General features: G+C 54.8%; 5 protein-coding genes and 1 non-coding gene across 8 annotated transcripts; 5 read left to right on the forward strand and 1 right to left on the reverse strand.

Moving 5' to 3' along the window:
* Positions 1-1545: 1545 nt before the first annotated feature.
* Positions 1546-3396, forward strand: YDJC (YdjC chitooligosaccharide deacetylase homolog). The gene is made up of 5 exons (XM_060029469.1): positions 1546-1783; positions 1871-2030; positions 2227-2326; positions 2403-2580; positions 2765-3396. Exons 1-5 carry the CDS (start codon positions 1620-1622, stop codon positions 3132-3134), a joined length of 972 nt encoding a protein of 323 aa, XP_059885452.1. The 5' UTR covers positions 1546-1619; the 3' UTR covers positions 3135-3396.
* Positions 3397-6064: 2668 nt separating this feature from the next.
* Positions 6065-50631, reverse strand: UBE2L3 (ubiquitin conjugating enzyme E2 L3). Of its 3 annotated transcripts, XM_060028494.1 has the most exons (4): positions 50558-50631; positions 36872-36967; positions 13187-13373; positions 6065-8506 (listed from the first exon to the last, which is right to left on the reverse strand). In XM_060028494.1, exons 1-4 carry the CDS (start codon positions 50582-50584, stop codon positions 8352-8354), a joined length of 465 nt encoding a protein of 154 aa, XP_059884477.1. In that variant the 5' UTR covers positions 50585-50631; the 3' UTR covers positions 6065-8351. The 3 variants fall into 3 exon arrangements, 1 of the variants encoding a protein (XP_059884477.1); XR_009521705.1 differs by lacking the exon at positions 13187-13373 and having other exon boundaries at positions 8367-8506; positions 50558-50600; XR_009521704.1 differs by lacking the exons at positions 13187-13373; positions 50558-50631 and adding an exon at positions 42260-42286 and having other exon boundaries at positions 8367-8506.
* TRNAW-CCA (transfer RNA tryptophan (anticodon CCA)) lies at positions 22760-22832 on the forward strand. The gene has a single exon. It is a non-coding gene; the product is annotated as a tRNA-Trp (tRNA).
* A 9326-nt stretch (positions 50632-59957) lies between the features above and the next one.
* On the forward strand, positions 59958-65129 carry RIMBP3B (RIMS binding protein 3B). Its single transcript, XM_060028488.1, has one exon. The coding sequence runs from the start codon at positions 59958-59960 to the stop codon at positions 65100-65102; it is 5145 nt and encodes a 1714-aa protein (XP_059884471.1). The 3' UTR covers positions 65103-65129.
* A 13596-nt stretch (positions 65130-78725) lies between these two features.
* Positions 78726-98839, forward strand: HIC2 (HIC ZBTB transcriptional repressor 2). The gene is made up of 3 exons (XM_060029470.1): positions 78726-78805; positions 95289-95386; positions 97024-98839. Exons 2-3 carry the CDS (start codon positions 95361-95363, stop codon positions 98837-98839), a joined length of 1842 nt encoding a protein of 613 aa, XP_059885453.1. The 5' UTR covers positions 78726-78805; positions 95289-95360.
* An 11507-nt stretch (positions 98840-110346) lies between these two features.
* On the forward strand, positions 110347-112743 carry TMEM191C (transmembrane protein 191C). Its single transcript, XM_060029471.1, has 10 exons — positions 110347-110501; positions 110623-110746; positions 111050-111100; positions 111251-111325; positions 111514-111570; positions 111694-111753; positions 111881-111945; positions 112026-112098; positions 112407-112444; positions 112539-112743. The coding sequence occupies exons 1-10, from the start codon at positions 110347-110349 to the stop codon at positions 112741-112743; spliced, it is 903 nt and encodes a 300-aa protein (XP_059885454.1).
* The last annotated feature ends 643 nt before the right edge of the window (positions 112744-113386 follow it).

A 113386-nucleotide genomic window follows, 5' to 3' on the forward strand; every position in this document is an offset into this window, starting at 1 on the left:
CTTTGCTCTTTCCTGCCGGTGTGACTCAACTTCTTTAATCACCTGCTCCTTCTCTGTAAGTGGAGCTGAGCGTCCTTCCACATGGGTTTGGAGAGTACATCAAATCTTCCTACAACACACCCGCACCCTGATAAGACCCTGTAAATCTTTACCTCCTCTCCCTCCTTTCCCTCTCTGTCCCGGAGGCCTTCCTAATGCAACCCCCCCCCAGGTGTCACCTCCTCGGAGAAGCCTTCCCAGAGGGCCTGTCCCCCAACAGAATTACAGCACACGCCATCCCAGACTCTGCCACACCGTGTTGTTACTTGACTGTCAGATCGCACTCCTTGGAGATAGGAACTGCGGTGCTCACCCCTAACCTCTAATCTAATACCAGTAGGTGCTCAATAAATGTGAATTTCCTCCTACCAGCAGCGGACCCTCAGGGCCTCTGGCCTTTCCAGGACCAGCTTCCCAGTGGCTGAGATCCCACACTTTAATCACCACTACTGAACACAATAGTCCTTATGCCAAAAACTTGGTGAAGGGCTCTTTGAGGCCTCCAATTCTTACGTCCCCACGGAGGTGGGTATTATCTGTTATTTTCCAGTTCGGCTCTGTCCTCTTGGCCCCTGACCAGGGGGCCATCAGGGCATAGAGGAGCAGAGCAGACCAGAGGCAGGCCAGAGCTCCGGAGGTCAGTCCCAGCTCCACTGCTCCCCACAGAGTCACACAGGGCAAGACACTACCCCTTCCAACCTCAGTTTCCTCATCTGTAAAACAGGAATGACATGAACAACCTCATAGGCTGGATACAAATACTGTACTTTCCACTGGGAAAATCAAGACAGCCACATCACAATGAAAACCCTGGCTGTCAACCATGGTGATTATTTGTAAAGTCATTGGTAAGGAAAGCTTTTCTAGATCACAGAGGAAAAAAAGAGGTCATGAGTGTAAAAGTTGTAGCCTGGCACAGAGCTCAAGAGATGGAAGCTGGGACTCATGCTTTCTGAAACAAAGCCATTGGTGTACATACTTTCTTTCATGTTCTTATTGTTCAGAGCTTTTACAAATCAAGAAGAAGCCTCAACTTCGAAAATCAGCAAGACAAGTAGGCAATTTGAAAAAGAAGAAATACAAATAGCTAATAACATGAAAAAGTTCAGTCACTATCAAAAAAATGAAACACTACAAGAATGAGATAACACTGATGTGATCATTGTCTTCTCAAAACAACACAAAAAAGTTTGTGGTGAAGGAGCAGAAAACTTGGGTGTATTTATTTGCTTAGAGAAAATACCGGGAGACAGTACCCGGAAAGTGAACGGTGGTGATCTTGGGGGAGGGTAAGAGATTTTTTTTTCTTCAGGTTTATTTTTCCGTTTTTCATATTGAACATTTCTGCAGTCACTGCAAGTTTCGCGTTGCCATAAACCGGGCCGCGGTCCGGGTGGGGCGGGGCACTTTGGGTGGCTGGCGGTTGCAGGGATCCCCGGAACCAGCAGGTGGCGAGAACAAAGGCTAAAGCGCGGGCGCGCCGGGCGCGTGCGTCGGGGCGGGGCCTCGGGCCGCGTCTGGGGCGGGGCCTGGACTGTCCGGCCCTAGTCCCACGGGCCCGAACAGCTGGTGGAGGGACCATGGCCCGGCCCCGTGTGCGGCTGGTGGTCACGGCAGATGACTTTGGTTACTGCCCGCGGCGCGACGAGGGCATTGTAGAAGCCTTCCTGGCGGGAGCTGTGACCAGCGTGTCCCTGCTGGTCAACGGCGCGGCCGCCGAGAGCGCGGCTGAGCTGGCCCGCAGGTGAGCAGCGGCCCCCTGCAGGGTCCGGGCGGGTTTGGGGGCCGCCGCCCCGCACCTCCGGTGCTCCCGCTCGCGCTCCGCCCGCAGGCACCGAATCCCCACGGGCCTGCACGCCAACCTATCCGAGGGCCGCCCCGTGGGCCCGGCCCGCCACGGCGCCTCGTCGCTGCTCGGCCCCGAAGGCTTCTTCCTCGGCAAGATGGGATTCCGGGAGGCGGTGGCCGCCGGAGAGGTGGTCTTGCCCCAGGTGCGGAGGTGCGGCTTCAGGAAGATGCTCGTGGTGACTCCCCCAAAGCTCCGCCCCGAGGGTACCGTGCGCAGAATTGGGCTCTGGATGCCTAACTGGTTCAAACACAGGGGCGATCACAGGGGACCACATGGACGGGGTCCTTCTGGGTAGCTGCTTCCGGACGTTCTGTGTGCCGATCACCTTCTTACTTCAGGTTCGAGGAGAGCTGGAGGCCCAGCTGAGCCGTTTCCGGGAATTACTGGGCAGGGACCCTACTCACGTGGACGGGCACCAGCACGTGCACGTGCTCCCAGGTGCGTGGGTTGGTGCTCCCAGGCCGGGGTGGGGGGGTGCTGCACGTGCCTCTCCCTGACTCTGCCCCGCCCGCAGGAGTGTGCCAGGTGTTCGCCGAGGCGCTTCAGGCCTGCGGGGTGCGCTTCACTAGGCTGCCGATGGAGCGCGGGGTGGGCGGCTGCGCTTGGCTCGAGGCCCCAGCGCGCGCCTTCGCCTGCGCAGTGGAGCAAGACGCCCGCGCCGCCATGGGCCCCTTTGCCCGCCACGGCCTGCGGTAAGGCCCCCTGCCCCCTGCCGGGCCCAGGTCCCAGTGTGTCCAGCTGGCCGTTCACCTTGGCCAGCTGTGTCCGTTTCTCATCCTCGACTGGTGGTGTCCCCACCCCAGATCCGTCCCGCCCACGGCCTACCCCTGCCCATTGCGGCCTGCAGCCGTGCCACTGATGCCCCGGCATCTACAGGTGGACCGATGTCTTCGTGGGCCTGAGCACCTGCGGCCGGCACATGTCCGCTCACCACGTGTCAGGGGCACTGGCTAGGGCCCTGGAGGGTATACCCACTGGACGCGCAGTGACAGCCGAGCTGATGGCACACCCCGGCTATCCGAGTGTGCCTCCGGCTGGGGGCAGCAGTGAGGGTCCTGATGCCTTTTCCTGCTCCTGGGAGCGCCTACACGAGCTGCGTGTCCTCACAGCACCGGTGCTGTGGGCTCAGCTTGCCCAGGACGGCGTGCAGCTCTGCACCCTCCACGAGCTAGACTCCAAGAGGCCCGGAGAGGGGACCCCCAGCGAAGCCACTCTGGAAACCTTTCTGGAGCCCTCCCCACTGTGACCCTCCCCGGCAGACAGCCAAGCATTAACGTCCCTTGGTGCCCAGGAAGGGAACTGGGTCCCAGAGCAGGCTGTGACTTCCCGGGCTGGATGCTGCCACCTCTGTGCCCAGGTCCTCATGGTTCAGAGTGGCGGCAGAGCTTCTGCAAGCCCTCTGGCTGCAGGAGGCAGCCGTGATCTCTGGGCCTGGGGCCTGCCAAGCATGGGGGGGGGGGGTCACAGTGCTGTGTAAGCATCTTCCTTGTTTGGGTGCACAGGGCAGAGATGGCTGTATTAATAAAGTAACATGTCCTGTAAACTTGGGTGTTTATAGACTGTGCCCGGGAAACCTTCCCAGACACAAGAAGGACACGAAACTCCTTTGGGGCCCACTGAGGTCACTGTTCCAGAAAAGATCTGCAGTGCCTCCACCTTTGGCGCTGCTTATGCTTAGGCTCTCTTTATTCTTTTCTTTTGGTGGGGGTGGGTAGGAGGAGGGGAGTGAGGGGTTGGAAGAATGTCTCACTAGGCTACTTTTTGGGAGGCATATTATCATCTCAATTTTGACTTTAAAGACATCACCTGTTCGAAGCAAGCAGCCCTTTGCCATCCTAGGGGATGGGTCTGAGGAGGTCCTACAAACTTGCAGGAGTGTGTTTACGTTTTTCCAGGAGGGATGGTCTTCTACGGAAATGGCACCCCTGGTGATGTGTAGATGCCCTGTGACCGGGGCTCCTGTGGCCTGGATCAAGGCGATGCCAGGAGCAGATGGAAACCCATGTGGTCCTTCTTGTCTCATGTAATCTCACATCATAGTGCCTGTGTGCAGGCACCGGTGCCCCCATTTTGAAGATCTAGAGATAGTAGGGGAGCAGAGCTGTGAAGCTGCCTGTTCATTTACTCAACATGCCCTGGGCCTGAGTCTGTACCAAGCATGGAACCAGGGCCAAGAGTTCTGCACTTTCTAAAGGGGTGAGGGTAGGGCCCCATCCCCTTGACTGGTGGCTTCAGCCCGCTCTTTCTGGCTCCATCCTCTACCCCTACCCTTTCTCTGACTTTGACTTCTCCAGCTGCAGGCCCTTTCCTCCCCCATTTCATCCAGGGCTGTGAACTGGAATGGCTGTGAATGTGGCCCTGGCCTCCCCGCCCTGGCCCGCTGGGGTCTGGCCGTGCTCCCACAGGCTGCTGGCTGGAGCTGGGCAGCAAGCACAGAGGCACCTCCCTCGAGGCGGGTCTGTTGTTCTGAGAGGAGGGGCTGGCTGTATGGCTCCAGGGCCCAGGAGAGAGGTGTGGGTGACAAGGGAGAGACTGGGGGGTCTGCACAGATGCTGGAGGAAGCTGTGGGAGTGGCCACTGTCACTCAGGGAGCCAGAGAGGGAGCAGCAGAGATAAGGGCCCAGATCAGCCCTAGGCCATGGGCACTGAAGAACAGAGAAAGGGACAAGAAGGCAGAGGGCCCATTTCGAGGCTGGCCACTGGCATCCCACCAGGGAGATGGGGTATTTTTCACATAAAACCTGCTGTGCCCCAGGACGGCCCAGGCTAGGGGTTTACTGTTAGCCACCAGTTCATCAGGCACGGAGGATCTGCTCCATGCCAGGCCAGGCCTGGGAGCTGGGACACAGCCTGCAAGGAGCTCACGGTCTGGTACACACATGGGGGCAGTCCTGTGACCGGGCTGCAGTCGGGGGTGGGAATACACAGCAAAGCATGGGGACAAAGCCTCTGTGATGTTGAGGAGACTTCCACTCTGGTGACAGCCCACACGGCACCACCAGGAGACCAGGCTGCCAGCACCCAGGAAACAGCCATCTACCAAGTGCAGCCTGGGCCAGGCACTGTGCTGTGCAAGATCAGACCTTCAGCTCTGCTCCTGGGGCAGGTGTGCCGTTCCCCCTCGTGCATGAGGGAAGCAGGTGAGGAGGAGCCAGTGCAGATGGGCAGGAGGACTGAGGTTCAGGTGCAGCTCTGCAGGGTGCGGCACGGACATGCTGCCAAGGGAAGACAGCGAGAGCAGGGCTGAGGCCACCCCCTGTGGGGTGGGCCCTGGCCAGAGGAGCCCCAGGAGGCAGGAGGGCGCCAGAAGCCAGGCCGAGGTGATGCAGTCATTGCGTATCTCGAGCTGAACAACGAACAGAATGAGGAAGGTGAGAGGACGGTGGCCACCGAGTGGAGGGAGTTGAGAGGGTCTCACAGGCTTTGGGGAGGGTCTGTGGCTGTGTTTGGGCTCAAAGGGAGCCAGTCGTGGGAGGCGAGGGCACTGGAGCCAGGCTGTAACAGCACAGGCCCCTGACCGAGTCACTTTCCTCCTCTGTGAAAGCAGAGTAATGGTGCCCGTGGGTCTGTCCTGAGAGTTAGGACAGCGTTAGGACGAGCAGAGTCCCTACTGATGATCAAGGCAGGCCCCCAGCCTCCTTCCTTTCTGGTGCCCCAGAAACTTGCCCCAGGAAGTTCCCTCTTGGACTGCAGACCTAGCTGTCAGGGTCTCAGCTGGTGTCAGACTCCAAGCAGGGGACTCAGCTGACAATAAGTGTCAGGGCCTTGGCTGGCCTGGTGCTGAGTCAGCACTAGGGCTGCAGTCGCAGTCAGGAGACTCGGAGGTGGGTTTGGGCTGGAGCTATTCAAGGAAGTGGCCCAGCCCCTCCCTTGGGCATACCCTCACCAGCTCCCTGAACTTCTTCCAGACAGCACCCTCCTCAGGGCCCCAGTCTGCTCCTCCGTTAAATGTGGCTGAGGTGACACGTATACAGAGGTCACTCTCCCCTCCCCAGACACCCAAGGGTGTCTCTGCAGCCCTTTCTGCTTCCCTCAGCATGGCCAGAACACCTCTGTGCACCTCTCCTGGAGGCCAGGTATGGGGAGAAAGCCAGAAGAACCTGCCCAAGACCCCAAGCCACTAGCACTGCCCACCCCCAGTAAGGAAGAGACCCACACGACCAGACGAGTGTCCGAGAGCATTTTATTAAGGGCAGCAGAGTAGATCGCAGCATCTTAGAAAGCCTAGTCCCCGCCATAGGGGGAAGGGCGGGGGGACCGGGCAGGAGCGTGTATTCCCATGGGGCCCATCGGAGGTGTGGTGATCACAGCCCTCCCCTGCTCTGGGGGATCCAGCTGTCTGGCCCCGGAGCAGCAAGGCGCCTGCTGGCACGCTTCATGCCTGCCCAAGGGCTCGGGGAGTGCCCGCTGGTAGAGCAGGAGCCCAGCCGGAGGGAGGGACCGTCCACCACCCAGCTCTCGGAGGCCAGGCCCCTGCTGATGGGCGAACCCCGGCTGTGATGCCAGGGGATGCAAGTCCCTGAGGGGCCGCCGGCTTCGACCATGGTGGACGTCCTCCTGGTGGTGAGCAGAGAAGGGAGGGGGCGATGGGCGGGCAGAGCTACGCTGGTAGAAATACGAAGCAATGGGACAGTTTCCAGGAATGGCAATATTTCTGGATTCAGAGAAGCGACGAGAACAAATGGTGGCTTATCTGGATAGCTTCTGACAGAATTTGGCATTTTATTACAAATCTGCGTGTGAGTGAAATAAAGTCCATCATCGCCTTTCTGCTAATGAAGAGACAGACGTGGATGTGCTGGCCGGCGCCCTCACCAGCCCGGGCGCACGGGAGGCTCCAGAACGTGCCTCTTGCATACCTGGGACTAAAGAAGTTGCGTTCATGAGACCCGCTGCAGGCTGCACGTATGCGGCCTCACCCACCATCACCCCACCTCTGCACACAAGCCACCTCAGGTCTGCAAGCCTGGAAAGACCTCAAGTTATAGAACTAAAATTAAAACAGAAAGCCAAGTTTAAGTCATCTTCTCCACAGGATCTAGCCCCTGGAGCGCCCAGAAGGGAAGCCACCAGTGGCAGAAGTGGAGGTGGTGACACACAGTGCTTGGACCACTAGCTTCCCCTGGGTGTCAGTGACAAGGACTCTACTTCAGGGACAGTCCCACTTCCTTCGAAAAGACATTAACATTCAAATCCTTACAAGTTCATCTGATGATAAATTCTAAGGTCAATTTTTATTTCTACAAAAAAAGGCAGTCAAAACAATATAAAACACGTAAAGGATATTACTGAGTGAGCTTCACGTGGAGCCTGACTCCGCGAAGGCCATGAGTCCAGTGGGAGGGGGAGGCCGTCCTGTTCCTGGGCTGGGCCGTCTGGATGCTCCAGAGGAAGGGCCAGTGGGGCGCTGGCGACCCCAGGCTGGTGCCGGTGACAGAGGAGTCTGCCAGAGGGTCAAACGTGCTGAGGAAGGGCCGCGGTGGGGCTGCTGCACTGAGGACGCAGAGGGTGAGCTCTGAGCTACGTCGGGTGGACACGTTGGTGACAGGTGAGCGTGGAATTTCAAGTAGACACTCTGGCTTTAGCACTGTCCGCAGGGACCTGGACATCTTCTAGAACAGCTGCAGGGAGGAATGGCAACCTGTGGCCTCGGGAGCCTCTCTGGTGAAAAATTCCTCCCACAAGTGCACCGTGCTCTGGCTGGCACACCCCTGGGGGCTGCCGCAGACTTGGTGCTGGGGGTCTCCCTAAGCAGGTCGGCCCAGGTGGAGTTCATCATGACGCGGACGGCAGGGTCTGCCAATCTGGTCAGCATTACTGGGGTAACATTAGCCAGAGTTTTACAGCAGAGCTAGGCCTCCCTTTCCACAGCTTTGTTTTTGGGAGGGGGTGGGAGTGGAGATGGTTGTTTGCTTGTTTTTTAATTTTTTTAAAAGGATATTATAAATCAGAGTCAAGAGAAACTTAACCGACTCCCACACCAGGCCGCGTGCCAAGGAGGGGAGCAGAGGAGCCGCAGAGGCCTCCACTGCCCCTCCCGGCGGGAGGTGGGGCCTGGGTTTGGGGAAGTGAGTGAAAAACAAACTAAATGCAAAAAGTGGGAGTTGCAAGGGCAGGGGAAGAGGGGAACCACAACTTTTTTTTAACCTTATGGGCTAAATGTAAACTGAAGATTTTGGATAAATTTGGACAGCAAAAGAAACACCATTCTTTTAAAGTAGACTGAAGCAGTGATTTTTAAAACAAAGAAAGCAGAACTAGAACATCTTAAATTTTTAATCCTTTCTTTACAGGTCACCTAGACCACTTTTGATTAAGAAAACTGTAGAAAGTTAGTAACTGCCACAAGCAGACGCCAGGCGGTGGCACATGTCAATTTTCCATAGAGTCCTGCTTTGTGGGGTGTCTGAATGCACTGCTAGGCATCTCTGCTCACACTTGCTGGAATCAATCGCGGCAGATTTTAGTCCACAGGTCGCTTTTCCCCATATTTCTTTGTAAACTCTTCAGCGTTCTTACAGAATTTTTTACGGTCCTTAGAGTATTCTTCAGCTAGGTCAGCCCGGAGCGGGTGCTCGGGCTGGGGGTCGTTCACCAGTGCTATGAGGGACTGGATGACTGCCAAGAAAAGGACAAGGCACCGCTGGTTAGAAGGCCCTTGGAAGGGGCATGGCAAGAAACACAGCTCTGATTAAATGTCTATATGCTTCTCAGACAGAGCGGCCTCCCATTCATGCAAAATTCTAACCACCAGCACTCAACCCATCATTCCCATGATGAGAAGAAAGTGATAGAGGACAAAGAGCCAGCACTACAGTAGATAACTAACCGTACAGAGTTGATGCCACGTTCTCTTTCTCCTCCTCCAGGAACCCTTCCTGTACTGACACACTGGGGATGTCCCAGTCCCCAGTCATTCTCACCCCTCTCCTGAACTTTGGAGACCCAGGCCCACCACTGACACCCCCACTCTCATGCAGGTGAAGCTTCTCCAGGGCAGGGACTGGGCAATGTGCCCAGCACTACACTAGGTTCAGGGTGTGTGACAGGCCTGCACTGTGTAAATGGATAATGAGCCCACCCTGAAAGACCCCTAGCAGCTTCTGAACGGCCGAGAAAGGTTCACTCGACCACCCTGCATTAACCACTGGGAGGCTGTAGCCCTCATCAGCACTGCACAGTCCATTCCAGAGGTGGAAGTCACACGGATGGCTCAGGGTGGATTCCACAATGCTCCCCCAAAGGGCAGTCAGGCTCAGATGTGCGAGACGGCAAGCCCTGGACAGGAGGGCCAGGAGGGAGTGGAGGGTGGAGGAGGGGGAAGTATGGAAGGTCCAGGAACCCCTGGACTCCTCAGAAGTGGGGTGCATGCAGCCACCAGGCTTCCCACACACGTCCCCTGACTCCCCCCAGCCCCCACCAGGACCAGCACCCCCACTGTCCCAGCAAAAAGGCCCCTCTCCTCTGGACTGCCAATGCCAGGTGCCTTTATTGGGAGCCCACGCTCTTCACCCCAGTATTACAAGGAATGGGTTAAAAAAGCTTTTTGTTTCAGTTTCTCCTTGTCTGTCACAAATCCACATGGAGCTTAAGTGATTATTTACTTAATATATTTCTTTAAATCACATCAAAAATATTTTTTAAAGGAAAGTTAACTATTAGTAACTCTTATGGAAAATCACTTTCACTTGCCATAAACTGAAGGCACACATCCATAAACATGAAATAAGCACCTATGCTGCCTCCTTCCCGGCAAGAGCAAGCAACCACCGGAACAAACACTCTTCCGAGTGGTTCTTTCTCAGCATCTCTGAGGCACCCCAGCCCACTGCACTCCAAGACTCTCCACACCACGCTCAGCCGTGAGACTGCTGTTCTTAACTTTTGGGAAACCTGAACCACATTTGCCCTATAGCACATTTATAAGGTGGTTTCCCATCTTTTTCCAGGATTAGAAATGGTTCTGTAGCAGAGTTGACACTGATGAGTTTTCAAGTTTTCCTCCATTATGGAGACTCAGGCTGTCTGCTTCTCACTATGATCATCTTAATACCTAATGTATTAGCATCAAATACATTCATCGTTAAGACGTGCTTTTCAAAAGATAATTCACTTTGCAAGTTTGCAGTTTGTCTAATTCTTTTCAGAGAACTTGCTTTAAATATTTTCAAGTTAACTAAGTAGTTCTGATGAGTGCTTCATTCTTTCTCTACCCCTGTAAACTGTAAGAAAACCCAGCTGAGCTCGTTTGTTTCCACAGTGAGAACACTGACAGCTACAACGCTTTCCAAACCACAACCACAGCCCCATCCATCACTTTCACATACGGGGGGGCACACTCATTACGTTTTACAAATGATCGAGCCCTGGCTTCTTGATCTCTTCCTTGACCCAAATGCTACTCAGAAGGATCTTTCCCCCTCCAAAATGTAGGGGCTTAAAAACATTATCAAAACTTACCTCCTTTCTCACTGTATATGATCAGAGACTAAAGTCTATAAAATTTCCTTGTTTTTGTTCTTTCTGACAGTTTGTGATGGAGGATGTAAACCGTATCTGTAACTCGCCCCTTTTCATGGGGACCCAGTGGGCTCCATTCTCAGAGTAAAATGTGACCCATACCTTCCCCCATACATGAAGGCGTACAATGCAGTGGTCTTCCATGGATTGTGCTATGAAGGGTAAGTTTATTAATCTTATCCTGTTTATTGTATTTGAGTCCTCTTTCTAAAGTTTATCTACTTGATTTGTTATAAGACAGCAAATGGGTATGGGGGGACTAAAACATTTGATTTATGAATCTGACTTTTCTGTTTATATAATTTTGTTGCTGTGTTGTTTGGTTAGTATAGAGGTCAGTATTATACAGGCTTCCTCACTGACTATATTTCATATGGCGAATCTCTTTCACCACCAAACAAAGCCCTTGCTCTGTTGATAGATATGTACCAGAACCAGACACACTGCTGAGGAAAACTCTGTTTTCACATCCGTTCTTCTGGTTATTGTTATTATTGCCAACTCCTACCACCTTTCTGTATGATACAGGTTTGCCTTGTTTCTTGACTTTTCTCCTATTTTTGCTCAATTTTTAATGCTTTACTTTCTTTTTAAAAATTGAGATATAATTCACATACCAAAAAATAAACTCTCTGAGAAGTATGCAATTCAGTTGTTTTTTAGTGTATTCACAAAATCGTGTGACACCACCACTATCTAACTCCAGAACGTTTTCATCATCCCTAAAAGAATACCCACTCTCCTTAGTAATCACTTCCTAGACCCCTCCCCCAGCCCCAGGCAAACACTAACCTCCTTTCTGACTATAGATCTGCCTATTCTGGACATTCCATATACTGTTGCTTCTCATTATTTGCAGTAGTTATCCACTAAAAAGTTGCTGTGAATGCTGAATTATAGTGAACCATGAGTGACCCGAGGAATGACCAGCTATAGAATCACCCAGCTGAGCCCAGTCAACCTACAGAAATAGAAATAATAAACTGTTGTTAATTTAAGCCACTAAGTTTTGAGATGGTTTGTAATACAGTAACAGGTAACTGAAACACGGGGGACACGTTGTCAAGTGCCAGGGACGACATTCCTGAAGTGTGTGAGGATAAGCTCAAGGCCATGCCGGACGAATCTACAGAATGATCTAGAGAGAAACCCTGTCTCCGATCACAAAACAGCAATTCTGCCCGGTGCTGCATGTAGAACAGCACCGTGTTTAAGATAAAAGTTTTAACTTCAAAACCTAAGTCAGCAAGTACAAAAGAATGAAAAACCTCTCTTAGGTTTATCTGACTATTTGAAAAAAGCACCCACAACCTGGAAAAGCAGTGCATGTTGGCTGCTCACTGAGACCTGAAGCTGAAAACAGGACCGGTGCTGCCACAGCCCTCTTGGGCAGCCTGCCCTGTGGGCAGAGAGAGGGGCAGAGCACAGGTACCTGCGCCCAATTCTCAGGTGAGGGAGGAGACCCGTAACTCTCTGTGGTCTGGCCGCCTGAGCAAATGCAGCAACTGCAGGCTTACACACAGCTAGGAGTTTGTGTGCTTAAGAACAACTCTGTCAATCTTTTACAGACATCAGCTTGGGCACGACCAAGCACCAAGCCCCCTGGAGACCCCTCCACTGTGACTCCACGCTTGGTACCCACTGCTTTCTGCTGCTCAGCTGTGGGAGCCTGGTGGATGCCTTTCATGGTGGATGTTTCAGTGACTCTTTCAGGGGTTCCACTGGAAAATGACTGTGTATATCAGTCACCAAAAAAAAAAAAAACACCTGCAGCCTCTCCAATTCCAGCCTCATCCATTCTCCTTAATCTAAAAAGGCTGTAAGTGGTTCAGGGAGTTACTTACAGGAAAGCCACCAAAAATATCAGGTTAGGATTGCAAAAGAAAATTCTAGAATTAAGAATAAAAACTAGGCTTCCCTGGTGGCGCAGTGGTTGAGAGTCCGCCTGCCGATGCAGGGGACATGGGTTCGTGCCCCGGTCTGGGAGGGTCCCGCATGCCGCGGAGCGGCTGGGCCCGTGAGCCATGGCCACTGAGCCTGCGTGTCCGGAGCCTGTGCTCCGCAACGGGAGAGACCACAACAGTGAGAGGCCCGCGTACCGCAAAAAAAACAAAACAAAACAAAACAAAACAAAAGAATAAAAACTAGACACAGTCTATAACAAAGTTTAGTCACCTGCCGGGGAAAAGAGGGGGGCGACCACAGTAGTGAATCAAGTACTTTTCCCAGAAAAATGAGGGCACCCAGACCCAGGGACACACAGGGAGTTCCAGGCCCGCTAAGGCTGACTGTGTGCTTTCACGTGGGCACACTGCCCTCAAGTCTGGCCGTGCCCTCCCAAGACACCCCAGCATCCTGTGGCCTGCCACATGGCTCCGGCTCAAGCCCGCAGGCCCTCAACACCCTCCCTTCCCCCTTCCAGTCTGAGTCCATGTGCTAACTGCTGTGTGAGGCCACTTCCCCCCGCCCCAGGCAGCCCACAATCCTCACGAACACTCCCAGGGACAGGGTCACACCCCTCCCTGCATTGGGAGTGAGCGCTGGTCTGGTCTGTCTGCGCGGGTCCCCCTTGGGCTGCGAGCACAAGAACACCTGCGTGGGCTGAAGCTTAGCTGAGATGCGCCAAGCCCATGGAACAGTGGGACCACAGCAGCCTTCTGTGGACACGGTGGTCAGTGCTATAGGATTTCTCTGGACTCCGTGCGACGTGGTGTCAGAAGGGACCTAGAAGGCCCTGCCCGCAGCAGTGTCCCCAGAAGACACGAGGAGACGCCTTACCTTGGTCAGTTTTGGTTGCTGGCTTCCAGTTTTCAGCACTAATTACCGGCAGACAGACCTGCCCCTTTTCATCAATGTTTGGGTGATAGATCTTCGTTTTAAATGTGATCTTCGGTGGTTTGAATGGGTACTCTGCTGGAAAGTTGATTTCAATTCTGAAGGCCCCTTTATCATATGGAGGGTTGTCCTGGAGGGAAAGGAAAGAGGGCGGAGTGAACCTGTAGCTGAGACAGGAATGTTCTAATTGTTCACTGGAAAAATTACTTTGTTTCAAGAGGTTGTATCAACTGAAGCCTTGTCACCTTCAGGGGAACAACAATCAATCTGTATTTCTAGAGCAACATGTCTGCTAAACTGTGAAAGGGTCTGAGATGGACGCCCTGGCCTCTTTACCTTTTTTTTTTTTAATAGACTTCATTTTTTTTTTGAGTAGTTTTAGGTTTACAGCAAAACTGAGAGGAAAGTACAGAACTCCTACACACACACAGCCTCCCCCACCAGAGTGGTACACGCATTACAGGTGATGGACTGACACCAACACATCATCACCCACAGTCCACAGTCTACAGCAGGGCTCACTCTCGGTGCTGGACACTGAATGGGTTGTATGAAGTATTATACCCTATGGTTGGAATCATGCAGTATTCAGCCCTTTCAGACTGGCTCCTTTCACTTAGTAATATGCATTTAAGGTTCCTTTGTGGCTTGTTAGATCACTTCTTTTTGTCACTGAATATTAATCCATTGTCTCGATGTAGTTTATCCATTCACTTCCTGAAGGTCAGCTTGGTTGCCTTTGGCAATTATGCATAAAGCTGCTATCCACAACCGTGTGCAGGTTTCTGTGTGGACATATTATTTTCATCTCCTTTGGGTAAATACTAAGGAGCACAATTGTAGGTTAAGGATATGCTTAGTTTTGTAAAAAATCACCAATCTATCTTCCAAAGTGGCTGCACCATTCTGCATTCCCACCAGGACTGATGAGAGTTCCTGTTGCTCCACATCCTCGCCAGCATTCGGTGTTGTCAGCATTCTGGATTTCCACCAATCTGACAGGTGTGTAGTTGCATCCTGTAGTTTTAATTTGTAATTCCCTAATGATATGGTGTTGACTACCTTTTCATATGCTTATTTGCTATCTGTATGTCTTCTGTGGTAAGAAGTCTTTTCAGATTTTTGGTCCATTTTATTATTATTATTATTTATAAATTTATTTATTTATGGCTGCGTTGGGTCTTCGTTGCTGCACGCGGGCTTTCTCTAGTTGCGGTGAGCGGGGGCTGTTCTTTGCGGTGCACGGGCTTCTCATTGTGGTGGCTTCTGTTGTTGCGGAGCACGGGCTCTAGGTGCATGGACCTCAGTAGTTGCGGCACACGGGCTTAGTTGCTCCGTGGCATGGGGGATCTTCCCAGACCAGGGCTCGAACCCGTGTCCCCTGCACTGGCAGGAGTATTCTTAACCACTGCGCCACCAGGGAAGTCCCTGGCCCATTTTAAAATCAGGTTCTTTGTTTTCTTGTTATTGAGTTTTAAGAGTTCTTTGTACATTTGGGGTTAACAGCCCTTTTTCAGATAATGTCTTTTGCAAATATCTCTTTATCTTTTTTGAAGGTATGAAGAGTTACACCAGGGGTAAATAACAACCCAACCCAGACCATACCAAGTGCTGAAAGGCCAAAGAGGTGGCCACAATTCCAGAATAAAGCCAGCACTCAGCTGTACGGCTGGCCCCTGAGGAGCTGAGCTGGCCCCTAGCTGGTCGCCAGGTAGGGCCAGAACCATGCCCCACCCCTGTGTCCTTAGGACCACTCAGAGAACTATCCCTCAGGGCCTGCACACTGATGGCCCAGGAGCCTCTGAGAGATGCCCCAAGAGAAAGAGGCCAGCCTCTCTCCAGCTCTGCCTCCACGTCCAGAGCTGAGCCAGCCCTCCAGTCTGTGGCCTCCCAGCCCCGGACTCTAGCTCTCCAGGGTCCCAGCCCACTCAAAGAAGGCCCAGCTTCACTGAGTGCCCAGGAATGCACAGCGCTGCCTCCTCAAGCCCCAGCGTGATGAGATATTCTCCAGCAAATAGGATTCCTCTGCTGGGGAGTGAGGCCAGCACACGTCAGGTCCCCACACTATCCCCACCCAAGAAGGGTAAAATTAGGGAAGGCTGAGGGGTGGGAGAGGCCTTCCCAGCAGAGAGGACTAAAAACTAGGACGGCGGGGGCTTGGAGGGGACAGCATGGAGCAAGACAGGAGGCTGGGGCTGAGTTTAGGGGTCTGAACCACCCAATCGAGCAGCTGGATCCATGGTCGGAAGATGAACCTACAGGATGCACGGCAGGAAGGTGGTGCCTCAGGAGCGGGTGAGGGAGGAGATGTCAACACCTCGGGCGCTGCACCTGGGTGAGGAGACAGACCCATGCACACCCGGAGGGGGTGGGCCATGGCTGGACTGGGAAATCATTTTCACCCCAACAAAACCTTCCCTAATCCCTTCTTTAGGGAACACAGAATTGTCTAGAACACTGTCCAGAAGTTAAAGTGGCAGCGGACTCCTCCCAGGCCTTGTCCTGACTGCTCACTACCTAGGAGAGCTAGACTCACCATTACCAACGAGCCCACGGGGACACGGAGATTTTGCTTCGGGGTTTTAAGAAGGGACCGGCTTCAGCCACGGAAAGAGCCTTCCTGGATGACCCTGGCTGCTGAAACCCACCAGATATGTTCAACCATCACCCAGGACTGACCAACCACCTGGGGCCCGCCGCGTGCTGGGCCATGTGCCAGGAGCTGGAGACAAGGACGAGTCAGGCCAGCCAGGCAAGCCCGGGACATTCCCCAACATCTGTCATGTGGGGGTGACCCTGAGGTAGAAGCCACCCACATTGCATGCTGCACATGGGCAAAAAGTCAGGAGAAGCAGCTCTCTCGCTACAGGACACAGGACAGGCTGAACCTCTCGCCGCCCAGGGAGCGTGTCTTAACTCCTCGGAGACTCTATCCCTGTCCAGGCCTCGGGGTGACCAAAGGAGTGGCTCCAAAACCCCAGGGATTTGTGTGGAAGGGGGTGTGCAAAAATTCAACACAGTACCTACCCTGTGGATAAAGGCCTAAGTGCCACACGTGAGTTTTCCACACATTAGAGTTAAACTTATTCTGTGGGAAGGCAGCTCAGAAACTAGAAGGGGCCTCAATGAGAAAACACGGCTTTGTGGTAGAAAAATAGTATTCAAAATTTCAGGAATTTGCCTCAGATGGTCCTCTCCACAAGCCATGGAGAGCTACCCGCAAGGACAGTGCAAACCTTGGCTCCCCCCGCCCCTCCCGGCTCTCACCCCACCCTCCCCAGGCACAAAGCCACTTTGGAGCAACTAAGGCCAAGAGGAGGCTCCTCCAAACCCCTTGGGCCTTTCCCCCACGGGTCCACTCCTGGCCTGCAGGCAAGCCGGCTCTTTCCTCCCCAGGGCAACCTTGAGGAACCCTGAGACCCCACCGCACCCCACACATCTCTTAATCCACTGAAGACCCAGAGTCCTTCCACCATTGTACATCAGTCACAGTTTTGTGTCACCGTTGTGGCAGCTCTCCCTGGGGCTCAGGGAGGACACCACACAGCTCTCTGGCAGCCACTCCCTGACCTGGCCAGCAGCCACACCAAGTCCCCATGGCGCATGCCCAGCTGGCGATCTGACACCACACGGGACTCGTGGCTGGACTGATGTGGACAGGCAGCTCCTAGATGGATCCACTGATGATCGACCACGTGTGTTGGCCGGTGGAGAACCCTCAGCGGTGTCCTTTCCGCGGGGTAACCCTTCACCCACAAGGAACACAGCCCGGCCTGGCTGCCCCGAGGACGTCTACCCAGGCCTGGCCCAGACCCACCCTCAGGCTGCTTGCCCCGGGGTCCAGTTACAGAGGGATGGGAAGGCGGGCTTCCTTGCGCTCTAACCTTCACAGTCCACTAGAGGGCCTGGTCGAAAGGCAGGAAAAGCTCCTGGCCTCTGAGCACAGACTGTCTTCTCATGCCCTGTAACTGTTAAGTGTTCATTCTCTCTTATCTCTTCGTGGTTGCCTGAATTACCAAGTCTGCACAGTGAGCAGAGTCATCATCTGCTAACTTTGCTTTCTGAAGATGACCTCTTTGTACTGTTTCCAACAATTGGGTTCCTAGCACTTTTCACAGTACAGCTCTTTGTCAATGAATACTCTGACATTTAAAAATTCCATCATTTTCTCTTTGAAAATAAACATTTGTGGAAGTATTTTTAGAACAGATTTTCCAATCTTTCATGACCAAACTACCCTATGAATTACACCTAAATTTAAAATCACAATCTCTAAACCATAATGGAAAAGAATATGAAAAAGAATACATACATGTATATAACTGAATCACTTTACTGTACACCAGAAACACAACATTGCAAATCAACTACACTTCCGTAAAATAAATTTCAAAGAAAAAAACTAAAGAAATTAGGTTGGTCACTAAGTTTCAAAATGCTTTCTTAAAAACCCAATAAAGCACACTGAATATTGCAAAAAAAAAAAAATCGCTGTCTCCAATAAAACGGAATTCCACAGGAACTTTCCCTCCTCTGAACTCATAGGCACCTTTCACGGCATGATTCACCTTCCCTTCAAGAAAAGAAGTAGCTTTATTGTTATTTCTCATAGAAATATAACATTCACACCAAAAAAGTAGTACTAGACATTCCACCCCAGGATAAGGGCTGAGCGTGTCCACAACACAGCCTGCGGCGCACAGCAGTCAGCACACTCCTTGGTCAAGGGACCCGGATTCTGGGAGCGCAGCCTGTGCCCGCCCACGCGTGGGGCAGATCACTTCGCTTTCTAAGACCCAGCCACAGAACTACTAACGTCGGAGAATTCCTTGTCTGTTGTAGAAAACGTGTGGTGTGGGCCAGCGCCCTGGCACGCGGCACTCCTGCACACACACGCATGCGGTTTGCTGCTGGCAGCACCCACTCGCCCGCCCTCGGCGCACCCATGCCTTCACTAGGGCTGCAGCGTATTCCACCATCAGACGCAACACAATTTCCTTACCCCCTCCCCGTTGCCAGGCGAGAACTTGCTGCACTCGTGAAGAGTGTCTGGACCCAAACGCTTCCTTACCAAAAACATAAAGCGACCACAGGACCCACAACCCCACTCCTAAATATCCTAAAGAAATGAAAACGCTTGTCGACATAAAATCCTGTTCACAAATGTTCATAGCAACATCATTCATAATAGCCAAACAGAGGAAACAACCCAAATACCTATCAACTGGTGAATGGATAAGCAAACTATGATATATCCATTACAACAGAATATTATTTGGCAATAAAAAGGAATGAAGTACGAATATATGCTACAACATGGATAAACCTTGAAAATATTACGCTAAGGAAGGAAGCCAGACACAAAACGTCACGTATTATATGATTCCATTTATATGAAATATACAGGATAGCTAAATCTACAAAGTAGATCTGTGGTTGCCTACACCTGGGGGACTGGGGGTGATGCTAACAAGGGGAGGTTTCTTTGAGGAGTAATAAAAAATGTTCTAAAATTGTGGTGATGGAGAAACAACTCTGCAAATATACTAACAGCCATTGAATAACTGTACACTTTAAATGCATGAAATGCAGGGTTTGTGACTCTCAATGAAACTGTTAAAAAGGAAATCAAAGCTAACTCAGAAACAGGGTTTTCGACTGAGGACAGTGTTGTCCCTCCTGGAGAGGTTTAGAAATGCCTGAGGTTGTCCCAATGACAAAGGTGGCTACTGGCATCTAATGAACAAGAAACAGAGACAACCCTGCACAAATAATCCACCTGCACACACCAAAATATAGTTTCCAAGGCTCTCTGAGAACTACAAATTCAATAACTTACAGAATGTTTGTGGGGCGCCTACTCTGTGTAATGCACAGTGCTAGGGACAGGAAGTGGGAGGGAAACAGATAAAGGTCTCTGCCTGAACCAGAACTCATTGAGACGACACCCACACCACCAGTTATAAAGCAGAATTAGCCCTCTGAGGAGCCCCAAAGAGAGGGGGGCTGGACCACAGCTGACCCCAACGGACTGTCCAGCCAACGGCTGCTCCCGCTGTCTCCTTGCTGGCAAAATCCCAGTTTTGTTTCCGTCCATGCTGCCCCCTCATTGTGAACCGGGGTAAATCCTGACTGGTCTACACCTGTCCCATCCAATATGGTGGCCACCAGCCCAAGCGCCTATTGTGTACTTGCAACAGGACTCTTCCGAATTTAGATGTGCTATAAGCGTAAAATACCACCTGGATTTGAGACTTTGTGCAAAAAAAAAAGAATAAACTATTTAGTTAACAATTATTTATATTGATTACATGTAGAAAATATTTTTGATATACTGTATTAAGTAAAATACTTACCAAAGTGAATTCCACTTGTTTAATTCCCTTCCTTCCTTCCTTCCTCCCTCCCTCCCTTCTTCCCTCCTTCCTTCCCTCCCTCCCTCCCTCCCTTCCTTCCTTCCTTTCTTCCTTCCTTCCATGTTAGTTCCCTGACCAGGGATCCAACCCACACCCTCCTCGGGCCTTCAGCAGTGAAAGCGCGGAGTCCCAACCACTGGACCGCCGGGGAATTCCCTAATTTTCATTTTTAATGGGAGTTCTGGAAAATTTAAAAGCACGGCTGTGGCTTGCAGTATACTCCTTTTGGACAGCACAGTCCATCATGGTACTGCCCACACCTCGGCCAGTGACAGACCAGGGGTGGCCACGTGTCCTGGTTCTGGATAATGAGGAGTGAGGGGTCTGTGGTGGGCCCCTGGGATGGGCGTCTTTGTTTTTGGTCACACCAAACTACACACACACACACGTGTCACAGATGGAGAAGTCTGAATGGGGTTGGTGGACTGATCAGCGTCCACTTCCTGGTTACAGCACTGCACTACAGTTGCACAACAGGTGAAGGCTACTGGGGAATCTCTGTTATTTCCTACAATTGCATGAAAATCTACAGTTATCTCAAAATAAAAAGTTCAAGGAGAGAGAGAGAAAAGAAGAGACCGTCTCTTCCTTCCGGGAAACTGTGAAGCCCATGCAGGTCTGTGCTCTCCCCTCGCCGAGCCGCTGGATTGCCAGTCCAGAGCCCCTGCCCCAGGACTCTGTCAGGGGCAGCAACTTTCCCTTTTCAAAGCCACGCTAAGTGGGGGGTTTCCTTACTTGCAGTCAAAAGCGACCTCACTACTATGAATTGTGAGTGGAGGGAACAGAGAGGAGGGAGTGATTCACTGAGACCAGAGAATAGAGAGCGTCAGGAAGACGCAGGTGCAGGAGGATGACCAGTTGGAAGGGGTACACACGGCTTCACGAACAGAAGAGGAGGCCTCTCTCTCTGAAAGTTAACAAGCAGGTATTTACCTCAACAATTGTCAGCTTTGAGCAGCCCAGCCCCAGGACAGGGGAGCAAAAGCTCCTCGAAAGAGGCTGGGGCCCGAGCCCAGGTGGGGGAGCCAGGGCCTGTGAGGTGCTCAAAGAACCTGTGAGACGGAATGGCCTGCACGGAGGCAAAGGCAGTTACAGCTTCTGCAATGGGATGTGATCGGTGTACCTGAGGCTCATTCCCAAAAACACTCTGCTCAGCAGAACCTGGTGCGCGAGCCTCGGGGCTAGTGCAGAGGCCAGAGACACTGTGATGGCAGAGAGACTGCGTCCTCTCCCAACAGGCTGGTGGAGTGACCACCAGGGCGGTAGGAGGCCTCTCCACAAAACTCAATTTCATTTTAAAAACAATTATTGACACAGCTTTGGAGATGCAAGGCCTCAGGAATACAAAGCTGACTCCCAAGTCTGTGCTTCTGAAGCCCAAAGGCAGAGAAATCCAGGGCAGTCTGACTACACACTGACAAGAGGCAGGCATTTACCAGCTCCTTTTACAAATGAGCGACAGAGGCACAGACAGAAGAAAGACACTGTCGTTGTTGAAACGTTTTCACGTGTGCATGTCTTACCTTCTCAATAAAAGGTAAAACCAGCAGCAGCACCCCTGTAAGTCCAGGGTGACAATGACATGGGTAGGGAGCAGCCCAGGCAAGAAAGGAACTCAACTGGGGATGAACACCCCCCACCAAAGAACTAAGCACTCAAATCATCAAGTTAGAAAAGAACAAAGAGGGACTTCCCTGGTGGCGCAGTGGTTAAGAATCTGCCTGCCAGTGCAGGGGACACGGGTTCGAGCCCAGATCCGGTAAGATGACACCTGCCACGGAGCAACTAAGCCCATGTGCCACAACTACTGAGCCCACGCACCACAACTACTGAACCTGCGTGCCTACAGCCCATACTCCTCAACGAGAAGCCACCACAATAAGAAGCCTGCGTACTGCAACAAAGAGCAGCCCCCCGCTCACCGCAACTAGAGAAAGCCCACATGCAGCAACGAAGACCCAATGCAGCCAAAAACAAATAAAATAAATAAATTTAAAAAAAGCAAAGAGCAAACAAATACCAAGGAAAACAAAAGACAAAACATAAAAGCAGAAATTACCATAAAAGCAAAAATTAGCAAATCAGAACACAGAAAAAAGAATGAAATTTCTACTTCTTGATACATGAAGTCAGTATAACCATCTATCAAAATCCACTAAACAGGGCTTCCCTAGTGGCACAGTGGTTGAGAGTCCGCCTGCCAATGCAGGGGACACGGGTTCGTGCCTTGGTCCGGGAAGATCCCACATGCCGTGGAGCAGCTGGGCCCGTGAGCCACGGCCGCTGAGCCTGCGCGTCCGGAGCCTGTGCTCCGCAACGGGAGAGGCCACAGCAGTGAGAGGCCCACGTACCGCAAAAAAAAAAAAAAAAAAAAAAAAATCCACTAAACACAGAAAACACAATCCAATCTCACATATGACCACAGATGCAAGCACACTAAAGACTAGGAAATTTAATACACTGGAACATTTAAAAACAGTCCATTGTAATGAAGGGGGAATTAATCCAGAAAGCAATGAGGGGCTTAATTAACAGGCCACTTTGAAAACCCACACCACAAAACCTAATTGACAGTAATATGGCCTTTAATGAAATCCACTCATTCCTGATTAAAAGAGAAAAATTTAGGGTGTAACATCAGCAAAATGGCAAAGCAGGCAGCTCCAAACTCCCATCCTTCCATAGAAACAAACAAACAAAATACTGCAGAAACCGTCAGAACCAACGTTGTCAGAACTCTGGAAAACAGTCAAAGGTTTACAGCAACCTTTGGCTGTGAATGCAGAATCAAGAAAAAGGCAACTAAAACACAGTAGGAAAGCTTTGTGTCGACTTTACTTGCCCTTAGCCTGGCCGCTCCCTGGCTGGGAGACAGGCATCTTGAAGATGGGTGAATGATGGCCACCTCTGACTACCACGTGGGACCCAGGCCCTCCATTCCAGAGAAGCAGAGCAGACCTTAGTCACAAATTACTGTCTGTCTGTTCTAACCAGTCCAGGGCTACCCGGAGGGCTGACACAGGTGCTCTGTTTTGCCTCGCTCAGAACCCACAGAGCATGGGAAAAGCACAGGAACTGCTCAAGAAGACTGTAGGGGACTTCCCTGATGGTCCAGTGGTTAAGACTCAGCACTCCAAATGCAGGGGGTCCAGGTTCGATCCCTGGTCAGGGAACTAGATCCCGCACGCTGCAACTAAAGATCCTGTATGCTGCAACAAAGATCCCATGTGCTACAACTAAGACCCGGAGCAGCCAAATAAATAAATAAATAAAAGACTGTAAGGCCATGAAAAACTCACAGCTGCCTACAGCAAAGGATGGCAGGTGAGACACAACAGATTGCATAAAGCCAAGGAGGTAAAGCCACAGAGAAACCCAGGGATATCAGGGCATTCAGAAGCACCCAGGTACACTGCAGAGCTGAGAAAGTCACACATATGCCTAGGACAGGATACACGCTAAGAAAAGAACTGAGAAGATCTGAAGCTTTCACCACCAGCTAACCATAGGCTCAAGGAAAGCAGGAAGTGAAGAAGGCAGAAATGTAACTGGCCTGGCTACATGTTCAAGAAGTACCCTAGCACAGAACCAATCTGCAAAGACTGAGAGAATTTTTTTAAGCTCCTGGCATTCAAGGAAATTTCAGTCAAAACACTGGTGGAACACAAGAGAAGCCTTTAACACTCAAGAACAGCAAATCCTGCAGGGAGGGGGAGAATCTGATTTACGCATTATAATATTCAAATGTCCAATTTTCAACAGCAACAACAAAATCACAAAGCATACAAAGAAACAGAAAAGTATGGCCCGTTTAAAGGATAAAAAAAAAAAACTGACAAAAACTATTTCTGAATAAGCCCAGACATTAGACTTACCAGACAAAGAATTAAAATCAACTGTCTTAAAAATGCTCAAAAAGGGAATTCCCTGGCAGTCCAGTGATTGGAACTCGGCACTTTCACTGCCATGGGCCCGGATTTGATCCCTGGTTGGGGAACTAAGATCCTGCAAGCTGTGTGGCCAAAAAAACCAAAAAAACCCCCAAAAAACAGTGCTCAAAGAGGTAAAAAAAATCATAGGCAAAAAACTAAACAAAACCAGGGACTTCCTTGGTGGTCCAGTGATAAAGAATCTGCCTTCCAATGCAGGGGATGTGGGTTCGATCCCTGGTTGGGGAACTAAGATCCCACATGCTGTGGGGCAACTAAGCCCGCACACAACTCCTGAGCCCACAAGCCTCAACTAGAGAGCCTGAGTGCTGCAAACTACAGAGCCCATGCACTACAACTAGAGAAGAGAAAACCCACACACCACAACTAGAGAGAAGCCCACTTACCACAACGAAGAGCCAGCACGCCACAACTAAGACCCGACACAGCCAAAAAAAAAAAAAAACAAAAAAACTGAACAAAGCCAGGAAAATAATGTCTAAACAAAATGAGAACACCAATAAAGACACAGAAATTATAGAAAGGGACTCAACAAAAATTCTGGAGAATAATACAATAACTGAAATGAAAAACTCACTAGAGCAATTCAGTAGTAGACTTGAGCAAGCAAAAGGAGTCAGCAAACTTGAAGTTAGGATAATTGAAATTATCCCATCTAAGGAGCAGAAAAATGAAGAAAAGTGAACAGAGCATAGGGACATATGGGACATCACCTAGCACACCAACACACATATTATGGGGGCCCACAAACGGATAAGGAGTAAAGGGGCAGAAAGAATATTTAAAAAAATAATGACCCCAAACATTCAAAATTCCATAAAAGATATGAATCTACACATCCAAGAAGCTCAATGAACTGCAAGCAGGATCAACTCAGAGAGATCATACCAAGATAGTCAAATCATCAAAGGACAAAGAGATAATCTTGAAAGCAGCAAGAGAAGTAACTTGAAAGCAGCAACAATTGATTTCTAACCAGAATGGAGGCCAGAAGGCAGTGGGAGGACACATTCAAGGTGCTAAAAGGAAAAGACTGTCAGCAAAAACTATCCTTCAAAAATGAAGGCGAGGGCTTCCCTGGTGGCGCAGTGGTTGAGAGTCCGCCTGCCGATGCAGGGGACACAGGTTCATGCCCCGGTCCTGGAAGATCCCACATGCCGCGGAGCGGCTAGGCCCGTGAGCCATGGCCACTGAGCCTGCGCGTCTGGAGTCTGTGCTCCGCAACGGGAGAGGCCACAATAGTGAGAGGCCCGCGTACCACAAAAAAAAAAAAAAAAATGAAGGCGAGGGACTTCCCTGGCAGTGCAGTGGTAGAATCCGCCTGTCAATGCAGGGGACACATGTTTGAGTCCTGGTCTGGGAATATCCCACATGCCTCAGAGCAACTAAGCCTGTATGCCACAACTACTGAGCCTGTGCTCTAGAGTCCGCGAGCCACAACTACTGAGCCCATGTGCCACAACTACTAAAGCCTGTGCACCTAGAGCCCTGCTCCACAAGAGAAGCCACCACAATGAGGAGCCCTAGCACCACAACGAGGAGTAGCCCCCACTCAATGCAACTAGAGAAAGCCCATGTGGAGCATCGAAGACCCAATGCAGCCAAAAATAAGTAAATAAATAAATAATTTTAAAAAAGAAAGAAGAAGAAGAAGGTGAGGGAGTTCCCTGGTGGTATAGTGGTTAAGACTCCACACTCCCACTGCAGGGGGAGCGGGTTCGAGCCCTGGTCAAGGAACTAAGATCCCAAATGCTGTGTGGCATGGTCAGAAAAAATTTAAAAATAAAAAAATTTTAAAAAATGAAGGCAAAATTAAGATATTCCCAGATAAAAAAATCTAAAAGAGAAAGAGGGAATGAATTCATCACTAGTAGATGTTCTGTAAAGGAAATACAAAAGGGAGTCTTCAGGCTAAACAAAAAGATACTAGACAGTAACTTGAAGCCATAAAAAGAAATAAAGAAAAATGGTTAAGAAACTATACAAGATAATATAAAACCCAACATTATTGGTTATTATACTTTGGGTTTGTAACTTCTCTTTGCGACAGTAACAATATGAGGGGTTGGGTAATGGAAATATATGGGACCAGAGTGTTTGTAACTACTGAAATTAAGTTGGTATTATTCAAACTAGGTTGTTAAAAGATTAAGATGTTAATTGTAATCCCCAAGGTAACCTCTAAGAAAATAACTAACAGGCATACAGAAAAGAAAAGAAGAATGGAATCAAAATAATATGCTACAAAAAAATCAACTAAATACCCAAAAAAGGCAATAATGGAAGAATTTAGGAACAAAATGCATACATGACATCCAGAAAACAAATAGATAACAGAAGCAAATACTTTCTTGTCAGCAATTACTTGAAATGTGAATGGAATAAACTCTCCACTTAAAAGATGGAAATTGCCAGAATGGATAAGAAAACACAATCCACCCATATGCTGCCTATAAGAGATTCACTTTACATACAAAGACACAAAGAGGTTAGAAGTAAATGACGGAAAAAGTACAAGACACAAAGGACATTATATATTGGTAAAAGGTTCAATCCATCAAGAAGATATGACAATTATACACCTATACGCAACTAACAAATTATGAACCAAAACATATGAAGCAAAAATTGATGGCACTGAAGGGAGAAATATGTTATAAAATAATAGTTGGAGATTTCAATACCCCACTTTCAATAACAGAACAAGACAGAAGATCAACAAATATCTTTCTGACCACTATGGAATACAACTAGAAATCAATAATGGAAGGAAAGCTGGAAAACTCACAAGTATGAGGAAATTAAACACAAACAACCAATTGGTCAAAAAGGAAATCACATGGGAAATTAGAAAATACCTTGAGATGATAAACACAAGACATCAAAACTTAAGGATGCAGCAAAAGTAGTGCCCAGAGAAAAATTTACAGCTGTAAATGCCTACAACAAAAAAAGAAGGATCTCAAATCAATAATCTAACTGAATACCTTAAAAAATGAGAAGAGAACAAACTGAACCCAAAACCAGAAGAAAGAAGTAAGTAATAACAATTACAGAGGAGATAAACAGTGCAGGAAAAAAATAGAGAAAAAAAAATCAATGAAAACAAGTTGGTTCTTTGAAGAGATCAACAGAAGTGACAAACTTTTAGCTAGACTAAGGAAAAAAGAGAGGAAATCCATATTACTAAAATCAGAAATGAAAGTGGGAACATTACATTTATTATAGAAATAGAAAGGGATTACAAGAGAATACTATGAACAGTTGTACACCAAAAAATTGGATAACCTAGATGAAATGGACAAATTCACAGAAACACACAACCTACCAAAACTGAATTGAGAAAAAATCTAAATAGACCTATAAGTAGTAAAGAAACTGAATCAGTAATCCAGTAATCAAAATCCTCTCAACAAAGTAAAGTTCTGAACTGGATGGCTTTTCTTGGTGAATGCTACCAAACATTAAAAAAATTAACACCAATCATTCTTGAACTCTTCCAAAAAATTGAAGAGGTGGGAACACCTTCTAACTCATTCTACAAGTCTAGCATAACCCTGATATCAGAGTCAAAGACACTATTAGAAAAGTATATGAATTTTGATGCAAAAATCCTCAACAAAATACTAACAAACTGAAATTCAGCAGCATATTAAAAGGATCGTACACCATGACCAAGTAGGATTTATCCCAGGTATGCAAGGATAGTTCAATATACAAAAATCAATCAATCAACACACCATGTGTGTGCAGAATAGAAAAGAATAGAATGAAGGAGGAAAAAAGATCATCTCAATTGATGCAGAAAAATATCTGACAAAACCTAATACACTTTTGTGATGAAACACTCAATAAACTAGGAATAGAAAGAAATTTCAACATGAAAAAAGCCTACAGCCAACATGAAAAACCTACAGCCAACGTCACACTGAATGGTGAAAGTCTGAAAGCTTTTCTCCTAAAATTAGTAACAAGACAAGGATGTCAACATTTTTTATTTTTTGGCTGCACTACACAGCTTGCGGGATCTTAGCTCCCCAACCAAGGATCAAACTTGGACCCCGGTAGTGAAAGCCCCGAGTCCTAATCACTGGACTGCCACCAGGGAATTCCCAAGGATGCCCACTTTTTTTTTTTGGCTGCATCAGGTCTTAGTTCTGGCACGCGGGATCTTTTGTTGCAGCGCGTGGGCTCTTTAGTTTGTAGCACGCAGGCTCTCTAGTCGAGGTGCATGTGCTCAGTAGTTGTGGCACGCAGGCTTAGCTGCCCCGCAGCATGTGGGATCTTAGCTCCCCGACCAGGGATGGAACCTGCGTCCCCTGCATTGGAAGGCAGATTCTTTACCACTGGACCACCAGGGAAGTCCCAAGGATGCCTACTTTTGCCACTTATAGTCAATACAATATTTGGTAGTTCTAGCCAGGGCAATCAGGCAAGAAAAAGAAATAAAAGGCATCCAAATTGGAAAGGGAGAAACAAAACTACCTCTATTCAGAGATGAACTGATCTCATACATAGAAAACTAAAGATTATTCGTACACAAACTGTTAGAAAAAATGAATTTAGCAACGTTCCTGGATACAAAATCAACACGCCAATATCAGTTACATTTCTGTACACTAACAGTGAACAACAATGAATCCGAAAAGGAAATAAAGGAAACAATTCCACTTACAGTAACACTGAAAAGAGTAAAATATCTAGGAATAAATTTAACCGAGGTGGCTGTTACAGACTGAATGTCTGTGTCCCCTCCGAATTCTTATATTGAAGCCCTAACCCCAGTGTGGCTAGAGAGTAAGGAAGTAATTAAGGTTAAATGATGTCACAGGGTAGAGTCCTGATCTGACAGCATTAGTATCCTAAAAAGAAGAGAGCTCCCAGGACTCCCCTGGTGGTCCAGTGGTTAAGACTCCATGCTTTCACTGCTGAGGGGACAGGTTCAATCCCTGGTCGGGGGACTAAGATCTTGCAGGCTGCGTGGTGCGGCCAAAATAAAAAAAAGAGAGCACCCTTGCTCTCTCTCCCCGTGCACTGAGAAAAGGCCACATGAGGACACAACAAGAAGGCTATGGAAGAGTCCTCATCAGAAACCAACCGAATTTTTTAAATGTTTGGTAGAATTCACCAAGAAAAGTCATCCAATTCAGAACTTTACTTTGTTGGGAGGTTTTTGATCATTGATTACTGCCAGACCTTGACCTGGGACTTCTGGCCTCCAGAACTGTGAGAAAACTGAATTCTGTTGTTTCAAGTGACCCAGGCTATGATTTTGTTTCGGTTTTGTTTTTTCATCCTGAGCTGAAAAATACAGAGGTGTAAAAGTTGTACACCAAAAATTACAAAACACTGCTGAAAGAAGTTAAAGAAAACCTAAATAAATGGAAAGACATCTTGGGTTCCTGGACTGCAAGTCTTGCTTTTGTAAAGATGACAATACTACCCAAAGTGATCTAAAGATTCAATATAATCTCTTTCAAAACCTCAATAATTTTTTTTTTCAAATGGAAAAACCCATCCTAAGATTCATATGGGATCTCAAGGTGTTACTGAACCAAACTTAGGTCTGTTTGCCCATACTCAGTAAAACCAATCTACTGACACTGAGTTGTGGTGAAGGAAAGTGCAGGGTGCCAAGCAAGGAGTCCAGGGCAGCTAGTGCTCAAAATACCCGAACTCCCCAATGGGTTTCAGGAAAGCATTTTTAAAGGTCAGGTGAGGGAGGGAAGTCCCAGGGTATGTAATCAGCTTGTGCACAATTCTGATTGGTTGATGGTGAGGTAACAGGGTAGTGTCACAGGGGTTAACATTATCAATCCTTAGGCACCAGTAGGTCTGGGAGCTACCTACTCATGGTCATCAAGTAGTTAATTTCTTCCATTTGGTGGTGGTTTTAGCAACTGTAAAACAACTCAAGAAATGTGCATCAGATACTTTTATCTACATACTTCAGGGAGGAGCTAAAGGAGAGGATATGGGGGAGGGGTCTGCTCCGGGAAGGCCCCATAGGGTCCTGCCCAGTTACACAGGGCCCCTGAATAGTCAAAACAATCTTGAAAAAGATCACAGTTGGAGAACTCACATTTCCTGATTTCAAACACTTACTACAAAGCTACAGTAATCAAAACAGTGTGGTACTGGCATAAGGACAGACATTCAGACCAGCAGAACAGAACTGAGGGACATCCCTGGTGGCGCAGTGGATAAGACTCCATGTTCCCAATGCAGGGGACCCGGGTTTGACCCCTGGTCAGGGAACTAGATACCACATGCATGCCGCAACTAAAGAGCCCGTGAGCCACAACTAAGGAGCCCTGGAGCCGCAACTAAGAAGCCCACCTGCCTCAACTAAGACCCAGTGCAACCAAATAAATAATATAAAAAGGAACAGAATTGAGAGTCCAGAATTAAACCCTCACATATATGTTCTATTATTTTTTTTATTTTTACTGGCGTATAGTTGACTTACAATGTTGTGTTAGTTTCTGCTGTACAGCAAAGTGAATCAGTTATATGTATAGCCACTCTTTTTTAGATTCTTTCCCCATACAGGCCATTACAGAGTACTGAGTAGAGTTCCCTGTGCTACACTGTAGGTCCTTATTAGTTTTCTAACTCTATTAATTTTTGACAAGGATGCCAGAATCACTCAATGGGAAAAAGCAGTCTTTTCGACAAATGGTCCTGGGAAAATTGTACATCTACATGCAACAGAATGAAGTTGGACCCTTACCCTATACCATTTAAAAAAACTCAAAATGGAACAAAGAGCTAAGTTCAAGAGTTAACACTAAAAATTCTCAGAAGAAAAACATAGGGCAAAACCTGCATGACCTTGGATTTGGCAATGGTTTCTCAAATATGACACTGAAAGCACAGGCAACAATAGAAAAAATAGGTAAAATGGACTTCATGAATATTAAAAACTTTGTGCATCAAAGGACACAGTCAAGAGAGTAAAAAGACAACCGAGTGGGAGAAAATATCTGCAAATTATATATCTAGTAAGGGTTTAATATGTAGAATATATAACGAACTCCTTTAACTCAAAGACAAAGAGACAAAAAACCCAACTCAGAATGTGTATAGCAGCTTTATTCAGAACTGCCAAAATCTGGAAGCAATCAAAATGTCCTTCAGGAGGTGAATGGATAAACAAACTGTGTACATTGAGACAACAGAATATTATTTGGTGCTAAAAAGAAATGAGCTATCAAAACACAACGAAATCTTAATTGCACATTACTAAACGAAAGAAGCCAATCTGAAAAGCTGCTGTATGATTCCAACCATACGACAGTCTTGAACGTCCAAACTATGAAGACAGTTAAAAAAAAAAAATCAGTACTTGCCAGGAGGGGGGAAGGATTGAACAGACAGAGCACATAGGATCTGAGGCAGTGAAACTACTCTATATGATACTCTAATGGTGGATACATGTCATTATACATTGTTCAAACTCACAGGATGTACAACACCAAGAGTGACTCCAATGTAAACTGTGCCCTTTAGGTGATTATGGTGTGCCAACATAGGTTCATCAGTTATAACAAATGCCCGGCTCTGGTGGGGGATGTTGATAATGGGGGAGACTATGTGGGGGAGGGGGGAAGGGGTATACCTGAAATATCTGTCCTTCCTCTTAGTTTTGCTGCAAACCTAACACTGCTCTTAAAAAAAAAGTCTTTAATGCAGGGTACACGGGTTCGAGCCCTCCAAGAAGATCCCACATGCCGCAGAGCAACTAAGCCCATGCGCCACAACTACTGAGCCTGTGCTCTAGAGCCTGCGAGCCACAACTACTGAGGCTGTGTGCCACAACCACTGAAGCCCACGCGCCTAGAGCCTATGCTCCACAACAAAGAGAAGCCACCACAATGAGAAGCTCACGCACTGCAATGAAGAGTAGCCCCCACTCTCCATAACTAGAGAAAGCCCGCGAGCAGCAATGAAGACCCAATGCAGCCAAAAATAAATACATAAATAAAATGTTTTTAAAAGGAGGGGGGGGTTAAAGAACTTTAGACATTCCCCCAAAGATATACAAATGGCCAATAAAAACGTGAAACAAACAAAAAAAAAAAAGTGAAACAATGCTCAACATCCTTAATCATGAGGAAAATGCAAATCGAAACCACCATTGAGATTCCAATTCACATCTACTAGAATGGTTATAACTTTAAAAAAAAAAAGGAAAATAATTGTTGGTGAGGATGTGGAAAAACTGGAATCCTTGTGCACTGCTGGTGGGAATGTAAGATGGTGCAGCCACTGCGGAAATCAGTCTGGCAGTTCCTCAAAGAGTTAAACACAGAGTTACCATGTGATTCAGCCAATTCCACTTCTACATATTACCCCGAAAAACTGAAGATGGGACTCAGGCAGATACCTGCATATCAGGGGTTAAGACTTCACACTCCCACTGCAGGGTGCATGGGTTCGATCCCTGAACAGGAAACTAAGATCCTGCATGCTGCAAGGCGAGGCCAAAAAAAAAAAAAAAAAGGTGGTGTAGACATATAAAAGAAAATTATTTATCCATAAAAACGATGTTCTGATACATGGTATGATGTACATGAACCTTGAAAAAAATTATGCTGAGTGAAATAAGCCAGATAAAAAAGGACAATTTTTTTTTTTTTTTTTTGTGGTACGCGGGCCTCTCACTGTTGTGGCCACCCCGTTGCGGCTCCAGACGCACAGGCTCAGCGGCCATGGCTCATGGGCCTAGCCGCTCCGCGGCACGTGGGATCTTCCCGGACCAGGGCACGAACCCATGTCCCCTGCATCGGCAGGCGGACTCTCAACCACTGCGCCACCAGGGAAGCCCAGGACAAACTTTATATGATTCATTTATGTGAAATATCTACAATAAGCAAATTCATTGACATAGAGAGTAGATTAGGGAGTACTAGGGGTTGGGGGGTAGGAGAGCAGAGTGTTATTACTTCATGGCTACAGAATTTCTGTTTGAGTGATAAGTTTTGGAAATACAGTGATGATGGCTGCAAAACATTTTGACTGTAATTAATGCCACTGAATTGTACACTTAAAAAGTTCTGTAATGGCAAATTTTACGTCACATACATTTTACCACAATAAAAAGAACTGATGAAGCAAAATTTTTAAATTTTTTAAAAGAGAAACTTTAAAATTAGGAATTTTGAATAAACAAAATTTAAAAGAAAACACTAAGCTGAAAATTATTTGTCCCAGACACAAAGGATTAATACACAGAATTCCTGCAATTTGACAAACATACTAAAACCTTATTAGATAATAGACTGTAAAGACATAAACAGTCAATAAATAAGTAAAAAAACCTTCAACTGCAAAAACAAAATTTTAAATACAAATTACTATGGTCCGAATGTTTGTGTCCCTCCAAATTCCTATGTCAAAACCTACCGCCCTGGACTTCCCTGGTGGCACAGTGGCTAAGAGTCCGCCTGCTAATGCAGGGGACACGGGTTCAAGCCCTGGTCAGGGAAGATCCCACATGCCACAAAGCAGCTAAGCCCGTGAGCCACAAATACTGAAGCCAGCACAGCTAGGGCCCGTGCTCCACAACAAGAGAAGGCACCACAACGAGAAGCCCACGCACCACAACAAAGAGTAGCCCCCACTCACCACAAACAGAGAAAGCCTGCGTGCAGCAACGAAGACCCAACACAGCCAGAAAAACAAAAACAAAAACCTACCCCCCCCAAGGTGATGGTGTGGGGAGGTGGGGCCTCTGGGAGGGGATTAGACCACCAGGGCAGAGCCCTCACGAATGGGACTGGTGGTGCCCCTTCTGCCATGCGAGCAACAGCCTGTGACTCGTGAGAAGAAGGTCCTCACCCAACTAGCACTGATCTCAGACCTACAGCTCCCAGGACTGTGAGAAATAAATTTCTGTTGCTTATAAGCTCAGCTATCTAGTATTTTGTTATACAACAGCCCAAATGGGACAAAGACACATATCAAGCTGAGAACTTTTGCACCTATCAAACTGACAAGAATTTCTTCCTGCGTGTTGTTTCATGGACCCTCTGTTAGGGCAAACAGCGTTCCAGAGAGCCCCCGAGTGAGACTAAGCATTTAACATGTGCACTTACTGAACTTTTACAACAGCCAGAAGGGAAGCGCTCCTTTTAGAGGTGAGGATGCTGGGACTAACTGTGTAGCTGGCCCAAGATCACCACCCCTCCCGTCAGGGGCAGGGCTGGGGCTCTCCCCTTGGGCAGCGGTCCCGCACAGCCTGGGTGCTGAAGCACGTGACACTCAGAACCCCCTTTAAAAATGCTCAGCAACCTCCACAACAGCCAAGGACACGTGTGGGCACTTGTGGGCACTTGTGCAGACAGTACCTGTAGGAGTATAAACTAGCACAATCTTTCTGGAAAGTAATTTGACAACATATATAGCCCTAAAGATGGTTTTTCCTTAAATATAGTACAACCCTGATCCTAATGGAATATGTAATACAGAATACTGTATCTTAAGATCAGAATCTAAAATAAAAATGACTATATTGTACACCTATAACTTATAAAACATGGGCTATAGGATAGTTACTAAAACTTATGTTCATGAAGAGTTTCAGGGCAATGACCAAATAATGATAAAATTCTGACATCAGCAACTGGCCCATTAAAGGGGGTGTGAGCACCCGGTTAGGGGTGGACACGCCCACTGGGAGAGAAGCCTCAAGAAGGTTCACCACTAGGCCCCTGTTCCTGAAGGGCATGTGCCAAAAACTCACTAAACTGAATTTCTTCATAATGGGATTATGGGATTCTTTTCTTCCTTAGACCTTACATCTGAATTTTAAATGGAGAAATCTTATATAAAAACAAGTGTTTAGGGCTTCCCTGGTGGCGCAGTGGTTGAGAGTCTGCCTGCCGATGCAGGGGACACGGGTTCGTGTCCCGGTCTCGGAAGATCCCACATGCCGCAGAGCGGCTAGGCCCGTGAGCCATGGCCGCTGAGCCTGCACGTCCAGAGCCTGCGCTCCGCAACGGGAGAGGCCACAACAGTGACAGGCCCGCGTACCCCCAAAAAAACACAAAAAAACCAAGTGTTTAAAGGGAATCAACCTGAACTGCCATGGTAACGATGAAGTGCCCCCGCCATCGCCCCCTGAGGTCTGGGCCTGCCCTCTCTCTGAACTGCAACCAGGGTGGATTTGCCAGGTGGCTTCCCCAGGACCAGCAAGTACCCTGCTGTAAAGGCCCACTTCCCCGGGGGCCACATCTTTATCAGCCTGGCCCTGCTTTTCACTCCAGCTGGATGGATCCCAGGTGAGTTTGGGGAGAAGACCCCTTGCTGACCCAGCCCCTACAGAGCAGGAAGACCCGAGGCCCAGGTGTGGGGTACTAGTGGGGACCTTGGACAGAGCAGTTGCCAACTGCTTCCTTGAAACTCTCCTCACGCCAACCCAGGGGCCAGAGAAGTAGGAAGAGGCAGCGTGAGCAGGGCGAGAGGAGCCCTGGCCACAGCCCTGTCTCCAGGCACAGCTTCCCCAGATGCTCCAGACACTGCCTGGAGCCTTGGCCCAGGCCACTGGGACTCTACCAGCCATCTCCACCCGGGGCTCAATGAGAAGTCGCCCGTTCCACAGGCTCTGCCGATGCGACACCAGGGAGACGCCTGCCAGACAGCCACCTACCCTTGGAGCCGGCTACTGAGCTCCCACGGTAGGCTGCCCAGCCTGACCGCTTAAAACTGTCCCGGTCATTCTTATTATTTTTCAAAAGATCCACATCTTAACTATTCACCTATTTTATCAGTAGGAAACAAAATCTCAATTAGGAAAGTGCCAGGGGTCAGATGGTCTTGGCCATCCTTCCACTCAACATCTAATATGTCCCCACAGTGGGCAAGGGCTGGGGGCAAAACCAGGCTGGACGCTGCCAGGTTTATAATTTTTGGTGTGCACTGAAACACTATAAAGCATATCTTTCCTTAGTTATCCAAATGATTATAAAAATAAACTACAAATCCAATATTTGCTGTTCAAGTTCCAGGGACTGTTAAAAAAGCATGACCTACAACCAGTGTCAAGAAGGAAGCATCTCTGGTCAGCGTGCTCTCTGCTCGGCTCTGGCAAAGTGACCCATCTCTTCGTAAGGAGAGATTTTACACTGGGCGGCGGGGTGGGGGGGTGCGGGGGGAGGGGTGAGGCACAGGGCAGGGGGGATGAAAGGAGGTGGCGGGGGGTGGGAAGAACAGGAAGGAACGGGGGTCACTGGCACAGAGGGTCTCTGTCGCAAGCCGGGGACATGGAAGGCACATGACGTCCAAGTAAGGCTGCCTCCGGCAAGCGGGCAGGAGCAGAGGCCAAGATGGGCAGGAACAGAGGCCAAGACGCACCCCTCCACGTCCAGCAAGAACCCAATGACCTGACACTGGAAGAAGCAAGGTCCCCAAGAGACAAAACAGAGCAAGAGAAAGGCAAGAGGCTGGACAAGAGCCATGGCTAAGAGTTGAGAGGAAGTGGCAGGACAGGAGTGAGGACCTCAGGGCCAGGGCTGGACCTGCCGAGCCGGGGCTGAGGACGTGGGCCAGGTGTTGCCAGAAGCAGTTATGGGAGGGCAGGGAAACCGGGGTCACAGCTGGAGTCAGCATGGGACAAGCCTCTGGACAGGGAGATGAAGGGCTGCAGAAAGAGTAGATGCAGAATCCAGAGGGCGGGGAGGCCACAGGAAGCCGCGGTGAGGAGAGGGCCCGAGCACCCAAAGGAAGTCTGGGCGACAGGGAGTGAGGCGTGGGGGCAGATGCCCCAGAGAAACACTGGGGGGCCACTAGGCAAAGGGACTTGAGACCAATGGGAGGCACAGACTGGAGGGTCCCAAGAATAAAACCTGGAACACAGGTGTCCAGAGGGTTAGAAACACAGACGCAAACCCAGGCAGGAGAGCAAAGAGAAGACATGGATGAAAACACCCGCTATCTCCCAAGAGAGGTCGGAGAAAGCGGCCCGTTTGGACAAACGCGGCCAGGCAGAGAGAAGCCAAGGAAGAGCAGGAGCACAGACGCACGTCCTTTCCGGGCCGACCCTCACAGGCCTGGAAGGCTCGGACCTCAGAATGTCAGGAGACCAGAGCCCAGATGGGCTCCCCTTCACGGCCCTGCCCTGTGAGCCTCCGCGACAGCCGCCTCGGGCACCTGCTGGCCGCCTAGAGTCAGAGCCGCCTTGGGAGCAGAGGGAGAAGCCCGTAGCACACACATCAGCGTAAAGAATAATCTGGTAAGAAGTGGAGGTGTTCAATACTCACAGGAACAATAAGCCCTTGCCAAGTCAATAAATTAGCTTCATCAACCTGGATGTTACGGAAGTTTTTCATCCCACATTTGCGGATTTCTTCAAGCTCCTGTTGATTGACAAAGCATAAAGGGGTGTCAAATAGGGGAAAGCACCACACGTTAGATCCCTCCTGACTCCCTCAAATTAAACCAAGTGCCGACACCGCCACCAAGGCCATCTCAGAGCATGGCTGGATGCCCTGGCCTGGTTAAGAGGCCTGGAGCCGCAGTGGCCCCCTTGACCCGTACCCCAGGCCAAGACAAGCACCCACCTCGGTGAACCCACAGCCCCAGTGGACGATCCCCTCCCCTATGGGCTGTCCCCACGCAGCAGGGGCACAGGCCAGGTGCTGAAGACCTGACTCCTTCCAACCCAGATCTATGAAGCGCTGCCTCCGTGTAAAGGTGAATGGAACTGGGGAAGAGAAGCAAACAAACCCACAGTTTTCCACCCAACGCCGGAGTGCAGTTTCAGAAGGGCTCTCCCTCCACAGGGCACATGGCTGGGGCCCGACGACCCAGTCTGGGGCTGGAGGGGGGGTGGGGGAGGATGGAAACCTTCACTAAGCCTCGGTTTCCTCTGCTGCAAAAGGGCATTGAGACCCAAAGATGTAGACAAGGAGGGGGAACCATGCTATGTGCAAGAAAATGCCTTGCAAATATATGAGGGGTTGTTATCATACAAACGCCACTTCATCCAGAAAGCACGGCCGGCCAGGCGACATCAGGGCCCTTCCCGTCTCTAGCCTAGAATTGTCTGTCACTTGTTTTTCAACCCTGCACTAGCCTGACATTTCCCACCGCTTCCCCAACAACTCGAGTGACCGTCCAACAGGCGTTATGGCCCAAGCCACCCACTGCACAGCCACCCGCCCACCTGGGTCCCCCATGCTCCTCCATCCTCAGAGCCTAGAGTGAGGCGCTCCCCCACCACACCCCAACCCGGCTCTCGTCCACGACACAACAGCGTCCTCCACATCTCCTGGATGCCTCTCTCTCCAACCCCACAGCACCACCCAGCCCAGCCCTGCCTCCTCCGCAGGGCCCACAGGATGGCGTCCCACAGCCCAGGCTTCCTCCTCGCTGGTCTGGCCCCCGCAGCCCTCTAGAACCAGGAAGCCCCTTCATGTTTGGTGCCGTGGCGCAGGATGGCACAGAGGCTCTGAACCAGCCGCCCTATCCTCTGCGTGCCACATTCCCATCAAACGGCCAGTGTACAAGGCACCCTGGGGGATACGAGATAAGGAAGAAGAGTCCCGAGAAAGGGGGCTGAGCCGATGTTACAGGTGTGCCTGGCACGGGGCAGGATAAGGAGGATAGCACGTCAAGTGACTGCACAGAGGAGACAGGTGGGACACGCTGCTGCTTGGTGGCAGGGGCCAGGCTGAGTCTCTTCCCACAGGGAAGACTGCTGCTTGCCAGCCCTAGCTGCCCACCACACTCGTCGGCCTGGGCCCCAGGCCCAGAAACTCTGGTCTAGCAGATGTGGGGTGGAGAGAAATGGGGATTTTTAGCAAGCTGCACAGTGAGAGGATGAGTTCCATTTCTAAGCAATGCTCAGCTTCCACGAGGAAGATGCTAGTGGCCATGGCCCCAGCAGTGGGGGAAGGGGTGGCCTGGCCCCTCTTCCTGAGCCCGCAGGAGGGGAAGCATGGAACCTGAGAGACCACCCGACCTGCCAGCTGTCAGCTGGTCCTCCTACTAATGCCCAGGGCTCATCGGAAAGGCTCCCCTGGGGATTATGAAGCCTGGGCACATTCAGGAAGGGGAAGAAACAAATCTCACACCCACACTCCCACTCTGGTCCACTCCCCAAACAGAACGTAAGCTCCAAAAGAGGCGGCGCACGGCAGGGGTCAGGAAGCCCAGGAGCCCACCGTCACACACAAATACAATATCTGCTTAGTGATCCGGTGACTGATCAGATGGGAAGCAGGGGATTGGAGAGGGGCGAGGCCCTGGGGTAAACAGGGCTCTCTATGTGCTGGGACCTTCCGGCCCTCGGCTCAAGGCACTAGAGTAAGATTCTTGTCTAGAAACAGAAGAGACCATGTCCCGTAGCGCTGAGTCCTACCAAGCTAAAAAATGTTTAAACCAAATACAGATGGGAAAAAATTCCAGATAGAATTGTGAAATTAGCAGTCAAACAGGGACTTCCCTGGTGGTCCAGTGGTTAAGACTCCATGCTACCACTGCAGGGGGCACGGGTTCGATCCCTGCTCAAGAAAATCCTGCATCCCGCATGCCGCACAGCAAGGCCAAAAAATTAAAAAAAAAAGAGTAAGAAAGAAGAAACAACAGAGAATAGATTCAATATTCATAGGACAAAATAAATTTTAAAATAATCTATAAATATACTTTACAGCTTCAGAAATCCACACACTAACAACACGAGGTATGGGTAATAAACACAAGGAGGTACATTTCAAAGGAAATTACAAAAACGTGGCAGGTAGGACTGTCCACCGTAACTTGGCAGTGAGAAACTGAACCTTGCTCAAGAAACGGAGGAGTGGCGTGTTGGCAGGGGTGCAGGGCGGGCAACTATCATGCTCTGATATCAAGAGACACGGGAACAAAGACGGGAGCTGCTCGGTGCGAGGAGGACAGCAACCCTGCCCCCCGCCCTGCCCCCCACCACCTGCAGGAGAAGATGGTGATGCTGTGACAGCAGAGCTGGGAGGCTTGGGAAACCCGGAGCACGGTTACCGGGTAAGCTCAAGTCACCTCGCTGTCAAGTGACGCTCAGCAAAGATGACGAGGCAGGTGCCTTTGCATAGTTCTAAACAACAAGAAGTGGGTATAAGGCAGAAGTAAGAGAAACCAAGACAAACAAGCTGGCCATCCAGTCCTGTCATCTCCAGGGAATGCCAGGCAGCCCCTGGGAGTTTCTCAACAGGGCAGCGCTGAGCCCTGCCCACTAGATGCCAGGCCTGTGACACAGCTCCACCCAGCTTCCCAACACCCTCCAGAGCCACAGCTGCTGAGAACCACTGACACTCTTGGGGGCCGGGACGCTGAAAGTCCTGAGATGCACAAGACAGTCCCGCAGACAGGAACTGATCAGCCCGAAATGCCAATCACGCCTCCACCGAGAACAAGCTGAAGACCGACTCAAGTCATTCAGAGAAGAGACGGGGGTTCCCCTGGTGGCACAGTGGTTAAAAGTCCGCCTGCCAATGCAGGGGGCACGGGTTCGAACCCTAGTCTGGGAAGATCCCACATGCTGTGGAGCAACTAAGCCCGTGCGCCACAACTACTGTGCCTGTGCTCTAGAGCCCGTGTGAGCCACAACTACTGAAGCCCGCGCGCCTAGAGCCTATGCTCTGCGACAAGAGAAGCCACCACAATGAGAAGCCCGCGGACCACAACCAAGAGAAAGCCCACGTGCAGCAACAAAGACCTAATGCAGCCAAAACTAAATAAATTAAACAAATAAATTTATAGGAAAAAAAAAAAGAGAGACGGGTTCATCTGAAGGCCTAACAAACCCTCCAGCGTGACTGCAGCCTGTAACTGAAGATGAAGAACGGGGGGAGGAATGGCAAGGAGACCACATCGATTCAGAGTTGGAACGTCCGACGGATGGTGGGAGAAAGAGGGGTCCAGCTCCAGAACGGAGTTGGGAAGACCAAAGCCAAGAACCACAGGGACTGACAAAACACGCCCCACAAAGGTCTGCGTCAGTTCTGCGAGAGCAGTTGGTCGGCTGCTTCAGGCAGACGGGACGATGCTGACAGGCCGAGAGAGACACCGGGGAAGGAGAACCAGACACTCACACGTCCCCCTCCTGGTGGGGAGCGGGCTTCCTGGGCAGGGTGAGTGGCGAGGGAGAGAGAGAGGGCTGCACTCCTCAAAGCCCAGAGGGAGAACTTGGCGTGTCGGCAACACTCTAGGCCAAAGCGTGGCATCGGGCACAAGCGACCACTGCCCGACAGCCCCACGGGCACCAGCAGGGGACACGGTCCGGCCCCAGCAGGAGACTTGCTGGTCCCCGAGCAGAGACAGGGAGCAGGACACATTATACACAGCACGCCCTCGTCTCACAATGCAGTGTACACATCTGAGCCGGGGAAGAATTAACCAAGTCTCTGTTTCTTTCCTTCTTTGATATTCGACTGTTTACAGTCTCCCTGGGTAATCCTCACACACTGAGAAGCCCTCAGGAGCCAGTGGTTCCTAATCAGTGTGAGGCCATGGTCCTCTTTAAGAAATCCAGACATACTATGTGTAAAACAGATAACCAACAAGGACCTATTGTATAACACAGGGAACTATACTCAGTATTTTATAAAAACATATAAGAGAGGGCTTCCCTGGTGGCGCAGTGGTTGAGAGTCCGCCTGCCAATGCAGGGGACATGGGTTCGTGCCCCAGTCCGGGAAGATCCCACGTGCTGCGGAGCGGCTAGGCCCATGAGCCATGGCTGCTGAGCCTGCACGTCCAGAGCCTGTGCTCCGCAACGGGAGAGGCCACAACAGTGAGAGGCCCGCGTACCGCAAAAAAAAAAAAAAAAAAAAGAGAGAGAAAAGAAGTTGGAAAAGAACATATATATGTGTATATATATAACTGCATCACTGTGCTGTACACCTGAAACACAACACGGTAAATCAACCATACTTCAACAACAAAAAAGAAAAATGAAATCCAGACAGATGTACAAAGGAAAAATCAGCGGTCTGAGTCATGGCTGCTTCAGATGTTAAATCAATGCTATGGACGGCAAGTGTCAAGGTAGGGGGCGCTGGTACAGTTTTTAAAAAAGGCATATTTAAAAAAAAAAAGGCATATTTAATATCATGGTGTAATTTCCTATTTGCTAAATGGAAAAAAGCACAATGCGCCCCTAAAGAACTACAGAAAGTAAAGCTGAAGGTCTTCCTGGCTGTTGAAGCTGGGTTAAGAGAGCGGAGCTGCTCTGGGGACCTGCGGGGGTGTGGGGGGCGCCTACAGCAGAGGCCAACAGCTTCACGGGAGAGGCTGACACCAGCCCTGAGGGAGGGGGAGGATGGACCCTGGGGTGAAGAGAATAGGTGTCCCCGTGGGAGACGCAGGCAGAGCCGTAGAAGGAAGGAATCCCCAGGTGGTTCGGGAAGCAACAGGAACAGAGCTTGGCTGGAAAGGCTACTAATTCTGGGGACTCGGCCAGGGTGTGGGTCCCAGGCGCAGGGGGGAGTGAGGGGTGGCTGACTCCCGTGGACCCACAGACTGAGAACCTCCAGAGAGCACCAGGCACCTGGGCCAGGGGTCCCAGGCCACAGTGAGGGGCACCCCTCCTTGAGAACAACCCAGCCTTCCAGCAAAGAAGAGACCAGTTCTCTGACTCAGTGTCACTTCCACATCTGCAAACAAGCTCCTACCAGAGCAAAGGCCTCCCACCGGGCCAGCACACAGAAGCAAGGCGAGGAGTCCCTCTGACAGCAACAAGTCTGCGCCGACAGAAACCCGGAAACCGGTCTGAACTTTTCTTAGAAGGTGCATACTGTGACTTATATTGCTTATTCTACTGTTGAACCTTCTCTGCTGAACCTTCCTATGGGCGATAAAAGCAGAATATTTCAATCCCCAACCATTCTCTTCAACATTTATTTTATATATAATACACAGAAACAATATTTTGATTTGGTAGGTGGTTGCTTCAACAAATCATCAGTGGACCAGGAAGAGCAGAGGACTCTGGAGTCAGACAGGCCCGGGCTCAACCCAGCCCCACCTTTCACACCACCTGAAGCTCGAGTCTAGGAGTCTAGTCTTACGGTAGGAAGCTTACTCCATAGGGCCCTGCTGAGAATTACAAGAAACGCTGGATGTTGCTGAAGCTGGCAGGAGGTACTCAATTAGGGTTCGGTTCATTCCCCTCCACAACTGTGTCACCACACTTCTTAAAATCTAAGAGTGTCAGGGCACCAACGTACATATTCTATCTGTTCTATATAACAGGACATACACATGATATGACATTGGTGTTGACAGCCTACGACCAGAGCTCACGGGGGCCTTAAATGAGAAATGAAGATGTTTACGGTTAGCACAAAGCTTTCAGAAATGACCTGATCCAATTAAAAAGAAAAAGACAAAGAAGCATAAGACAGGGGCCTGCCAATGGCGCATCACACTCCCCTCCACAGGGCACTGTCACCTTCAAAATCCCAACAAAGCAGAACAGGAGGAGGCATGGTAGGGAAGATGCTGGCCTTTGTGCAAGAGTCGCACACCCCACCCAGCCACGTGAACAGCAGGAGCCAGACCCCAAGTGAGAAGCAGAGACCAGAGCCTCACGATGCCCCTGAGGGGGGCCAGGCCAACCAGTGAGCTTTATTTGACAGGAGGGAAGGCTGGAGAGAGGCTGAGAGGGGCCCAGTCACAGACAGACCTTGGACAGGGCAGAGCCAGGACTAGAGCCCAAGCCAGAGACTTTGTTCCATGGATGTCCAGCCACAGAGTGGTGGGGAAGGGGGGCGGGGGCTCCCATTCCCTGGTCAGGATCCTGGGGGGCCTGGCGGCCCTGGAACTGCACTTTCCCAGACTCTCGACGACAAAAGGACAAACATACACAGCCTTCACCTGAGCCCTCCATTTATGGCGAGTCACCCCGCAACTGTTTCTTCTGTGCCCGGAACACTTCTAGGCTCTCCCATCCAGGCAAAATGAAACCCGGCAGGTAGAGCCCGACGTTCAAGGGAAAGTACAAGATCCCTGTCAAATACCAGCCACGCAACTGGTGGGACATTAATAATTTGAAAGAGCTACTTCTTGCTTGTGGGACTGTATCAAAGTGACTAATTTTGACAGAAATGCACTTTCCAAGCTTGCACAAAGGAACCAGTGGCAATGACACTCAATTATGACCTTAATGTAATTCAATACACTGTAAATCTAAAACATAAGGCTTCAAAGCTCCAGGACATGAGTCTCTTATTTCAGTGACTGCTCAGCCAAGGGGGCCCCACCACCACGTCTCCACAGCGAGCCAGTGGTGTGCCAGCTATGTCACACTCAGTTACTGCCACGATGGACACACTCAGCGATGGTCCTCACTCTATGAGGGAGTGTCACTGTCCCTTTGGAGAAATCAGGACACTGAGGCTCAGGGCGAGGACACAGATGAGCCTGCGGCAGAGATGAGGATCTGAACCAGGTCTTGGAGAACTCAACCACAGCACGCTGCTCCAGGAAGCAGGCCACCTGCGCATGATCGTGCCAACAGGACACGGCTGCAGGGGACACTCAGCGCTGCCCACACGCTCTGGCCCACTCTGCACGGTGGCCTCACTCCGGGATGCGTGTGTGCCTCCAACTGAACGGGGGTGGGCCTGGCACTCTGACCTGCATCACACACTCTGGAGTTCAGCATCCCGGGATGGAGACAGGGACAGTCATGTGGACCACGCAGCGGATCTACCTGTAAAGTGGCTTTCCTGTGCTGAGTTTCCCAATGACTGGCACGGGGGGCGGGTGCACACATTTACAGACCATCTCAGGAAGGGCTCAGGGGCCATCTGACTTTGGAGCTACAGCCACTGCCCAGCCCGCTCAGACAGGGAGCACCAGCAGAAGCACTGGACCTGATGCCAGTCCCTGCTTTGGCTGCACATGTGTCCACTGGGCCAGGGGCTGTCCGGCACACTTCACCCCTTTGCCGAACTTGCTAATGAGAAGCAGAAACAAAATCTGGCAAGATAAGGAGTACGGAAAACTCCAACTGATACAGGCCTGGAACTATTCAAAACAGCACAAACCCCACCACCACCTAACCTGAGACGAACTTTACTCTCCATCCCGTCCCTTCTTACGGGAAGCCATGTGAAAAGCAGGAGAGAAACCCTGAGAGCAGGGAGCACCTGGCGGCCCCACCCGTGGGTGGTGGCCGGGCCTCAGCCTCCCGCCTGTCAGGGCCCTGCAGCTCTGGACACTAGAGACTGCGGCCAAGGCCTGGAGGACCTGGAGCAGGAGACCAAAGGCACAGCGTCCTTGACGGGACCGCCAGCCCAGCTCAGCAGCCTCATTGGCCCACACACTCAGCACAGGAAGAAAAAACACATGGGTGAGATTCTGAGACACTGACTTTGAATTCAAGAGCTGTGTAATTTTGCTGGAAAAAGTAAACATCTTTAAACAAAGACACGTTCGCACAGCTGTCTCAGGAAACCTCTCACTAACCCTAAGGAACAGGTGACTTCAAGAGTCGGGAGGGCATGTGGAGAGGGGGACTTCCTGTCCTCCCTGCCCCAACCCACGACCCCCGAGGGCAGCACCATTTCCTCCAAACCCTCCCTCCCTCCCACCAGGCCACTCTCCTGGCTCCCGTGCTGACACCCACACTTAGTACATGCCAGGCGCTCTTCTGAGCGCTTGATATGTAGTAACTCAATCTTCACACTCAATCTTCACACAGATGACATGACTAATGCACAGAGAGGTTAAGCAACTTGCCTGGGTTCAGTCAGCTAAGACGCGGCGGGTCAGGACACACGCTCCAGCACCTGAGCTCTTAATCGCTCTGCAGTATTCCACTCTCAATAGCTCTGCCCTGAATGGAAGACCCTTCCCTCCCCCTTTCTCCCCGGCGAGGGTGAGGCTCGCCCAAGCCCTCGAGAACACACAGAATGAGTCTGGACAGGAGACACATGCCAGCAGAGCCCTCATCAGCGAGCAGCCACTTCTGGACGCCGCACCTGGGGCTCCATTGGATCCTCAACTGAAAGGCACAGCGTCTCTCTGCCACCTGTCCTGAAATCCACCCGCGCTGGCTTCGTGAGGCCCCTCATGGAGAGGCAGCTCTGCCAGCGGCCGAGCCGAGGGAGGGAAGGCTTGTCCTAGAGGGCCAGGCGCGCTGGGCATGCTGAAGAGGGTAAAACCAGGTCAGTCCCCAGTGCTTCTGGAAAGCGCCACAGGGGTGGCCTCCCTAAAATTCAAGGAGGGGACCGAGCAAGGTAAGAAGCACATGGCCAGGGGTTACTACATCTGTTCTGAAGGATGAAAGCTCCTCACCCTCACCAGCTGCCCAGTAAGCTACCAAAGCCCTGCTCAGAGTGAAGGGCCAGACCAAGTTCGGCCTCCTCCCGCCAGAGGGGCTTATCCGTCCCCCCTCACTCCTCAGCTGGCAGGCGTCCAGCACACACGGGCAGCCCAGGACCTTTGTTCTAGGCTGGGCCGTTCTTCTCCCTCCTTCAGCTCCTTGAGGGCACAGTGCAGAGGAGACCCCCCAGGAGCTGAGTCAAGGAGTCGCCCTGGTGCAGAGAGACGAGCCGGGGAGTGCAGAGCTTGAGGGTCCAGGGGATCCCAGGGCAAGCGGGGGAGATGAGACTGACAAGCCCAACCCCGGACAGGACACGCTGAGGAGCACGGGTCCTGCCCTACTGAACCCGGATCCGGTTTCTGGGGGCAAGGCCTGGGCGTGAGCACTTCTCTCAAACGCACTGCCGCTTAGGGATGACGTGGGAGTGAGGAGCTGACTGGGGACGAGCACAAAGAACCCACTGAGCGATCCCAGGCAGGTGTCCACCACAACAGGGACGGCCTGCATGAACGGCATGGCAGTGGAGATGCAGAAAAGACAGAAAGAGAAGGGAGATAAAGGCCTAGTTCAGCAGAATCTGGCAAGTGGCTCAATGTGGAAGGAAGGGATGAGGCAGGTTCCCCCAGGTTCTTCCTTGGTGATGGAGTAGACAAGTGGCCCATTAACTAAGGGAGGCAAGACAGACGTGGGGGCACAGGCGGGGCTCAGACCCGGAGGCCTGCAGGTCCGGCGCCATTCAAAGGAAACTCCTGAGGAGGGGCGGGGGTGTGGGGTGTGGGGGACCACCAGAGTCCAGGCCCAGGAGGGAGGGCTTTGTGGTTCTGTAAGCTTTAATTCCCAACTTACTGTTGCATCAAAGAAAAGAGAAGTTATCTCTTGAACATTTAGTGATACTTTCCAAGAGTGAGAATACTTCCAAGTGACCTGATGTAATAAAACACTAAATCAACAGCCTCTTAACTTAGAGTTGTAGCAAAATCAGAATAGGTCTAAGTACCCTGGAACAAGTGTTTTTGTGCTCGTGTACACCTCAAGAAAAGGTTCCAAGATTGCAATAATGAGAATACTCTCTTTCCCAGGGCCTGTCCCAATTGTCTCTTAAGAGAGAAACATTTACAAAGAATATCATTAAGGGAGGCTAAAATAGTCCCAACTCACTGCGATGCATGAATTTAGGGTAAAAAATGCTGTGCTTTCCTCGAGTCCCAAAAACCCAGTGGATTCAGAACACTGACACCATCTGTAAAACTCCCCTCACACACAACACACCCACCAGACACACTCACCGCTCCTTGTGTTCATTACCCAACCTCAGGGAGTACTATACCTGCACTCAAGAGCAAACTAGTTCACTGCTTAGTACAATGAATTCCAAGGAATGAACTATTATTTAGCAACTCCTCCTACTCATTCACATGTGATTATGGGCTGAAAGTACACCAATATGGAGCTCTGAGTGAGCAGTATTTAAATAGCATTAACAGGCTGCTACAAATCTCAATTCCTTATCTCAAGAGTTATGCCATAATAACTAATAAAATGTCACTCCTCTTTTAAATCTACAAACTTCCCCACTGAGAAAAGCCCTTCTGGGAAGATACCCAGCTGGAGGGCCCTTCCAGGAGATGTGTGCAATTGAGAGGCTAAAAAGAAATGAACAGACTGCAATCAATTTCCCTCAGCCACACCTACAGGTTTCACTTTTGTAGCTATTTCCCCTCCTGACTGAAGCAATGGTTACAATCTGGTGGTTGCCATCAATGCTGAATTAGCTGCTTGCAAATTAAAATGTATTTAATGTTTTATTAACATTGTAATTCCTAAAAAGTGTTCTGAAAAAGGCTAATCCTTTTGGCAATTGCTTTTTAAATTAAAGACTTTATCATATTCACTTTGCCTAAAATAACTTCTCAGCCTGATATATGCAAATCACTCTACTTTTAATAATGTATTTTACACTATCTGCAGATAGTCCATTGTTACAAAGAAATCTTTGACTCCAAGTGTCTCAGAAAATGGTTTTTGAGGAAATTTCCGGTTCTTTAAGATGTAATCCATTTGATTATTCAACACGTTTACTTTTCACCACTGAAAATCCCTTTTATTATCCAGCCCAAGTACTGATCAACCTGATTCAATAATTTTTTTTCTAAATTAACCAGGCCTAAACACTGACTCTCAGAGCCAATGATTACCATCTTGTAACGAGCATCCCCTACTAAACTGAAAGAATCTCCAGGCAAGAGTCAGGAATCAACATACTCCTCCGTGCATCCTTGGAATAAGAAAGGAGGCCATGTGATAAGGGGCGTGGAACTTGGGATATGGAGACAGGGAGATGTAGCATCTCATCTCTCCCCAGGATGGTCCGCTAAGCCTCACAAACTTCTCGTTGGTAAAATAAAGATGACAACACACTACCTTTAAGAGTTATTGAAAACATTAAAAAAACGTACCTAAATGATCTAGCACTTAACAAGTACTCAGTTAATGTTACATATTTTTTCCTAAGCTCTAATGTTTTTGAAACACAAAAATAATTGAAAAACCATAGTAACTCCCCTCTCAGACCCCTGGGAGCCTGGGAGCCCCAAACTGGGTCAACTGGCCTAGACTAAGGGATACCAGGATGAATTAGGTCAAGATCCCTGCCCTTGAGGACCTCAGACCCTGGTAGGAAAGGCAAGTCTAACACAAATCCGATTGTGACAAGTGTTCAAAGAGAAACATAAAGAAAGTGCTGTGGTCACACAAAGGCGGAAACAACTCATTCTAATGGGGGAGGCGAGGCCTCAGAGTAGCTGGCCTCGGAGTTGAACCCAGGACTTCCCTGGAAGGGGATGAGAGGCGAGGGGAAGGCAGCTTTTCTCAGGGAGAGCAAACAGTGTGTGCAAAGGCCACCTAAGGGCCGGGGGCTCTCGGGTCAGATAGAACTAGTCACATCACAGCTCACTCTCTCCCTAGCTAGAAAACTGGGGCAAGCCAGCGATTCTCCCTGCATTCCATTTTCTCACCTACAAAATGGGAATAATAGAGTCTACTTCACAGGGAGGATTACACACCATCATGAACATGAAGTACGGAGCTGCACAAAGTCAAGGCTAAGGAAAATGGCAGCTACAGTGATTAGGTGCAAGAGTGATGGCAAACCAAGGAGCAGGAGGTGTGGCTGAACAGATTACTTTCCAGCAGTCTAAGGGTCTTGCTGCCAGGAAGTTAGGATTAACTTCCGAGGACAATAAAATCACGGAGGTTAGGACAGGAGCATGAAAGGATTAATATCTGCTTTAGAAAAAGAACTGTGGTGGCCAAGAAGGCGAGTCAGAGAAGGAGAGAACTCAGAAAGGCACCTGAGAGGTGAGGGTATGGATTCAAGTAATCTCAGTAAGATTAGAGAAGTCAGGAACTCAAGAAACCTTTAAAGTAAAATCCGAAAGGCATCAAGGATGACTGCCTCTGGGAAGTAGAGAGGAAAATAAATGAATAACAGTCTTCCCATCCGGACGACTGTGTGGACGGTGGTGTCACTGACAGAGAAGAGAGAAATCTGGACTCTGCTGACTCTTCTTTTCTGCCCACTTCCAATCCAGTCTTATGAAGTTCAATGTCGTGTCTAGTCCTTAGGGAACAAAAGAAAGGAAACGTTCCCAGGGAGGGAGGGCCCGGAGGCTGGGACTCCAAACTCAACGTCTGGCTCTCCGGAGCACTGCTCTGCCCAGGAGGAACCCCAGCCCTTTATCTCCCCCCAGGAAATCAGCTCCTGGGCCCTTTTGATTTTCGGCCCGGTGCAGCCCGGCAGCACCACCGGCAGGGCGGCCGACTTGCAAACCTAGGCGAGATCGGCTCTGGGGGACGCCGGCAAACACACTCGAGAAAGGACTGGGCCCGGGTGACATCTGTGCTCCTCACTCGGGGAGCCAGCGAGCAAGAATGCACCCCGCCGCGTTCAAGATACAAAGTAGCAAGTTATTTTTATAAACTTTGGTTGGTTTTAACTCCCACTCCCACCCCTAAAATGGCACTTTGCTCCAGCAGGGCCCGGAGCGCGGATGACGAGGACGGGGCAGGAGGCCCGCGCCGCGGCCGGCCGCCCCCCGCCCTCCCGCTCTCCTGCACCCCGGGGCCGAACTTGCCGCTGTGTGACTCTGCAGTTGCAGCGACAGTCTGCCGGCAGTCGCAGCGACAGTCTGCCGGCCCCCGCACACCCAGATCGCCCACGGCAGCCCGGCCTAACTTTCGCCCGCCGGCCCCCGCCCCGAGCCCCCCGCCCGCCCGGCCCGGCGGCTTCCAGCCCGGTGCGCTATGGCCCAGGGCGGGGCAGCTCCGCGGCGCGGGCTCGGCGCTCGGGCCTCCCGCGGGCGTCCGGTGGGCCTCCTGCTGCCTCCGCCGCCTCGCGGAGGGAGCCCGCGGGCCGGGCGGGGCAGCCGGACGGCCGGCGAAGGGCCGGGGCGGCGCGGCCTGGCGCTCCCTCCTGGGCTGCGGCCTAGCGGCCGCCTTAGCTCCCTCATCACACGGCCCTGGGCGGCGGCGCCACGCGAGGCGGGGGGCGGCGGCGGCCCCCCGAGGGGTCCGGGCGGCCGCGCGGCCCCGGCCGACGCCACTCCCCGTCCGCCCGCCGGCGCCGGAGAATGGTCTTTACCTTCATCAGCCTCCTGCTGGCCGCCATCTTGGCTCTGGTGCTGCTGCTGGCCCAGAATGCATCGCGGCGGCCGGCGCCGGAGCCCCCGCACTTCCTGGAGCGGGGGAGGGGCGGCGGCGCGGGCGAACGAGGCGCCTACTGTGTGCGGGCGCGGTGCGGGCACAGCGCCGGCGGCCTGGGAGCGCCGGGGCGCAGGGACCGGCGGGGACCCTGCCTTTGCGGGGCGCTCAGTGCGGTGGCACTGGGAAACAGAGCCCGACACACAGTAGGTGCACAGTGATGCTGCGGGAGATGGGGTAAGGGGCAGGATTATTTCAGGCACCAATCAGCGCCGAGGTGATGGGAATGTGACTGTGGGAACCTGCTTCTCATGGGCGGGGGTAGGGGGGGGTCGGGGGGGGGGAGTCAGGGAGTCTCACTGAGGAAATAGTGTAATTATAGCCAACACTCACCACGAACAGCCCCATTTCACAGGAAACAGAAGCATAGTGGAGGCCGAGGGTTTGCCCAAGGTCATGCAACCCGCAAGGAGCAGAGCCCAATTCTGTTCCAGACGGGGCTGCTGGCTCCACAGCCACCACTGGGACCTGTGAAGGGTGGGGAGGAGCAGCTCTGAGGACAGAAGGGCAAGCCCATGGTCAGATGCATGTGTATAAGGAGAAGACTCTGGTTGGAGAATGGAGGATGAGGTAAGTAGGGGGTAAGAAGGGGAGCAGGGCCACGTACAAGCTGTTTGTGGCCATCCAGGCAAAGAGGTGATGGTGGTTTGGACCTCGGTGGCAGTGCAGGCAAAGTGGAGGGTGCAGCTTCAGATCATTCAGGCCTTGTGAAGGAATTTTTCTCCATTCTGAGAGCAGTTGGTTTCCCACTAGAAGACAGAGGAAAAGAGCACTGGAGATGGATAGCCTGGAATAGAGCCGGCCTCCCACCCAGAGACCTGAGAGCCCAGGCTTAACACGGGGAGAGAGTGGGGAAGAAACTAGATGATAAGCCTCATGCAATGAGGACCCTGCCTGTCCTTTATCTCCCCCCAGGGCTGGCACACAGTGGGTGCTCCTAAACATTTGGCAAATGTGGGACTTCCCTGGCGGTCCAGTGGTTAAGACTTCCCCTTTCCACTGCAGGGGGCACGGGTTCAATCCCTGGTTGGGGAACTAAGATCCCGCATGCTGCACAGCGTGGCCAAAAACAAAAAACAAGGGACTTCCCTGGTGGCACAGTGGTTAGGACTCCATGCTCCCAATGCAGGGGACCCGGGTTCGATCCATGGTGAGGGAACTAGATCCCACATGCATGCCACAACTAAGGGTTCACATGCCACAACTAAGGAGCCCGCATGCTGCAACTAAGACCTGGCGCAACCAAATAAATAAAAAAAAACAACAAGACACATTTGGCAAATGTATGAGGGACTCCATCAGTTACTCCTTAGAGCTGCAGGGGACCTGGGAGCCTGGCCTGGGAAATGACTTTATGGTCCTCCTGTGCACTGGGCCTGGTGCTTAGTGGGCCCAGGTCAATGAAAGAACACAGTTCTATTGGGAACTGCTTCCTCAGAGGGAAGGGGACCCTGCCCTGAAGAAATCCCAAGCCAGCTGAGGAAGTACAGTGCATACCCTTCACCTTGACGTGCTAAACCAGGAATAGAGGGGTGGGATTGGAAGAGGCCGAGTGCCAAGAACTAACCTTTGCTGCAGCATCTCCTGTATCCTCACCCCATGGCAAGATGGCTCCCTGGCACCCACTTTGCAAGTGAGCACAGGCCCTGGAAAGCAGAAGGCCATAAACAAGCACACAGTCCCGGTGGGAAAGCTGCCTGGACTTTGGGACCCTTCTCTGGGTCTTAAACCTTCATTGTTCCGCATAGCAGTCCTGGCTTCTGGTCACACCAGCTCCCCTTCACTCAGCCATCCTGTTCATCCAGACCTGACCTTTCTGTGCTACCTCTCCGAGCCTCCCATCAAGAGTGACCTCTTCGGGACTTCCCTGGTGGCGCAGTGGTTAAGAATCCGCCTGTCAGTGCAGGGGACACGGGTTTGAGACCTGATCCAGGAAGATTCCACATGCCGCAGAGCAACTAAGCCCATGTGCCACAACTACTGAAGCCCGGGCGCCTAGAAGCTGTGCTCCTCAACAAGAGAAGCCACCACAATGAGAAGCCCATGCACTGTAACGAAGAGTAGCCCCTGCTCACCACAGCTAGAGAAAGCCCACACGCAACAATGAAGATCCAATGCAGCCAAAATTATAATTAATTAGTTAATTAATTAAAAAAAAAAAGAGTGACCTCTTCCTCCTCTCCCTCCTCCTTCTGGGTTCCAGGCCCTTCTGCTCAAACTCACCACCTGCTGCTCCTTTCTCCAGTCAGCACATGTCCTGGGTGCTCACCTCTAGGTTCAGGGAGGAGATACAGGTCCCTGCCCTCAAGGGGCTTGTTACACCCCGGGGAGGCACCAAGGAAAAAGACAGAGGTGTGAGGGTTTATTGAGGCACTCAGGCTCAGACAGGGGCCCTTCAGAGGACAGGGGAAGGGCCAGGAATGGGAGGAGGCATTGCAGCAAGAAGGAAGTGCCTCTGGCAAGGCAGGGACTTGGCAACGGTATTCACACTCCATAGGGCCGAAGGGGTGTCCGGCCCTGGGCCGGACATTTACACCCTCCACTGAGCTCATCGGCACCACAGGGCCACGCGCTTAGATGTTCTGTCTCACAGGAGAGGAAGCTGAGACTCTGAGAGAAGTAGCTTGCCCTACCTCACCCAGCTGGGAAGAGGGCTCCAGGAGTAGACCCGAATGTGGTCCATGTGGTGAGGCTCTGCCTTGACCTCCCTCTGCTGGCCCAAACCCCCGAGTCCCGCATCCCTACCTGCCCACAGCCTGTGCCCTGGCCTCTGCCCACGCTGCCCCCACTGCCCAAGATGCCTTTGTCCTTCCCTCCCTCACTTGTCCCTCTGCAAGTGCCAGTCAGGCCTCAGCACATGACTTGCCACCCTGCTTGGGGAACTTGATGGCCTGCAGTGTGCTGGGTCCTGCCGGTGCCGACTCACAAGCCTTTCTTTGACGCTCCCAACCATCCTCTGTGGTCAGAACTGTTACCAGCCCCATTGAGAGGAAGAAACTGAGGCTCAAGGGGTCAATCAAGCTTTTCTCAGCCCCCTGGCCATCTAAGGGTCCAGTCCAAGTCCACTCCTGGACTGTGTGGGGTAAAGTAAGGGCTGGGAGACTCAGCCAACCCAAAGGGCTCCCTCTTTCCCTCCTTCCCTGCTATGCCCCCCTACTCTCCCTCCTTCCTTCCATCCTTCCATCCTTCCTTCCTCCCTTCCTTCACAAACCCCATTGGAGGATTTCTGTTTAGTGAATGAAGAAATTAACATGGCACCTGCCCCCCACCCTCTGCCCAGACCAGACTGGGTGCTCAGCCAGACTGGGTGCCCTTTGATGAAGGAAAGACCGTCCCCTGACCTAGAGCAATGGCCAAATAACTGGACAAAAAGTCTTGCCACTAGTGTCAGTGGGAGATGGACAAGGCCTCGAGCTTCAGGCTATGGAGAGAGAAGGGTGGTCGGAATAGGCCCAGAGCGGAGAGGAATGCAGATGAAGAAGACGGAGGATGGCTCTGTCCTGGCAACAGCAGGCAGCTGCAAGTCAAGACGCTGCTGGCAGCCCCGCGGGGTCCTCAGGAGGCAGCAGCTTGGGGATTACGATGGCACCCGGGTGGCCAGAGCCCATGGACAGGCTCTGACGGCACCAGTTCAGAGCTCAGACTTGGGTCGCACGGGCCAAGGCAGTTTCCTCCTCTGAACAGGACAGTGCCAGCCTCCCCAGCTGTGGTGGGACCTCAGGCGTCAGGCCTGTCATGTGCGGGGTGGGGGGGGCTGGCCACCCACGGGGGCACATGTGTGGGGAGGCTGAGGCTGCCAGGTGAGAGGCCAGCCCAGCAGGCCAGGGAGCCCCAGCCGGAGAGCTGGAAGCCGGCACACGCTGTCCCTGCCTGCCCGGGAGGGCGTGGACTGGCCAGAGCAGGCAGCAGGGCCCAGGAGTGGAGGCAGAGAATATATCCATCCAGGAAGGGCTGGTGCTGGGGGTGCCAGGCCTCCCACAACCTGGAGCAGGAAGCTCTGGGTGGGCTGCGGCTGAGTGACCCTTCCCTTCTGAGCCCCAGTCCCTCCTCAGGCACACAAGGACCATGACAGACTGAGAGGGGCCGGGAGCTTGGCAGGTCTCTCTGCCCGACATCCAGTCTCAGCTCTGGGCAGCCCTTGCTCTCCTGCCTCAGCTCAGCTGGGGTCTTCTCCCCGTTAGCACCCTCAGCCCCCAGCACTGGTCCACACTCCGAGTTCACTACGTCCCTTTGCCATATTTGTGTTTAATGCCTGTGTCTGCCCTTGGACTGTAAACTCCACGAGGACGGAGGCCACACCTGGTCAGCCTGCCTCCGTATTTAGTCGCGTATTCACTGAGCGTGGACCATGTACTGGCCACTGTTCTAGACGCTGAGGAGGTATCAGAGAACAGACAGAAAACACATTGATGACTCACACATAAGAGAAGTGGGCTGGAAAGCTGGGGCTATTGTGGCCACAGAGGTTGGGGGCTTAAAACTCTCCAGGGGGCTCTCAGGATGGAGCCCAGGGCCCTCACCAAGGCCTCAAGCTCTGCAAAACGCGGGGCGTGGGTGGCAAAGGAGGGATGCGGATCAGCATCCCAGGACCCCACACGACCCAGAGGTCACACATGGAGCACAGGGCTGGTGATGTGGGGCGAAGCCAGACGTGAGGGGCACGTGCCCCCTCTCAGGATCAGTGGAATCATGGGGTGTTGGGGCAGTGGTGTCTGTGCCCATAATAGACAGGAGTGTCTCTAACCCAGAGGTTCTCAAACTTGTTGCCAGCAGCACACCTTCTTTTTTTTTTTTTTTTGGCTTGTGGGATCTTAGTTCTCCGACCAGAGCTGGAATGCGTGCCCCCTGCAGTGGCAGCACTGCTGAGTCCTAACCACTGGAACGCCAGGGAATTCCCAGCATACCTCTTTAAACGCTATTAAAAAACACTATTCGGGCTTCCCTGGTGGCGCAGTGGTTGGGAGTCCGCCTGCCGATGCAGGGGACGCGGGTTCGTGCCCTGGTCCGGGAGGATCCCACGTGCTGCGGAGCGGCTGGGCCCGTGAGCCATGGCTGCTGAGCCTGCGTGTCCGGAGCCTGTGCTCCGCAACGGGAGAGGCCGCAGCGGTGAGAGGCCCGCGTACCGCAAAAAAAAAAAAAAAAACACTATTCAACCAAAGTCCTCCTTAGAACCTGACAAATGACACGAATTAGTGGCCATGTCCTGTAGGGGCAGTGTCTCCCCTTCAGCTCTGGCATATCCTTCCCACCCCTACAGTATCTTCCAGGAGCCCCGGACTCTAAAGGAGCCCAGTTTGAAAACTACCCATATAATCTATCCCATTCATGTTTTAGGGAAGAAAGCTGAGACCAGAGAAAGCAGTCAAGTTCCCCAAGCTCAGAGTCCATGGGGGTGGCAGGCAGGTCACTGGACAATCAGTGCACAACGTGACAAGTGTGGGATGGCAGGAGCCGGGTACCAGGGCAGCACAGTTTGCTCATGCACTCAACCACATTCCAGATGCCTCTGATGGGCCTTTGATGGCACTGTGGGGCTCCCAGGGACTCAGGCTGGGGTCCGCCTCCTCAGTTGCAGCCTGCCCTCCTGCCCTGACTGTTGGCAGCCCTGCTTGGGGCTGCAGCAGGACATCCAGGCTGTGGCGCCCCACCCAGTGCCCTGAGGTGACCGTCCAGCTTTGCCACAGCTGCCCACGTGCCCTGGCAAGCCACCTGCTCCCGCTGAGCCTCGGGGCCTCGGCCTCTGTCAAACAGAGCAGTGCTGAGGGTCCCGTGAAGACATGCTCCCCGTGGCTCCACGACCACCTGGACTGTCCCTGTGTCTAACCTCCCCCCTCCCTCCCATCCACCTCTCCTCTCACAGAGAACATCTGGAACCAAAATTCCCTGTGTTCTTGCCACTTGCCACTGCCCAGTGGCATCTCCCATGGCACATCAGGGTTCAAGGGAACCTAGTTTGAAAAACTTGAGTATTAGGAGTTCCCTGGAGGCTTAGTGGTTAGGACTCCATGCTTTCACTGCCCAGGGCCTGGGTTCAATCCCTGGTCAGGAAACTGAGATCCCACAAGCCTCACAGTGTGGCCCCAAAAAAGAAAACAAAACAAAAAACAACAACAACAAAAAAGAAAAACATGAGTACAACAAAAAGGGTGGAGCCCATAAAGCCAAGTGCTGAATGAACACAGAAAGTGCTTCTCTGAGCCTCGGTTTTCCCACCTGCGAGATGGGTTCAAGGTCATCTACCTGCCTACCTGGAGAAAGTACTGTGTAAGTGAGAGGGCCGTGTGTCTGTCCTGCCCCAGGAGCAACCCAGGAAGGTCAGTCACAGAAGAGAGGCTGGGGGGGGGGGAATTCACTCCGAGTGTCCGGTGGGTGGCTCGTGATTAGACAGCCATCCTCAGAGCAGCAGAGCCCAAGCTGTGAGAGGGCCCAGGTGCCACCGGGCCAGGTTGGCACCATACCCTGAGAAGCAGAGGTGTTGCTAATGGGATCACAGCATTAAAGACTGGATGCAAATGGCCGGGTACCAGATGTCCATCCGCATTTCCCAGGAGCTATGTGGTACCACAGCAGGAAGGGCAGGGAAGAGCCGGACTTAAGTAGGGGTCCCAAGCTCCCAACCACACAGGTGGCCAGGCTAAGGGAAGCTCTGTGTGTGTGTGCAGGCACGCGCATATTCCACAGCTTACGATCCTGCCAACACCTCTCCTGAGAACTGAGCCTCACTCCCGGCCAGCCTGATGCCTCTGCCCAAGGCCCCAGTGGGCAGCCTTGAACCTGGGGTCCTCACCCTTGCTGCCCAGTGCCAGGCAGGCAGGCAGGGTGTGAAGGGCACATCCTCACCTGGCCACCTGGCCTGTCTGCCTCCCCCATTCAGGTTCCACCTTTCTGGGGAGGGACTTTCTTACCCCTCCTCTGAGCCCACTCTGGGCAGAGACACACCTGTGTATTAGACATATCCCTGCTCCAAAAGGAGAGGCACCATGTGGTGTGATCTGAGCTGCAGAGTCCTGGGTCGCCCCAGCCCAGCCTGGAGAGTCAGGGAAGGCTTCCTGGAGGAGGAACTGCTAAGCAGAGCCCAAAGGATAAGATAAGGTTAGTAATAAGTGAGTGGACAAAACCAGGTTGTGTGGAACCCACTAATCAGCCTGTCACCTTGAGCAGAACTCTTAACCCACTGCGGCTTGGGACTTCTCATCTGTGAAATGGGTGGTTTGAATACTGTATGGCAGGGAATTCTCTGGCGGTACAGTGGCTAGGACGCCACACTTTGACTGCCGAGGGCGCAGGTTCAATCCCTGAATGGGGAACTAAGATCCCACAAGCCTCATGGTGGTATGGCAAATAAATAAATAAATAAATACCGAATGGCGAGCATTAGCATGGAGCATGGCACATGTTACCTTTGTGTCGGGCCAGGTTGGCATCCCAGCAGGGGAAACAACGCATGCAAAGGCCCAGAGGCCTTTGAGCCAGGGGAATTCTTCAGACTCCTGGAAGAAGCTTGTGAAGGTCCAGGCCAAGCCCTAGATGGGGAGATAGGAACTTGCACAGACCTCAGTGCAGCACCTACTATACACCCAGCGCTCGGCCAACAGAGCCCTGGTGTGCCTCCAACCCTGGGAGGCTGGTGCTACCAATATACACATTGTGAAGAGGCTGAGAGGTGAAGTCATCAGTGGTCCCTCAGCCAAAAAGTGGCAAAGCCTGGATGGATGCCCCAGACTCTGAGGCTTCCCACCTGCCCTGAGGTATATGGAGTGAGTCCCAGGGAACTCAGAGAGTACCTGGGCTGCCTCCACCATGGAGGCCCTGCCTGACTTCAGCCAAATTCCTACCTTGCAGACCTCAGTTTCCTTAGCTGTGAAAGAGGGACTAGAATTAAAATCAGTGAGCTGCTAGAGAGCCTTGCTCTGGGCACTGTATACTCTTACCTCCTTGAAACCTCACAGAGGAAATGGATGCTCAGAGAGGTCAGGAAACTCTGGGAGGTCACACAGCAAGGGAGGGAGCTGCATTATTAGCCCATTTTACAGATGAGAACATGGGAGCAGCTCGAAAAGCTTAAGGACTATTTGCTTCCAAAGTCCCACCAGCCCTAACCATCTGACACACTGCCCCTTGGAAAGCCATGGAAAGTTCTCTGGCCTTGCTGTATCCAGGGAGGTGGTGTGGGGACCCAGCAGGGCCCATACAGGCCTTTGGCTTTACTTTTTGGGAAAGCAGGTAGCCCCGGGCACTCCTGAGTCTGACCAAAGGGCAGGTTGGGCCCTCATGGTGGCCCCATCCTTCACCTCCCTCCCTGCCTCTCCAACTGGCCGTCCCAGTCTCTGGGTTCCACTTGACCCTCTTATCCTTCTGCAGATATGAAATGTAAGGCTCCCCACTGAGAGAAAGACTGGGTAGGGGTCCTCCCACCTGCGACCCTGAGATTGACCAGATGGCATCAGAGTGCCCATGGAATCTGGAGGTATAATTTTGCAGGTTTGAATTCCAACTTAGCTACTTCTGGGCCATGTGACTGTGGGGAGGCCCTTATCTCTCTGAGCGTCCTTGCGGGATGACTGTGAAAATGAACCAAGTAATCACAGGCCAGGGCTATGGTCCTCGAAGGAACACTTGTCCCCTGTCTCGGCTGGCACCATGCCCAGGTCATGGACTTGAGACTTCTCTGTAAAATGGGTATAGGAGGTTTAAACAGTCCTTGGAAGGGGTTCTTGGATGGGTAGGCACAGTGGAGATGCAGGAGCCAGATGCCCCCTCCTCTGGGTGAGCCCAGGGCACACCCCCAAGTTTGGGCATATCCTGTTGCAGTTTCCAGCCACCACACCACCTGAATCCATTGGTGATCTTGAGCCAAACACTGAGCCCCCTTTCTCTATGCCCAGAGAAGCAGCTCAGGCTTCCCACGGGTTCCTTGGCCTGAAAGGGATTGTCCAGTGCCTGGAAGAGGGCCGGGGTGGGTCGTAAGAGATATAGTGCCAGGATCAGGGAGAGGCCTGGGGCCAGCGAGACTCGTGGGCATCCTGGGAAGGACAGGAGCTGTGTCTAGCCTGGGTGTCTAGAGCCCAGGGCCAACATAGGCAGCCGGGAGAGGAGCACGGGGTAGCCGCACCCACTGCAGAGGGTGGGAGAACGCGCCCAGAGGCGGAAGGGGCGCGCGGGAACCTTCAGGGACCCCGGAAGGGGCGCGCGGGACGGTTGACCGCGGCCAGGGCAGCGGCCGTTGGCGAGCGGCGGCCTGGGCCAAGAGAGGTCAGGCGTCTTGCCCGGCCGCGACCACCATGACCAAGGACTCGCCCAGCCCTTCTGGCGGCGGCCGCGTGACACCCAAGAAGCCGGCTACTCCGGGCCCGGCGGCGGCGGCGCTGGAGGAGCAGAGGCGTGAGCTGGAGAAGCTGCGGGCCGAGCTGGAGAAGCTGCGGGCCGAGCTGGAGGCGGAGCGGGCGCGCGGGCGGGAGGAGCGGCGGCGCTTCGCTGCCCAAGCGCGGCAGCAGCGGGAGGAGGCCGAGCAGGAACGGCAACAGCTGGTTGATCACCTGCGCTCCAAGTGGGAGGCGCAGCGCAGCCGGGAGCTGCGGCAGCTGCAGGAGGAGGTGCTGCGGGAGCGCGAAGCCGAGATCCGGCAGCTGCTGCGCTGGAAGGAGGCCGAGATGAGACAGCTGCAGCAGCTGCTGCACCGCGAGCGCGATGGCGTGGTGCGCGAGGCCCGGGAGCTGCAGCGCCAGCTGGCAGAGGAGCTGATGAACCGCGGCTACTGCGGCCGTGCGGGGGCGCCCGAAGAGGCCGCAGCGCAGTGCCGCTGTCGCCTGCAGGAAGTGCTGGCGCAGCTCCGCTGGGAAACGAACGGAGAGCAGGCCTCGCGCATCCGCCACCTGCAGGCGGCACTCGACGTGGAGCGCCAGCTCTTCCTCAAGTACATTCTGGAACACTTCCGCTGGCACCCCGCCTTGTCCGGCACCCCCGACCCCCAGGCCGCGCATTCTTCAGAAGAGCCACCTCCTGAGGCCGCCGCCAAGTCCTCATGTCGACTAGAACCCCTTGACGGCCTGAGCGCGGGCGCCCGCGCGCGCTCCCGCTCCCTCGACCGGGTGCCCGCGGCGTGCTCCAACTCCCCGGACAGCGTGCTCCCCGCGCGCGCCAGCTCCCTCGATTCCTTGGCACCAGCGCGTTCCCTCTCGCTCGACAGCACCCTGAGTCGCCCCAAGGCCCCCGAATCCTCCTCTCCAGACGCCTCCATCCCGGGGTCCCTGAGCCCCCCGCCGCCACTATCGGAGCGCAGGAGACCTAGCGACCTGCGAGGAGGGGAAGAGTCCGGGAGTCAGCCCTGCGAAGCCCTGAACCCCCTGCCGCCGGGCCCGGACTACAGCGAGCTGCTGAAGCAGAACTTGGAGCTGTCCGAGGCGCTGCAGGTCCTGGCGCGCCGCTGCTCCGGCCTGCGCGAAGAGAACCTGCAGCTGCGGCGCGCGGGCTTCTCCGACAAGGCGGACAAGAAGGTGAAGCGGCTCAAGGTGAAGCATGCCGAGCTGACCGACCTCGCGCTGCGCCTGGAGGACCGGGCCCACAAGCTGCAGGAGACCAACCAGCGTGCTGTGAGCGCGCCTGTGCCCGGCGAGAGCCGCGCGGGCCTGGAGCTGTGCCAGGCCTTCGCCCGCCAGCGTGCGCGGGACTTGTCGGAGCAGGCTAGCGTGCTGCTGGACAAGGACAAGCAGATCGAAGAGCTGCGGCAGGAGTGCCACCTACTGCAGGCGCGCATCGCCTCGGGACTCAGCAGCGCCCCGCTCGCTGCGGGGGGCGCCGCCTGCGCCCAGTGGCTCAACGTCAGAGACCTGGACCGGCTGCAACGCGAGTCCCAGCGGGAGGTGCTGCGCCTGCAGAGGCAGTTGACCCTGCAGCAGGCCACCAGCAGCGCCCGGGCGGAGGCGGGCGGCCAGAGCGCGCCATGCGAGGAGGCGCGGAGCCAAGTACAGGCACTGGAGCGCGAGCTGAGCGCGCAGCGGCGAGAGTGCGCGGAGCTGGGCGCGCAGGCGGCGGCGGCGCGGCGACGCGGCGAGAAGGCCGAGGCGAGGCTGCAGGCGGCGCTCCGCGAAGGCGCCTGGCTGGCGAAGGAGAACGCGCGGCTGCAGGCCCAGGCCGACTGGATGGGAAAGGTGGCGGCCGAGAACAAAGACGTGCGCGGGCAGCTGGGCCTCGCGTGCCGGGAGCGCAACGCCGCCGGCTTGCTGGCGAGGCAGCTGTTGCAGCAGGCGGCACGAGGGCAGGACAGGCAGCAACAGCTGCTGCACGACCAGCAGAAGGCCCTGTGTGATCTCCAGACGGCCTGGGAGGAGATGCGGGCACTGCAGTGTCAGCCTGGTCACCCTCCCCAGGAACCCCGCGAGGCCCCGCCAGCCCCGGAGTCCCAAGTGAGAAGCAGTGGAAGAACCAAGTTGCAGCTAGGGCCTGAGGACCAAGCATCGTCTCAGCCTAGCAGAGCCAAACAGGAGAAGGAAGACTTCCTGCTGGAGAACCCAGTTGCCCTCGGGGAGGCAACCAGTGCCCCCAAAGTGCCAGACAGAGTCCCAAGCAGCCGACCTCTGGACTCCAGGCCCCAGGCCAAGAAAACCAGCTCCCAGGCCAAGAAAACCAGCTCCCAGTCGAACTCCTCCTCTGAGGTGGAGTCCATGTGGGCCCCTGTGCCATCCTGCCCTACTCTGGACGTGGACACAGCCAGCGAGGTGGAAGATCTGGAGCCCTATAGCGTGTCCTCAACCCTGGAAGTGGGGGGTTCGGAGGCCCCCACCACCCCCAAGCTCAAGATCTTTCTGGCTCGGTATAGCTACAACCCATTTGAAGGGCCCAACAAGCACCCCGAGAGCGAACTGCTGCTCACTGCTGGGGATTACGTGTATGTCTTTGGGGACATGGATGAGGACGGCTTCTACAAAGGGGAGCTTGAGGACGGCCGGCAGGGGCTGGTGCAGTCCAACCTGGTGGAGCAGATTTCAGATAGTGACATCCTGGGCTGCCTGCCCCATGAGTTCCCTGACTTTGGCCCCACTCGACTCCTGGCTGGGCAGGGCAAAGCTTCGAAGGAAGACACTGGTCACAGCTTAGTACCTGGGAAAGCCCAGGGGACTGTGGACAGGGAGCCACACGCGACAACGGTGAGGGTGGGCTCCAAGACCGAAGTGGCAATAGAAATCTCAGATGCCAAGATGGAAGATGGCTGGCTGGGCTCTCAGCAGAGCATGGGCAAGCGGGGCTTCTCCAGACCTCTTCTGGGGACCAACAGTGTCTTTTGTGTGGCCCCTACGCAACTTTACCTGAAGAGTGTTGCAGCCACGTCGGCCGAGATCACCTGGGTTGGCAGCAACTACCCCCACATGGTGTACCTGGATGACCTGGAGTGTGCCCTGACCCTAGCGGGCGTGAGCTGCTACACCTTCCACCACCTGAATCCCGGCACGAGGTACCAGGTGAGGGTGGAGGTGTACCCACCGTGGGACTCGCTGCCGGAGCGCTGGGAAACAATGTCCTCAACCATCACCTTCAACACACCCTTGGCGGGCCCCCCTGACCCTCCACTGGACGTGCTGGTGGAGCACCATGCCTCACCGGGCCTCCTGGTGGTCAGCTGGCTCCCCGTGACCATCGACTCAGCTGGGTCCTCCAACGGAGTCCAGGTCACCGGCTATGCTGTGTATGCCGATGGACTCAAGGTGGCAGAGGTGGCCGATGCCACTGCCGGGAGCATCCTGTTGGAATTTTCCCAGCTCCAGCTGCCACCGATGTGCCAGAATATCTCGGTGAGAACCATGTCCTTCTGTGGAGAATCCGTGGATTCAGTGCCGGCTCAGATCCCTCACAACTGCGTCACCTGTCTCCGATTGCCAGAGATGTCTCCCTTTAGCTGCACCTGTGGGGACCCGTCCACTGGCAGAATGACCTTCCCCATCTGCCCTCAGAGGCTGGTGCTGACTCCCCCGAGGGCCAAGGCCAGTCCCCACAGCCCCGGAAGCTGCGGGGAGCCCCAGGCCAAGTTTCTAGAAGCATTCCCTGAAGAACCCCCAAGGAGGCAGTCCCTGAAGCCCAGACTGAGTTCAGACGGAGAATTTCCAAGTGCAGGGTCAGACAGCCAAGCCCAGAGGCCCACAGAGGCCCGGGAGCTCTCCAGAAAGGACCAGCTCTTCCAGAAGAGTCCCCGGAACCACAGGCCACCTCTGCCCCAGGGCCAGTCTCGGGGGGAAGAGGACCAGTACCGGCACATGGGCACCAGCCAAAGCCCTGCTGCAGGAGTCATCTGTCGGTCCCCTGAGTGTGGACCCAGGAAAGAGCCGTGTCAGGAGAAGGCTGCCCTTGAGAAGGTCCTCAGACAAAAGCAAAATGCTCCAGCATTCACCCCTCCCCAGCTGGGCACCAGCCAGCGATACGTGTCTGACTTCTGTGACATTCTGCAGGAGGAGGCAGGGCGCTTCGGTCTATGGGGCAGAGAGGGGCGAGAGCAGAGGAAGGAGCTCAGGAGACAGAGCAGGCCAGGTCAGGCTCTGGGGGGCAAGAGAGAGGGCTGGTTCCAGGAGCCCAGCTTGGCACTGTGCCCCGCTCCATCCAGCAGGGTCATCAGGATGTCCAGGGGTGGCGACCCACCGCTGGGAACGAGGGTAGACCCTCCAGCCAAGCTCTTTGTGGCCCTCTCTGATTACATCCCCCTGGTGATGTCTGCCACCCCCGAGGCTGCAGAGGAGGAGCTGACCTTCCGGAAAGGGCAGTTGCTGAGAGTGTGGGGCCCTCAGGACACCCACGGCTTCTATCGTGGCGAACACGATGGGCAAGTGGGCAACATCCCCAGGTACCTGGTGGACAAGGTGGACACGGGCACGGAGTGGACTGGTGGGAGGTGGCATTTGCTGGGGCAAGGGTACCTGCCCTCCGTGGCCCACCTCGATGACTTTGGGGGGCTTGGAGGCCCCCAGGGCTCCTTCCCCCTGCCGCAGGGGAGCCCCAGAAGGCCCTCACTGTGGACTCCAAAGACCATGGTGGCGGCTCTGGACTATGACCCCAGGGATGGGCCGGCAGGGGGCCTGGTGAAGGGCAAGATGTCACTGAGGGTGGGGGATGTGGTCACTGTCTATGGGCCTGCGGATGACAAGGGATTCTACTATGGGGAGTCGGGTGGCCACAGAGGCCTGGTCTCAGTCCACCTGCTGGATCACATGTCCCTCCAGGGAGAGCGAGTGCAGCTCCCCGCTCTAGCCACCTGCACCCCACATGCGGACCCACCACCAAGCCCTCCTCACTTTGTGTGCAGCGCCCGCTCCATGCACCAATGCTCGGAACACTCGGCCATCCCAGTCCTCCTGGCCTCGAGGCCAGCAGGGCTTAGGTCTGAATGGACCTGTTTCCAGAAGAAAGCAGAGCAAGTAGCCCCCGAGAGGCTGACAGGCTGGTAACCAGCAGGTTTTGGGAGAAGTGCCTTTTTCTGCTCCATCACCAGTACGCGTTTTCTTTAGGAGTTTAGCCTTACTCACCCATTGCCTTGTATGAAAGTCTCAAGAAAAGCCTGCTTCTTAAATAAAAAAAAAAAGCCATCAGAATGTTATTTTTTCTATCTTTTGTTCAACTCCTCATTAAAATGTTCATAGAAGAAAAGAAAAAGGATGTTTTAGAAGTGAAAGCACAACCAAGGAACCAAGCCCGCCTCTCCTCCCTCTCTGCAGCCATGTTTCCCTGGCTGGGGGTGGGGGGGAGGGTGCGAACCCTTTAGGGAGGCTCAGGTCAGCGTTGGCTGGCAGGGCTGTGGAGGGTCCAGCGAAGAGCCAGGGCTGAGAAGCAGGGCCCCACAAGGTGTCCCTGCAGGCAGACTGTGTCCCTGGGGTCAGCCCTTTGTGGAGGGTGGGGTCAGTGCATCCCAGCTGGGGGTCCCCCTCTGTATCTTTCCCCAGCGCTTCTCACTTCTGAGGGGCCTCCCTGGGAGGGCGTGTCCACATTCACAGAAGAGTCACTGAGACTCAGAGGGTCCCCTTGTCTCAGGTCACAGGGCTGCCGTGCTGCTTCCTCCCATGGTCCTCTGGGGGCTCCCACTCCAGAAGGTGGGGACCAAGGGTGGTCTTCATTCTTCTCTGCTTCTATTTGATGTTCCACTTTTCCCCATGTCCCCACTGCTATCAGAGAAAGGGCACCACCTTCCCTGGGGGCAAGGGGAACTGATTGGAAGCATCCGGCCAGAAGGATTGGAGCTAAGGGCAGGTTCTCTGGGGAGTTGGTGAATCGGGTCCAGAAGTTTCCACTGTGCTGCCCCCTGGGCTGAGGTGGGAACAAGGAGGGGCAGGCCCAGGGGATGCCTCAACCCAACCTGCCTTATCCTCAGAGAACACAGGAACCAGCGTGGAGGCCATGAGGCGCATGCACATACTCACCACTTGTGAGCAGAAGCTTCAGGTCTCAGCCTGGAAGGAAACTGTCCACTGAGGGCCATGACCACCCCCTCTCCCGCACAACCACCTGGCTTTCCAGTGAGAAGGCTGGCACAGAGTCTCCTCGGCTGGCTGGAGGGGCAACCCAGACCGGATCACAATTTCTTATTTTTTTAAAATTTGGATGAAATATACATACCATCAAATTTACCATCTCAACCATTTTTAAGTGTACGGTTCCGTAGTGCTAAGTACATTCACAGTGTTGTGCAACCCATCTCCAGAATGTCTTTTCATCTTGCAAAACTGAAACTCTACACCCATTACACGACAGCTTCCCACCCCCTCCCTCAGCCCCCGGTAACCTCTAATCTACTTTCTGTCTGTACGAATTTGACTACTCCAGGGAGGTCATGTAAGTGGACTTGCACAGTAAATTGTCTTTTGGTGTCTGACTTATTTCACTGAGCATAATGTCCTCAAGTTTCATCCATGTTGTAAAGGTGTCACAGTTTTGTTCCTTCTTAAGGCTGAATCATATTCCATTGTATAGATGGACCACATTTTGTTTATCCATTCATACATCGGGGTTGCTTCCACTTTTTTGGGACCTTGTGAGTCATGCTGCTGTGAACACAGGCGTGCAAACATCTCTCAGCTTTCACAATCTTTCAAATCATCAGATCTTTGTGAGCTCACAACCCAGAATAGAACCTGAGGCCCATGAGAGAGGCCCACAAGAAAGCTGTTTTTGCAAGAGAGAACTACCCAGCCCCTCCCGGGGTGTGGGCTCAGGTTGGAGGGCTCAGTGGGCTTCCCACAGTCTGAGGGGGGGGCACAAGTATGGTCCCCACATACTGGAAGAGCAACGACAATTTAGCAAGAGGATAGAAACTTAATCCAGCACTTTCAAAATTAAACACAGTAGCTGTCATTCCATGGGAACCACAAATGTAACCCAAGGAGAATTATGCTAGCCATATTGTCCCATCAGTATTTTTTTTTTTTTTTGCGGTACGCGGGCCTCTCGCTGTTGTGACCTCTCCCGTTGTGGAGCACAGGCTCCGGACGCACAGGCTCAGCAGCCATGGCTCACAGGCCCAGCCGCTCCACGGCATGTGGGATCCTCCCAGACCAGGGCACGAACCCCCGTCCCCTGCATCAGCAGGCGGACTCCCAACCACTGTGCCACCAGGGAAGTCCGTCCCATCAGTTTTTACTTAACCTCCTCTCCTGACCATTGGCCAGCATCTCTCACCTTTTTTCCGATAGCTGCAGAGTAGTCTGTGTCATGGCCAGGAAGTGGCACCCCACCCCTCCCTCCTGCCCCCACCCTGCCTGTTTTTCTCCGTTGCCCTTATCCACACCTGGTATGTCACCTGTGGTTTTTATACTGTCCGTGTTCCATCCCTGCAGTCACCCCACCCCAGCTGGAATGTAAGCCCCACAAAGGCAGGGAGCTCTTTGGCTTGTTCATTGCCTGGCAGATAGCAGATCCTCAATAAATACGCTTTCTCTAGTTGCGGAGAGCGGGGGCTACTCTTCGTTGCAGTGAGCCGGCTTCTCATTGCAGTGGCTTCTCTTGCTGCGGAGCACGGGCTCCAGGTGCGCGGGCTTCAGTAGTTGTGGCTCTCGGGCTTAGTTGCTCTGCGGCACGTGGGATCTTCCCGGACCAGGGCTCGAACCTGTGTCCCCTGCATTGGCAGGCAGATTCTTAACCACCGCGCCACCAGGGAAGCCCAGAGCTAGCAATTTTTGATCATCCTGTGTGTGTGGCTCCTGTGCAGGGCTCTGGGGGTTCACATCACGTACTGGGCCTCCCCATCCCCTGGAATAGAGTCAGACATGGACCCTGGGAAGCAGAGGAAGGCTGTGATTCTGATCGCGGGCACTGGGGCAGGTGAGGAGGGGGTCATCCTAGGCGGAGGGAACAGCAAAGGCCCCGACTCATGGGAATAATGAGCGATTGGACATTTGGGGAAACTCAGGGAGCAGTGGCACGGGCTGGCGGGGAGGGGATGGGGACAGGTGCCCTCCTGCTGGCGAGGGCCCCCTCTCCTGGAAGGGTTTCAAAGTCAGTCCCCGGGAGCTTTCTCACGCCGCCACCAGGGGGCAGCCTGCGCGCACCGAGGGCTGCTCTGCAGGGACCGCACCCCTGGGTCAGGGCAGCAGGAAAAGTCTCTGACCCTGTAGGCTTGGGATTCAGGCCCCGCCCAGCCCTGTTCTCTCCTTGCCCTCTCCCCAGAGCACCCTGGGGGGTCCCCCATGTACCCACAGAAGCCATCCTTCCTCCATCCTTGGGGAGACTGGCCAACCCCAGTGTCCCCGAGGCCACAGGAAGTGTCAGTGAATGAGCAAAGAAACGCAGGGCTTGGCAGGCTGGGGGAGGCCACTGAGCAGCCACCTGGGTCTGAACCCTAGCCTGCCAGTGGACAGCTGGGAGGCCTCTCTGAGCCTCAGTTTCCTCATCTGTGGCAGGGCTGGGGCAGGAGGGTTGATTTGAGCAGGTCATATGTACCGAGCACGTGGCCCAGAGTCAGGACCCAAAGGAAGACCAAAGAAGCTGGTGAGGGCACAGGTGATGGGGGTGTGGGTCGGTCGCAGGGCAGATGGTTCTGGGCCCACCTCTCTTCCCCCTGGGGCCCTGAGGTCCTGAAGGCTTTGAGCAGGGGCAGGGGGAGGCCACACAGGTGCAGCAAGGTGAGCAGCTGAAGAAGAGCAGATGCCTGGCCTGGGCCCCTCCCGACTGACCAGACGACCTGGAGGCCCAAAGCCTGTTCAGGCCTGCCCAGGAAGGGATGGGGGATGGAAGCTCAGCTGGCCAGAGGGCAGAGGGAGCTATGGAGTGGGCAAACTGGCAGTATCCGGAGAGTCCGGAGAGTTCTGGAGCGAGGGTCACTGAGCCTGTCCTGGTGCCAGCCACTTCTGCCTGGGGGCCTCTGGCCAGGGCCCAGCACCTCGCCAGCCCTCCTCCCAGTCATTTCTCGTCAGGGACCTCATGTCCCATTCTCGCTCCCCACAATGTCGGTCTGATTTACCCCCCTTCACCGACAAGTAGACAAGAGCTGCACCCACAAACCAGCCTGAAGATGGCCGTGTGGCTCCTCCAGCCCTTCCAGAGGCTCACCTGTTGTGAGGAACCCCATCCTGCTGGGGGCCCCTGGGGCCAGCCCATCCATCCCTCTCTTCCTCTCAGTGACTGCCCTCTGCCAATGTGCATATTCAAAACATAATGTTAGGGTGGGAGCCGCAAGAGGGAAGAGATAAGGGGATATATGTATATGTATAGCTGATTCACTTTGTTATAAAGCAGAAACTAACACACCATTGTAAAGCAATTATACTCCAATAAAGGTGCTAAAAATAAAAAAAAAAAAGTTGATATCCAAAACGTCAATTCTGACTTCTCAAGAAAATATTAAATTATTATGTTCAGAATAATTTTAAAAAAACCCATAATGTTAACTGATCAATTCCAGAGTCCTTATATGAAATCTGTGTTCATATGAGCAACACAGCATGGAGGTCACAACATAAAAAGCTCAGAGTCACCTCTGAGGCCCATTTGAAGCTCATCTCACCTTTTGGTCAACACCCTGTCTCCCTGTCTCACCCCCTGGAGGTCGGATTTGGAAGCAGGGTTGGGGCTGGCAGGGAGTCAGGGGTTCCACCTAAGGCAGATCCCACTAGCCAACTCAGGTCTTGTGAAACCGACAATATCGCCAGGTGAGGCTGGCTCCAGATCCTGGGCACAGAGGGTTCCTGGGGCTGTGGTGACACCAGGGACACCCCAGCCAGTCCCACAGGAACGGACCCATGGCAGACCCCACCAGTCTGTCCCAGTCCTGTTGGCTGGGGGGGTCTGTCATGGGTCTGTTCTGGGACCCATGAACAGAACAGAGGCTCCCCCTCTCTCAAAAGCCCTGGTCTCTGATACCTGGCTACGGGCCCCAGTGTGCTCTGGGCCCTCAGGGAAATTCCCTTTCATCCTCCGGTAACCGACCACCTGATGCGCTGTGCCTGCTTGGCTGGACGTCCAGGACACTGACCTCAGCCTGAGGGACCCCATGGGTCACATCCCCTTGGTCAGGGTGCTTTGGTCAGAGGGGGCTCACCTGGAGGCTTGGACCCTCCTGCTCAGTTTCCTCTCTCCTAAAATGGGCCTTCCAGCTGCCTGGCCCCTTCAGCCAGCTCACTCCGGATGTCCTTCACAAGTGCCCTCCATTGCGTCTTGGGGCCATCTCCCCACACCTTCCCCATCCCACCTACCCCCACTGGATTCGGCTGCCCCTCCCAGGTGCATGGACAGCCTCCAGGCACAGTCCCCATGGCCTGGAATTACTCATTAACTCTGCTGCTTCCCCTATCAGACTGGGTCCTCCTCGAGCCCTCCATGCAGGCATCCCAACCTGGCGACAAGGCGTGGAGCAGACATCAAACTGGACGCCGCCTTAAGAAAGGGTTGGCCTGGGGCTCCTGGTGGCCGCACTTCCCAATGAGAACTGGCCTGTATGGAGCCCTCACCATGTGCCTCAGCTTATGTATGCTCGAGGCCACCTTATCCAGGGGGTATAATTATTTCCCTTTTTTACAGATGGAGAAACTCGGGCTCAGAGATGGGAGGTCATTCATCAAGGTCGTTCAGCAAGTTGGTGGCAGATCAGGGGGTCTGAGCCCAGGTGGGTCCCTTTGCCCCTTGCCCTTATCTATCTGGAGGATTCCTTCCCCCAGCCTGGGGGCAGGCCTGAGTCTAGGGAGGAGGCCAGAGGGAGGGATAGTCAGGAATTCAAATTGGTAGAGCTGGTGGGGGAGGGCGGGAGTGCCTGGGAGTGGCCAGTAGTTAGGGCTTGGGCAACAGGGCCCTCTGTGTGCGGGACGCGGGGGGAGGGGGGCAGCAGGGCAGGTACAGACTCTGCTGAGTCAGAGACGCCCCAGGGTCTCCAGGGGGAGGCGTCTGGCAGGTGGCTGGGGCTGGGGCTAGTGAAGGCACCTCAGGGTGGTGGGCCAAGGGGTAGAATTGGGCTCTGAGGCCCCACCCCAGGACCATCGGGATTTAAGGAGAAAGAGGCCTCCGAGAGGGCAGGGGGCCACATTTTCCAGATGGAGGGAGTGGTCAGCCCCACAAGGTCAGGCAAGATAAGGGCTGTTGGGCCCAGCCTCCCTCGTGACTGTGACCAGAGCCTGCTGCCCCAGCCCAGGGGCTTCCTGGTGTACAGGCCACGAGGGTGCTGGCCCCTCCCCTACTGCACAGGAAGCCCCACTAGGTCCTGGTGAGGGAGGAGGCTCCCCAAAGAAAACTGCAAAGCTGGAATTTGGAAATTCCAAGCACTCCCCCCCCTGTGCAGCCTTGGTCCACCACCATCCCTCTGGTGACCCAGCAGAGCCCCCAGGACACTGCCCACAGCTGGGATTCAGGAGGGGCCTACCTTCTCCACTCCTGCCCCCTCCTCCTTCTGCCCACCTCTTCCCCCTCCTCGGTTGGAGGCTCTGCTGGGCTTCTGCCTGGCCACCCAAGCCAAGTGAGTAGACACTGCTATCAGCGCCATTTCACAGGTGGGAGAACTAAGGCTGATGGGTATCAGTTCTAGGGCAGCCAGCTGGTCAGTGGCACGGCCAGGATTTGGATCCTGGTCCAACTGCCTCCCCATGGGCTTCCCCTAGAAACAGACCTGCCAGCCTTGCTCTACACCCTCGCCAACTCAGAGTGACAACAGGGCCCCCACCTTCATCCATCCATTCCCCTGGGCCAGGTGCAGGGGCCGCAGCTTCCTGCAGACAGACCCCACAACAGACCCTGCCAGTCTAATGGTGGAGGCAACCAGGAAACTGAAGAGCAAGGTGGGGGGTTATCAGGAGCGGGAGGCCCAGGCCTGGGGGAGTTTGCAAGCAAGTAGGGGGCAGGCAAAGCTTCCCAAGAAAGGGAGGCTTCACTGAGATTTTTTTTTTCTTTAATTCCTGATTATTTTTCTTTCTTTCTTTTTTTTAAATTTTTTTTTGGCCGTGCCACGCAGCATGTGGGATCTTAGTTCCCCAGCCAGGGATCGAACCCACGCCCCCTGCAGTGGAAGCTCAGAGTCTTAACCATTGGACCACCGGGGAATGCCCTATTTTTCTAAAAAATAAAAATAATACATAGACGTGATGTAACAATTCCAACAATACAGGAGCACCTTGAGTTAAATGTGAAGACTCACTCCCCACCCCTCCCCATCGCCTCCTCCCATGGGTCTCTTGACTGGCTTTCTTTAGGAATTTAACAACCGCATATAGAAATGGAAACACATATATAATTTCTGAAAACCAGAAATGTGATTACATCGTCCACACTGTTCTGGATCTTGCTTCTCTCACTTAGAAGAATGTCTTGGCCGACATAACAGTAAACCGTTCACCTCTCCTGGCCTGTCTGCCTAGGGACAGTGCCACACCTTCAGCTGGGCTCCAGGACTGTCTTGCCTCCCCTGGGTGATCGGTGGATTGGGCTCCTCTGCACGCCTCCCACACAAATTTGTTCAAGACCCTGGAAGCTGGCCCGGGCTGGCGATGCTCCCCACCTCTTGACTCTCATCATGCCCCCACAGTCCCCTGTGCTTGGCACCTGCCCTGCCAGCCTCCTCTGGGTGCCTCAAAAAGCCTTCTCTCCCTTCAGGAGTTTGTACCTGCTACTCCCCTGCCTGGCCTCACCCTGCCTCCCACCCAAAGTCTGGCCTTTGGGTCTCAGCTATTAATTCACATGTGAACCAAATTACTACTGATCACAGTCCTAGGCACCTGGCTGCAGCAGTGAACCGTGGATGATCAATAGAGTCATCATGGATGGTGCAGGGATGGAGAGGGAAACAGGGAGTGAGGATAGAGTGAAAAACGGCCGGGCCTGGAGAGGTGCTGGAGCTGATGATGCTGAGGAATGGTGTGCCAGGCAGAGGGCACACCAGCCAGGGCAGGACCTCTTGAAGCAGCCTGCACTGCTCCCAGCCCTGTCCAGCCCTGCTGTGAGCATTCTCTCATCTCCCGCCTTGACCTTGGTCCGCTGGGCACCCCCCGCTGTGTGCTGTTCACTAGCCTGTACCCACCTCCTTCCTCCTCAGTGTCAGCAACTGTGGCTTGAATGACCATCAGGATTTGTGGCCTCTTTGGGGCTCAGGGTGCCTGGCTCTGCCTGGGGCTGTGGGATTACAAAGTGAGGGGAGGGGGCTAGTGAGGGAAGGGCCCTGTCACAAGGCAGGGCCTTAACTGGAGAGAATGTGCACGTTAGGGGCCTTTCTTCAGATGCTGGCTGTTTCAAGAGGCTGCACCGAGCTCTTGCCTGTCGGGGGGCCTGGGTCAAGCTTCGCTGTGTAACCTTGGGCAGGTGACCTTAACCTCTTTGAGCCTCAGTTTTCTCATCTATAAAATGGGGTAATAACACCCCTCTCTCAGAGGTGGTGTTGAAGGGTAGCAAGCCCACATGCGTGAAGTGCTTGCCTGTCCCTACAGTGAGGAACCAATGTTGGCAGCCAATATCAGCAGCTCAAATTCGGGCGGGGCTGCTGCTCTTGCAAGAGAAATTCTGCTTCCCCGCTGGGCGGCCTGAACGCCAAGTTGCTGCAGTGCCACTCTCTCCCCTGTGCGTACCATGTGCCATGCAACCCTTGTGACAAGGAATGAATGAAGCCCACAGGGCTTGGGAAGCAGCAGGTGGGGTACATTACTGCAGGAGGGAAGCGGGGTCGGGAGAAAACTCATTCACTCATTCCTTTGACTTTTTATTGAGCGCCTGTTTTTTGTTTTTTTTAATTTTGGGGCCATGTTGCACAGCATGTGGGATCTTAGTACCCCGACCAGGGATTGAAGCTGCTCCCCCTGCAGTGGAAGCATGGAGTCTTAACCACTGGACCACCGGAAAAGTCCTTGAGCACCTGTTTGATGTCAGGCTTGAGCAGGGTTGGTACTGGGTCTACAAGAAGCAACAAGACAGTCTTCCTGCCCTCAAGGCACCTGTCCAGCAGCAGCAGCAGCAGCAGCAGCAGCAGCAGCAGGACTGGATCGGGATGAATAGCCTGGGATTGGGGAGGGGGGACTTCCTGAAGGAGATGACATCTGAGCTGGGTAGGAGTTCTCCAGGCAGAGGTGGGGAGGAGGAAGAAGGGTGGCCCAGGCAGCAGGAGCCCTGGGTGCCAATGCCCAGAGGTGGGAGGAGAAATCACAGCATGTACAAGGAACAGAGTTTTCTGATACGGGTTGGGGCCAGGGGGTGGGGGGGGGGTGGGGTGGGGAGGAGAGGTGAGATGTGATATTGTATGGGACATATTTATATTAAAATATTATTAGTTGATCTGAAATGCAAATTTTAACTGGGCATCCTGTATTTTTTCATTTGTTATATCTTGCTGTCATGTTAAGAAGCAGCAGTTTACTCTTTTGGGATATTTTGTGTGTTTTTCTTTCTTCCCTCCTTCCTTCCTTCCTTCCTTCCTTCCTTCCTTCCTTCCTTCCTTTTTTTCTTTCTTCCGTTTTTATTGAGATGGGATGATGGTAAAAGTAGCAGATCAGGGGGAGGGATAAATCAGGAATTTGGGAGGAACAGATACACACTACTATACAGAAAATAGATAAACAACAAGGACCTACTGTATAGCACAGGGAACTCTTTGATATTTTGTAATAACCTATATGGGAAAAGAACTTGAGAAAGAATACATGTGTATATTCATATACATATATATTGTAACTGAATCACTTTGCTGTACACCTGAAACTAACACAACATTGTACATTAGCTATACTTCAATTTAAAAAAAAAAAGTAGCAGATCAGCTCTCCTGCCTGGCTTGAGCCATCCTGCACCAACATAGCGACATAGCAATCCTAGTTACTTTACCCAGGACTTGCCAGAGCCTGACTCGACTCTACCTGCCCAGCCTCATCTCACTGAATCCTCCCAGGAGCCCCAGGGGCAGGTGCCATTATTATTCCCAAATGACTGATGGGGGAAGATGATCAGAGAGGTTAGGTCCTGTACTAGACACACAGAATCCAGAGGGAGTTGGGACAAAAAAACACACCTCATTCTCACTGGTTCTCCCATTCCTGCCACTATGTGGTTTTTATATTTCCACGTTACTTTCCACCCAGATATAGTTTTACGGGGTTGCTGTTAGCGAAAACAAAATTTTGAAATCTGCTATTTTCACTTAATATTATATCAAAACTTCCCAAGTTTTTTTTTAGTATTTACTTACTTATTTTATTATTTATTTATTTTTTATTTTGGCTGCTCTGGGTCTTAGTTGCAGCATGTGGGCTTCTTAGTTGTGGCATGCATGCGGGATCTAGTTCCCCCACCAGGGATCGAACCCAAGGCCCCTGCATTGGGAGCGGAGAGTCTTACTCACTGGACCACCAGGAAAGTCCCCCACCACCCCCAACTTTTTAAGTGTGTCTATGTAATGATATTGCACTAGAAGCAGAAGCGTAACCATGCTTGGATTTTATGAAGTGCTTGACAGGAAGTGGGCTTGGGGGTGGCCCCTGGAGGTGGGGACACCATGCAAGGCTACCAGTAAACAGGACAGAGATGGTGAGAGTCTAGCTCACTGTGATTTAGAAATCTGCCCCCCATCCCAGACATGTTTTTCCTGGCTTTAAAAAATATGTACTACGTATGCAGAATTTAGAATGTTTTGGAAAGTTAAAGAAGCAGGAAAAATAAAACCTCACGCTCAGGATCTGAATTGCTACATCATTTTGGGTAAGTATACCTGGCAGGACCTATTCAAGTTGAAAACACCCACATATCACTAAACCCATAGATTCTACTTCTAGAAAACTATTCTACACAAGTAAGATCTTTTTTGGTAAGATGTGAAGAGATACATGTTGACATCAGAGTAGGAAGTGTAGATGCACAGCTGTTAATGTTACTTCAGAGCACAGACTGTGGGGAGGAGAATTAGTAACTTTTAAAACATGTAGGGACTTCCCTGGTGGCTCAGTGGTTACGAATCCGCCTGCCAATACAGGAAACACGGGTTCGAGCCCTGGTCCGGGAAGATCCCACATGCCGCGGAGCAACTAAGCCCGTGAGCCACAACTACTGAGCCTATGCTCTAGAGCCCGAGAGCCACAACTACTGAGCCCTCATGCCACAACTACTGAAGCCCATGCGCCTAGAGCCCGTGCACTGCAACAAGAGAAGCCACGGCAATGAGAAGCCCGTGCACCGCAACAAAGAGTAGCCCCCACTGTCCGCAACTAGAGCAAAGCCCGCGCACAGCAACAAAGACCCAACACCGCCAAAAATAAATAAATAAATAAATTTATATTTAAAAAACACACACTAAAATATATCCATGTATTTAAAAAAATCCCAAACCCTAGGAAGAACCTCTGTAAATATTTCGATGTATTTTCTTCATTTGCTTTTCCACGGATCAATATTTTGCATGCATCAGGTACATACAATTTTGTAGTTTGCTTCTTTCTTTTCTTTTTTTTTTGCTTCATATCATTTGCATGCTTCCAAATTGTAAAATGGTATTTATAAATACCATTCGTAGTGACTGTTTACCATTCCATCACGTGGACCATTTAACCAATCCCCTATTGTCATTTACTTTGTGTATGATTTTGCCATTATTATAAATGACACTTTAAAAATATGATCATACATTAATTTAAAAAATATTTTATTGAAATATAGTTGATTTATAGTGTGCTAGTTTCAGGTGTACAGCAAAGTGATTCAGTTATATATATATATAAATATATATACTTTTTTTACATTCTCTTCCATTATAGGTTATTACAAGATATTGAGAATCATTACTCATACATTAATTTTCAAACGCAAGTGAAACGAGTGACCAGTGAGTACCTGTAAGTCTCAGGTGTGCTCCTGGCACCGGGGTTCCAAATTCAAGTTTACAGTCTGGTTAGAGAGACCGACCATCAAGCATACAGTCTACAAATGCAGTTAATTTCCTTAAAACAAAATCCCAGAAGAGGAATTACTGGTCCAAGGGGGTATGATCATTTTAAAAGATTTTTATTTTTGGCTCTTACTGCCAAATTCATGTTCATGAATTTTGAGGTAATTTATATGCTTCCAGTAGAATAGGAGAGTGATTACCCACCAGACCCCTGACTGTGTTTGAAGGTTATCATTTGAAACTGATTTCCAATTTGTTAAAAAAGCAAAGAAAAATGTTTTAATTTGCATGTCTTTGGTTAGTCGGGCGTTGACAGCTTTTCAGTAGTTTCTTCAAATAGTCCTCCACTGAGCTCCATTCCAGGGATGTTTCTTTGCTTCTTCACTGATGCTTGATACTTCCTTTTTCATCACGTTCTTTACCATTTCTGGGATCTGTCTGTAGGCTTTCTGTTTCTGGGTCAGATTGCCCTGAGTTGAGTACAGTACCTTCACAGTTTGTTTTAATACGTTAGGGCAAGTCCACCTTGTTCCTTTTTCTGTTCCCAAGGAGGGAAATAATAGCTGTTTGGGGTTATTTACTCTTCCAGCTGAAGTGAGAATTTTGTTAAGTCTCAGAACCGTCCTGCTAGGGTTGCATTAAAAGTACACCTTCAGGGCTTCCCTGGTGGCGCAGTGGTTGAGAGTCCGCCTGCCTGATGCAGGGGACACGGGTTCGTGCCCCGGTCCGGCAAGATCCCACATGCCGCGGAGCGGCTGGTCCCCTGAGCCATGGCCGGTGAGCCTGCGCGTCCGGAGCCTGTGCTCCGCAACGGGAGAAGCCACAACGGTGAGGGGCCCGCGTACCGAAAAAAAAAAAAAAAAAGTACACGTTTATTGGGAAGAACGAGGCCACAGTCAGCCTTACTAGGGAGTCTCGATTCCAGTCTTGACTGGTAAATCTGGGCCCCTCACAGCCTTTAGCTGGCTCGTCCTATTATTTGGTGTCCAAAGTGGGGAGCGGTTCATCAAGTGACCCCTAGAGCAGCGTCGCGGCCCCCGGCGCGCTGCAGCCCCTCCGAACAGCCTGGGTCCGGCCGGCCGGCCGGCCCGGGGGCCTGCGAGGGGCTGCGGCCACCGGAAGGGGCTGGCTGAGCTCGGCGAGTGGCAACCTCCGCGCCCTCGGAGCAGATAGGGCCGGCGGGGCTGCGCGGGGCCGCGGGCGGTGGGCCGGGCTGGGGGCTTCCTTCTCCGGACCCGGAGGCCCAGGACCCCAGACCGGACCACGCCGTCTGCAGCCCGCGGCTGCGAGGTGACGATGGCCGCCCGCGGGGGCACGGAGCGGGACTGCCAGGGGTCAGGGTCAGGCTCAAGAGGTGTAGGCTCCGAGTGTGGGGGCCGAGCCCCCATCCGAGGGGTGCGGTCCGGTGTTCCGGGGCTGAGGTCACGGCGCCAGCCCCACACCCGCCACCGGTCCGCCACACGCCGGGGTCGGGGTCCTGGCTCCGGATCCCTGCTCCTTCCGCGCGCCCCTCCCCCAAGGCACCGCCGCGCGGCCGCCTAGGCCCCGCCCTGACCCCGCCCATGCCCGGCCCGGCCCCGCCCCACCCCGCCTTGCCGCTCGTCCATTCAGATGTGGGTCAGGGGTGAGCGGGCGGTGCCGACGTCACAAGCTTCCAAGATGGCGCCGAGCGGGCGGCTGTGAGCGGCGCTCGGGCGCGCGGGGCGGGGAGCCGAGCCGGGCCGGCGGCGGGCGGACGGACGGGGCGGGCGCGGGCGGCGCGGGCGGCGCCGAGGACGAGGCCGCGGGAGGGCCGGCCGGCGGGCGAGCGCCGCCGCCGACGCACACGAGGTGAGGGGCGCGGGAGGCGGGCGGCGGGCGCGCCCCCGATAGAGGGGCGTGGGCGGGCGCGCGCCCGGAGACGTGGGGCTGCTGCGCGCGTGGGAGGGGGCGGGACCCCCGGCTGGTCTGCCGCCTGCGGCGCTTTGTGGCCCAGGGCAGGCGGCGCGGTCATGGCACAAAGCCCCGCGCGCGGGTGTGCGGAGCTGGGCGGCGGGGAGGCGGGCGCCGGCTCTTTGTGCCTCTGCATCCGCGGTCTAATCCGAGCAGGTCGGCGAGCGGCGCTGCCTGACAGGCGGGCTCCTATTATGCGGGCGGCCCTGCGCCCGCCGCCGCCCCTTGCGGGGCGTTTCGCCGTGTCCACGACTGCGGCCCCGCGCCGTCCGTCGTTTCCCCAGTCTCCTCCCCGCAGGAGGACGGCTGCGCGCGGGCATGGTAGGGGCAGGCCTGGAGGGGCTGCTCCCCGAGGGCCGGGCCCTGCGGCTGGTGGGCTCGCTGCCCTGCCCCCAGACCTCTCTTTAGCAGGCGGCCGCTTGGCAGGAAGAGAAATGGGCTTGGGGGAGGGGGTCGGCTGGCAGGGGGAGGGGACCGGCTGGCAGAGGGAGGGGGCTGAAGGGCCCCAGCTTGTCACTCTCTGTTTATCTACTGTGATGGTTCATATTCACACAGGCTTAGCTGGGGTGGAGGGAGGCGGGGATGCCTCTCCCTGGGGGGTAGTGACTTACGGAGAGGAGGGAACGCGGCCAGATAATGCTCGCAGCGGCCCCACCCAGAACAGCGTGGGACTGCCTAGGGAAGGGAGCCCAGTGCGGATCCGGATGGCCCGGAACGGTTTTGAAGTTATTTATCCGTGTTTCTCCTGTTCCCTCCACCTCCAGTGCTTTTTCTAGTAGGGGTTGCCAAGCACATCTGGAAAGCTAGGTTCCCGGCCCCCCCACCCCGGCAGGAGGAGTGTAACCCGGGGAGGCCACCTCTCTGACATATGTGGTAGGGGGGAGGGGCAGAGCTTTGCCCATAGGAATCCTGTGGCTGTAGATTGTTGACTGATGTGGGGATGGCTGTGCCTCTTGTGCAGGGGGGAGGGGGAGAGCTGGCAGGTAGTGGAGGGGCCTCCAGAGATTCTAGGCTGAACTTGGAGGTGTTCTCCAGGGACCCCCGCTCGAAGGATGGAACTGGACCTTTCTGGAGCTAGCATTTATTGCTTCCTGGCTCCTGGCTTTACTTCTTTTTCTCCGTTCCCATCTGCCAGCGTCTGGACTCCCTGGGCCTTTCAGCAGACATTTTCAGGAGCACAGGCCATGTGGCTGGTCTGTAGCCCTGGCTCAAGGAGCGGACTTAACGCTCAGCAGAGCAGGGTTGCTGGCATGTTCTGAAAAAAAAAAGCAGATGGGCCGGCCTCAGGGTAGCCTCCAGAGACAAAGCTGTGTGGTGAGATTGCTGGTGTAGCGGGCTCTTAGTACCAAGGGGGTGGGGGGAATGGGAGGCTGATACTTGGGGGCTGAACTGAGTCCTTTGCCCCTGGAGTAGGTTGCCCTGCCTGTGAGTGAAATCGGTCCTGTGTGGTTGTACTTATTATGGAAATCTCTAGGTCCATGGGCAGGTAGTAGCCTAGGAAGGCTGGGAGGGGGCTTCCCACCTGCCTGCCTGCCTGCCTTGGGGTCAGTGCGCCCAGGTTGGTCTGCTTCCTGCGGGCCAGTTTTGGGGTGTTGCTGAGTGACTGTCCTCTGGCCAGTTGACTCAAGTGCTGGTGTGCACCCAGGATTTCTTCCTGCAGTGTTTTCCTGCCAGTTGTTGGGACTTGTAAATTAGACTGTCGGCTTTTACAAGCGATTCCTGAAAAGAAAAATCTCCCTCTGGTTGCTGGCTCTGCGTAGAGGAAGAAGCAGCCCGAGGGAGCCAGGCCTTTAATTAAAGCAAAACCGAAATGATTGCTGCAGTGGCTGGAAGGAGAGAAGGCAGCACAGGTGGGGCGGAGGTGATATGCCCTGTCCTGCAGCGAGGTACCTGCTGGGGACAGGTAGGCACTGTCCCGTCCTCTCTGCCTGGTCTTGGCCAGCAGCCCAGCCTTCTCCACAAGCTGCAGTCCTGGATTAATCCTCACATAGTGTTTTCTTTCCATAGATCAGATTTCTCATTTTGTTAATAAGCACAGCCTCCGATCCACTTGAAGTCAGCTGTCGTGGACTCAGAGCAACAGGGTTTTGCATTATTGAGCTGACAGGCCTGCTGCCTTCCCTGAGTCCTCATTGTTTGCCAGGGGGTGGGGGCGGGGGTGGGGGCAGTGCCTTTGAATCAGCAGCTCGCCCCCGTGGAAGGGCTGGCAGGGCAGTTCTCGAGAGTTGAGGAGTGAAGAAGGAATAAAGTTCAGTTTACCCGGGGGACCTGCTGCCCTGCCCTTTTTGGCTTGGCCTGTTGGCCTCCAGCAGTCAGCCCCACCCCACGGCCTGCCTGCCTTGCCCACTGGGGCTGAGGGCCAGTGCCCCCCGGGACTGATCACTAGAGGGTGGGGGCTCTTGTTCCTGACTCCTTCTGCAGAGAAGAAACCACAAGTCCTGTTCCTCCCGTCCTGGCCCTCGGAGCCTGACTGAGGAGGGACTCCTGGGGGCAGCGTGAGGGGCACTGGCCTCAGCACTGTTTACTCTCCTTGTGGCCTTGGACAGGGATTGACTCTTTGAGCCTTAGTGTCCCCGTTTCTAAAATGGGAACAGAGCTAGAGTTCACATTCACGTATCGCTGCCTTCCAGAGCTCAGCCTGGGGAAGACAGACTGGCAAACAGACGATCGGAGGATGGGGTGATAGGGCTGCACCGTGCTGCGGGGAGCACGAGGTGGCAAGGGCGGAGGGTGGGCAGCTTCAGGAGGGGGATTTTAATGGGGAGCGCGCGCAGTTTGGGGAGGGCAGTGCTGGGGAGACAGGAGAACGGTGACAGGAGTGTGGCCCTGCAGATACTGAGCTGCGAGAAGCTGGCGCAGGAGCACCCGCTGCGTGCTCCTGTGAGTCTCTTTCACAAGCTTTTTATCCGTTCAGCGAAGTTTTTTGAGAACCAATGCAGTGCCCAGCCCGTGTGGCTAGACTAAATCGTGCTGTTGCTCAGACTTGCCGCTAAGCGGTCAGCCTTCAGCTGGGATGTAGAGACACTGGGAGATTTCAGGGCTCGCTCTGGGTGTAGCACTCTCACAGACTTGGAGGTCAAGTAACTGGAGGTTAAGTAACGTCCTGGGGCTGCAGGGTAGGCACCTTTGGTGTTCTCTCTGGAGAGGTCAGAGATCCCATCCTGGCTTCCTCAGTTAGGGGCTTTCAGCCAGCTGGGCCAGTTAGGCTCTGCCTGGCAGCCGGCTGTGCTTCCTGCTGGGAGGGGCCTTGCTTAAGGGTTAGGGACCTGGGCTGGGGGAGGGCTCCAAGCCCCAGAACCTGGTGTGAGCTGGGAGTGGCAAAGCCAGAAAAGCAGGTGGGGGTGGGGTGCGCGTTGCGAGTGGGCCCCCAGCGCGCTTGGCGAGGAAGGGAAAACTGGGTGTCAACTCCAGACCCCAGCGCAGTCCAGGAGGGAAGGCCCGGGGCCGGGGGGCTCTGCTGAGGGAGCACAGTCTGGGAGGGTGTGGCCAGACTGTGGGGAGAGGGACCCTGAGACACTGCCAGGCTCAGAGCCCCGCCTCTGCCTGCCCTGTGTGGGTGGGTGGAGGGGTGGGGGAGCGTGGCCTTGGGGTTAGAGCAGGTCCTGTGGAGGGTCCCCTGCTGCTGAGCGTGTTGGCAGGGTGGGTGCCTGTTTCCTGTCGGGGGTCCACCTTCTCTGAGTGTGTGGGTGAAAAGGGTGGGGTACGGCAGGGCAGGAGGCTTGGCTCCTGGGGCTCCCGAGGCTCTCCCCTTCCATTCTGTGGGAATTCTGAGGGCCCCTAAGGAAAGGTGGGGCTTGGGCTTGGCTGGGGAGGGGGGCTTCCAGGTGGGCAGTTGACCTCTTGTGGGCCTGGAGAGGCCACTGGCTCTGGCACGGCTGTGGCCACTGTGCACACTGGTCCAGGATGCTGCTGCCGCTTCAGGTTTCTCTCCCAGCAGCACCTTGCGGGGGAGGGGGGGCGAGGGTGTTCAGGTGAATGTGGGGAGGGGCTGCTCCAGTGCCTTGGGCACAGCCCCCCCACATACACACAGGTGGTTGGAGGTGCTGCTCCCTTCCCCATGCTGGGGTCGCAGCCCCTTGGCCTCTTCCTCAACCTGGTTATAGGCCTTTTAAGGGGCAGGACTGTTCCATGGCCTTTGCAGTTCCCTTGCCTGCGCTGCTTTGGAAGCTAATGGTAAGCTCTTGGTGAAAACTTGTTCCCAGAGTGAATGAGAAGGGAGAGTAGAGTTGATGGCTGGGAGGGTGGGGCCTGGAGCCTCAGTGTCTGCCCCATGTGGACACAGGGAACTTACCCTGTGATGAGCATGGGCTCCACACTGACCTCCAGTGTGTGTGCTGTTCCCCGTGCTGCCTGGTGGAGGCCTGCCTGATGGTGCCCTGGTTCTTACCTCTGCATATCAGGATCACCTGGAGCTGGTGGAGCCCAGCCCGGCCCACCTCTAGGGTGGGCCCAGCCATCTATGCTTCCTAAGGTTTTTAAAATGAATCCAATGTGCAGCCAACTGCTTTAGCAGGAATAAATCTGTGTTGATAATAGAATCAGGGAGTGGTGAGTCCACAAAGACCAGCAAGGGTGGTCACAGACTGCCCGGTGGGGTTGTGCTTACAGAGCGAGCCAGCGGCTTCTGTTAGGTACCAGGGTCTTGGAGAAGCATCATGTGCAGAGGGGGCTCACCCTTTTCATGGTCCCTTTTCCTGGGGTGGCAGTGGGAGGGACCCCAGGCTGGTGAGTATTAAGGGGGCGTCTCCTAGGAGGTCCCCCGGGAAACACCTGCTGCTCTTGACCCCAGGACTCTTGCTCCTGCTTGACTTTAAGGGACTACCTGCCCTGGTCTCTTGGTTGCATTCTTGGGCCCTGGTTGGTCTCTGTGCCCAGGCATAGTGACCTTGGAGTTCCTCGTGGTTCCCTAACAAGCCCACTGTGGCTGCAGCTGGGGACCCCTGGGACCTGTATCTTTCCCCTTCTTTTTCTCTTTGACCTCAGGGTACCTGGGAGAGAGAGATGGGTCCCTGAGGTTATTTACGTGGGTAAGGTGTGTGAGGGAACTACTGACAAGGGGCCAGGAGGTGGGGTGAGGGCTGGGAGGGGCACTGGAGGTGGGGCTTCAGGTAAGGTATGGCCAGCCCAGCCCAACCTCCTCTGCTGGGACAGAACAATGGGCTGTCTTGGGGCTTAGTTCACGTCTGAGGGCAGCCAGGACACAAGACAGCCCCCGCCTGCTCTGGGCAGCTTACTGCATGCGGGAGGAGAGCAGCAAGGCCCTTGGGCGTGGTGAGGTCTGGAATGGGCCTGGTTGGTGTCCTGGGGGGAGGTGCAGGAAGAGCAACCTGGCCTGGGGCCAGGCAGGAGTGGGACTGAGTGGTCTGGGCTGGGCAGTTGGGGGAGGGGTGGTCCGGGGCAGTCAGGGTGTCCTCTGTCACTGTTTTTGGCCTGCGCACATCTTGGTAGACGGACCCATGTGTTCTCCCTTGAGAGTGAGTAGTCCTGGGGGTGGATTCCTGTCTCAGGTGTTTGGCCTCTTCACCCCGCCCCTCCCTGGGACCCCTTTGGTAGAAAAGGGCTGATGGTTTCTTTCCAGCAGGTGCTCCGGCAGCTCTGCTTGCAAACTGGGAGGAGGATGGTTCCCACAGAGCTCCTGATGGGATGCTGGGGAGGTAGCACAAGAGGGCTGGGCCTTCCCTTTCAGGATCCTATCCCGGGCTGGGCCTGGTGGGACACACCTGGGCAGTCCCGATTGCCTTCTCAGTCCCTGCTGTGTGAGTGGCCTGGAGAGGTTACGCACTTGGTCTAGAGTCCTTCTGCTGGGATGTGGTGGAGAAAGTCTAGGAGTAGGGTAACCACGATGCAACACACGCACGAGGGTGCATTGGACACGCGTGTGGACTCCTGCCGCTGAGCAGGGCTTGAGCCTGAGGGCAGCTGGGTTTTCATTTGAGTGGGGGGCAGACGGCTGCCTGAGACAGAGCCCGGGGGTCTGGTTCTGGAGCTGAGAGAGGCCCCTTCCCCAAGCCTCGGGGGCGGAGAGGACCCCTTACTGTGGTGGCTCTTCCCTTCTGCCCCTGGAGGCCTGGACCTGTGCTCTCACTTCCAGGAGGACCTAGGGGCTGGCGGCAGGGCTGGGCAGCCCGGAGCTCAAAACCAGGCTTGGGTCCTCCTTTTGGTGTTCTCTCAGCATAGGGGGCACCAGCTGGGGTCTCCCTCTGGCGTGTGGGGTTGTCTCTTGGCAGAGGGGCCTGGGGTCTGGGCAATCCCCGCTGGGCTGCAAGGGGAGGGGCCCTGGGCCACCACCAGCAAGCCGCTGCCAGGAGGCTGCAGGTGGGGGGGGGTGCTGGGCGTGGGCTCGGCTTGCCCTGTGGCTGTGGTAGGTGAACTCGAGCCCCAGAGGGGTGCGGGCAGGGGAGGGGATAGTTTCCAAAGTCCCACATTCCATGCATGTTGACGCTGATAAGGGCAGTGGGGCTGGCCTGGTGCCGTGGGCAGGCGGTGCACACCTGCTTCCCGAGACCCCTCCCTGCCTCCACTCTGCCCGCCTCTGGGGCTGAGCACCCAGTCCGCAGCCTGCAGGCGCCCGCCTGCTCAGGCAACACTGCCGCCTCTAGTTAGCAGGTCTTGGAGGCCCCACAGTGGTTTCTGCCGGCCTTGCCTCTAAGGGTGTTTTTGGAGGCCATTTAAAGTGGCATTTCCTTTCTTTTCTTTGAAATTCCTTACTCTCAGGTGTGGCCCTTTGCCTGGGATTTCAGCATTTGGTGAACAACTGTGATTTTGGGGGAAGAGGACTCTGATGTCAAGCCTGTTTCCTCCAGGTGCCAGACCAGACCTCTCCGTGCCTCATTTTCCTTGCCTGTAAAATGGGTTGGTAGAAATATTTGCGGTAACGGCCGTCAGCCGTTCTCAGAGTGGTTTGCAGACCCCTGGGGATTCCCAGGACTCTTCAAAATACTTAGACATTACTGGCCTTTGTCCCCGCACTGACACATCATCGGTGTGAAGACGTGGTGGGCAGCCCTGCCCGAGGTGCACACTGCATGCTCCAGCCCTGGGTGCTCGAGCTGGGACCACTGGTCTTCCTCATGCTGTTCCAGGGAGGCTGTGCAGGTGACCCAGTGGTGAGTCTTGACCCTGGAGGACACCATGTTAAGTGTTCTCTGTGGTGAGCTGGGGAGGACCCGGTGGATTCTCTTGCCTCAGACCGAAGCAGGACGTCATTCCAGGAACAGCAGTGTCTGCGAGCTGCTTTTTTTCATGGAATGTTAGTTTTACTTGAAAGAAGGGCTGACAGGCAAGGTGGTTGTTCAGACTTGGAGAATTGGTCAGACCTTTTCTCAAATGAGCAAAGTGAACCTTACCATGGGAAGGAAAACAGGTGACAGTTTTGCCAGCCATAGAGCCAGCAGAGGACAGGGACAGTTTTGGGAACCACTGTCCTTCACTGCGAGCCTGACTTGAGACCTCTTGTGATGGAAGCACTCGGGTTTTGGTGTCGTATAATGAAGTCTGACAACAGTGGGAAGATGTGATTGACTCGGGACCACTGTTTTCCGAATGACTAGCGCTCAGTGTTGCAAAATCCTGGGTGGATGTGAGTGCAGGGTAGGCCACTGGATTTTTGTGTAACCAGATATGAATTAGTCACCGATACAATTTCAGAGTCTACATTGCACCTTTTAAGAACCTACCACTTGTTGAGTTTAAGTGTAATAACAAGGAAGAATAGCCACCATTATCTGAAAAGGGTAAAATACCCCTCCCATCTGTCTGTGTGAGGTTGGATTTCTCCACAGACTTCAGTCAGAACTACGCATCCTCACTGGCTGAACGCAGGGCAGATGTGAGGATCCAGCTACGTCTGTTCAGCCAGGCGTTAAAGACATTTGCAAAAATGTGAAACAGTGCCACCCTTCTTGTTGATTTTCTTTTCTTTTGGGATAGTTTTTTTCCTCCATAAAAACATCATTTATGTTAACATAAAATGGGTTTATTGTTGATAATTTTAAATCAAGTAAATATTTTTTAAGTTACCAGTTTTTCTAACACAGTAAATAGAAGAGTAGCATACAAGCCACCAAAGAGTTCTTTGGGGGTCCTTCCTAGTTTTCAAGAATGTGGACAACAGTTTCTGACCGGTGGGCTAGGGCTGGGGCGGCGGGCGGGTGGCATCCTCCTTTACACCTCCCCTCTCCCCACCCCATCCTGTCCCCTCAGCCCTGCCTCTCCCCTCTGGCATTTGCTCCCCTAGCAAACCTGCATGGGAGCCTGCTGCGTGGCTGGAGCAGCTGTGGCCGTCAGGCTAGTGGGACGCAAGGTCCCTGGCCCCAGGAGCCTATTGGGTGGCAGCTGGGCAGCTAGTGCTGACGTTGGGTGGGGGGAGAAGTGCTGGGTGGCTTCGCTGAGGAGGGGGCACCCGGGCCTGACTGGTGGGGGCCGCGTGGAGGGGTGGCCTGGCCCTCTGGAAGCCCTCCATGGGCTGGCCCAGGTGTGGACTTTATCCAAGCCCTGGGAGTCCATTGAGAGCTGTAAGCAGGAGAGTGACTTGATGGGATTGGCGTTTGAGGAGAGAACTGAGGGTTGACAGCTGGGACCGCGGGGGTCGGATTCACATGCTGGACTTGTACGGTCCTTCAAAGTGGCTCCCGTCGGGAGGATTCTCCCAGGTGCAGGGGCTCTGGCTTCTGCTGCTTTCTCTTGGGACTGAGTGACACTTTCTGGGCATGTCCTGTGGGACTGGCCCCCGAAGCCCTAGTTCACACGGTGCTGCCCTGTTCCCGGCCATGTGGCTGCGTGCGGGGGTCCCCTGGGGTGGGAGGGGGTGCTCAACCCCTCCCTGGATCGGGAATACCCTAGTCTCTCCGCACCGAGCACGTTGGCTCCTTGTGGACCTGGGCTGTGCTGTGGGTTGTCACGAGTATGAACCACAAGGTGTGAGTTACGTGTGCACACATCTGGCTGTAAAGAGTGGGAGGCGTGCACCCTTCCCCCCACCCCTGTAAGAAATGGCCCCCACGCCCCGGGCTGCTCCCTGGGCCGCTCCTAATGTCACTGCTTTTCCAAATTTGGGGTTAACTGTTGCGAGTGTGTGCCGGTTCCCCACACTCGTCCGCATTCTTGGACAGCGGGTTTGCTCTCTGTGGACATAGAGCTGGGCGCTCATTGTGCTTTTGAGACTCACCCAAGTGCTGGGCATCACTGTGGTTCCTGCGCCCCGGCCCCCTCCTTGTCGTGTTCCAAGGTGGCACTGACCCCACATGTCATCATGGGGCAATGTCAGGGTTTCTGTTTTTGCTGCTGCCTGAGTAGCCCGGCTTTCACCCCCCTCCCCCAGCTCTGCTTCCTCAGGCAGAGAAGAGCCTGTTTATTTTTTCTGTCTCTAAACCGGGTTGCTTAATGCCAAACAGCCCTCCCAAGCGCCCCCGGGATGCCGTCTGAAGAAGCTCTGTGAGCACTTTTCTTTGAGTCCTGGGGGCCCCTCTGTCTGACTCCCTTTCTGAGCTCGGCCTCTCCTCTGTTGGGCCCGTCACATTACCTGCTGGACAGGTGAGACTTCTTCTCTGTAAGTGCCATCCTGCAGGCGTTTCAGGCACAGAGCCACAGGTTGAAATGTTTTCCACAGCGGTTCCCTAGTTTTTTCCTTAAAAATGGCTTTTTAAAAACTGGTAGGTGCCCAAGATGTGTCTACTTGATTTTTTTTTTTTTTTTTTTTTTTCCATTTTGGACTAAAACAACCTGATCCTTGATCTTTGGTTTAGCTCCTTGAGTCCTTGGTCAGAGGCCCTGGGCTTGGGGGTTGGTCCTTCACTCAGGGCAGGGATCCTTCTGTTTGACTCCCGATCCCTGAGGGCCTTGTCCAGCCTGGAGCTCCTGGGGCCGTTGTTGGTGCCTTGCTGGGTGCACTTGGAATGTCCTCTCCTCTCCTAAGCATGCCTGTCAGGATTTGAAGACCCCTCCCCTCTTCCTTGGACACTAGGATGGTTAAAAATGTCATTAGGTTGTTGCTGCCTTCAGATGGCAGGCACAGATCTGCCCGATAAGAGGTTTTAAGGTGGTCTTTATTAGGTGTCCTGTGGGTCCGTGGCTGGACTGTAGGGTTCCCTCCTGTCCTGTTGGTGCCGCGTCTTGTCTGGGGATTGTTGTGATTAGTTGGGGGTTCGGTCAGCTTGCTCATCAGGCCTGGGACGGGCCCTGCTGCCCCTCCTGAAGATTTCTGTGCACCTGTTGAAGCCAAGTACATCATAGTCATACCTAAGAAGTGTGCGCAGTTGTGAGCAACAGCGCCACGGACTCTTCCCAGGTGGACATGCATCCAGCGTCCATCCTGAGAGAAAACACCAGAACAGAAGGCCCTCGTGTGTCCTTCAAGCCCCCTCCACTCCCCAATCCCTCCCCTCACCCACCCTTGCTTTCCACCTTGACCAGAACTGGCTGTGTTGTCCCTTTCGGGTCTGGCTGCTTTGCTCAGCCGCTTGCTGGAGGCTCCCCGTGTAGGCAGCCAGGCCGTGGGATACGGTGACAGTCAGCTCTTCTTGACCCGTGCAAGGCACGAGTGCGAGGCTTGGCCTGAGCCCTGGGACCTGCCCACTGCTGGAGGGGCTCCACGCCTGCATGGCTTCTGGGACCCAGGGTTTGTGTGTCTTCAGTCTGGGTCTTTTTAAAGTCTGACCGTTCTCTTTTCTGCCTGGGATGACCTCTTTCAGTGTCTGGTCAGCTAGTTGAAGCCCGTCGTTGCCATCTGGCATCCGGTTTGGGTTTTGTTTTTCTGATTCCAGGGCCAGGCCGTTACAGGCAGGGCACAGGGCCTGGGTGCCAGCCACTGGGAGTCTCGACGGCTGCGTGGGTGGATGGGTCAGCTGCCCTTTCTCGGGGAAGGACTCCTATACCCTGAGGTGGTTCTTCCTGGTTTTCAGTCATGAAGTGTCTTCTGGTACGAAGGGATGATGATAGAAAATGCAGAGTATTTTTATTTTGTTTTTTAAATATTTGAGAGTCCTTAGTTAGTGTAAGACATAGTGAGCTTCTAGGGTTGGGTTTGAAGTTGTGATGTTGGAGTCTCTGTCCTGGAGGAGCCGTGGGCTGGGCAGCTGCTGCTCTGTGACTCCTGAAAGGTATCCCGGGGTAGGTGGGGGACGGTGACTCCTTTGCAGCGGGTGGCCCAGGCTCCCTGCACTCTGCCTGCCACCCGTGCCCAGAACCCCTTGCCCGCCCGCGGCCACTGTCCTGCCTCTAAGACGCCCGCAGTAACAGAGTGCCACCTCGATCTCTCAAGTTCTGGGGCCGCCTCCTTCCTCTTGACACCCATCACTGAGCATTTACTACCTGCCGAGCTTCGGGCTTTCTGGGGAGTAGAAAGCTTGTAACCCACAGTCCAGTGTGCGTGCAGGTTCTGGTTTTGAGGTCTGGAGTGAGGCCAGGCTGTCTGCGTTTCTCAAAACGCTGGGCTAGGGCCTTCCCTGGTGGTCCAGCGGTTAAGACTCCGTGCTTCCAGTGCAAGGGGCACAGTTTTGATCCCTGGTTGGGGAACAAAGATCCCACATGCCACGGCCAAATAAACAAATATTAAAAAAAAAAAACAACTAAAAGAAGAAACAAAAACCCTGGGCGATGCTGCCACTGGTCCCTGGACTGTGCCGGACACCCAGCAGGACAAGTAGGAAGTGGGGCTGGGGGCGCAGGAGCCAGCTTGCCTGGGCCTGTCTCCCTGCAGCAGGAGCTCCTTGCTCCTTTCCTGATCGGGATGCTCCCAGTTGGCCGTGCCGCCCCACCAGCTTCCCACAGGCTCCCTGCCTCCAGGCTCTAGTTCTTTTGCTGCAAGCAAGCCTCTTACCTAGAGCTCAGGCCCCTTCAGGTGGGGATGGGGGGCAGTGCAGTGTGGGCACAGTCTGGAAGTTTTCATAATGGTGACTGTGCTCCAGGCAACTCTCACCTGCCTCTCCCCAGTTCACCCCCTGTCTCACTGGCTCAACACTCTTCGCCAGACTCAGGCAGGCTGGGGGCCTCCCAGTGTGACCCTGCCCCGCACCCTCCCCGGTGCCAGCCAGCTAGCTGTGCCAGTGCCAGCAGGGGAAATCCAGCTGCAGGTACCCGGGTCGTCCTGGGAGTGGGAGTAACGGGCGGGTTGTAGGCCAGGGGTGAGGTGAGTGTGCAAGGCTCGCCCTGGAGCCCTGGAGAGTGGGGTTTGTGGTTGTGGCCCCGCCAGGCCTCCCCTCGTGGTGCCATGAGCCTCTTGGGTGGGAGTGCACATGTGGGAAGGTGGGGCTGCAGGCATTTGGGGGCAGACTCAGGGAGGTCGTGCTGGGGTGGATGGATGCCACCTCCCGCACTGCTCAGGGACCTGAGGGAGAAGCCCAGCCCCAGGCCCCGATCACCACGTCACCAGCGTGCTGATGGAACTGAGTTGTTAATTTCGTAGAAGTCTTGTCCGAAGGAGGGCAGGGCTCTTGGCATTCGTGGAGCCCGTTGCTTTCCAGGAGGATGGTCTGGGAGATGAGCCAGGAGCTGCTGGCCGGCATCCAGGTCTGGGCCAGATTACCCGCTGGACTCGCCCAGAGCAGTGGGTCCCACCCACAGCCAACCCATGTCTGGAGGGGCAGGCCAGAGAGGGCACAGCCTGGGTCCCCAAGAGTAGGCCTGCCCCTGGGTGGTGTAGCCCAGGTGAGGCCTGCTGTGAGGTAGGCTGTGGGAGGGGGAGATGAGGGGGACCTGCAGGCCGAGGCCCTCCTCCTGGCTCCCCTGCCCTGCCCCTGGGAGAAGGAGGTGCAGGTGTCTGTCCTCAGGGTAGGAAAGTCTGGAGTCAGGCTCTGCCACCTGCTTGCTCCTGTGACCTTGGGCAAGTTGCTTAACCCCCAGAACCTGTCTTCTTATCTGGCACTGGAGGTGGAGAGAACACCTCTGAGGCTTCCCCACAGGCAGGGTGCCCTCCAACTGGTATGGGGTGAGGAGGACCTGGGGCTGGGCCTTAGGCTCTTCTGGATCCTGGGTGCTGGGACCTTCCAGGCCTTCTCGCTCTGCCCTCCAGCTACCCTCCTGCAGCCTGGGAGGGGCCTGGCCTGCAGGGAGGGGCAGTGCTCGCACCTGTCGGGGCCACACCTGGAGCACCAGGTGGCCACAGCAGGGGTCGGCTGGGCCCAGAGTTGGGGGGGCAGTGGATACGAGTGTCTGAGGCCCTCAATGACACGGTCAGATGTGCTTAAGCCCCTAGGGGTATGGCGGTGGCCTGGTGTCCTTGTGACTCCCACCGCCAGTGGAGCCCTTGGTGGGTGCTGGGCAGCCCCCCCCCACCCCCACCCGACGCCGCTGTCAGCTGGAAGAGTCCTGTGTTCTTCTGTGACTTCTGGCTGTTGTTCTTTGGCCAGAAGGTGGTTAAGGAGCAAGAATAGCCTCCCATTGGGTGCTTTGGGCTGGGCCGGGAGCGAACTTTTCCGGGGGGGACCCAGCATAGCTCTGGGCTTCCTGCGGAAAGTGTGCTCTGGGGAGGGAGGAGGGGTCAGGGTTCCCGGGGACCTGGGTGACGAGGCCTGCCCAAAGAGGGGTGGGGACCCCTTTTTCCTGTCTTCACCCTTCTCTCCAGGACCCTCCATCCTGGCTGGGCGGGGCGAGTCATTTCAGCCAGGGTGCGCGGGGGTTCTTTGGGTGCTCTTTCTTGCCAAGGGAGATAGGACATTGCAGAGAGGGGCCCACAGTCTCCTGGGAGCATCGCCCAAGGGTGAAACCACACCCTGAGCTTGGGCCCCCCTTGTGGGCTGGAGGTAGGCATGGGATGCCCTCCTCTGTCTCCAGAAGGGAGGGGTGCCTGCCGCCAGGCTCCAGGGAGGCAGGGCTGCCTGCCTGTTCCCCAGGGGGTTCCACCTGAAGGCTAAAGGATGGAGCAGGCTGAGGGCCCAGGCTTCCTGGCACCCAGGTTCTGGGCTCAGTGGGTGTCCAGGCTAAGTTGGATTGGCTCCTGTCGGAATTGGGGTTGGAGCCATTTTCCTTGGCTTCCTGCTTAAACAAGGGCCACTTTCATGTGGAGACCTCCTCTCATGGCCTCCTGCCCTCTGTGGGTTCCAGGAGGGGAGACCTCCCCACGAGCCCTGAGCCCATGTGGACCACCTGACGTGGGTGGGGCCTTGTCTTGCCTGGGATCCCTGTGCAGCTGTAGGGACCTGGCCTTGGGCATGTGCTCTGTAGGCCCCGGACCTGTCCTCAGTGTGTGTGGGGTCGGGGCCAGGCGGGGGCCAGCCTCCCTGGCTTTTCTGAGGCCTGAGCCTGGAGGGAAGAAGAGGAAATAAGATCTCAGTCAGGACCTGTCTCACGTCACCGTGTAGCAGCCCTGTTGGGGAGCTGGGTGCTGGCCGTCCTGTGAACAGAGACCTGGGAAGGTGATCCAGGCCCCTCTGTTCACAAGAGAGCAGAGCTGCCCCCTCCCCCCCTTCCTTGCCGGGGTCAGGGTCAGCCCATCTGGGGACAACCACGCACCCATCTGACTGACCTGTCCCACTGCCCAAGATCCTGGGCATTCTGGAGCCAGTGCTCCGGGTGGGCAGTGTGGCTGCGCTGGGCGTGGGATCCTTGGGGCTGATAGGCACGCTGCTGGGCCTGCTGCCAGGTGGCTGCTGGGTGCCAGGAGCTGGGGCCAGGCGGCAGCCTCATTCCAGCCCGTGGTGGGCTCCTTCCAGGGCTGAGCACCAGCCCCGTACCCAGTGGGCATCCCGCTGCCAGCTTGCCTGGCCAGCCCCACGGTGCTGTTTGTAGCCCTCTCTCCCTGGCTGCTGTGGGCTCTCCAGGGTGGGCACTTGCTGCTCCCACACCCGCCATTGAGCCGGAGGGCAGAGGCCTCTGGGAGGGAAGGAGCAACACTTTCTAGGGGTCTTGGCCCTCACCTGTGGTGAGGTGTGTCCTTGCTTATGGACACAATGTAGACCCACTCTTGGCCCAGCCTGGGGTGCCTGACAGGCAGGGCAGCTTCCTGGTGGATGTGCACTCCCAGCAGGCAGCTCTGTGCGACACCACCCCACCCCTGCCCGGCGGAGGGCACAGCCTGCTCTGCCTGGTCCTGCTGGGCCTCCCTGCGGGTAGGTCAGGCTCGAGGGCAGTCACTTGGTCAGTCGCTGGGCCTTTTCCAGGCTGCAGTGACCAGGCTGGTCGACCTGATCTCCAACAAGGGCGAGGAAGCCCCAGTTGCAGGGTCTGGCCCAGGCTGAGGTGGTGGGCATTGTGCCCGGGCGGGGCTTGGGTTGTCGTTGGGTCTGGTGGGGTTCCTGATGTGGCTTCCCATCCTTTCTCCTGGGCCACTCTCACTGGCGGCGGCATTGCGGTGGTCTCCGCCCCCCTCCCCAGGCAGGGTTTGGCTCCGTCTCTGGCCTCTCTTGGCCGGGAGCCTGATGAGGGGCCCAGGCTGCCCTCGGGGAAACGTGGACGCTCTCAGGCTGCTGGACCTACAGAGCTGGTTCTCCTGCCCTCTGGGCTGACCGTGCCCCCCTCCCCCCAGCAACCCCTGCAAGAGGGGAGCTGTGCTTGGGGCCGAGAGACAGCTGGCAGGCTGGAGCCGAGGCCTCCCGGCCACCCTGCACCCCGGGTCTGGTCACATTCCTGAGGGACCTGCTGAGCCTCCCTGGCCCTGGGGGCGGGGGAAGGGCAGGCAGGGATGGGCTCTGGGCTGCTGCAGGCCTCCTCCCCCACCCCTGGCTCCATTCCAAGGGCGCCCAGGCCTGCTGGAGTGGGGGACAAGGAGCTGGAGCCTCAGGACCCCCTCCCGCAGGACCCAAAGCTCTGGGGGGGGGGCAGGTGGAGCCCACCCACATCTGGCAGCAGCTGCCAGTGGCCTTGGCGGGCTGGTATTGAAAGGGCGAGCCTGCAAACGCCATGTGGTCAGGCTGGGCTGGGCAGGAGGGGGCTGGGCGCTCTGGGCGGGGGTGGGGTGGGGGGTGGGGGTGGGGGTGGGGGGAGAGCAGACCCGGAGGGAAGGGAAGGAAAGGAGCAGGAGAGCCAGAAGCGGTTGAGACTGGTTCTTATAAATAGCCCGTTGCACCAGCGCCTCCAATTTTGACCTTTTGTTATGTAAATGTGGCCAGCCTGGAAAGGGCCTTGCCCAGGCCTCCTGCCACCACGCCTGCCCGCCCTCCAGGAATTGTGTGCCTGCCACCAGCTCCCCCAGATCTAGGTAGCCCTTGCAGTATCCTAAATCTGTGGGGGTGGGTGGGAAGAGGGTGCAGGCGAGCTCCCCAAATTTGCGTTCTTCCTACCACGGGGACTGACTGTGGGCACTATGACCACTGTCTCTTGCCCAGCTGTCTGGGCGTCCCAGCCAGAGAGACCCCCAGACCTTCCTGGGAGCGAGGTCCCCCAGCACCTCCCCCCTCCCCTTGCTGATGCCTTTGTGGGTGACCATGTCTGTCTGTCTTCCCTTCCCCAGGTGACCAGGCATTGATGCACCCCCAGGGAGGCCACGCGCTCAAGGAGGCCACCCCCGCTGGCTGCTGCTCACATGGTTTCTGGGCCCCTGGCACTCCGGTAGGTCAGGGAGGGGGAGCTGGGGGCGGGGGCGGCAGAGGGAGGATGTTTGCTCCTCCTCCTTGGGACTCTGGGCAGCCTGCAGCTCTCAGCCTGTGTCCTGGCCTGCAGTCCTTTGTGTGCGGGCAGCGCTGGCAGCATAGAGGGGAGGCTGGGGCTTGGGGAGGAGGGCTGCTGTGGACTCACTGGCTCTCGGAGGCCAGGACCTCCTGCCCTCGGCTAGTCCCCTTGCCAGTTGTCCTGGGTGCTGGGGCTAGGTGTCTAGGCCAGTGTGGAGGCCGCGCCTTGGGCTCTTTGTCCCTGCCTGGCTGGCTCTGGGGGCAGGGAGTGGCGGAGGGCTGGTTTCTGCGCGATCTGGGCTCCAGCTTCTGAACAGCCTGACAAGGCCGAGCTGGCCTGAGGTGCTTGCTGCCTCCTGCTGTCAGGCCCTGAGTGCCGGCCCACGTGGTCATTGGGTGCTCAAAGTCTTCCTTGGGGCAGGATCATGGGGGGTTTTCCTCTGTCTTTGCAAACAAGGGCAGGTACGGACCAGTGGGAGGAAGGCAGGTGGGTGCAACCCCTCCGGGCTCTGTCCTGAGGGAGGCAGGGCTGGGCGCCTGGTAGGAGCTGATCCCAGGTGGGGGAGGCTCAGAGCAGTCAATTTCTCTCCGAGGTTGGGCCGTGAGCAGAAGGACATGAAAGCCCCTTGTCGGCCTCACGGCTCAGAGCACCTTTGGGAGGGCACGAGCTTCGAGTGGCTGGAGGGGTGGGGAGCCACGGCCGTGCGCTGTGACCCTGCTGCCCAGTGGGGTGGGTGCATGGTTGGGGCACGCTGCTCCCAGAGACCCCTGTGCACACTGCCACGCAGCCACCACAGAATTCCTCTGCATGTGTTTTCCTCAGTGACATCAGTTAGCATCTGTGCCAGTCTGGCGAGTTTCCCAGGCTCAGACAGCACTGCCTGCCCTGCCCAGAAAGTCCCTGGGGCCCAGCGGTGCCAGGGCTTGGCCAGGCTGCCTTTTCTTCTCAGCACCTGGAGGCCCAGGCAGGGGGTAGGGGGGATGGGTGCTCAGTGCCTGTGGTGGGGCAAGGCCTTGTGGGGTGGGGGTGGCAGCTGGGCTGCAGTGTCACGTGATGCTGGTAAACCTCAGAGTTTGGGAAGCCTCTAGGGTTGTTGGAGAGAGACCCAGCCTAGAGCAGAGGTCGCAGACCAGAAGCTGCATGTTTGATCTGGCCCACGTGGTATTTAAGGAAAAAGAAGCTTCATTTTGCATGGGGTGATTTCACCTGAAAACCTGGATTTCTGGCTTGTCTCGAAAGCTGGGAAGCTGCATGCCCACGTGAGAAGTCCAGCCACCCAGCACCTCATAGACCCCTGCCTTTGGGTCTATGAGGCCAAAGACGGGCCAAAGACCTTTGGGTCCCATCTGGGCACGTGGTTGGCTTCCTTTAGTGCGGAGATGATACCTTGGGCCAAGTTCAAATCCCAGTTTCGTTGCCTGCCACCATGTGCATTGTCCTCTGTGTTTTCAAGTCTGCAGATGGGCTGGTGCCGCCCCCCTTCTCAGGCAGCCTGGGTGGCGTGAGTTCCCTGCCCAGGTGCCGGACCCCAGGAGGGTCCCCCGCTGATGCACACGCGTACCTGTTCTTGCCCGCAGGTGGTGCGTGTGGGCAGGGCGTGGGGACATGGGGCCCGACATGGAACTGCCCAGCCACTCGAAGCAGCTCCTGCTGCAGCTGAACCAGCAGCGGACCAAGGGCTTCCTGTGTGACGTCATCATCATGGTGGAGAACTCCATTTTCCGGGCCCACAAGAACGTGCTGGCCGCCAGCAGCATCTACTTCAAGTCCCTGGTCCTGCACGACAACCTCATCAACCTGGACACGGACATGGTCAGCTCCACGGTGTTCCAGCAGATCCTGGACTTCATCTACACCGGCAAGCTGCTGCCCAGTGACCAGCCAGCCGAGCCCAACTTCAGCACGCTCCTCACCGCCGCCAGCTACCTCCAGCTGCCCGAGTTGGCAGCTCTCTGCCGGCGCAAACTCAAGAGAGCTGGCAAACCCTTTGGCTCCGGGCGGGGTGGGGCCGGCCTGGGGCGGCCACCCCGCGGCCAGCGGCTGTCCACGGCCTCTGTCATCCAGGCCCGGTATCCGGGGCTCGTGGACGGGCGCAAGGGGTCCCACACCCCCCAGGAGCTCCCCCAGGCCAAAGGCTCCGATGAGGAGCTCTTCCTGGGCGGCTCCAGCCAGGAGAGCGCGCACGGCCTGGGTCGGCCGGTCTGTCCAGCCAGCGGGGAGGCCGGCCTGGGTGGCTGCAGCACCAATGGCAGTGGTGGGGGCTGCGAGCAGGAGCTGGGCCTGGACTTGTCCAAGAAAAGCCCCCCGCTGCCCCCCGCCACCCCCGGGCCCCCCCTCACCCCCGACGACCCAGCCCAGCTGAGTGACAGTCAGCAAGGCTCACCCCTCTCGGCCTCCGCCCCTCCCGTCACCAACAGTGCCTCTTACGCCGAGCTGGGGGGCAACCCCAGTGAGCCCATGGATCTGGAGGGGGCCGAGGACAACCCCCTGAGCCTATTGGAGGGGCCGGGCGGGCAGCCCCCCCGCAAGAGCCTCCGGCACTCGGCCCGCAAGAAGGAGTGGGCCAAGAAGGAGCCCGTGGCTGCCTCCCCCTTTGAGCGGAGGGAAGCAGCGCCGAAGGGTCCCTGCCCAGGGGAGGAGGCTGAAGGGCTTGGGGACAGGGTTCCCAACGGCATCCTGGCCAGCAATGCGGTGGCGGGCGGGCCCTACGGGGAGCCCTCATACCCCTGCAAGGAGGAGGAGGAGAACGGCAAGGATGGGAGTGAGGACAGTGGGCAAAGCGGGAGCGAGGGCGGCAGCGGCCATGCCGGCGCCCACTACATGTACCGGCAGGAGGGCTATGAGACGGTGTCCTATGGGGACAACCTGTATGTGTGCATCCCCTGCGCTAAGGGCTTCCCCAGCTCCGAGCAGCTCAACGCGCACGTGGAGACGCACACAGAGGAGGAGCTCTTCATCAAGGAGGAGGGTGCCTATGAGACAGGCAGCGGGGGCGCCGAGGAGGAGGCCGAGGACCTGTCAGCGCCCAGCGCAGCCTACGCAGCCGAGCCCCGGCCCTTCAAGTGCTCGGTCTGCGAGAAGACCTACAAGGACCCGGCCACTCTGCGGCAGCACGAGAAGACTCACTGGCTGACGCGGCCCTTCCCCTGCAACATCTGCGGCAAGATGTTCACGCAGCGCGGCACCATGACGCGCCACATGCGCAGCCACCTGGGCCTGAAGCCCTTTGCCTGTGACGAGTGCGGCATGCGCTTCACCCGCCAGTACCGCCTCACTGAGCACATGCGCGTGCACTCGGGCGAGAAGCCCTATGAGTGCCAGCTGTGCGGGGGCAAGTTTACGCAGCAGCGCAACCTCATCAGCCACCTGCGCATGCACACCTCCCCCTCCTAGAAGCCAAAGACCCTTGTTGGCCTGCGGGCGCCCAGGAAAGCAGGGGCACAGTGGCCAGGCCCCAGGTGTGGGGCAGTTCCTGGTGCAGCCCCCCCCCCCCCCCAGAGCTTTAATCCACAGTCTGTACCAAGGAGAGAAGCGGGCAGCCAGCACCCAACCCGAGTGCATGTGGCTGCTGCGCCGTCTGCCTCCTGATCCTGCCCGGCCCAGTTCCCCGTGAGGGCCACGGCGGGGCCTGCGGGAGTGGGTCACGGGGGGTGTCCCGCAGGCTGTGTTGGAGCAGGGGGAGTGGGGGCCTCCCTCCATGCTGCGGGGAGCAGGGCTGCCGCGGCCGGGGTGTCTGCTGCCAGCCTGGCTCTGCGGGGAGCGGTGCCAGAGGGAGGGGACAGCGCCCTCCCTCCTCGAGCCAGGGGTCACCGCTCACTGGTGCTGGGACAGTCAGGGGCCCCCACCGCCTACCTCTCCACAACTAAAGAGCCCTCTGGGCCTGTGTGGCTGTTATTCCTACTGATCTGTTCCTTTTTTCTTTTTGAATTCTGTTTTTTAAACCAAAACCAACAAGAGTTTATTTTCCTTCCGGCCCCTCGGGGCTGAGCCTGGGTCTGCAGACTGAATGTACCGGGGCAGGCACCCCCCCCTGCCCGACTGTGGGCTGGGCGCCCACCCTCCAGGCCCCAGAAGCCCTTCTTGGCCAAAGGCTTCCCTGGGCCCCGAGCCCTGCCTCGGCTGCCTCAGGAGAGAGAGTGCTTTTCCCATAGTTTCTGAGGAATATTCTTTGTTTAGAGGTACTTGTTTTTTATTAAGAGAAAACCCCGTGTAACGTGTATGTGAATGTTGGAACTGGAAGGTCTGGGGTTGGTGGGGGGCGGGGGGAGGCTGGCCGCGGTGCCAGGACGTTGGTACGCGTTTCCATTTTCTCCGTGTGTGTGGTGTGCGCGGTACGTGTGGACTCATGTCGCGTTTCCTTCCTTCCTTGCCCATCAAGGTGGAGAGACTTCTGACCTTTTGCTACCTCTTGAATTTGTGAGAACAGGACGTTGGTTGGTGATGGCAGTTGTGGCCGTGACGCTTGTGTTTCCCTTCTGTCGCCCTCCTGGGCCCCCCGCCTGTGCCCCCTCTCAGAAGGGGCACCTGTACTTCCTCTGTGCGCGTGTGGCCAGCTGGCCACCCTGAAGGTGTTCTGAGTGTGCTGCTGGGCGTCAGGGAGCCCGAGCTGCCTCTCATCTGGGCCCGAGTGGGGGTATAGGTGCTCCAGCCCCTGGGGAGCCCCCGGCACAGGACCAGGTGCCAGGAGACGGGAGCCACACAGTGGGACAAGTTCCTGGAGGCTCCCGGCCAGGCCAGGACGGGGCGGAAGTGAGCCCCCCCCATCCTGTCCCCTGGGCCTGCAAGAGCCTGACCTCGGGAGAGCAGCAGCCCCTACCTGACCAGTGCAGAGGGGCTGACCACAGGGATGTGTATATCTTCTCCCAGCCCCCTGGCAGGGTGGGGACCTGTTCTGCTTTGGCATCTCTGGGCGGTCTGGGGAGAGGCTGGCTGCCACCCATGGGCTCAGCCCTGAATCCCACCCTACCCTCACCTCTCGCCTTGGGCTCTCCACCAGCCTCAGACACCTCCATGGGCCTAGAGCCATGCTCACAAGGCCAGGCCAAGGTCGAGAGGTCGGCACCACTGTCCTCAGCCTACTGCAGCCACAGGGCTGGACCAGCGGCTTTATCTTCTTCGTTTTGCTTCATGTTTTCATTTCTTTTTCTTTTTTCTACTTTAAGTTCAGACCAAAAAATTCCGGAGTCATCCCCTACCCCCACCCTCCACCCCTCCAGAGACCCTCCAGCTGAAACCAGAGCCTGAGTTCAGGGACCCGAGTGGTGGGTGTTGGGAGTGAGGGCACGCAGGCCACATGGGGCCCTGCTGAGCCCTTAGGGTACCCCCGGCCTCGGGCTGCTCCTCTCCCCTCTGGGGACTTGTGTTCCAGCAAGTCAGGCGGGGGCCCCTCCAGCGCCTCTGCTCTCCCGACCCCCCTACTCCGTCAGCACTTAAGCCACACGACAGAAGTCTGTAGCGGGAGCTGCACACACGCCCCTGGGCGTGGCCCCCGGTGAAGCAGGTGGTTCATGGCAGAGCTTCAGGGACTGGGCGCAGAGGCCCTCACTCGACGACCTTCGTGCGACGTAGTATTGTACCCACCTGAGTATTGTATCATATATCGAGCCTTCTCTGTATTTTAACAAGAAAGCGAAACACTAGTTTCCTATTTAAGACTTTAAGGGTTTGTGGGGCGGGCGGGGTTAACACAACACTTGGTTTTGTTTTCCTTTTCCTTTGGTTTCATGTGGAATGTGTGCTTGTGAGTGTGTGCATGGACGTGTGTTAGAGCCTCACCAGGAGATTAGGCTGTTGGAGGCCAAGGGCGGCTTACAGTTCTCTGCTTTAGTCACTTAATTCCTGAATGTTTCGGAGAAACAGGAAACAGAAAATAGCAGATGTCATGTAGGAAAGAGGATAAACAACAACAAAAAGAAAAAGAAAAAAAAGACAAAAGCTCACATCCAAATTCACAAAACCTATTTTTTAAACCAAAGCACATTTTGAATGCGTATGGAACCTCAATGGGCTCAGAAAAAAGATACTAATATATTTATCTCATTGTTTACATAAACTTTTACAGTTTCAGACCTCAGCAGATAAAAGGCCAGTCCCAGTGAACCCCACCTTCCGCCGGAACCCCTTCTGAGTAGGCCCTGGAATGGCTCACGGGCAGAGGGGCCGCCGTGGGGCCGGGGCAGGCGTGGAGGCCCCTGAGCCCTCCTCCCAGCCCGGGCCTCTCCCAGCCCAGCTGGCACCAAAGAGCTTGGGCCCGTGCTGACCCGCCCCCCAGGCCTCCTGGCTAGACTGTGGTGGTCCTGCCAGCTAGCCAGCTAGTAGGGGTGGCTGTCAGTTCTGGCCACAGGACCTGAGCCTGGGCTTGGGCCCTGGGATGGATGTGCGCCCCCATCCCGCTGCTCTGCCTGCGACCCTTGGGTGGGTTGATGTGAGGGTCCCTCTCAAGCCAAAAAGCCAGGACCTTTGCACAGCTCCGTCGACTCCAGCGGGTCCCCGCCCCCCTGGGGACCCCCACCTCCACCCCGGCAGTGGGAGGGGCTCACTGGGCCGGTCCTTACCTACACAGACGGTGCAAACACTCTGAACAGTGTTGTTTTTGTATCAATATGTTTGTGCAGTGATGAATGTATTTATTTCTCAGACTTGGGGCGAGCGAGCGGTAGACGGCTCCACCACCGCACGCTCCCGCCAGACCGAGCCCGCCACCGGGGCTCCTCCAGGATTGCAAAAAAGGTAAAGAAGAAAAGATGAACCTTTAAGCAAATACGAATCTCAGAGACTTGCAGCATAGCCATACACCTCAGCCTGTGAAACGAACAATCTGGACACAGACGGACTTTCAGAACCTCACACAGCCGTGTGTGTTACCGTTGGTCGCCACTTGGGGGCTCTGGGCTGTCCGCCGCCCCCGCCCCCACACCCACCCGTCAGTATTCACTGGACTGGCCGTATGCAGGAGTGCGATCGGGGCGGGCTGGCTGGGCAGGCGGACCCCAGCCGCCCTCCCCGCGGCCGTCCTGAGTCAGGGTGAGGCCTGGGCAGCCGGGAGGGCAGGGATCAGGGCAGAGGCGGCCGCATCCGTCCCGTCCCCTTGGCTTGTGGGGGCGAAAGCAGAGGCGCCAGGCCTCAGAACAGACCAGGGATCCCAGCCCTACCGGCCCCCTGTAGGGACCAAGGCCCTCGCTATTCCCCAGAGCCAGGTTGGGCATCATTGAACCTGTGAACCCGATGCCAGGAAGGGGTTGTGGAGCGGGGCCTGACCAGAGCCTCAGTCTGACATTCCAAATCGGGGTGGGTGTACGCTGTGGGAATTGAGGCTGCCTGGGACCCCTTGCCTAGGACCACCCATCCCCCACCGGGCTTGTCACCCCACTTTAATTTTCTACCGGGAACCCCTCCCCCTACCTCACCTTGCTATTTATTGCTGTAATTTATTGACCTCAAATATGCTGCATAACAGACCTCACTCAGGGCAGAGAGGATCCCCAGGGCTCCCCCCCTCCACTTGGCGGGGCCCTGTGGGGCCAGGTGCTGAGGGGAACCTCTCTGTCCCCCACCCATCATTTGCTTTCCCCCTCCCCCGTTGAGGGACCCCAGGTTGGGCACTGGCCCATTCACAAATACCTCGAGGGGGAGGGGAGGGATGGGGTTATAGCTGTTTTGTTTAATGGGAACTGGAAGAGGGATCATGTCCTGCTACACGCCCTTCCCCGGAAGGGGGGACCACGATCGCACTCCTGTACTGGCCACCGCCACTGTCAGTCATCACACTGAGTTCACTTCCCTCGAGAATTTGGATAAATTCAGGTCAGAGCTGCAGGTATGCAACCCTCAAGTGTCATAGTAAAGCAGTTCACCGATCTCTCCATTCAGAAGCGTGCAGTCTTAATGTACAGTGATGAGAAACTGTTATTTTATGATCTTTTCATTAAAAGCTTGATTGAAAACTTGTGTGAGGCCTCTGTTCTCTGGCTGTTCTCTTGCTAAATGAGAAACTGCTTTCCTTTCTCTGTCCAGTGCTTCCAGGACCTGGGAGGGTGGGAGCTGGGGTGGACATCTTCCTGCCCCAGGCCTAAGGGTGGGTTTCAGAGGGGCCTAGGCCCTCGGTGGCATGTGTGCGTCTGGAGTTGGCAGTTGGGTCAGCATCCTTTCTGGCATTGTTGGCCAAAGCTGGCCGAGGCGGTTTGGGAAGCAGGGGGTGTGTGGGTGGGGTGTGGACCCGGTAGCCTGGGTGAGAGGAGGTCTGGCCCATGACCAGGACCATGCATTGGAACAGCAGGATTGGGCTGGGGCAGGGGGTGCTCATTACTGCAAACTGCTCCCTCCTGCCGCTTGGTCTTGGGGTGGGGTGGGTGGGAGCCGGGAAGGGGGATAATCTTAGTCTCTAGGGTCGGGGACAGTAGACCCTATTCCCTGGAGGACTGTCCCTCCTGAACCAGGGTGGGGGTACCAGGCTGAGTGAAGACCCAGGAGCGCGCTGGGCCTGGGAGCGTGGTCAGCCAGCTCAGCCCCCGAACTCCATGTACTGCAGGCATTCAGGCAGCTACAGGGCTGCAGCAGGCGAGCCCCCAGAAGAACATGGGCTTTGCTGCTCTAAATCTCAGTAAGTTCTGTTCAATTGTTTTAAAATTCTTTTTTTTTTTTGGTATATCAAAGCAATACTCAAACATAGTTTGAACAATCAAATGGCTCTTAAAAAGGCTTAAAACAAAAAATGGTTTCTCGTCTTCCCAGCCCATCCCCACATCGTGCAGGCAACCAGAGTCCAGCCTCACAGCAGGTGATCATTTCAGTTCATCTCTACCCTCTTCCCCTTCCCTCCTACCCCTGCAAATAGTTATTGGACATTTCCTGTGATCTAGGGCTTGGCAAGCTTTTTCTGTAAGGTTGCCAGATAGTAAGTGGGCCATTCAGTCTCTGTGGTGACTCACCTCTGCAGTCACAGAGCAAAAGCAGCCAAAAAGGGTGTAAGCAGACGGGTGTGGCCATGTCCCGTTCAATTGCATTTACAAACCCTGGTGCAGTGTGCAACTGGCCAAGCCATAATGGTTATCACCATGTACATTTGTTTATTGCTGGGCCAACAAGTGTATTGGCCCTTCTTATTTTTCTTGAGGTTTAATAATGATCTTATCTTTTTAACTGCTCAGTTTGATCTGAGCTTCTTTCTCCACCCTTTGACTCTGTGAAATGCCTCCCAGTACAGTTTTCCACAGAATCAGACACTGTCTGTTCTGGCGCCTACTGTTCTGCACAGATTGGGCTGGCGTCCTGCCTTTTTGTCCTGTAACAGAAGTCCTGTTTTCTGGCTTCTGTGTGTTCTTTTCTTGGGTGACACGCTTGTTTGGTAGCGTATTTGCTCCAGTACCATCCTGACAAAAGAACACATGGGAAGTGGGTTTCCTGAGACTTAAAATGTTGAAAATGCTTTTAAATGACACGGAATTGGTAGTTTGGCTGGGTATAGAACTGTGGATTGGATGTCATTTTCCTGCTGAAGTTTGAAGGAGTTGCTCCCCTGGCTTCTACCTTCCAGCATGAGAAGAAGCCCAGTCCCCTATGTGTGACCTGATTTCCTCCCTGGAAGCTTTGGTGTCATCTCTCCATTTAGACGGTTTTCTGTTCGTTGGGCAGGTGATGTGTTGGTTCTACTCTGCAGGCTCATTCCCTTCAGTAAACTCTTACTGATTTTTAAAGCATCTTAGCAACTTTTTTTTTAGGTGAGGTATAGTTGATTTACAATTGTTGTGTTAGCGATTATTTTAAATTTTCTTTCTTCTGTTTGTACCTTGATTGTTGCATTTTGTTCTCTTTTCCTGGATGTAATCCAGGAAGGCAGGAGGCAGCCCCGAAGCGGAATGTTTTCATAGACCTTCTGGAAAGACATTTTCTGAGTTCAGCAAATGGAGAGGAAGCTTTTGGACGGCTCCCCCCGAAGCCGGGGGGTGGGGTGGGGGGTGGGGCAGCGTGTCGTTAAAGGTCTCCACACTGCAGGATGTTGCTGCTGCTGATTCTGAGGGGCCTCCTGCCTCGTGGGGCACCTGGGAACGTGGCTGAGGGTAGATTTTTTTTTGGTCACTGTGTGGTTTACGATGTTACCTTGACTTACTGTGGTGATCATTTCACAATGTCCATAAAGATGGAATCATCGTGTTGAGCTCCTGAAACTAATGTTATGTGTCAATTATACCACAGTTGAAAAATGCCAGTTGACAGTCTGGGCTTGACCCCTGGTTAAAGGGCCGGATGACCCTCCCACCACTGCCCTGCCCTCAGGGGCCACCCAGGACTCCCTCACAGCGGGGGAAGGCAGGCTGTGGGGGATCCGGCCGATGTAGCAAAGGACCCCAGGCTGGGAGCAGAGCATGGGGTTGACTCCTCACGGTTCTGAGGACCGGAAGTCTGAGACCCAGGTGTCGGCCGGGTGGTCTCTCTCCAGAGGCCTCTGCATGGCGCGTAGATGCCCTCATCACCCTGTGTCCCCATCTGTTAGTCCCTCTGTGTGTCTGTGGCCAGATTTCGCCTTACAAGGACCCTGGTCAGACTGGGTTAGGGTCCAACCCAAAGACCCATCTCCAGACACAGTCACATTCTGAGATGCTGGGGCAGGCCTTCAACGTAGGAATTCTGGGGGACACGCTTCAGCCCACATGGGGCACACAGACCTGCCATGTGCGGCCTCGGGTGGCTGTGGGGGTCCCCAGTGACCCTCTGTCCGTGTTGGCGCCATTGGCACCCTCTCTCCTGCCTCGGGGCACAGGCCACCTCTGCCCTCAGCAGGTACCTGCTGGGGTCACAAGCTCCTCACTGAGGCATCGCCCCTCGCAGTGTGCCCCCTGGGGAGTCGGGGGTATCCCCAGAACCTGCCCACTTTGTGATGCTACAGGCAGTGATCCCTCGGCCCTGGGGTGCCTCCCAGGATGTGGGCAGAGCTCATGCCAGTGGCCGTCAGCGCACCCCCCGAGGATTCCTCTTCCTGTCCCCACACTGCCTGTCTGCTGACAGGGATGCAGACCTCAGTCTTCAAGAGCAGGGCGGGGGAGGCAGCCGCTGACCGGCCTCCTCCGGCCCTTGGTAGGAGGTGGGGCTGCAGGCGGGGGCAGCAAATGAGACAGCTCATCACCTGACCTGCCGTCACAGTAACTCAACATCTAACCATTAAACAGGCTGGTGAAGAGCTGTGAGGAGCTGGTCAGACACCAGGCGCTCAGGCAGGGCTGCCCCACGGGTGGGGAACAGTGCATGCAAAGTGTGGAGGCATCAGAGCACGTGGTCTGTTTATGGGACTGAGGTGGCTTCCCTGTGGCTGGCGTGGGAGACGGTGGGGGGCTGGCAGGCGGGCCCACATTGGGGGGACTCTGTGCCATTGAGCCATTATTTGATACATCGTGGTTTACGGGAATCTTTTTTCTATTTTTTTTGGCCGTGCAGCTAGGCTTGCAGGATATTATTTCCTGGAGTAGGGATCGGACCCATGCCCTCGGCAGTAAATGCGCAGAGTCCTAACCACTGGACCATCAGGGAATTCCCCTTTTTTCTCTTATCAGGCAAAAAATACAAGTTTCAAATACAAAAAAAGGGACTGTGCACAACAGGCATGGATTTTATAACTATTCTTTCTCTGATTGGACAGACATTTATTGAGCTCCTGGCACCACGCAGATGTCCTCACCCGACCATGCACTGAGTGTGCAACCACTGCATTCAGCCCTGAAGACAGGGTTGGGGGCCCTGCACCACCCCTTTCCTGGGCTGTGCCCCTCGGTGAGGGCGTGGGTGGGGAGGGAGGCCCGGAGAAGAGGACCTTGAACCTGAGTCCTGGGGGAGGGGCAGAGCAGGGCCAGCAGGCTGGGTGGGAAGATAGGCAGGTGCTTCCACCGGGTCCGGTGGGAGCAAAGGGCAGGGGCACCACAGCCGGGGGTCTGTTTCCATGGCTCCTGTCGCCCCCACCGCCAGGGAAGTGGCTTGGGTTTCTCCGGAGGCTTCCTCAGACCCAGGCTTTCCCTGCAGAGTTTCCTCCTAAAGACCAGGGGCGGGGAGGGGTCAAAGCGCCCCTCGGCTCACCCTCTGAGGCTGCAGAACAGCAACCCAGGGGGTGGCCAATGTCACCGCCGTGAGGGCTGGCTGCAGGCCCAGCTTCTCGCGGAGACAGGGCACCTGAGCTGCCACTGCCTGGTGACCTGTCGTCACTGAGCTTCCCCACATAAACCGGGATCAGGACGCCTAGGCAGTGGGCGCGGTGTGGTCATGGGGACGCTGTGAGGGGATGGAGGGGCCCCCGGGGGTGCAGAGCTGTCCTACGGGACTGGAGCTTGTGTTCCAGGAGCCACGGGAAACTGGAAAGAGAAACAAGTGGGCCAGATTCTAGTGTGTCATTGAGCCCAGTATATTCACGGTATTTCATATGTAATCGATACAAAAATTATCAATGAGATGGTGCTTCGCAGGGTTCACATCTCGGTCGGGACCAGACTTTCAGGAGCTCGGCGCCACCTTCTGGGGCTGGACGTCCAACGCTGGAGCCAGTGATGGTGCCAGGCGCAGAGCCTCACCCGTGTGGTGTGAGTCACTGGCCCCCTGGCTCTGTGAGGGAGTCTGGTAACAGCCCCACTTTACAGGTGGAGAAACCAAGCCGCAGAGCTGGAGGGGGGGTGTGGGGCACTCACACCAGCACCTTCTTATTTATTTTTTTCTTTTCCATTACGGTTTATCACAGGATATTGAATATAGTTCCCTGTGCTATATAGTAGGACCTTGTTGTTTATCCATCCTATATAAAATAGTTTGCATCTGCTAATCCCAAACTCCCAATCCATCCCTCCCCCACTCCCCTCCCCCTTGGCAACCACAAGTCTGTTCTCTATGTCTGTGACTCTATTTCTGTTTCATAGGTAAGTTCATTTGTGTCATATTTTAGATTCCACATATAAGTGATATCATATGGTATTTGTCTTTTTCTTTCTGACTTATTTCACTTAGTATGATCATCTCTATGTCCATCCATGTTGCTGCAAATGGCATTATTTCATTCTTTTTGATGGCTGAGTAGTATTCTTTTGTATATATACCACATCTTCTTTATCTAGTCATCTGTCAGTTGTTTACATGTCTTGGCTGTTGTAAGTAATGCTGCAATGAACACTGGGGTGCATGTATCTTTTTGAATTAGAGTTTTGTCTGGATATATGCCCAGGAGTGGGGCTGTTGGATCATATGGCAACTCTTTTTTTTTTTTTTAATTTAGTTTTGGTTGCGTTGGGTCTTTGCTGCTGCACGTGGGCTTTCTCTAGTTGAGGCGACTGGGGGCTACTCTTCATTGTGGTGTGCGGGCTTCTCATTGCCGTGACTTCTCTTGTTGTGGAGCACGGGCTGTAGGCGCGCAGGCTTCAGTAGTTGTGGCTTGCAGGCTCTAGAGCGCAGATTCAGTAGTTGTGGTGCACGGGCTTAGTTGCTCCGCAGCATGTGGGATCTTCCCGGACCAGGGCTCAAACCCATGTCCCATGCATTGGCAGGCGGGTTCTTTTTTTCTTTTTCTTTTCTTTTTTTTTTTTTTTTTTTTTAGTGGTACGCGGGCCTCTCACTGTTGTGGCCTCTCCCGTTGTGGAGCACAGGCTCCGGACGCACAGGCTCAGCGGCCATGGCTCACGGGCCCAGCCACTCCGTGGCATGTGGGATCTTCCTGGACCGGGGCACGAACCTGTGTCCCCTGCATTGGCAGGCGGACTCTCAACCACTGCGCCACCAGGGAAGCCCGGCAGGCGGATTCTTAACCACTGTGCCACCAGGGAAGTCCCGGCAACTCTATCTTTAGTTTCATGAGGAACCTCCGTCCTGTTCTCCAAAATGGCTGCACTAATTTACATTCCCACCAGCAGTGCAGGAGGGGCAGCTTTATGGTAGGCACCCAGCTGTATCTGCTGACTCCTCAGACTTTCCTATTTCTTTTTCTTGCTTCCTTGTAGGTCCTCCAGCACTGTTAGACCTGAGCAGGAGGGTCATTCTTGTCTCTTAAAATCTTAACGGGAAGGCTGCTAATACTGCCTCCCTAAGGAGTGTGTTTACTAAGCAGCTTTCATCAGTTTAGAGTCCCTTTCCATCCCTCTTTAAATTTTCCACAGATGAGGAGCTCTATCCCGCGTGCTGCTCCTACTGAAATGCTCTACTGAAGCTGGTGTTCTCCCTCTTTTATCCATGTGGTGAATGACGTCAATTTTCTGATCTTGAACAATCTCTGGAATAAAGTCTTCTTGGTTTCATGTACCTTTTTTTTTCAATGTACCCCTTTGGATTTGGTCAGCTAATAATTTATTTAGGACTTTTGCATCCAGCTTCATAGTCTAAGTTGGCCAAATGAAAGCCGACTTTAAAAGGACAAGTTTACCTGCAATTTCACCAATGAAATAGCTTGTCTTTCTCTTGTTTCCTTTAAAGATCTTATCAGTGTACATTACAATCTTAGTTATTTCAGCATACATAGTAAATCATATTCTTTTTTCACTAGACATCATATCTCTATGTATGCCACATAAAATACATCATTTCAGTAACTACAGTGGTGTCCTCTTTGTGATGACTGTAACTACCCACCTGAGTGAACCCACTTAACGCGTTGTGGTTTAAGAATTTTATTTTTTTCTTCCTAGATTAAGTTCCCAGGAGTGGGATCATTGGGTCCAAAGATAAGAACCTGTTTACGGATCCTGATCTCTTTCCCACAGGAGGCTTCTCAGTCCGCAGTGCCGTCGGCAGCGAGCGGGAACAAGCCAGCCTCGCCTTCTGCTTCAGGTGCGAGCACCCACCGGCCTGCGCCGTCCGATGGCTGCCCGTGAGCAGCGGTTCCGAACCGCCCCGCGCTCCATCCATTGTGACGCGGGTCCGGCGGCGGCGGCGGGCAGAGCCGGGGCATGGCCGAGGCGCAGGAGCTACTGCTGCAGCTGCTGAAGGACAACCGTGACGGGCGCCTGCGGAAGCAGGAGCTGGAGGAGCTGGTGCGCGGGCTGGAGGCCGAGAGCGAGAGCCTCACAGCGCGCCTGGACGACCTGAGCGAGCGCGAGCGCAGGTGCGGGCTGCTCCTCACCTCCACCCGGGCCTTGGGACCGAGCCGACATGCGGGGGCACCGCGAGGTGGCTGGCATCCCGGCGTCACCCCGGGCCGCGGAGCCTCAGTTTCCCTTCCGCAGCCTGCAGCGGCAGCGGAGCCAGGCGGCGCGGGCCCTGCGCGGGGAGGCGAGAGAGGCGGCGCGGGAGCGCGCAGGCCGGGCACGCCGGCGGCTGGAGGCTGCGGAGCAGCACAAGCGGGACCTGGTGGGGCGGGGCCCTAAATGGGGCGGAGCCTTCGGGGCGGGACCTTGGACGGGGCGGGTCTCTGGATGGGCGGGACCAGTGAAGGGGGAGGGGCCTTGAATGCGACGGAGCCTGGGGAGAGGGGGGGGCCTTGGACGGGGTAGGACCTTGTGTGGGGCGGGGCCTGAAGCAGGGTGGGACCCTGGACGGGACGGGGCTCTTGGTGGGCGGGGCCAGTGAAGAGAGGGATCTTTAATGGGGCGGGGACTGCGGTGGGGGCGGGGACCTCGGAGAGGCCCGGACCGCCCCCTCGATCCCGTCCAGGAGCAACAAAACCATCAGCTGCAGGAGCAGTGGGAGGAGCTGTCAAGCCAGGTACCTTCAGGAGACGGCTTCCGTCTCACGCTTCCCCTAGGAAGCCCCACCCTAGTCCCCGTCCCCATTTCCGCCGCGTCCCCGCCTCCCAGGATAATCCCCACCCCTAGAAGCCCCGCAAGCCCCGCCCTCACAAGCCCCACCCCCCAGCTCTTTTACTATGGAGAACAACTGAGTCCGCAGCGCGCAGAGCGGCAACTCGGGACCCAACTGGTGGCTTTGCAGGTGCTTGGGTGGGGCCCCGAGGGCAGGAGCGCTGGTGTGGGCGGGCCTTTGATGACCTGAGGGCGGGGCCTTGGGGCTGAGGGCGGGCGGGGGTGGGCATGAACCTCTTGGCCGGGCGTTGGGGCGGGATCTGGCGCGGCGAGCTCGGGGAGTGCCGGACTCCTGACCTTCCCTGGATCCTCCGGAAGAAACAACTGGAGCTGGTGGAGGCCAAGCACGCCAGGCAGGCGGAGGCCCTGCGGCAGGTGCGGGCGGAGCCGGCTACTCAGTGGGAGGGTCGGCTTGGGGTGTGGGTGGGGCCTGGGCAGGCGCCGGACGGTGGAGAGGGCTGACTTCCCCGAGTCTAATCAGGGCTCCCCTCATGCCAGAGCGCACAGCGGATGGAAGAGGCCTGGGCCAGCTTCCAGGAGCAGAGCGGAGTCTTGCAGGTGCCGCCACCCTCCACTCGGAGAGCCGCTCACCTCCCACCCCACTGCGGCCTCCTCCCCCGGAGCTGCCGGGGCCTGCCTCACCAAGGTCTTCCCAGGTGTGAGGCCTCACTCCCAACCCCTCCAGGAGCTGCAGGGGAAGGTGATGGAGGCGGCGACTGCGCTGGACGCCTCGCAGGGCGACCCGGAGCCGTAAGGGGTTAGGACTGTCGGGTGTGGGGAGGTGACTGTGGGCCCGGACAGAGGGCACATCGCCATGCCTGTCTCCACAGGTGCGAGTCGCAGCCTGGCCGGGGACAGGGATGCGCGGGCTCGCTCATGGAGGAAGTGGCCAAAGCGGACTGTGTGAGTGCGGGCCTGGGCGGGGACGGGCTGGTGCCGGGACCTGCCCCCGGGGCCACCCACACACACGTGACCACCCCATCAGGGATTTTCCCCCCCTCCCCCAGGGACCCTCCCCTTGATACCAACCTCGCTGGGCGGCCACGCCTGCCACGGGACGGCCCACCCAAGGACCACGCCCGCATAGGGGACCCGCCCCGTAGTGCTACGCCCCCCACGGAGCGACGCGCACCCACGGGCTCCGCTCCCCCAGGGGTTTCCCCCCACCGCTCCCCGGCGCGGAGCTGTACGTCGCTCCCTCTTCCCCGCAGAAGCGGCTGTTCGGCGGCGCGGGCGCGGCGGGCATCAGGTGAGCCGGCGGCGGGCGCGGCGCCGGAGTCTGGGGTCCGGGGTGCGCCCGGCGCCCCGCCACCACCCGTCTGCCGGTGCGTCGTGGTCCGCAGGCTGTGGGCGCTGGGCGCGCTGCAGACGCTGCTGCTGCTCCTGCTGGGCGTCGTGGCGCTGCCGCTGCTCTACCTGGCGCTGGTGAACCCCTCGGCCCTCCGCCGCGGGCTCTTGCGCCCCGGCTCGGACGCCGCCATCCGTCGCCTGCGCTACACGCTGGCCCCGCTGCTGGAGCTGCGCGCGCGCGGACTGCTGCCCGCCTAGTGCATCACGCCGGCTGCGGCCGCCAGCACCCGTGTCTCCCGCGTGGTTTCTGGGCGTCAGGCGGAGGGGTGGGGTGGCGGGGGTGACTGGCGAGGAGAGGGGAGAGGGGAAGGGGGACTGGCGAGGGGTGGCGGCGAGAGACGGCGAGACGCGGGGGTGGCGGCGAGAGAATGGGAGACACCGGGGCGGGGGCGTCATGTGTCCTCGGGCAGAGCGGACGCCGGGCTCCTCCGGGTGGACCTTGGTCCCGAGAGGCTGCCGGGCCCTCGGTTCCTCCAGCCCCGCCGCCCACTCGGGAGGGGTAGGAATTGTTACTAAACCCGCTCTCCCCTCCGGGGAGCAGAGCCCGGGGCACCGGCTGGCGGGTCCCCGCGGAGGTCCGTGTCCCGCGTCCGCGTGGTGGTTACGCAGTCCTCGCGGCGCCCCTCCTCCCCTTGGTCCGCGGCGCTCTCCCGCGTCCGGGCTGTGCGGACCGTGCGCGCTCACCACTGCGGTCTTCGCGGGCATCGTCTTTTCATTTCTGTAAATGTTTTGCTTAATGGAGATGGACCTCGTGTTTCACTTAGTCTCTGATGCAGATGCTGCTCGATTTTTATTATTTACTTTTTTTTTTGGTAGTGAAGTTGTATCTCCTGTGCACACA

The sequence above is a fragment of the Delphinus delphis genome, chromosome 13 (assembly GCF_949987515.2).
Source record: "Delphinus delphis chromosome 13, mDelDel1.2, whole genome shotgun sequence".
Taxonomy (NCBI): domain Eukaryota; kingdom Metazoa; phylum Chordata; class Mammalia; order Artiodactyla; family Delphinidae; genus Delphinus; species Delphinus delphis.

Excerpts from the sequence above, each read along its gene's own strand:
- YDJC (XM_060029469.1), top strand. The coding sequence starts at position 1,620 with ATGGCCCGGCCCCGTGTGCGGCTGGTGGTCACGGCAGATGACTTTGGT. Across the intron at positions 1,784-1,870 it reads GCGGCTGAGCTGGCCCGCAG|GCACCGAATCCCCACGGGCC; the intron begins GTGAGCAGCGGC and ends CTCCGCCCGCAG. Across the intron at positions 2,581-2,764 it reads TTTGCCCGCCACGGCCTGCG|GTGGACCGATGTCTTCGTGG; the intron begins GTAAGGCCCCCT and ends CGGCATCTACAG.
- UBE2L3 (XM_060028494.1), bottom strand. The coding sequence starts at position 50,584 with ATGGCGGCCAGCAGGAGGCTGATGAAG. Across the intron at positions 36,968-50,557 it reads CCAGCAGGAGGCTGATGAAG|GAGCTTGAAGAAATCCGCAA; the intron begins GTAAAGACCATT and ends GTCAATCAACAG. Across the intron at positions 8,507-13,186 it reads AGCAACCAAAACTGACCAAG|TCATCCAGTCCCTCATAGCA; the intron begins GTAAGGCGTCTC and ends TTTTCTTGGCAG.
- RIMBP3B (XM_060028488.1), top strand. The coding sequence starts at position 59,958 with ATGACCAAGGACTCGCCCAGCCCTTCTGGCGGCGGCCGCGTGACACCC.
- HIC2 (XM_060029470.1), top strand. The coding sequence starts at position 95,361 with ATGGTTTCTGGGCCCCTGGCACTCCG. Across the intron at positions 95,387-97,023 it reads TCTGGGCCCCTGGCACTCCG|GTGGTGCGTGTGGGCAGGGC; the intron begins GTAGGTCAGGGA and ends TCTTGCCCGCAG.
- TMEM191C (XM_060029471.1), top strand. The coding sequence starts at position 110,347 with ATGGCCGAGGCGCAGGAGCTACTGCTGCAGCTGCTGAAGGACAACCGT. Across the intron at positions 111,101-111,250 it reads GGGAGGAGCTGTCAAGCCAG|CTCTTTTACTATGGAGAACA; the intron begins GTACCTTCAGGA and ends CCCACCCCCCAG. Across the intron at positions 111,571-111,693 it reads AGGCGGAGGCCCTGCGGCAG|AGCGCACAGCGGATGGAAGA; the intron begins GTGCGGGCGGAG and ends CCCTCATGCCAG.